Genomic DNA, 135,998 nt, shown 5'->3' with positions numbered 1-135,998 from the left:
TCCAGAAAAGTGAATTTATCTAGGTAAGTAAGATAGTGGTAAACAAATGGGGCCTTAGGCTCAGTTTGTAAGGAACACAAATACAAATATGTAGGGTGCAAAATCTTGTATTTGTACTGTACACATTTGTATCTCTATTCTTTCCAAACTGAGCCGGTAAAATGTTGAAATAATTAACTATTAAATACTATAGTAATTAACACAACTTAAGGTTTAGGCGTTTAGCCATCAAGGAGCTTATTACATCTTAATAACTTCTATTCACTAAAAGACAAAGTAATAAGTGATTCAGTTCAATAATTTTAGTTGTTATAAAATGGCCCTTCAGTACAGGGGTGGAGCCAAAAGTATATTGGGGGGCGAGTCCCAAAGCTTAAACTAAAATGTAAAGGATCACTCTCTAAAGCTCTCAAAATTAAAGAAAAAAAGATGTTTATTTTTTTAAACATATATAATATATCCAAACAGACCAAACCTTATAAAGCCATGTTTCCCAAACCCTATTTCTTTTTTTTTTTATTTTAATAAGTGTTTCCAAACCCTATTTCTACTTCCTATCTTATTTTTTTTTTTTCAACTTGGCCCCTCAAAAAAAAAATTATTGGCTCTGCCAATGCTTTAGACCAATGATTAAAATATCGATATGATATATCTATTATCAAGTGTATCATATGAATAGCACCCAAATATACTTGGATACATTCATTCATACATGATTTTCTTAGAACATTTAAAATAACCCAGGAGTATACCAATTTGTCTCCAATAATTATAAACTAAAAAAAGGCAAAAATTATTTTAAAAAGTTTATGCATCATATAAACGTTTTAATCCTTGCCTTAGAGAAGTATTTTTCTCAAAAAGTCCTTAATTATAAGTAACCAGTCAATCAGGTAATTTGGTGAGAGGAGGTATGGGTGCGTGCAGAGTTGGACCCGACTCGTTGACCACAGGACACTCATCTGGGTATGTCTGGAATAGATAAAGATATCTTGCCAATTTGCAATCCTCAATACATTCGCTTTCTTCCCTACAACTACACTAAGGTCATCCCCTTCCCTTATTACAGGAAATGAAACTCCGATATGTTACGGGTCCAGGATTGAATCAAGGGACAAGGACCACAAGATGAGGGAAAGTGTTAAAATGTATTCCAATCTGACAACAGAAATCTGCCAAAAGGGAAAAACAAGATTTTCGGAAGAGACAAAAGTCAAGAAAGGTACAAATTTTGAAAAAAAAATTAAAAAACACAAACCCTGATTTTTTATTCACGTCCCTGCGTGAAGGAACGTTTTTTCCAGTACGTAAATCCAATGTCAAAACTCAAGACCGGATATTGGTCCAATCTGATCTAATTCATTACAGATGGAACAGGTTCAATTAAATCCAATGAATACTTTTGACTATTTTCTACCGACCCAATCTGGTCAGCTTGGTTTCAAAGTTGGTTCATTGACACCTATACTCGTCTTCTGCCATGCTAAGTTCAACATAAGTTCATTAATAATGGGCCAGGTCTAATCCAATCCAATAAATATCAGTCCGTCCGTTCAATCAGTTTAAATTGATTTTGATTCAAATGGAGTCCAACCCAAATTCGACACATTAACACCCCCAGGAAAGCCCCAACCAATAAGCACTTAGCACTGGCCATGTTGGTGGCACGGTATCATAGAGGATCTAAGATAGTTGAACACTCACAAATAGGGGTGGATTCAAGCTGAGTCGAGCCAAATAGTACCAGGTTTGAGTTTGGCTCAAGTTCGAGCTCGTGCTCGGTTCGAACCAAAATCTTGAGCTTGAGCTTGAGCTTGACTCAGCTCATTTTATATTTTATTATAAAAATATTTAGAAAAAAATATTTTATAAAAATAAAAAATATTTTATATTTTAAAAAAAAATAAGAATTATAATATATTTATTATATATATATATATATTCGAGCTGGCTCGCGAGCCAAGCTCTAGTAGGCTCAAGCTTGGCTGAAACCGAGCTCAAGCGGCTTGTGAAAATCTCAGCTCGTTGCCACCCCTACTCACAAATAAACAAAGTTAAATAAGATTGTATTAAAGGTACCTAGTACCATTTTTTTTGCCTATTAGTGATTAGTAAGGTTATGTTTTGTTTGAAGGAAAAAGTAAGGAAATGAAAGGAAAGTTAGGGAAATCTTTACAAACCGTGTATAGGTTTTCCTACATTTCCTTCAAACATAAGGCTATGTTTGGTTTGTGGGAAGATTTTGGTGGGATGGAAAAGGATGAGATAGGATGGGATAGGAAAGGGAAAATGGGTAAAAAAATTTTATGTTCCATTTTTTGGTTGTTGATGGTGAACGTTGGTCTGCTTATGTGGTTGGTCGAACTACAAGAAAACACAACTAGAGGACTCTGGTGCTTTATCCAATGTGGACACTCTGATGCTTAAGTTAGTGAAGAATGATTGCGAGCTTGATAGCTTAGAGAGTAAAGAGACTAGAGAGCTAATATCGCGCGTACCTTGTAAAGTTGGAGTTGAGGCCTTTATATAGGCGAGCTACCATAGGCATCCGAGATCCCCGACCTGTGTTACCTGGAGTCCATTTCGCACTCGAAGATGGACCTCGTGTAAACTGATAAGTCTTATTGAGTTCGTTTGATTCAAGCAGGATAAGGATAAGGCTTGCAGATGTGTGGCGTGATCCTAGAAAGGTCGGAGACAACTGGCTAGCTCCTAGAAGTGGGATACGTGGCACCTCGGCAGGTCGGGTCACCACAGGTTGCTCGGACCTTGGTCTTGGCTGAGGTGCCCAAGGTACCCGAGTTGAACTAGCTTGCCGAGGTGACTGAAAATGTTGAATTGTCGTCTAGTCATCAAGTTGTTCCACATGTCCTCAGGCTAATAGGTCGGGCTAAATTATGCCTCGTCAATTATAAGTGAGAAAATCAACACGAGTAGCAATTATTAATTAATTAATTAATTAATAATATATTTACTATTTTATATTTTGCTATTATTAATTATAAATTATTAATATTTTGATGAAATCATTTTATAATTAATTAATATTGACAATTATCTAATTGACTATTAACTTAAAAATATTTTATTAATATTTACTATGAATTAATTAATATATTTATTTTTATTAATAATTATTTTTTATTATATAACATTTTTATTGTTTAACTGATTTTATTGAATAATTAATTAGATTAATAATAAAGGCCTTATTTATTTATTCATTAACTACTTAGTTAATTAATTAATAATTAGTTTAGATATTAATTATTTAAAATAAATAAATAGTTATTTAATTATTTTAATTAATTAATATTTTACATTTTATTAGTTTACAAGTTATTTTTATTATTATATTTTATTAATACCCATGACTTAATTAATAGTTTTAGCATTTTGATATTAATTATTCATAAGTTATTAAGGTTATGTTCGGTTTGAAGGAAAAAGTAGGGAAATACAGGAAAACCTATACAATTACGAAACAACCGGCTAGGGCTAACCCACCCCAAACCCTTGGTTGGGCTTAATTTATATTAATAGCCATTTGCCTAATTCATTGCTCGTTGGTTCAGGCTAGCATGAAAGCATACTTAAACCGCGTGGCACCCAGTCCTGGCCCCTGGTTTAGTGAATTTTGTGATGGTTTGTAACACTACATTTCCGCACGTTTGAAACATGGGTTTCAAAATCGAATTAGATAGGACAGTCGAACCGGTTGACCTGAACCAGTCAAGCAACTGGTTCCGTTTCACCATAAAAGCAACTAAGGGCTGAAAATGAAAAACTAAAGAACCGTTAAGAAATAGGGAAAGAATATGAAGAAACATATAATGCAACCAATATGATAGCATAGAGCCATATAGAGTGAAGTTGCAGAAACTGACCTATATTCTAATGCTGAAAATAAAAAATTAGAGAACTGTAAAGACATAGGGAAATAATAGAAAGAAACATAGAGCCATATACAGTCAAGTTGCGGAAACTAATCTATATTCTCCATTTCTTTTTTCTTTTTCGATTTCTTCTTCCTCCCCCGTGTACCTTTTGTTTGGAGAGCTTTTGCTTAGTGCCGTGAAATGATGTAGGGGTCTGGTATCAGAATATCTGAGGGAAATGCCTCCAAACTATTGGCATGTTTGGTGTTGAGATACTGGTAAGTGTGATAATAGAATATCTGAGGGAAATGCCTCCAAACTATTGGCATGTTTGGTGTTGAGATATTTTAAGTCAGGCCAAGCGACAAATATATATAGCAGTCTGTCAATATGCAGCTTAGAGGTGTAAAGTGGGCTGTGCCACCCTCCCCATTGAATAGTTTGGCGGTTGGCCCGGCATGGTCCATGATACAAGCCCGTGCTGTGCCATGGGCCGGGCTGGCCTATGGGTCAAGCCTTGGCCTAAATCAGGTCAAAGTTATTTCTGTTTATTTATTTAAAAAAATAAAAAAAAACTTAAAATTTTAATTTTATATGAATTTTGATGTATGCAATTGTTTATATAAACAATAATTAAATAAATTAGTATAAAATTGAAAAAAAATTGTTTATTTTATTTAAATATTATATACTATATATTATTATATAATTATAATTTATATAATATATTATATTATATATATAATATAAATAGTATATATGGGCCGTGTTGGGTCGTATCGTGGGCTGCGAGTGGCACGGCCCGCTTGGTTATATCGTACTGGCCTGGCCCATAGACCTAAAACCCTAGGCCCAACACAGCATGGACTATCGTAGTGGGCCTGGCACGGCCCACATGCTATCATGCTGGGCCACAATCGGCATGACCCGATTTACACCTCTAAGCTAACATCATGGCAGGGCGATTCGATCAGATTATATAACTGTCAAGTACCAAAATACCCTTGATGATCTACATTCAAATGACCAAAACGCCCCTAAAAAGTGTTTGTATGACATCGTTGGAGCGACTTCTTAATCCTGATAACACGGGCCGTTAGGTTTTATGGATCATTATTATACATACTTGTTTGTTGACATTGTTGCAGTCTCGTAGATCAGAGTGGGTAGACATGTGTCTAAGGACTATTTTTTTGGAGAGTGAAAATAATCACTCTTTTGATATTACTTCTTTAAAGGATACAAAGAATATAATGCCACTTAGGCTCAGTTTGGAAAGAGTATAAATTTTAATATGTACAATACAAATACATACAAAATAATACAAAACATAAGGTTTTGCACTCTACATATGTGCATTTGTACTCCTTTCATGGCTCAATTTAGAAAGAGGAAAAATACAAAAATGTATAGTACAAGTATATTAGAGGGAGATTCAAAATTTTAAGAATCTCTCTCCTCCCTCTCTTGTTTTTGTCTTTTACTCTTCCCACTCTTAAGTGCATGGGAAGACTTCTTATTCCACATTGCTTGAAAATAGAGTGGAAGTAGAGTATATCTATAGTTTTGCTCTCTCTCTCTCTCTCACTCTCTCTCTCTATGGGTAGGGATCCATAGGAGGAGAACACTATAGATATCCCATGCATGTGAGAAGGGGGGGGGTTGGGGTTGGGGGTGCGTTTCACACGTGCGCGTCAAGCTAAGCCAAGTCAAGCCGAGTTGTGAGTGCGGGTGCACGATGCATTGAATCATTTTCTTTTAACTGGATTAAACGTTTGAATTTTGAATTTAATTTTTTTAAAATGTTTTCTCTTTCCTTTAGTGTCTCTTCGAACAGATTTGAGCCTCCCTTCTTTTCTGTGTCTCTTCGAATAGGTGCACTGTTCTGCAGAGGCACCTGTCTAAACGGACACCTTTGCGTCCTTTTGGGCCTGATAACACTCTATAAAAGGAGTGTTGGTCGATCAGTCTTCACAGACAACATTTTTCGACTCTTTGTCTTCTCTGTATATCTTAGCATAAGTTTTCTGTGGTTCACAGAGGTCTGTAAATGAATGCATGCCTACTAGTGGCCTGTGGGTTGTTTTATCTTGGCGACCGATTTGCGATCACCCAGTTACACCGTAGGGGCAAATGCAATTTTAAAGAGAGTGACCAAGTAGTACAATTCAGCCATCTTTTTTCCTCTAACTTAGAATTTTGAGATTCTACAACATCACACTGCTGCAAATTTGATTTAAAAAACGATTACCGAGAAATTTCATTATGCCTTATTTATTATTTTACAACAAAATACTTATAATTTAATATAAAGCTTTGCACTCCATATATTTGCATTTAAATTCCTCCCAATCTGAGCCTTTAAAAATGCTTGTGATATGAGGTGTATTGTAGCAGCTGAATTTGAGGGCTCATCATTAAAATATTGATGTCGGGTATACTCTTTGTGGGTAGGATAAGTGTAGACCATTTGTTATTAAAATGCCCAGCATCTAGGCCAATTTGGTTTTGATGCGAAGGGAAATTTGTTACCAGTGGGTTAGCTTGCATGGAAACAATGATAGAAAGGAATACTGTAAATGTCGAAGTTCGACCCGATGTCAATCACTAGTGCAGCTCAAGCGCATATTCATGAAATTTAAAATTATTGTCATATGACTGTGGAAAGGTTGAAGACTTCCATTCAAAATCAAACGGATGCAAATATATAAATGTATATCTTCATGAAGCTAGACAGCAGGGTTGTAATTCCGACCAATACGAGTTAACATTTTGCACTGTATAGAGTTCGGTTTTTGGGCCAGGTCCATTCATATTTTGATCAAATCCCAACTCAAATCCATCCAAGTTATACCCCTATTATACAATGGGGATAGCTCATACCCCAAGCCATAACCCCAACCCTGGTGGCAACCAAACCATCACCCATAACATATGTTGAAAGTGAATTCTATTTATGCAACAGAAGGTGCTTTTGTTTTTAGAAGAGCAACATAATTCTCTGGGTACAAACTAAGGTAAGGGGAATTTATAATCAATGGTTTGGTATCATAAAAGTAGTAACCAATCAGGTGGTATTCAGAAAAAAATGAGGAGATGGGGGAGGTTAGTCAAAGCTCTTCCTGTATCATAGATTTTTCTTTTTGTGATTAAATACTTAAGTTTAAGTATACCTTATGGTTTGCAAAACCATTTGAATATACCGTATAAGTAAGATGGCCCCACATAACACAAATAGGTCATCTAAAGAAACATTTAATACCATTTTGCATGCCCATTCCCTTAAAAAAATTGAAATCCTACTTTTACCCCTCTATAGCTGTTGATATTCTTCTCCTTTTTCAAAATCCAATTTTTATTTATTTTTTAGCTTCCATTCTCACACAAAACTGAAATGTGTGAAAAAAAAAAGTAGGATTTCAGCTCCCAATTTGTTTGGACTTTGAAGTATTATGTTTCCATTTTTTGTTTTTTCTTTTCCTGATTTCTAAGTGTTAACAAATAATAATGATGTTTGATGGGGCGGTTTACAAAAACCGGGGCTATTCAATAACAAAAGTTCCTAAAAAGAGCCAAACGCCCTTTGATGCCCCATTTTGTAAACCACCCCACGTCCTTTTATTAAACAACTCCATGACAATATCATTTTCCCTAATCACGATTAATCTGTTCAAATCTTACTAATGCATAAGACTTACAAGAAGAGTAAGAAGAAAAAAAACATATTGAACAATCACTTTTTCCTTATTCAAATCCCTCAAGTTTTATATTTAAGGTATTAACTCTTATTAACATTCATTGAAGTTTATTATTGGTTAGAACATCATTATTTTTTAATTTGGCTCCTCTTTAATTGTAAGGACAAAAACATTATTGGAACAATTACTTTTATTTTCTCATTCAAATCCATCTATTAAGTTTTATATTTAAGATATTAACTCCCATTAACATTCATTGAATTTTACTATTGACTAGAATATCCTTATTTTTGAATTTAGTCCCCCTCTAATTTTAAGAGCACATGATGTAATTTTAACTCCTACATTTATCCTCATTAGATTCCCTATTGTTAAATCTTATATTTAGGGTATTAACTCCATTCATTTAATCGAATCCTATATTAATTAGCCATATTAAAGAAAAATAAAGGCTAAATTACAAAGATCCCCTGTACTATGGGGTTTGTGACAAAGACCCCCTTGTACTTTGTTTTGCGAAAAAGACCCCCGTATACTATGACCATGAGACAAAGACCCCCCTTAACCGTTAAGTTAGATTATGAAATGTGTTAAATTGCCAAAATACCCTACTAAACTTTTTCTATTTTCTTTTTTTGCCCTTTTTCTCTTAAAACCTATTTAACCTATCGTTTTCTCTTTCTCCTCTTCTTTTCCCCTCCCTCACCGTCCTCTCTCATTCTTTCTCTCTCCTAACTGAAACTGATTTCTCCAATTCCACCACCATGGGTTTCACTTCTTGAGGAGGTTCTCCTCCAGCAGCAGGACTCAGAATAGTCTCCTGCTACCTTCTTATCGGCATGCTCAAGCCATCTCTATGTGTACCTATAATGCTTTGGCCTAGGTCGTTTCATGTACGCATTAATGGAGAGAGATATCTCTTGAGATTTTATGTCGTGGAATTGAAAGGAACAAGAGCAAGGCATCCCATAAGGAGGGTCTGGGATGGAGATGGATTACAGGAACACAGATTTTACATCTGAGTGGGGGCTGGGTTGTAGTAGTTGTAGGGCCCCTTTGCCCTTTGGATTCAATAATCATCAAAAATCAAACTTCTCTAGGGTCGACGAAGAGTCTTCTTGTAGTTGTGGTTGGGGTTTTTGTCCATCCCATTACAGTATGTTGACTTTCCTTTCTCAACGCTTTTATGCACCACAAGTCTTCAGGGCAGGATAATAATTTTCAATGTGAGATTTCTTCAAGTCTCACTGTGTCGCAACCCCTACCTCCGTTATGATTACTTTACAATCCTTACATTCAGTAGCCATGTTATGTACAAACTGGCATAGTGCAGGAACCAACTCGTCGGACCTTCGACCCTCTCCATGCACGCCATACATGAAATAGAAGCCTAAGGGGTGGAAGACATCCGACAGGGCCGGTATCCTCAAGCAAGGGAAGATTCGATCCATCATTCTCGAGCTCTTCGAATAGATATTGGCAAGAAAGAGGTGCTTTGCCTACCCTTAGCTTGAATATGCCTCCGTTGTTACATACACTGACCATGGCCCAGCTAGAAGGGACAAGCCCAACTGATCTCAACTCATCTCACGACTTGCCTCGCGGGTAAACAACCCACGTACCCAAGCTCAGGTTGTCCCCAAGATTCGGTCTATGTCATGAGGAAAGAACTCAATGGAGCCCATAAATCGTATAGGCACTCAACTTCTTCTATCTTAAGCTTCACAACCTTGCCCTCCCATGAGATACGCATTGCAAATGGAGAGAGAGAGAGAGATCAGGATCTGAAGAAAGCATTAATGGAGAGAGAGGTCGGGATTGAATTAAAAGGGTTCAATCCCGATGTTGTTAAGGAGAAGGGCAAGAAGAGAGATCGGAAGAGAGAGAGAGAGAGAGAGAGAGAGAGAGAAATGTGAAGGAATGGAAGGGTAATATTGGAAGGTCGGGGAAGATGAACAGTATTTTCTTGTCTAGTTATTAGAAGGGTAGTATGGGGATTAAAAATATTATAATGGCATTTTGGGATGGAAGACTAACAAAGGGGGGTCTTTGTCTCACGGTCATAGTACAGGGGGGTCTTTGTCGCAAAACAAAGTACAACGGGGTCTTTATAATTTACCCATAAATAAATATGAAAAAGAATGTTATCGATGATATGAATAAAATACAATTTTAAAACCAATTCAAAACAAGTTATTTTCTTGTTTAGTGGTGAGTCTACAATTCAATTTTTTGGGTCAGATGGTGTTAACCCTTGTTGTCACATTTAAATAATAAAAAATATAAAAATGAAGACATAAAGTTAAAAAAAATGTACAAAACATTTGGATGCATCTCTAATATCATATATTCGTCATATTTAAAAAAAAAGTGACAACTAAAAATGATCTTCGTATAAATGGAAAATATAAAAAAAAATCATAGAAATATTGGTAACATATTATTTATTGTCATGTCATCATAAAGAAATTGCTACCTACAAAACACATATATACTTAATAGTGATTTAACGAGATATAAATACTTTTACTAACCATAAAGTATATCTAAGTATTTTGGTTAAAAAAATTACTTGTTGGTTCAGGCCAGCATGAAAGCAATACGTGGTGGACAAAAGGCAGGTGTTTGGCATGGATGCCATTGCTTTAGAGCCATTTTTTGAGAAAAATGTATGGATGAAAGTATATTGCACTGTTTTCTTATAAAGCGGTTCCTTTAACGATACTGGTTTTGTTTTGTATTAGTGTTGTATAACCACTTTCAGCATTGGACTACATTAACCAATACTTTAGATTATGATACATTAGTGCCATGTCATTGTACCGTTGACATCAACAGGCTGAAACTTCAGAAAACTGTTAAATTTACTGTTCCCTAAGACTATACCTTCTTCATTTCCAAAGCATAATCTGGGGCCGGACAACATGAGGCTGTTTATGGGACAATGTTTTGGAATCGAGTTTTGACGTTATTTTTCCAAAATCCAAATTCGTTAATTTATCTATGCCAATGAAACCTGATCGAGTTTCGTATTTTGATGGTTAGGTGTTCGTGGGAATGCAGACGATGTATATACTGCGGGCATGGCTCGTAGAAGGCCGACCAAGAGCGACCATATCAGTGCTATTCATGTTCACGTGCAGAGGAATACTAGGCTACTCGACCCATCTGCCATTGCCTGAGGAATTCTTAGGTTCAGGCGTGGATTCTCCGGTAGGGAACGTTTCCTTCTTCCTGTTCTTCTCCGGTCACGTGGCGGGATCGGTGATTGCTTCTTTGGATATGCGACGAATGCAGCGGCGAGAGTTGGCATGCTTGTTCGACACCTTGAATGTGTTCCCGGGGTCACTACACGATCAACTTGGTTGTCGAGGTTGGTGCAGACTGGTTGTTCGATTCTTTAGCCGAAACTACGTGGAGGACAAAGAAAAGAAGAAGGGCAACTGCAACTACCCACCATATCTTACTTTAATTTAACCCAATTCATTCTAAACGAAAAAGGAAAGAAAGAAAAAAAGGGCGGAGATAGGCGGAAGCGGCGGCGGGTGCCGCCGACGCCGATGAATGGATTAAAAGAGGAATAAGATGAACAGTATTTTGCCGTAAATTGATATTATTTTTAAAATGTCAACCTATTTTTTAAAATTTTAAAAAATTATTATTTTTATTGATATTAGGGCCCAAAAATTGTTTTTATCTGTTATAATCTTTTTTTAAATCAATTTTAATAATAAATTATATAAACAATTTAAACATTTTTGTACCTTTTATTGCAGGATTCTGAAAGGCAATTGCAATTACAAAATTTCAGGGCAGGTTCTAACTATTTACCCTAACAAGGGAGACGCCCGTGTTAATACGAAGAAGGCACTCGCGCAAAAGTCAATACGTGGCACCTATGCAGCGTCAAACGCCATGCAAGTGGAGCCATGCACCATGCATGCAATCCAGCCGGATACTCAAGCATTGCCACGTAACTCCCATGCACCAGGCTTTCAACCCTCCCCACGCGATTATCATGCGCAACTCCAATCAGCCTCATGGGCAAATGGGCAGAAACCGATTCTGACAGCACATTACTTCACTAAAACGGGGGGATTAGGAACCATCGATTTGCTTACTGGTAAAAGAAGGCGGGGCAGACCAAACACATACCATTTAGACCTTTCCTCCAAAACATTGCTAGCTATCAAAAATGGAGATGTGTCTGACTACTTCACTGGCCAAATCCTTCCTCCTGAGATCCTTTTGTCCTGAATTACAATGACGCAAACAACCCAACTGCCGCCACAAGTACTCGACAATTCCCTAATAGACCTTTCCCCTTGGATTATTCCCTCTGACCCGGGCACATTACCCAGACCCGATATGGCAGTAGCTACGTTTCCAATGGAACTAGGAATGGAGGACCACGCAACACCTGAATATTTACACTTATCAGAGACTCACTCAGCCCAGCCTCCGCAACAGGTACATCTCCTCATCACCTTAATTTACATTTTGCTTAATCTCTTACCAACTTCTTTGCTTATCTAACTGCTATTATGAAGATCATCACTTGGAACATCCGTGGGGCTAACGATCAAAAGAAGGCAACAGAGCTTGCAAAATTGTGTAAAAGTGAGAAGCCAGACCTACTATTCTTATCAGAAACAAAATTATCCTCAACAAGCAGCTCCTCACTAGCCAGGAAACAAAATTCTATGCTCCGGCAATCTCCGCAGAGGAGACCTCTCTTTCATTTCATGCATTTCTGGACTGACCACCCACAATGCAAGCAAATTGTCCAAGACCTGTGGAGCCAGCATATATAGGGTTCCCCTGCCCATAAAATCGTTACCAAGCTGAAATCATGCAAGTCTGCTCTCAAATCCTGGAATAAAAGCCACTTTGGCCAAATCCAAGATCATATTCGTAAGCTGGCTGACCAAGTTTCATCACTTCAAATGACTGGCCCAAATGATAATCTTCGGTTCCAGTCTCTCATAGGCCAATATCACTATTGGCTTTTAAAAGAAGAGTATATGTGGAGAGTTAAATCTCGTGAGCTGTGGCTACAGGAAGGTGACAAAAACACTAAATAATTTCACCACATGACAAATTTTAAAAACACAAAAAATAATTCAGTATGGTTAAAATCTCCTGGACCTCTAACCGTACTAACATTGCCCAAATATTTAAACAATCAATTTTGTATATTGGGGGTCAACAAGAAGTTTTCGACCCATCTGTACTCGACACAGTCCCACTACCTAATTATCTACAACACAGAAGGACTCCCTGCTGCTCCCACCCATAGTAGAAGATATTTCGGTGGTGGTCCAACATTTGCACCTCTCAAAAAGTACCAGGGCCTGATGCGTTTATAGCTTACTTCTATCAGTATTTCTGGGATCTGATCGGCGCTGATGTCTCTGCCATGGTACTAAAAATCTTTGATACTGAGTTCTTACCAAAAGAAATCAACTTCGTGCCTAAAAAAAAGCAATCGGTGGATGTCTCATATTTCCGCCCCATTAGTTTATTACCAAGTGGATGGTCCTTCGACTTCAACCGCTACAGGAGCTGATATCTCCCTTCCAATCGGGTTTTCTTAAAGGAAGACACATTTTAGATAATATTCTTCTGAAGGAGATCATGCACAAACTAAAGTTTCAAAAAAGAGGTAAGGGCTTCATTGCCCTAAAGTTAGACATGTCTAAGGCATTCTACATAATGGGCTGGAAGTTTTTATACCATGTTCTCCAAAAAATGGATTTCCCCATGAAATGGTGCAACATGATATATCAGTGCCTCTTTCTCAATTAAAATTGCAGGTGAAGCTCATGATCATTTCAGGCTGAACCGCGGTGTTAGACAATGAGATCTTATCTCTCCATATCCGTTTCTCATAGGCATGGAGGTTCTCACTCAACTTTTGAACCAAGCATCAACTTTTGGACAGCTTGAGGGAGTTAGAATCCGTCAAAATGGTACCCCTATAACTCACCTCCTTTTTGCAAATGATTGTATTCTTTTCTACAAAGCTGACATAGCACAGGTAAAAATCTTGGTCAATATCCTAAACACTTTTAAAAGTATGTCGGGGCAAAAAATCAACTACTCCAAGTCAAGTATCTTCTTTAGTAGAAATGTTCCTCGACACCACTGTAAATTCCTCTCTCACATCCTGCGAATAAGGAAACCATTTATTGGTACCAAATACCTTGAAGTTCCAATGGGAACAAATACATGTATTTGTTCTTCACATAAGGAGATTATTGACATGGTATCTTTTAAAATAAACTCCTAGAGCTCCAAACTGCTATCACAAGCTAGTAGAACAACCTCAATCAAATCGGTCCTCTAATCCATACCAATATACACCATGTCAACATCAATCCTACCGAAAACAACAGCCTCCCAACTAGACAAAATGACAAAACCATTTTGGTGGGGTGATAAGGATAGAGCTTTCTAGACATACCATCCCTTGGAGAAAGCTATGTCAGCCAAAAAGTCAAGGAGGTTTGGGTTTTAGATCCTATCGTACCATGAATCAAGCCATGTTCGGGAAGCAAATATGGAGGCTTTTTTTTTTATCAATAACACTTTCATTAATTCATCAGTAGAAAATTTACAAGTGGAAGACAAACACACTTATCTTCCAAGAGTCACAAAGAGCTTCAAGAAAGGAAAAAAGAAAAAGACACTAGCATTACAGCTTAGCCCAAAACATTGAATCCCTTTCTGCCCCTTGTTTAGCTAAACCGTCAGTTAGGGAATTAGCCAATCTTTTAATCCAGCATGTCTTAACTTCCATCTCCCGCACCAACCACTTGAGTTTCCTCCTCTCATTATTGTAATTCCATAAATCATTTTGATCTTTAGTCAGTCACCCTATCACCACCTCTGAATCCCCTTCAATTATGAGTTTCTTGATGTTCAGTTCCTTAGTTTTCCGGACTCCTTCCATAACTACAAAGATCTCTGCTCTAAGGGAGTTACCCACTCCAATTGGGCCTGAGAACATAACAGAGATGACTCCATTTTCATCCCTAAAAACACCCCCGATCCCCGATTGTCCTGGGTTTCCCCTACTACACCCATCAAAGTTTAATTTCAAGAATCCACTAGGTGGGGAGGGGGGGGGGGGTCCAAGCTACACTCATTATTGACTTGGTCTGCGTGCAATTTGCAATTTCACCCCACTTCCTCAACTTGTCATCTACGGTGTAATCTGTGAATAGTTCCAAATATTTCAGCCACTGTACCGCCCTAATATGCATGATAGCCCTTAGATCTACTACTCCTGTCTGAGTTTTTGAGAATATCCTAGAGTTTCTTTCTTCCCACAATGTCCAACATACTGCAGCCCTTAGTCCTCTCCACATTGTCCTTCCCCTTTGTATCCGCCACCTGAAAAAGGAAGGGGAGAAAAGGGCTTGCAAGTCTGGTGGGGGATTCCAACTGCATCCAAGTAAGGAGAAAGCCCAATCCCAAATTGACATCGTGAAGTGGCAAGACACCAGTAGGTGAAAACTAGTCTCCCCATCTGCTTTACACAGAATACACTACTGAGGTGACAAGCAAGTATCAGGTCTCTTCTTTTGGAGTAGCTCACTAGTGTTGATTCTTTGCACATAGACTTCCCAAGAAAAACTACCAACCCTAAGGGGAATAGCTCTTGTCAAACTTCACCAACAGGGAAAGGGGAAGGGTAGGATTGGTGGACTAATTTAAAACTTTGAAGAACGAAACACAAGAGAAAATGCCATTAGGGGTAGGTGCCCAAATTATAGAATCCGCCCTAGTGGGGTCTAAGACAACATTATCAAGAAGTGCAATAAGGCTCGAAATACTGTCGAAATTTGAGTCCCTCAAATTTTTTCTTAGACCCAAGTTCCACCCAATATCAGAAGTGGAAGAAGACGGGGTGGTGAAAGACGAGATCAGCTCATTTTTTAAATCAGAAAGGGCATACAAAGACGGATGGATTGGAGCACACAAATCAAGTCAAAATACTTCCCTCATACCTCATTCTTTGCATAAAAAAAGGTCGTCGTACTTCTCAATGGTGGCAACAAGCACATCAGTTACTACCATTGTTGCGCTTGAATTTTTTGTGGTCCATCAAGGATGGATTGGATGTCTCTGCTACTTCGGATCCTTGGATCCCAACATTGCTTGGACAAATACCGCATCTCAATACACCCTCAGCTCAAGCTAGGGCGCCCAACCTAAAGGTGTCAGAGCTTCTCAACCCGAATGGTTCATGGAGACTCTCAACACTTCAGCAACTCTTTCCACCTTCCAGCATTCAACATATCGTTGCAATACATCTAGAGCCAAGTCAGTCGGCTGAATTACTTACCTGGAAAAACAACTCTTTCGGTCATTACATAGTTAAGTCAACCTTTCATCTCTTCTCATCATTGGGTGCATCAAGCTGGACCACTCATTTCAAGTGGAAGCTAATCTGAACTCTCAAAATCCCATTTTCGTTCTAAGTCTTCCTTTGGAAGATCCTCTGGGATGGACTATTCACAAAAAGGAAGTGCTCCTGGTTGCTTGAATCGGATAAACTTTGTATATTCCGTAAGGATCATGTGGAGTCGACTCACGACCTCTACTTCCAATGCTCATTTATGCGGGCTGTTTGGTGTGGAGCTCAGATTGGCTTAAATCTTTCCACAATACCACAGATTCCCATTCACATCATCATCATCCAAGAATGGTATAATTCATTGTCTCAAAACCTAGGGAAACAACAAGCATTAATGAGCCTCAACAAATTTGCAATAATTATTTATTGCATATGGGAAGCTAGAAACAAATGGACTTTCGAGAATGTTAGGCAGGAGCCTTCACAAGTGGTAATTGTTACCCCAACACCAACACATGCAACACAATAACCTACTCACCTTATATATTGATGGTTCTTTCGATCCAGTTATGGGTCATGCAGGACATGGGTTCATCCTCCAACAGGCCAATGAACAATCCATCATGCAGAAGGCAGACCCTGTTAGGCCGTCACTAGCTATGATGCTGAAATACGAGCTCTGCTGAGAGGGTTCCAAGTGGCACTCTCAAGAGGAATATTGCATCTTTTGGTTTATACAGATAGCACAGCAGTAGCTTAATTTGCCAACAAAGATCAAGTAAATCACTGGATAGAGCAGCTGCATAGGAGCCATATAAGAAGATTAATATCCTCTTTTGAAACTATATGTTTTGTACATATACCTAAACACTACAACTAAGCAGCCCATCTTTTTGCTTATATATCCTGTAAGGGCCAGCTAAACGTATACCATAGCACCTCAGCTCCAAATCATGTTTTTCTATATGATATAATAGAAAGATTCTTCCTTGCACAAAAAAAAAAAAAAAGGAGACGCCCGTTTGAATTTGAGGGATTTGAGAGGAGCTCGACGTGGCCTTTTTTTCAAGTCGTGAATGCAGAAAAATTTCTGCATTATTGTGGGTGTAGAGTCTGTAAACTGTAGAGTTGCGAGTTCGATTACTAAACACTACGATGACAGTGTGGCTGGCTTTTTTTTGTTCAAGTTAGTACTTACAATAGAGGGAGAGAGCGCGGTGCAGTGCCCTCTACACTCTTACTGACCCGACTGTATCAACACCGCTGTCGGAGGTCGTGTCTTCAGTTATTATGGACCTGGACTTAGACGACCTAGGCATCGAGCGCCCCAATGGCTCAAGCCGGGCAGCTTCCAGAAAACCCTCAAGGTTCCTGCCCAAATCATCAAAGCCGAAGCTCCAACCGAAACCAGAACCAGTATCAGAATCAGAACCTACTGCGCTTCCTGTAAAGAAACAAGAAGATTCCCAGCCATCACTCGATGCCACTGTCAAGGCAGCCTTTGAACCCTCGCCACCGCCATCTGCTTCTTCGACTCTCAATTTTATGGCCAAAGAGGAGGTGGAGCCGAAGGCGGAGGTCCCCATGGAAGAAGACGGTGACGAAGATCGAGTTGTTCGCCAAATCGATGTCTTCTTTAATCCTTCTCCTCTTGATACCGATACTCAAGTAGGCCTCACAAATGCATACAGTCTCTACTTCCATACATCCGATTGGATTGACGTGTGGTTATGCCTTCTTACATTTTCCTTTTTTTTCTATATTTTACTTACAGTTGTATGTTCTTCAATACCCTCTTAGACCTTGCTGGCGTCCTTACGAACTGGATGAGAGATGTAAAGAGGTGTATATATAGATTTTTTATAAGCGATATTCACTTTGCCATTTGACATTGCTAGTTGTTTATGGTTTGTTTATTGGATATCTCATTAATGGATATTGCCATTCAGGTTAGAATAAAACCAAAATCTTCAGAAATTGAAGTTGATTTGCGCACTTATGATGGTGATAACTGTAACAATGATGATGCCGACAAGAATAGGAAAATGACAAAGCAGGTTTGTTGGTAAATCGTTGTCTTTGTTATTTCTTATAACCACGTTTGAATATTCTTTCGCCAATTGTTATTTGCATCTCTTCTTCTTTTTTATGTTTTTGCATATCTGGTGTCTAATCATATATTCATTTGCCCAAAGAGTTGAGCTACTAAATATCCAATTGAGTATAGAAGAAATCGGAGGTAGAGAAATCTAAAACAAGAAACAAATAACTATTGGGATAGAGTGAGCAAGTAAAAAAAGAAAATCCTGAATTTTGTATCCGTCAGAGTTCATCGGATATTTCCTCTGTTAAAATTGTTAATTTCACCTTTTTTTTTTTCACGTTGTAGAGCAGTTGTGCTCTGTTTTGTTCTTTATATTGCTCCATTGCTGTGATCAACTAGACCATTTTAGTTTTAGTAGTGATTGAATCAATGACCAGTGGGACAGAGTGAGCTCACTTTTGGAAGTTAAAACTTAAAACCTTATGGAGCTTCTGTCCTAGTCTCACGTGATTAATTGCAGGAGCACATCTTTACATAAAATCACCCTTCAACTGAGGGGGAACTGCTCCCATCTATAGTGCAGCAAAAACAGATCATCATAGGACATAGAAAAATAAATAATACTAGAAGGCTATAAATTAGATGGATGTTTAAAATTTTATAATTTTGGTAAATTGTCTGCTATATAAAAGTTTTTTTTTTAGGAAAAAGGTAAAGTATTGTATTACTCAAAAAACAAACCAAATCTGCACAACAAGGAGCTGTACAGTGCCCAAAGATATCTGTACATCTTCTAATTTGTATATTCTGTGTGCATAGATACAAAATGTGCTCCAGAATAAAAAAAGGAGCTATAAGGCCTATTCATGAACAAATTGTGTGTTCCTATCCATGAATACAACTTACCCTAAAATCCTTTCAGTAAATTCATTTCTGTAATGAACTTGTTTTTCAAAGAGTCTTTTGTTCTTTCCGTTCAATTTGGCCAAACCAATAAAGCTGGTCCTGCTCCCCAAATAACCTTGCTTTCTTTAGAAAAACCTTTCAGCTGCCAACTCCTTAGAACTGCCAATAAATTTTCGTGAAAAAAGCAATGAACTTCAAACAGCCCCAAAAGTCTTGCGCAAAGGTTTCTTGCAACTTTGCAGTGAATTAGCAAATGCTTCGAATCCTCTGAAGCTCCCCCACACATTACACACCTGCCAGGCAGCAATTCAGACCTTTCTTAGCCAAAACATCCGCTGTCTATCCAGCACTGCCACCAATAATAAAAAAGCAGCTTTTGGAGGAGTTGCAGTATTTCCACACTTTGGCTGCAGGGAAGTCCATCATCTTACCTCTATGAGCTTACTGTAGAAAGATTTAACTGTGAAATTGCCTTCTTTATCCAATATCCAGCATCTCCATATACTATCAGGTGTGATGGCAGAGATTTGCTGCATCAACTCCATCCACATCTCAACCTCCCAGTCATTTAAATTCCTTCTAAACATAGGGCACCAAACTACTGAACCTCCTACCCAAGAGAAGGCCTCAGCAACCAGACACTCTTTGTTCTGTGCTATCTCAAGGAGGATAGGCAAGCTTCTTTAAGTGGATGATCACCACACCAAGAATCAGACCAGAATTTAATTCTAGTGCCATCTCCCAGTGTATACTTGATTCATTTTCTAAATTCCACCCTCCCCAAACAGCACACCCATAGGGCAGCTTGTCTCTCTCTGTTACCAGCCTAAATCCCTTTCACCATATTTGGCTAAAATTATCCTTCTCCATAAAGCATTGGGTTGCTCATTCCATCTTCACAGCCACATGGCAAGACAAGCCACATTAAACTTCCTAATCTTCCTCACTCCAAAACCATATGCTTTCTCTGGACTACACACTTTGCTACACTTAACTAGATGCAATTTAAAATCCGTCTTCCATCCTTCCCATAGAAAACCTCACATTTTCTTTTCAATTGCCTAGCTGAAATGAAGAGCAGTGATAGTAGGTAAGTATTGGAAAAAAAAAAAAACAATGATAGTAGGTAAGTGGGAAGGGAGTAAAGAACACTCTTTATCAACACCAACTTCCCACCTTTTTACAAATATCTCCCTTTCCAAGATTCCAACCACAAATATCTCTCCACCCTTTCCACAATCGCTCCCAAATCTTATTTGCATTGCATTCTCCCCAAAGGGCATACCCAGGTACCTTGTGGGCGGCTTATATTGATAGATGTAACAAACCACTTAGCATTTGCAAGGATCTTAGATCTTTTATAGTGGATTGGGCTTTGTTGAATAATGATTTCAAAGATAAAAAAAGGGATTTTGAAGTCAAGTGGGAGTTTTGATCTTTTTATAGGACACATAGTACTGATACATAAAAGGAACTGTGCAGACCTATCCAAACTTGATCAAACTCTGACAAGAGGTGTTCATTATGTGCCATTGGCCTGTTGGTCAGAACTGACTCAACTAGTCCTGAAAATACAAGAACTAGTAACGTCATAACTCTCTATAGCATAGTTTATTCCCCGGAAATTTAACTACTTTTATTAGTAACTGTTGAATTATGGTGTGGCACAAGGATAGCTGATTGATTTTAGTCTCTTATTTAATCAGCAACGATTTGTTTGGTTTGAGATTTGGCCACCTCCTTTTGGCTCTGGTTTATGCTACTCAAATTACTCTGCATCAACAAGAATGACATAATGTTATATAGTTTATATATATATATATATATTTATATATATATATATTTATTTCATGATTAATTGATCTTCACATAACATAGCATGATCTACTCAAATTACTCTGCATCAACATATTATCTTCACATAACATAATATGATATCTCTTTTTTTTTTTTTAAATCATTTCTCTTTGTGTAGACTTTGTCATCTCTGTGGAAGCCACCTAACACCACTGGCTATGCTGTTGGGGTTCTGATTGGCAACAAGGTATGCTAATGTATGTTGCTATCTTTATTCTTGTAGGCCATAGGTAGGACTATGGAGCTATTGTCCTTTTCTTTTTGGATTTAGCTTGCTACATTGTTATAAATGTAGGAAGACACTGAAAATCTGAATAATCATATAAAATATAAGATGCTGTTTCTTGAAGTTGAGCAATTGCCTGTCAAAAAATTACCTTGTGCTACTGGATGTCCATCACTGTTTTAAAAGGCGTGGGGCCCCTCTATCCCCTTACATTTTTGTCCTTTGTGCTGAGGCTCTAACCAAAAAGCTGGAGTTAGAGGCTTCTAAGGGTGAGAAGTTGATAGGTTGTAAAGCCTCCAGATGAGGCCCCACTATTCCCATTATCTAATTTGTTGATGATGCCAAGACTTCAATTAATGTATGTCAGAATATCAAGGATATTCTTGATAAATTTGCCTTTGCCTCTAGTGAACTTCCCAAATTTTCAAAATCGGCTATGACCTTTTCTAAGAATATTCCAAAGAGACATCAAAAAATCATGTAAAAAAATTCTTAAAATCCCCCTTGAGTCTAAAAACAAAATTTATCTTGGGGCTCCTATTATTGATGGGAGGGTATCAAAGGAGGTTTTTAAATTCCTCAGTGATAAAATGACTAAAGAAGCTCATGGGATTTTGTCACCATCTCCAGGTTGTGTTTTTAAATTCTGTTGTAAGTATATCATATGAAGGTAAAATCTTCCACTTCTAGAGGGGGTAATCCTCAATGGAAGTGTTGTGAATCCGGTAAGGGATATTCACGATAGACTCAAGGTTTTCAATAGAAGTTTAGTTGGGCGTTTTGTGAACTCTGACCTAGATGTAGAGGGTGTTGGTGAATGGGCGGAGGCTGTTTGGCGCCCAAGGAAGCCGTTCCAGGTTAGGAAGTTGAACGTCAGATTCTTTCTATTCAATTTCAATAGTGAAGCGAAGGCAAGTGATATTTTAAGGAAGGAACAACACCAAGTTCGATCCCCGGAGCTTAGAATTGGGCGATGGAATCCCCTAGTTGGTGCATTAAGAGATTTGGGTCCTATAAGTCTAATTTGGATAAATAATTTTGGAATCCTCCTACACGCTTGGTGTTTCCAAACTTTTAAAGTAGTGGGGGATGCATGTGGAAGATTCAGATTCATGGATTCTTGAACGATATACTGTAGGAGTCTGGCTGCTGCTTGTATCCTAGTTGAAGTCGACGAAATTCATTTGGTTCCTTCTTCTCTTGTCCTTCATTTTGTTGGAGAATGTTATGATTTAAGAATTGGAGTACAAGGCTCATATCCAATGAGATGGGTTGAAGATCTAGGTTCCAACTGGGAGGAGTTGAGCAACTATCCTCTGTCATCTAATGCAAACTGCGGGAAGATGAATAAACCACTCTATAGAAGGCTGGAGGTTAAAGATAGGGGCATTGTTGGAATTAATGATAATGTTTATCAAAGTTCGAGGGTTTGTAATAATGATGAGGATAGGATAACCTCAAGACATAAACTAATCAATGGGGCCCATCTGCTTGGGTTTGAGAGCTGTATTAAAGTGGAGGCCTTTCTCGATGACAAAGGAGACGGTGAGGCAGAGGTCATACTGAAGGAACACGTGGAGGTCCAGAAAGAGGAGACAGTGGAGCAGGGTACAAGATCGAGGAAGTTTCCATTAATAGGTAAAGTAAGGGAGGCGTGGGAGGGAAAGGGGCCCGAAACCTCAAATGGGACCCACACTTTGAATTTCTTAAGAAAGAATCCTTTGAATCAAAATGGAGCCTCTCGCTTAAAGGTTAATAGAAAGTCCTTTTGGAGCTTCAAAAGCCAAAAACAAAGGAAGTTGAAGAACAAAAAGTGAGCAATAAGCAAATAGAGAAGAAAGAGAATTGGATTTGGGGGATTTTTAGGCACGACTCAAATGGAAAAAAAGAGTGCTTCGAACAAAACTCAGGCGAATGATAAAGAAGAGGCTTTACAATTTGATTCAAATGTTGGACGCGCTTTGGCCTGCTGTGATCGCATGGTGGAAGATGTGGTGGCAAATGATAAAGAAGAGGCTCAAAGTTTTAATTTGAATGTTGGTTGCGCCTTGGCCTACTGCGATCGCATGGTGGAAGATGTGGTGGCAGATTAAAGTAGGGGAAGATACGGGGTCTGAAGTTGTATATGTACAGATTGGCAAATGTAATTCTAGTAAGCAACTTGATAAGACTGTTAGGATAGTATGTGAGGAAGTGGAGGATGGTTTGGGGGGAGGAAGGGGAAGCTGTGAAGGGGAGAGAGGATGGAGAGGAGGGAAGAGTGATGGAAGGAGAAGAAGGGAGTTAGTTGATAGTGCAATTTGCAAGGACAGTAACCAGTTAGGAAGATCAAATGCTGATCCTTCTATTTCTGAAGAGGTGTTGTTTGGCAGATTAGGGGTGGACCTAGGCTGAAGAAGAATCGAAGATGAGATTGTAGATGGGAGGGCTACTGAGGCAGGTGGCAGTGAGAGGTGTTGTGACGAGATTCTCACAAGTGACAACTTGTGTTTCGAAGAGGTGAAGGTTGGAAGATGGGCGTCGATCTGGGTCGGAGGAGCAAGGCTGATGAAAAGAATGTGGAGACAGATCTTGGGGTAACTAGCAAGAAAGTACGGACTTCAAGAAATCCTCATGTTGTTCATGTGACAATCTTTTTCTCGGTTGAAGCTTGGTCTAGGGGGGCTGGACCTACAAAAAGTTTTAAATGGGTTTACAAAAGAAAAGGATCGAGAGGCATTTCTCCATCCGAATCTGGTCCTTGTGAAACAATGATTCAAGATCAATCTCTGTTTCCCCAACTGGGTAAGGTGCATCAAGACAAGAAAGATAGTGTTGAAGGATCCGAAGGTGACGTGGACTCAATGGCGAAAAAGAACGAAGCTTTGGCTCTTCAGAAGTTAGTGGAGAAAGAAGTTGAGATTGGTAAAACCCTTGGCTTATTTTTTGGGGGAGGTGAGGAGTTTGCTATGAAGGCCTTTGAGGAGTTCGAGAGAAAGAGGAAGGAAGAGAGCTTGAAGAAAGTAACAATTGGGGAAGGAAGAAAGAAGTGGGATGAGGATGTCGATAGGCAGGATGGAGTGTGGGAGGACGAGGAATAAGGAGATGTTGTCAGGGTTCTGCAATTCAAGGGGCTAGATGAAGGAGTCCAAAAGTGTGCTTTTTGTTTTTGTGTTGTTTGGATCTAATGGTATCAAAGGTAGTGAATCTGTGTTAGTGTCTGCATGTCTCTCCTTTGAGAGAAGCTATTTATTTATTTTTTCCATTTTTTGCATTTCTTCCTATTTTCAAAATTTTAATTAATGTAAGTTATAATTTAAATTATATTTTAAATATTATTTAAATTATATTTGAAACTGTAAGTAATATAATTACATTTTTAAACAGTAATTGAAAGTAATTATATTTAAATTATTTATTTAAATATACTTTAAGCTATAAATAGCAGAAAAATACATTTAATGAACAGAAACTATCGAAGAAAATAATAAAAAATGGATTAACATGATTTTCAATAAATATGATAATTTACTAAAAATAAAAAATATAACCATTAAAATTACTTTTTAAGAGAAGCTATTTATCTATGTTCTCATTTTTTTTTTGCATTTTTCCTATTTTCTTTTGTTTTAAATTGCTTATCTTGATTAGATTAATAAAGCTGCACACTATTAGAGAGAATGACCTTTGGGTTTTCCAAGGCCTCTTATTTTAATGCATGTTATTAATACATTTCAAAAAGACATTTAAGAGAGAGAGAGGGAGTAGTAATAATAATTACTGTATTTTAAAATGTACAATATTAATAAAATTACAATATTTATAATAACTAACAATATTTATAATAATTATAGTATTTTTTAAATAATTATCAGTATTTATTCAAAAGCAATATTAAATAACATATTTATTAATTAATATAATGTAAATTATAATTTATTAAAAAGCAATATTAACAATTATAGGAAATGTGGGTCAGTAGAGTTATTGATTATGATAGGAAAGTTTGGAACGAAGATCTCATTAGGTCTATGACCCCCATACACATTTGGCAGCGTATTAAGATGATTTTAATCCCATATGTGCAATTGGAGGATAAGATTGTTTGGAAATTTTTGCCAAATGGAAATGCTCAGTAAGCTCTGCTTACGATGAGGAATGTAGATTCAATGGTGGGATGGAAATGTCTGGTAATATGCCAAAATGTATTTGGAAGCTTTTTGTCCCACCAAAAATAAAAGTTTTTCTCTACCTCCTCTTTAATAACAAGCTACTCACAAAAGATAAACTTATAGCTCGTGGTTTTAACATTAATCCAGATTGTAATCATTGTGGAGAGGAGTGTGTTGATCATATTTTCATCAAGTGTGATCTCACAAATCAGATACGGAGTTGTGTTAATTTGTGTCTCCCTATTCCTTATTCTAGTGATTCTTCGGTTAATCTATGGTGGGCTAGAATTTTGAAGAATATGACTTCGTTTAATGACGTATTTTACAGAAAAAAAAATAGTGATCATTCTCTGGTTCATATGGAAAAACAGAAATGATGAATGTTTTAATAACAAATCGGACCATCCTTGGGTCATAATTGATAAATCCTTAGGTTTTTGGTTTGAGTTAAAGAATAACTCTATTGCGTCGAGTTGATGGCCGGTGTGCTATTGAATGTATTGTCAGAAATCATCAGGGCTCTGTTCTTGATACCAAGGCTTATAGTATTGGCAATTCTTCGATAAATCTTATTGAAGCCTAGACGGCTTGGGAAGTGATCAACATTGGTACTAATTACAGGGAATCCCGAATTATCACTGAAGGAGACTCGAATTTTATGATTGACTGTCTCAGAGGAAAGGTGAAGCCCTTATGGAGATTGGAAAGCATCATCACCAAAACAAGTGTCTTTGTTTTTGTGCCAGGTCCAACTTGAACATCATCTTTAGGCATGCGTATCGTTAGGTGAATCAAGCCGCTGATTGGCTGGCTCGTAGCGCTTTAGCTAGTTCTTTGGTCAATTCTGGTTGTATTCCTTTTGATCTTAGGTTTATTTGTTATTCTGATATGTGGGGAATAGCTACCCCCGTCTTGTAGCTCCTCTATGTTCTTATAAAAAAAAAGCATGGGAGAACTCCTCCAAGTGAGGCGCCCCCAAAACGCCCTGAGGTGTATGCCAGATGTGTCGATACCTCTGAGGCATATGCCTCAGGTGCTATAGGTGTATGCCTCATGCGCCTCACACACACCTCATACAAAAAGATAGAAACAAAAAGAAAAAAAGAAAGCAAAAAGAAAGGAAAGGAAAGGAAAAGAAAAATAAAGAAAGAAAGAGAAAGAGAAAAGAGAAAAGAAAGCTTGGTTACTAATATTCAGGAGGAGGTAGGGAAACAAGAGCGATGGAGAGAGAGGGTAGCTTTATTCATGCTAATGCTTAGGGAAAGAAAATCAGAGTTGAGGCCAAGACATACTTCCTAGAAGAGGTGAAAACCAGAAATGGAGCTGTGTTGAAACTCAATGAACAAACGAAGGCGATGGTGTTGTTGAATGGGCAAGCCCCATTGTGGTTCAAAGGCTTTCTAGAAGGAGCTATCCACTCACAGAGGCAGATTAATTGGAAAGTTTCTTACAAGGAGGGAGATACCACCTACTGGCGCAAATTTTAGAGGAAAGGGGTTAATTTTTTGAGGAAACTTAAGGGTGTAAAAGAGAAAATAAAGGCGTAGAACAAGGACACTTATGGTAAAGTGGAGGAGATCAAGGAGGGACTTGTTTCAAGGATTGCGGAGTTAGATATGAAAGAAGCTCTTAGAACTATGAGTAGTAAGGAAAGAGAGGAAAGGTGGAAATTAAAATGTGAGTTAGGAGTCCTTAGGAAGGAAGAGATTTCTTGGAGGCAAAAATCTAGATGCAAATTGCTGATGGAGGGGGATGGAAATACAATTTTTTTTTTTTTTTTTTCACTCCTTAGCTAATGGGAGAAGAAGGAAATATCAAATTGTGAGGCTAGAAGTGGATGGACATGAGATAACCAGGGAGGAGGAGATCATCAAGGTTTTTGTGGATCATTTTAAAAGGATTTTCCATAGTCAAGGGGAGAGAAGCCATTTCCCCCTAGACATACAGTGGACTAGAGTGCTTGAAGCTTTGGTGACAGACTTAGAAAGGGAGTTTTCTCTAGAAGAAATAAAAGAGGAAGTTTGGTGGCAAATGAATGTGTATCCAAGAAGAGGAAGAGGAGAGGGAGAGGCGTAGTGTGCAAGTTGGATTTAGAGAAGGCTTATGACTTTGTGGACTAGAAATTGTGGGGAGAATCAGGATAGGGCAGCGGTGGAGGATGTGGATGAAGGGATGCCTTAGTTCAGTGCAATACTCAATCGTGACCAATGGTGTGGCTAGAGACTATTTTCCAGCGAAAAGAGGATTGAGACAAGGGGATTCCCTTTCGCCCTTTCTGTTCACTTTAATTGCTGATGTCCTAAGTAGGATGATTTTGGAGGCCGATCAGAGAAACCTAATTAGAGGATGGAGAGTAGGAAGACTTGAGGTGGCAGTCACACATTTGCAATTTGTAGACAACATCATTTTATTCTCTGAGGGAGGTAATTAGGAGAGCATAAGAAATTTGTGTGAGCTCATAACTTCTTTTGAATCACTCCCCAAATTGAAGGTAAATTAGGGAAAAATTTGTATAGCAGGGATTAACTTGGAAGATGAAAGTTTGAGAGAGTTAGTCGGGATTTTGGGGTGTGAAGTTAAAAAAATGGCCATTGGAGTACTTAGGGTTACCATTGGGAGGGAATCCAAGACCAGAAGACTTCTGGAAACCAGTGGTGGAGAGGTTTACAAGGAAGTAGGCACTTTGGAGGAGGAACTATTTATCAATAGGTGGGAGAATAACCCTGATTAGAGCAACTTTAGCAAACCTACCATTCTATTTCCTTTCAACTTTTAGAATCCCAGCTAAAATGGCAAGACATCTAGAAAAACTTATGAGAGATTTTCTTTGGGAACCTAGGGAGGAGAAGAGGGATCATCTAGTTAAGTGGGAACAAGTTAGCAAAAGAAAGGAAAAGGGAGACCTAGGACTAGGGAATTAGTTCATAGGAATACTTCCTTGTTAGGGAAATAGCTTTGGAAGTTTCCATTGGAAAGAGACAGGTTGTGGCATAAGGTGATAGAAAGCATTCACGAGCTGATGAACAAAAGATGGGATGCAAAGTTAGCCCCCTCATCTTCCTCGAGCTCTCCATGGAAAGCAATACAAGAGGTGTATCCTATCTTTCTTAACTCCATCAGATTTGATGTGGGTAGTGCATCTAGGGTGCTTTTTTGGGAAGATCTTTTGCTGGGTGATACTCCTTTTTGTTCCCTATTCACTGGTCTTTATTCAATCTCTAACTACAAGTTAAAACCCATCTCAAAATTTGTCACCTTTTCTCACTCTGGATTGAGTTGGGATTTTGGCTTCAGAAGAGGTTTGAGGGATAATGAGTGTGAGTCTCTTATTTGCTTGCTTGATACTCTCAAGTTAGTTTTCTTCGTACAATCTTTGGAGGACACTAGAGCATGGTCTGCTTCTTCTGATGGCACCTTCACATGTGCTTCTTTCTTCAATACCATTGTTCAAACTCCTGTTGGGGGTGATAATTTCCTGGTGAAGGAGATTTGGAGCAAGCCCATTCCACAAAAAATTCAATCTCTGTGTTGGGAGGTGTTTCTTGGGAAGGTAAATACTTGTGACACGCTTCAAAAAAGGAGGCCAAATAAATACCTCTCCCCTCATATGTGCATTCTTTGCTCTACAGATGGTGAATCCTTACCCCATTTATTGATCCATTGCCCTTTTGTGCTTTTTTTTTGGAAATCTCTTTGCTCTCTCTTTGGTTGTAGATGGAGTGCTCCCCAGGATGTAGTAAGCCTCTTCGATCCAATCTTTCTAAGCAAGTCAACAAAAAGAGGAAGGGTGATGTGGAAATCACCAAGAGCAGCGGTAATATGGGAGGAAATGAACGCAAGATTATTCAATGAGAAGCATAGGCAAAAAGAGGCTATTGTGGAGGCCATAAAGATAAAAGTTGCACACTGGGTGAAATCACTCCGTCTCTTTCAAAATTTCTTAATTATTACTGATATAGTAAGAGCCTGGAAAGAAGTGGCACACAGCTGAGAAGAAGGAAAGAAAAGTGATGGAGTGGAAGCCCCCAGGTCCCAATAAGTTAAACCTGAACTTTGATGGAAGCTCTATAGGAAACCCGGGTATGGCAGACATTGGTGGTGTAATCAGAGATTCCTCAAGCAAGGTGTTGGCTATGTACTCGGGAACCCTAGGGGAAGGTGACTCTTTTAAAGCTCAATTGTTAGCTCTGCTTCAAGGGCTAAAGATTGCCAAGCATGCTGATCTTAAGAACTTGGAGATGGAAGGGGACTCAAAAACAGTAATATCTTGGACCAATTCAAGTAGTAATGTTCCGTGGTGCTACAGGATCCGTTTAGGGAGATAATAAGCATAGCAAGGGAACTTAATGTCTCGTTCACATGGGTTAGGAGAACTGCAAATGAAATGACTGATTCTTTAGCTAAACAAAGAGTTCAAAGGCAAGAACTTTTTTGCGCTTTATTGTAAAATTTTCTGTTGAAATGTCTGTGTTCTATATGCTGTAACTCTGTATTTATTCTCTTAATTGAATAAAATCATCATCTTGCTGATAAAAAAAAAGGGCCAGGGGCTCTTTATCTTCGTTCTTCTTAATATAAAAGATTTTTATTAAAAATAAAGAAAAATGAGATCCTCCTCTTCTCCATCCTCTTAAGGAGGCTTATGCCTCTTATGTTCTGAACTACACCTCACACCTCTAGGTAGTGGAATGCCTTGTGTCATGCCTCCACATTGTAAAACATTGATGTCCACTACTTTGGTCCTACTGAGTTTATAATACCCAGTTCTTTGGTTCCAGTTATCCTGCTAAGTGCTAACACTGATGTCCTTTGCCCCACATCTCCTCCAACTTCCTTTCCCAGTTATAAGTTTATTTATAAGGTATTTATTATTATAAGTTTATTTATTCTTAATTATAAGGTATTATTATAATTTCTCCATGTCCTAGACACCAGATACCCTTGGATGATTAGACTACTAAAAGTGGAGCTGAAAGCTTTTCTGAGTGACACTGAAATTTTTAAAGACCATGCGTATCAACGAACTACAAACGGTCACCTTGTGTGTCTGGGTCAATGCTTAGTACAAGAGAAACAAATTGTATTTTTATGTTTCGTGTTATTTCAATTCTTAATTTCTTATTCATTACTGCAGAATAAATGGGAAAAAACTGGGGCATATAGAGGAGGAAGGTGAGAGCTGATAGGTGTTGAATATTCAGACCTTGAATTTTGCACATGGGGAGGTTTGGGAAATAAGATAAGAGATGTATGTGGCATATAACATATCCTAAATTTATATTTCATTTGTGTATATCTGCACTAATGATTAATTATGGACATTGTTGACGTCATGTGCTTGACCCAAATGACCCAATGGTTGAACCTGTTTTAACTTGCAAAAGCTCCATTCGCTGGTTTGATATTTGGTTAGTTTTCTTTTTCAAATTGAATATTTCCAATATAATACACATTTTACTTTTTTTTTTTGCAAATTTATCTATTTGCAATTAGTGATCTTTTGTTCTTTATCCGCCTTAGTTTTAACCTATGATGCCATTGTGTTCTTCTTGCAAACAGAAAAATTATGTTAATTTCTGGGGTTATGGTTGCTTGGTGCCATGATTCTGTTATTTCATGTTGCATGTGTTAGAGTAATTTCCCTATGATACTCATAAATCTGCAAAATTTCCACCTCTATTTTTTTATCATTCTTATAGTCATATATAGATACACAAAAGATACATGCAGTACAAAGTGAAATTATTCGAACTACAAAAAGTTATTTTATCATTGAATACATTGAACCAATCATTTTGTGATGTTTGTTTGTTCTAAGCATTGTAAAAGTTTTCCCCCTCCTATGTTGCAGTTACACTTGAATCCTGTTCATGCAGTTGTACAGCTTCGACCGTCAATGGAACACCTTAAGTCTAGTAATCTAAAGAAGAGTAATATTATTCCAGATGAAATAAATGAGGAAAAACCAGCAGGACCATCAAAGAAGCAGGTAAACACTTTCTTACTTTGCTGACCATATTGAAATTGCTGTCTGTGGTTTATTGGCAGGTAAACACTTATATGTGGTTTGTAGATTCTTTTTTCTCCCCACCAAAAAAGACGGGGCAATTACTATGGAAATGCACTAGGGATGCCATAATTTGGTCAGTTTGGGAGGAGAGAATTACAAGAATTTTCAATCCACCCACCCAAACAAGAGAAGTGCTGATTGAAAACATCACAATAAAGGTGGTGCATTGGGCCAAAACTCGTTCTATCTTGATACCCTTTTCGGTGGATGATAATGACATGATGAGAGGCTGGCAATGTAATACTTCTTCATCTACAACTAACAGTATGGCTTATCCAAAATGGGCACCTTCCACCAAAAAACAGCCTCAAACTGACTTTTGATAGGTGCAGTTTGGGAAATCCAGTGCAAGCAGGCATAGGGAATGTGTTTGGCATATTAGCAATTTTGTATTCAGGACCTTTTTGTCATAGGAACTCAATAAGAGCAGAATTACTGGCTGTACTCCAAGGTCTAAGCATATGAAAAGATCTCAACTACAAAAGTGTGTAAGTAGAGGAGTATTCAAAGATTATTGTGGGGTGCAAGGGCCATTGCAATATAGACATTCTGAGAGATCATATATCTGGCTAGGAATTTGGAAGCTAGATTCACTTGGGTTTAACTGTTTAAGAGATCATGTAATACTGTGGCAGATAATTTGGCTAAACAAGGAGTTAACAAAACACATCCATTACTGGGGTTTAATAATCCCTAGAGATAATGATACCATTGTAACTTAAGAAATAGGGGAAGAAAAAGGCATATGGGGTGGGTAGCAGATCTAACCTATATTGGGACGTTTGGCAATTTCATTGCATATATTTATCATATATTCCTTCTTCATAAATAAAAAAAGAAGCCTCTGTCTGCTACCAACATTTCTTTTCTGTTTTTTCAGTCAACTATGATTCTAACCAGTACTACTATTTGCTATACAGGTCCATATTGCAAAGAAAAACCAACAGAAATTAGTTGTTAGGAATGCTAACCAGAAGCTATTGATTTTTTTTTTCATTATAAAATAAGAAGTTTCTCCATAATGTTTTTTTGCCTACGATTTTTTTTTGATAAATTTTTACCTAAGATTTTTTTAATCAAAAGTTCATCTATATTCTTTACACTTTTTTCCCTTTCTCTGTGCAGGGTAAGCTTTTAGGGTCACCAGATGAGCAAAACAAAGATGATGAGGTAAGACATCGTCATCATAATGAAAAGTTGTATGGAAATCAGCAAAACCATTTGCTTCTTGGAGTGAGAATTATGAACTTAAAGAATACCAGTTGTCTGTGTTGTAAAACATAGTTCACTTATGCATTTCAAGTATCACATTCTGAATAGCCATCTATAAAGGGGTTTTAATCAGGTTCAAAAAGAAGCTGACTACGGTTCACATGTGTCATGTTTCTCCTTTATCAGGCAGTGCTAAGTGGGATGCTTCTTCAAGTTAATTTTTTATACTACCAGAACTATCCCATTCTGTATTTACAGGGATATGTCTCGTTTGATCCTAAACTTGACTGCTAGTTTAATACCCCTTTCATCAAACAAACACATGAAGTAAGAAAGAAAATGAAAAAAATGGGCGTAGCTAATTTTGAGTAAGCAAAGAAAAAAGGATGTAGCTTTAAAGGGGTTTGTCTGGCTGCTGATGGGGTTCATATTGGAGGGATGTACTCTGCAAATTTTCATAAGTTTCTTTCTTGTATTGTGTGATTTGTTAGTGTATTTGTGTATAATTATTTGGTTTGTTTTGCTTTGTTTTTATGTTGTCTTCAAGATCCATACTGCCTTTATTACTTTTGTTTTGTTTTTCTTTTCCTTTCACAGCTCTCTATTTATGTATATACCCTGCATTATTATAATATGGTAATTAATATTAGTATTATTGTTATTGTCATTATTGTTGTCATCATTGTTGTCATCATTGTTTGTTGTTATATGAGTGCACATCTAAAACTGCATATTGACGCAGGAGCCAGAGCCAAAATTGGAAATTTCTGAATTATTTAAAAGTCGCTGGCTAAGTTGTTTAGGAATTCTTGAGTTTTCTTATGGTTGTAAAAACTTTGTAATTTTTTCCTGGTTCCAGTAGGTCTGGCCACCCCTAAAGTGTCTATGTGCATGTTTGTATGTGTGTGTGAAGTCAAAACTCAAAACATGGATTTTTTTTTTAATCAGCAAACATGGAGATAGGTATTGGAATGCTATTGAAGTTATTTTTCTGTATATGCTTGTGCTGAGTGATACCCATGCCTTAGAGTGATTTTAGGTATTGGAATGCTATTGCGGTGATTTTTTCTGTATATTTTGCTTTTTATTATTAATCGGATTCATATTGCAAAATCTAAATCTGATTACACAAACACCATTGAGTCGTGAAGTTTTAATTATCATTGATAGGTCTACTTACTTCGTTAGATTCTTCTATTTATAACATTTTATCTATTGGTGTTTTTTTTTTTTCTATTCATTTATAAAAAAGTGTAAGATTTAAATAGAGGGAATTAAATGAGGTCAAAAGTAGTAGTTCAATTTACAATTTAAACGTCACAATTAAATAGAGATTGAATTCAAAAATGAGTATTTTAATCAAAAGAAAGTTCCATAGTCTTATTTATATTTTAATAGCAGTGTAAATATAGAATTATAGATGTTTTCAAATTTTCTATAATTTTTATATTTTTGTGTATAAATAATTCTGACGTCACACTTACTTTTTGTTTAATATGATAATTAATTAATTATATACATGTACTTGAATGTTTTTTTGTAACATTTATGCATTTTTATATTTTATTAATTTTTATTATTTATTTATGACATTAAATGTTCAAACATTTGACCAAAAAGTTGAACTATTGATCTTTGCCAAATAGTAAATGAATTTCATTTTTGGTCAGTGATAAAGTATGTATTTCATTTTCATTATCAATAAAAATAATTCTTTTTATTAGATTTATTTTTTTAATTTGATTAGTAAAAGTATCATAAATGTCTTATTTTTTCCCATTTTTGTAATTGTATTTATATATTTATTTCTATTTAAAAATTTTATTACCTAACTATGACTTCATAGGTTTATTAATTTGATTTGAATGGGTGAATTGCTTATTTGTTACTTGGATAAAGAATGTTTTTGTTTTTTAGTCAATTTTAAAATATATGGGTTTATATTGTTAAAAATATTGACATGGATCTATTTAGTACCATTTCTTAGTGAAAAATAACTTAAGTATAGGATTTATCAAGTGAAAATGGGAGTTAATACCTTTAAGTATAAGACTTAATGAAAGATGATTAAGTGAGGTGGAAAGTAATAGTTGAAGTTACATTTTCAACGCTTACAATTAGAGATGTAATAAATAGACAAATATGGACATTTTAGTAGCCATCAAAAGTTGACATTAAAGCTGTAATAAAATGACTTTCATACCCTTTATCAAACAAAGAAATATAGGGTTATTTAGTCCAAAAAACTTCCACTCTGCATCTCACTTTTATATATAGTATAGATCTTTTTTTTTGTTTATAAAAAAATGTAAGATTTAAATAGAGGGAATTGAATGAGGTGAAAAGCAGTAATTTAATTTACAATTTATACCTTATAATTAAGTAGGGACTAAATTCAAAAACGAGTATTTTAGTCAATGTTTTCAAAATTGGACCAAACCAGATGGTCGAACCATTTTGGTCCGAGAACTGTTCAAGTCACCAGTTCTATCTTTTGGCCCTGAACCGCTATTTTACAGAAAAAAAAACTATTGAAATGGTTAGGGAACTATTGACCCAGACACTTAACTATTAAAACGTTCGACCTAATTAACGGTTCTCGGGTTGGTTTCAAACCAATTCCAATTTTATATTTATTTATTTTAAAAATAGAAATTAGAAAATAAAAAAAAATGACAAGAAACTTTCATGTCTCAAAATATTGTTTGGTTATTCCCAATGGCCAAAAATTAGTTAGGGTTTTTAGTTATTCCATTTTGATTTTGATTTTTCTCATTTTTTCTTCTTTTTAGGTTGTAACTACAAAAAAATTGCAACTCCAATGACGAAGTTGAAAAATTTATGCAAGGGATGAGAGATCAAACATCAATCTTATATTAGAATTTGAGATACACCAACGAATCAAATGTTTTGGGATTTGAGAAACATTTAGAGAGATGAGAGAGATGTAAGAAGAGGGTAAGCGGTGTTGTTGTGATGGTTGAACCGTTGACTCAGAAACCAGAAGCCAAAGCAGTTCCGTTTTTGGGTCGGTTTTTAAAACATTGATTTTAGCCAAAAGAAAGTTCCACAATCATATTTATATTTTTAATAGTAGTGTAAATATAGAATTATAGATGTGTTTAATTTTTCTATATTTGTTTTATATTTTTATGTAAAAATAATTCCTATATGTCAAACATACTTTTTGTTTAATATGATAATTAATTAATATTATACATGTGCCTGGATGTTTTTTTTTGCAACATTTATGTATTTTTATATTTTATTAAATTTATTTGTTTATTTATGACATTAAATGTTGATACATTTAACCCAAAAGTTGAACTATTGATCTTTGCCAAATAGTAAAAGAATTTCATTTTTGGTTAGTTCTAAAGTATGTATTTCATTTTCATTATCAATAAAAATAATTCTTTTTATTACACTGGCTTTTTTAATTTCAATAATAAAAGTATCATAAATGTGTCTAATTTTTTTTTTACATTTTTGTAATTTTCTATATTTATTTCTATTTTAAAAATTTTAATACCTTACTTTGACTTCATAGGTTTATCAATTTGATTCGAATGGTTGAATTGCTTAGCCATCACTTGGATAAAGAATGCTTTTGTTTTTAAGCTAGTTTTAAAATATGAGTCTATATTGTTAAAAATATTGGCATAGATCTAATTAGTGTCATTTATTGGTGAAAAATAACTTAAATATAGGATTTAATAAGAGAGAATGGGAGTTAATACCTTTTAAGTATAAGACTTAATGGGAGGGAATAATTATGTAGAAAGTAATAATTGAAGTTACATTTTCAACCCTTACAATTATAGATGGATTAAATACACAAATATGGCTAGTATAGTAGCCATTAAAGCTATAATAAAATGACTTCTATACATTTTCTCAAACAAAGAAATAGAGGGTAATTTTAGTCCAAGAAAAGATTCACACTTTTATATATAGTATAGATATAATCTAATGAAAGGAGTGGGCAGAGAGTCACCACTAGTATGAGGAGGTTTAATGAGGTTGTAAATGCTTTGGAATTGAAGGAGATCATGATGTGACACAGTAAATTCACTTGGTCAAACTTGCAATCAAACCCAAGTAGGGGTGCAAGTCGGGCGGGTTGGGCTAGGTTTATGGTCAACCCAGGCCCGACCCTAAAATTTGGGCTTAAGGCTCGAGCTTTGCCCAAGCCCAAGGTCAAGCCTGATTTTCCCAACCCGAGCCCCACCTGCCTTATAGTTTGATGCACTTAGGTTGGGCTCAGGCCCGGGCCGGGCTCGGGTTGGTCAATGAACCCACTTTAAAATTATACATATATAAATGTATTTATGCAATATTTATGTATGTATGTAAATATGTATGCAAAATATCTATACAAAAGTTATATATACAAATATGTATGTATATATATGTAAATATGAATGCAACATTTACATATATACAAACAGGTTCTTAGGTAGCCCGGGCCCTGCCCAAAAAATAAAAAAGCCCGACTTATTGGGCCCAAGCCCAGCCCGAGGACCAATAATCCAAGCCCAACCCGTGTAAAATTCTAGGTTGGGCCGGTTCAGGCTTGGACTAGGCCCGCCCAAGTTGCACCCCTAAATCCAAGTTGTTCCAAGCTGGATACATTTTTGTTTTCAGTGGATTGGGGAGAGCATTGGGGGGAGTTAGTATCAAGGGCCTTGCCTAGAGTTATCTTCCATCACTAGCCAATTTTGATTTGCAAAGAAGAAATTCGAGGGAGAGGACTTGCCCCGTTCAGGTTTGAGAACATGTGGTTGAAACACCCAGGGTTTATAGAGAAAGTCAAGGATTGGTGGACAGAGTACAATCCGGATGTCATTTGGGAGGGTATGAAATTCCATAGGAAGGGGAAGGGGAAGGGGAAGGAAACTTTGAGGAATATGATTGGGTTGAAAGATGGACACTAAGAAAGCAATTGGAGGACATTCTGGTTAAAGAAGAAATCAGTTGGAGACAGAAGCCAAGATGTTTGTGGTTAAAGGAAGGATAGATGGAGATAGAAATACAAAAGTTTTGCATGCAATGGCAAATGCTAGGAGAAATAGGAATTGTGTATCTCCAAACTTGAGGTGAATGGAGAATCTCTTACTCAACATAGGGAAATAGCTAGGGCCTTTGTGGATCACTTCAAATCTATTTTCAGATGACCCTGTCTAGAAAGATTGGAATGGCCAAGGATTTCGGAAGACTCCAAGGTGTGGCTGGAATGACGTTTTAATTTGGAAGAAATTAAGGAAGCAATTTTGTCTATGGATAAAGCTAAGGCTATGGAGCTTGATGGGTTTACGATGGCCTTCTACCAGGATTGTTCGGAGATCTTAAAGATGGATATTTTGAAGGTGTCCAATGAATTTTTTTGAGAGAGGAGTGATTAATCCAGGGTTGAATTCTACTTTTATCGCTCTCATTTCAAAGAAGCCTGATGCAGTTCATCCGAGTGAGTTTAGACCCATCAGTTTGGTGAATAGCGTCTAAGGTAATAGCTAAGGTGTTGCCCAGAAGAGTAAGAACAATGCTTCCATCCATTATTTCATTAAATCAAGGGGCCTTTGTAGGTAATAGACAAATCATCAACCAGATTCTTATTGCCAATGAGAGCTTGGAGGATTTTAGAAGAAATGGAAATATAAGGACTCTTGTGCAAGCTCGAATTGGAGAAAGCATACGATTTGGTGGATTGGTCTTTCCTATTGGAAGTGTTGAGGAATTTTGGGTTCAGTGAAAAGTGGTTTAAATGGATTATGGGGTGCCATAAGCCATGTCACTATTCAGTATTGGTGAATGGAACAATACTACAATAGTGGATCACTTCCACGCCATTAGAGGAATTAGACAAGGGGAACCTCTCTCCCCATTCCTATTTACCCTTGTTGCAGAGGTGCTTGGGTTGCTTATTGACAGAGCTGATGCAAAAGGATTGGTGAGAGGATGGAGAGTTGGTAGGGATAGGGTTCCAGTTACTTACTTGCAGTTTGCTGATGACACCATTTTGTTTTGCGAAGGAAATGACCTTAACAGGGCAAGAAATTTGAAGTTGGTGGTGCATTTGTTTGAGAGGGTATCAAATTTAAAAATTAATTTCAACAAAAGTTGTGTGGTGGGAGTGGATATGAGTGAGGAAGAGTTGCAGGTATGTGCCTCGTTTTTGGGCTGTGAGGTCTCCCAGTGGCCTATGAAGTACCTAGGACTTCCTTTGGGTGGTAATCCTAGGCACATTAGCTTCTGGAACCCGGTGGTAGATAGATTCACTAAAAGGTTGGCCACATGGAAGAAGAATTATCCATCTTTGGGAGGGCGAATAACTTTGATTAGGTCAACCCTGGCAAACTTACCTGTGTACTTTTTATCAGTCTTTAAAATTCCAGTGGATGTGGGCAAGAGGTTAGAAAAGTTAATGAGAAAATTTTTGTGGGAGCCTGGGGACGAGAAGAAGGATCACAAAATGAACTGGGAAATGGTGTGTAGAAATAGAGGTGATGGAGGTTTAGGTATTGGTTACATTCAGTTGAGGAATCAGGCTTTCTTAAGGAAGTGGTTGTGGAGGTTAACTTAGGACCAGGATAAATTGTGGGCTAAAGTGATTATTAGCATTCAGGGGCTGTTGACAGATGGATGGGATGCTGGAGTGTTGGCTCAGGCTACATGTACTTCTCCTTGAAGGCTATACATGCGGTCATTCCCTTTTTTCTACCTTGTCTCAGGTACAATCTTTGTCCAAGGGACCTTGTTAAATTCTGGGAACATGTTTGGGTGGGTGAGTCAGCTTTGAAAGTCCAATTCCTACTTTGTTTGCCATTTCTAATTTTACGGATGAGCCAGTTTCTTCCTTCTTGATTCCTTCTGACTTAGACTCATGGTTTGATTGGGACTTGGGTTTTAGGAGAGGTCTTAGAGATTCAGAATTGAACCAAGCTTTGGATTGATGACAATTGTCCAAGGAATCTCTTTGGGCCCCTCTAGTATCGATAGTAGATTTTGGACCTTAACCTCTTCTGGTTCTTTTTCCTGTGCCTCTAGTATCGACAGATGGATGGAGTTGCCCCTTTTTTCCTGTGACTCTACTCTGGGGTCCTGTTTTCCTGTTAAAGAAGTGTGGGGAAAGCCAATTCCACCGAGAATATGGGCTTTCTGTTGGGAAGCTATTCTGGGTAAGATTAATACCAGTGATTTACTTCAAAGAAAAAGACCTTGGTGCTTGTCCCCTAATTGGTGCATCTTGTGTAAAGCTAATGGTGAGAACTGCTATCATCTGATTATTTCTTGCCCTTTTTCCTCTTCTATTTGGAATTGGTTTGCTTCTTTGTTTGGATGCAGTTGGACAGTCCCCTAATTGGTTTGCTTCTATTTGAATGCAGTTGAACTGCTATCATCTGACTTTTAATGGGTTGCAGAAGAGGGGGAAAGTTCTATGGAGGTGCACTAGAGCTGCTATATGCTGGATAGTCTGGGAAGAAAGAAATCAAAGAGTGTTTCAGGATAAGGAAAGGAGTTTAAGTGCTGTTTTGGAGGTTGTTACAGCTAGAGTCTTGCAATGGGTGAAGTTATTGAAACTGTTTGAGAACATTCCTGCAGGGATGCTGCTGAATATTTGGAAGGCAGTTGCAGAATCAGCTCCACGGAAAGATGCCTGTAGTCCAATGTGGTCTCCACCAGTTGAAGGGTTTATAAAGCTCAATTTCGACGGAAGCAGTAAAGGTAATCTCGGGCCATTGAGTATTGGAGGTGTTTTCAGGAATGAAGAAGGGCAAGTGCTGGCTTTGTTTTCTGAATCAATTGGTGTAGGTGACTCTTTCAGGGCTGAAGTCTTGGATGCTTTGGGAGGTCTAAAAAGAGCAAAAGAATTAAATATTAACAATCTAATTATCGAAGGTGACTCCAAAGTAGTTATTGGCTGGCTAGAAAAGGAAGAGATTGGGCTATGGAATTATGCAAATAAAAAAAAAAAGAAGTTCAAATGGCTCTCTAGGGATATGGTAGTAAGATTTCAGTGGGTCAAACGGAGTGCCAATTCCTTCGCAGATGCATTAGCCAAACAAGGGGTGGAAAGGGTCCATTCATTCTAGGCTTGCATGTAATTACTTTTGTCACTGATATACTTATGAAACATGCCCCTCTGGCTGATTTTAAGTTGATCTATAAGCTGTTTTAATCAAGGTTCGAAGCATCGGAAACACCAAGTGCATCGAAAAGGCACTATAAATATGCTTGGAAACACTATAAATATTTAATAAATCATAAAAATACATCAATAACACTAAATGTAAGATCTCAATGAGGTGTATATACATTAAATTAATATATTTTAATGGTTTTATGAAGAAATATATTGTAGTTAATTATAATTTTATTAAAAATCCTATGCTTAACTATAATTTATAAATTATATTTCTTAAGTTTTAATGTTTTATGGGATGGGAAAAACCAACTCTCTTATACAACCATAAAACATGCATTGGCACAACTTCTAACTGAAAATATAATCAATAATCATTTATTATTTATTTCCAAAAATTATAAAAAATAAATAAACATTATTAATATATTAAAAAATAGTTATTAAAGAAGAAATTTCAATTGCTTTGTGGATGTGATAGATCATCCATAGAATTATAATATATTCAATCATGTGATCAAATGGTAAAATATAATTAATTAATTATTTAATTTTGAATTCTAAAAAAAATATGTATTAAATAATAAATTTCTATTGGTCTATGGATATGTTAGACCATCCATAGAATTATAATATATTCAATTGTTGTGATCAAATGATAAAATATAGTTAATTATTATTTATTTTTTAATTCAAAAAATATAAAAAATAGAAAATACTAAAGAAAAAATTTCAATCGCTCTATGGATATGATAGATAAATCTATAGATATAAAACATATTTTGTCTTTATAGGCAGAGAAAATTACATTTTCAAAATTTTTATTAATTTATATTCTCTAAGTATCTTCATGAAATTTCCATAAATTTATTAATAACACAAACAAACATTGTGATTTAGAATGTAAGAAATGTATATCAACATAAATTTAAATACTCAAGAAAAAAAGAAATCACGAGATATTATAAAAAATTGAAAAAACTTACCTATTTTTGCCATATTTTTTCAAATTTTCAAAAAAAATTAACGATTCACACTTGTTTCTTGCAATTTTTTGCAAATCTAACACTCTACGAATGAAGTTTGGAGTTTTAGAGTCATTTGGGGGGTGAAAGAAGGCTTATTTTAGGGAAAAAGAAGCTTGTTTTTTCCTTTATTTATTTTTTTAAGTTTTTGGCCGTATCTTTTTCGTCGATACGCTACCGATATGCCCCGATACGGTCCAATATGCATGAAAAAAAAAAGACAAGAAGGCCGATTTTCATGCATATCCTGTATCTGTTTTTTAAAGATACGATACGCCTCGTATCAAGCGTATCGTATCGAAATTTAAGCCTTGGTTTTAATACTTTTTTATATGATTTCTCCTTTTTATTTCCCCCCAAAAAAGGTCATTTCTATGGTACTAGAAATTTATGGTGCCTGAAAACTTTAACCAAATATGAAACGCACATGCATTTGAATGAATACCAGTTGATTGGTTACTAATTGAATGATGCATACCACACCAGTTGATTGTTTATCAGCTTTTTGAGTGCCATACCTCTTTGGTGCCATGGTCATACTCAAAAAACAATTCTTATTTGACATTATCGAGACTGTTATCCACATTGACACTTTACAAAACTCTTCCCATTTTGCTAATGAACATCTCAAAATCATAGATATCCTGCTTCTACGTGTTTTCTTTACCTTCTATTGCAATTACTACTTTTGGCAAATTTTGGACTTTAGCTGTTTACCCTTTTCTCTATTTAGTATTTCTTAATTTTATTTTGCCTTTTAATTTGCAGTCGTGGGTTTCACTTGAATACCATCAAATAGACAGCAGTATCTCACGTGGATATCAGCAAAAAACGGTGGCACGAGAAAGTTCTCCAATACAATTCTCTATGAACTCGTATGTCCTTTCATTAACCGATTAGAACAGAAATGCTTGGTATTCTGTGTCAATTTGAGCTGTGGTCTTATTATTTTTATGTCTATTTATTCAGAAGACATTGGTTACGCTAACCAGTTTGAATTTTTAAATTCTTATTGTGATTTAAGGTATGACTATCTCAACTCTTTATGTCCTGGAACATCTTGCGACAACAACAGAGTCAAGGGTCCTTCAAGAAGGTAGGTCATTCCGGTTATTGTATATTGGTTCTAGTGGAATATCGCGTGTATGAGATGCTGTAATAAAACCTTATTGTGTTCAATCTGGATTGTATAATCTATCAAGCTCTTTTTTTAATGGAAATGTATGCATTATATTATCAACTAAGAGTAGAGCTTCCTTTTGGTTGGAGATTGTGATAAAAGGGCTTTCTTTAAAGATTAAAAAGGTCCTTCCGTCTCTCATTACTCAAACCCAAGGTGCTTTTGTCCAAGATAGGCAAGTTATATATCAGATCCTTATAGCAAATGAACATGTGGAGGAAATGAGGAAATCCAACAACCAAGGTTTTATTTGTAAGTTGGACATTGAGAAGGCCTATGACTTAGTGGATTGGGATTTTCTATTAGAAGTGCTAAGGAAATGTGGATTTGGGGATAGATGGTGTAGGTGGGTGAGCAAATGTATAACATCTTGCCAATTTTCAGTTCTAGTTAATGGAGGGGTCAAGGACTTTTCCCAGCATGTAGAGGGCTCAGGCAAGGGGATCTTCTTTCCCCCTTTTTGTTCACACTTGTGGCAGATGTGCTCAGTAGAATGATTTCTAAAGCAGATAGAGAAGGGCTAATAAGAGGTTGAAGGATAGGCAAGAATAATGTCACAGTGGCTAATCTTATTAAATTCTTTGAGTCTGCTTCAAACCTATTGATTAATTTTGACAAAAGTTGTGTGGTGGGAATCAATTTGGAAGATCGGGAGGTAGAGGCTATAGCAGTTTCTCTAGAGTGTTCCATATCTGATTGGCCTTTAACCTACTTGGGCCTTCCGTTAGGAGCTAACCCAAAAGAAAGTGGGTTCTGGTATCCAATTGTGGAAAAGTTTGAAAAGAGGCTGGCTGCTTGGAAAAAAGTTATATTTCAGTAGGTGGTAGGGTGACCTTGATTAGGGCAACACTTGCTAGTCTTCTGGTTTATTTTCTTTCTATATTCCAGATACCCTCAAGGAAAGCCAAGAAGCTAGAAAAGGTGAGCCAGGGGAAGAGAAGAAGGATCACTTGATTAGGTGGGAGATAGTCAGTAGGAGTAAGGAAGAAGGGGGATTAGGATTGAGAAATCTAGTTCTTAAGAATGAAGCTTTACTAGGGAAGTGGTTTTGGAGATGGCCATTAGAGAGAGAGGTTGTGGCACAAGGTGGTGAATAGTATTCATGGCTATTTGTAGAATGGTTGGGATGCCGGGGTATCTCGACGGGCGACTCTTGCAACACCCTAGAGGCCATTCACGGAATTCTACCCCATTTTCTCAATCTGTTCAGGTATGATGTTAATTTTGGACACAATGTTCTTTTTTGGGAAGACATTTGGGTGGGCAACCAACCTCTTAAAGACCTTTTTTTTTCCCCTCTTTACTCTCTTTCCCTTTATAAGGAAGAGCCGGTTTCCAGTTTTATCTCCTACTCAGATTCTTCTATGGCCCTAAACTGGGATTTTGGTTTCTGTAGAGGGTTACGTGATGGTGAAAGTGCTCGTGTTTCAATTTAGTTCCACAATAACCTGCTCTTCTTGTTGGCCACGAAGAGCCTATGGAGAACTTCGTGGAGGCTAATCGATGGAGAAAGCATCTCAAGGTGGAGGCAAAGAGTTTTCTGCTGGAAGAACTAAGAATCAGAGGGTAGATTAGCTTGAAAATCAAGGAGGATAAGCTGGCTACAGTGCTGTTGGTAGGATTGAATGTGGCAGAATGGTTCATAGAGTTTGTAGTTGCAGCGAGTGCAAAAAGAAAGGACAGATGTTGGAAAGAAGTTCTAACAGAGATGGGAAGGAGGTATGTGGTGGAAAGCAGGAAGAACTACAAAGGTTTCTTCATAGCACTATCAGAGAAGTATGGATAGAAATAGTCAGGACTCTGAGAGAATTTATCTCTAGAATGAAGTTGAGACGGGAAAAAGTTTCAGAAAAGAAGGTAAGAGAGGCTCCCTTGAAGACAGTAGTGAACTCAACAAAACGGCCCCTACCTTAGTGCAAGATGGTAATAGAGCAGCATTATTAACATCACTGGCAGCAGGAGAGTGGTCCAATAAACTTATTGTCGAAGTCGATAAACCAGGTAGAAACTGAGAGGAGGTTGCTGATTTGGTGACAAAACAATTAAGGATGACGACCACATATGTATTAACTCCTTTTGAGAGGTGCAAAGCTCTTTTAGATCCCCTGGGTAATAAGCCAGAAGTTGAGGCAGTATGTGTACAAGATAAACTGGGGTCGATGAACATTTTCAGGTGGTCTCCTTCATCAAACTCGAAGGAATCCTCGGTGATGGATGGAGTAAAAGTGAGCATGGTGGGTCTACCTTTCCATCTGTGGAAGGATGAAGTAGCAGAAGCCATCGCAACATTGTGTGGAGCAAAACTGGCTGGCGTCTGTTGGGGAGATCTAAGGTCTGCGGCAATTTTACTGAATGGTGTCAAGCCTGAGGAGATTTTCAGGTTGAAGAAGAAACTTTACGTGGCAGTGAGGGGTTGGTCAAGCTACAAGGAAAATACAGATACACAAAAGAGGGCAAGCAAACTTTTGAAAATTCGAAAGCTTGGCTGAAGATGGAAAGTCTTAAACTTGACCAACAAGGCAGTAGATGGAGACCTGACAGGTCATATGCGTTAGCAATAACAGATGGGGTGCAAGCTATCTCATTAAATGCACCTGTGCGGTGAGAAAAGGTGAGAAGGGGGTAGGGAGTGGGGGAGCTAAAATGTTGGATCCATTTAAAATAAATAAGGCCCATTCAATTTCCAATCCGGGCCAGAAAATTGAAAATGGGCCCATGTTCTAAAAGTTGGGCAACTTAATAACATAAGGGATAAAATGATTAGTGGGCCAACCTCTGTGGGCCTATCTAAAGCGGGAGTGGGGCAGGGGGAACACTGTGTTAAAACACTAATTGGGTCGAATAATTTCAGCCCATCGAAAGGGACCACTGGGATTTTAAAAGGTCACGTGACAAGGGGGTTAGAGTTGATAGATGGTAAAGACCTTCTATCTTCTCCTTCGTTGGGCTCAACCGATAGAAAACCACGACCAACGAAGAGCGCATCTTCTGGGAACTCCCTACAGCGGGTTGCGTGTAAAATGAACAGATCGTCACCTGAAAAACGGAACCCAAGGAGCGTCAGACAAAGCGATTGTGAAGAGCAAAAGCAACATGAATGCTCTGAGGAGGAAGAGTTCAGTGATACTGATTCAGACTATACAGTGAGCCTAGGGAGTATCGATCTGAACAACTCGAGGAACATTTTTTATGAAGATAGCTTGGGTACAGAGGTGCTTTTTCAAGAGAACAAGGAAGAAGATGATTTTCAAAGAGTTGAAGAAGACGATGTGAATGTATTGGATCGTTCGACAAAAGATGAGGTTCAGATGCTGCCTGCACTCGTAAAGGAAGTCAATCCAGTGGCTCAGGAAAATCAGGATATGAGGTCGGTAAGGAAAAATCCTAACACTTTGATCTGTAACGTAAGACCAGAAGAAGGGAGACACGGGAAGAATAGTTCAACTGTTAAAGACGACAGGGTATTGACTCCTACTATAAACTCTCTTAAGGAAAAATCAACCTCAAGGAAAAGACTTAGGCCTTTCCCCTTATGCGCGCCCCCCTCCCTTGAATGATGGCCCATTGATCCCCAACAACACAGGTATGTTTGTCCGTTCGATTTTGGTTACTAATGTGCCTTCTGTGCTTGTAACAGATACTCCAGCATCCCAAGCGGAAGTTCCAGTTGCTGGGAAGAGAAGAGAGATTGGCAGTCCTGAGAATGAACTGAGAAAGGAAGGAGTGGCCCCTAGAGAGAGATAGGAGGAGGAATTAGAGAGAATATGGGAGATGATATATGAGTTGTTGGAGGAGTACAAAGTAAAGGAGGAGGAGTTAAATCAAAGGGAGAGAGCAGAAATTTCTCAAAATAAGGACTACCACAGAAGTCCTAAGTTGGGGGGAGGGGAGGCAAAAACTAATGCATCATCTAGGAAGGCTGAGGGTAATAATAAAAGGAAAAAGAAAAAGAGATCAGAAGTGGAGTGATTGATTTCAGATATTGAGGGTGACATTGAATTTAGTGGGAGAGGGGAAAGAAGAAAGATTCCGCTGTAAGGTGGAATTTTTTGGGAAGGGTTTTTTGAAAAGAAGTGTTCAATGAAAATCATCAGCTGGAATGTGAGAGGACTGGGAAGTGAAAGAAAAAGAAGGGCCATCAAAGACTTACTAAGAAGAGAGAAACCGGACATAGTGTTGATACAAGAGAACAAGTTGGCAGAAATGGATAAAAGGTGGGTGAGAAGTGTATGGAGATCAAGAGGAGTTTGTTGGACCTTGGTCCCTTCCTGGAGAGCCTCTAGAGGTCTAGTAACGTTATGGAGGGAAGATGTGGTAGAATTAGTGGAGGAGCTAATAGGGAGATTCTCTATGTTTGTAAAGGTCAGGAATGTGGGGGATGGATTTACTTGGGTTCTAACTAATGTCTATGGGCCAAACACTTACAGAGAGAGGAATGAGATGTGGGAAGAGTTGTATGGAATACGAGGCTTATGGGAGGGTCCTTGGTGCCTTGGGGAATTTCAATGTAATTAGGTTATGTAATGAAACTAATAACCCCCAAAGAACAGTTACTACCAGCATGAGAAAGTTCAATGAATTTATTAGTGACTGTGGCATAAAGGAATTACCTCTCTTACAAGCCAACTTTACTTGGTCTAATTTCCAAGAAAACCCTCTTTCTTCGAAATTAGATAGATTCCTCTTGCTAATAGGGAGATTCTCTGTGTTTGTAAAGGTCAGGAATGTGGGGGATGGATTTACTTGGGTTCTAACTAATGTCTATGGGCCAAACACTTACAAAGAGAGGAATGAGATGTGGGAAGAGTTGTATGGAATACGAGGCTTATGGAAGGGTCCTTGGTGCCTTGGGGGGATTTCAATGTAATTAGGTTATGTAATGAAACTAATAACCCCCAAAGAACAGTTCCTACCAGCATGAGAAATTTCAATGAATTTATTAGTGATTGTAGCCTAAAGGAATTACCTCTCTTACAAGCCAACTTTACTTGGTCTAATTTCCAAGAAAACCCTCTTTCTTCGAAATTAGATAGATTCCTCTTTAATGAAGATTGGGAGAGTCATTGGAGAAACTTGATGGCTAGAGCATTACCCATAGTTACTTATGATCACTGCCCTATTCAGCTAAGCCCTGAAACAATAACCTCTGGTCCACAGCCTTTTAGATTTGAGAATATGTGGTTGACTCACCCAAACTTTGTGCATCTGATTGGGGAGTGGTGGAGAGAACATTTTTGGAAAAGTAGAGGAGCAAAAAATTAGTTTATTGTCTAGGATTGAGGAATTAGATTCCAAAGAAGCCCAAAGGATGATGAGTGAGCAAGAAAGGGTGTTAAGAAGAAAGCTAAAGAGGGATTTGGAAGAGGTCCTTTTAAGAGAGGAAATTTCATGGTGGCAAAAGTCAAGACATAATTGGATTAAGGAAGGGGATGGGAACACAATTTTTCCATGCGCTGGCTAATGGGAGGAGAAGAAAAAATTTCGTGGCCAAGTTAGAGGTGAATGGGGAGGAAGTAACAAATCAAGATAAGATAGCAAGGTTGTTTGTGGATCACTTCAAATCAATCTATAGGAAACCTTTGAATAATAGGCCAACATTGGAAGATTTGGATTGGACTAGGATAACAGAAGAACAAGCAAATTGGTTAGAAAGGGATTTCAGTGAAGAAGAGGTCAGACATGCAGTGTTTTCAATGGATAGATCCAAAACACCTGGTCCAGATGGCTTCACAATGGCTTTTATCAGGATTGTTGGGATTTGGTTAAAGAAGATCTTGTTGGGGTATTTCAGGAATTTGCAGATAAAAAAGGTAAGCCCTATGCAACCTTCTTAGCCCTTATCCCAAAGAAAATAGATGCAAAGCACCCTAAGGATTATAGGTCGATTAGTTTGGTGACAAGCATCTATAAAATCTTGGCCAAAGTGTTGTCCATGAGAATCCGAATAGTACTACTATCCATCATTAGTCAAGCACAAGGTGTATTCGTGCAAGGAAGGCAAATAACAGATCAAATCCTAATAGCAAATGAGTGTGTGGAGGACATGAGAAAGTCGGGGAACCAAGGTTTTGCGTGTAAGCTAGACTTAGAGAAGGCTTATGATCTTGTGGGTTGGAGTTTTTTACTAGAGATCCTTGGGTGTTGTGGCTTTGGAGATAGATGGTGCAACTAGATAAAGGGATGTATTAGTTCCTGCCTTTACTCAGTCTTGGTCAATGGGATGGTCAGAGATTTTTTCCCATCTTGTAGAGGCCTTGGACAAGGTGACCCATTTTCCCCATTTCTTTTCACCTTAGTGGTAGATGCTTTCAATAGATTAATCTCTAAGGCAGATAGGGAAGAGGAGGTGAGTGGTTGGAGGATAGGAATGTCCGAGTAACCCATCTACAGTTTGTTGATGATATCATAATATTTTGTGAAGGGGGTGACAGGCAAAAAGTGAGGAACCTTAGAGCATTGTTACAGCAGTTTGAAAAGGCTTCCAATTTGAAGATAAACATGGATAAGAGTTGTGTGGTAGGAGTTAATATGGATGATAAGAGTTGTCTAGGTTGTCATGTCTCTTCATGGCCCTTGCAGTACCTAGGTCTCCCTCTAGGGGCTAACCCAAAAGAGAGTAGTTTTTGGAACCCAATTTTGGAAAATTTTGAGAAAAGATTAGCTACTTGGAAAAGGAACTATCTCTATAGGGGGTAGAGTGACTTTATTGATAGCCACCCTAGCGAACCTACTGATCTATTTCTTATCTATTTTTAGGATTCCTAATAGGGAGGCTAAGAAGTTGGAGAGATTAATGAGAAATTTTCTTTGGGAGCCAGGGGAGGAAAAGAAAGATCATTTAATTAATTGGGAAATAGTATGTAGGAGCAAAGAGGAAGGTGGACTGGGGTTAGGATGGTCAACTCTCAAGAATAAAACCCTCTTAGGAAAATGGTTGTGGAGATGGCCTAGAGAAAGGGAGAGGTTGTGGCATGAAGTGATAGCGAGTATACATGGCAAACTAGAAAATGGATGGGATGCGAGTGTATCACGGCAAGCAACGTTGGCATCTCCTTGGAAAGCAATCTAGAGTATCCTCCCTCAATTTCTCAGCCTTGTCAGGTATGATGTCAACTCTAGTAACTCTGTTTTATTCTGGGAAGGACAAATTTTCGTCCCTTTTTTCTATTTCCCTTTACAAGGAAAAAGTTGTCTCTCATTTTCTCCCTTCTCCTTTTTCACCCTCATCCTTAAGTTGGGACCTTGGCTTTCGGAGAGGGTTGAGGGATGATGAACTTAATAGTGTTTCAAACATGTTGCCTCTGCTTGGCAATGTTTTTGTGGACCCTCTTAGTGTAGATGTGAGATTATGGTTCCCTCATCCAAAAGGTTACTTTTCTTGTGCTTCCTTTTTCAAGGCTCTTTGCTCTTCCTTGAGTCAATGGGGTTTTCCAACTGAGGAGATTTGGTCTAGACCCGTTCCACCTAAAATTGTTATTTTCTTATGGGAGGTGTTTTATAGAAAGATTAATACCTTGGATTTCTTGCAGAGGAAAAGGCCTTTCATGTGTTTATCCCCTAACTAGTGTGTACTTTGCAGGGCTAGTGGTGAGGATTGCTCCCACCTACTTGTCCACAAACTTAAGCCACTGTTCGATCCCTCCTTTTTGTGTGGCCTACAAAAAAAGGAAAATTGGTGTGGAGATGTATTAGAGCAGCTGCATTGTGGACAATTTGGGAAGAAAGGAATGCAAGAATTTTCAAAGAAAAAGAAATAAGCATTCAGGCCGTTGAGGATTGTATCTTGACTAGGGTCATTCATTGGTTGAGAACTTAATATTTGGAGAAACTGAGTAGTGGTGGCTAATTGCCATACAAGGAAGGATAGGGAATCTGTAGTGTGGACCCCTACGCCTAAAGGATGGGTAAAGCTGAACTTTGATGGCAGCAGCCAAGGAAACCCAGGCCCATCGGGGATAGGAGGGGCGTTGAGAGACATGGAGAACAACATATTAACCTTGTTCTCAGGCCTTGTGGGAATAGGAGACTCTAATAGAGCTGAGATTTTAGCGGCAGTACAAGGTATTCAGATTGCAAAACAATTAGGGGTTCAACACTTGGTAGTTGAAGAAGACTCTCAAATTGTGGTGGGATGGTTGAAAGACCCAACCTCAGCCATGTGGCAACACAGAGATTTATTAAGGAGAGTAAACTGGCTTACAAGAAATATGACTGCCCCTCTATGGGTGGGAAGATCAGCAAACACCTTAGCGGATGGGTTAGCTAAGCAGGGGGCTACAAGGGAGCAGCTATTTTGGGATGCTTTGTAATTTTATTTATGGTTAATTCTGTTTTATTTTGATGTAATACTTTTCTGAAGAGATAACAGCTCGTGCCTCTTCAGTGGTGTTTTTTTTTAATTAATAAATTTCTTCATTCATAAAAAAAAGGGTTTGCCCATGATATGGAAAATATACGATATCTGAAAAACTTTTGATCAGTCAACTGGAATCATAAAAGTGGTAGCCAATTAGGTGTTATTTATCAAATTCATGGGTAGGTTTTGATTGGTCAGAACTCTTCCCATACCATATCTTTTCCGATCATAATTCCAAAAAAAAAAAAAAAGTGCTTGTGTTTCAAATTTTTTGTCTTCACTTGAGCCTATTTGTTTAGATCCCCTCAAACCTGACACAAGAATTTGGACCCCTAACCCGAAAGGTTTATTCACTTGTTCCTTTTTCTTTTTCTTCAAGTCCCTTTGTTCCACTACTGCACCTCAGAATTTCCCAGTTAAAGAATTTTGGACTAGGCCCATTCCCCCAAAGATTGTTGTTTTTTGTTGGGAAGTTTATTAGGGTAATATTAACACCTTTGAAAACCTACAAAAGAGAAGACCAAGTTGGTGCTTATCCCCTAATTGGTGTGTTCTTTGTAAATCTCAGAATGAGAACTTCACCACTTACTGATCTCTTGCTCCTTTGCTACAGATTTATGTAATTGGATTCTTACGTTGTTTGAGTGTAGGTGGAACCTGCCATCTGATACTAGTTTGTTGTTTAGTTTGTCTATTTTTTAATGCCACACAAAGAGATAATTATGTGGAAGTGCATAAGAGCAGCTTTGTTGTGGACAATTTGGGAAGAAAGGAACACCAGAATCTTTTGTGAAAAAGAAAGGAGCTTCTTGGAAGTTAAAGAATGTATTTTGACAAGGGCAATTCAGTGGATGAAAACTTTAAAGATCTTTGGTGCATACTCTTTTGATGACCTGTGGAGAAGCTGGTTAGAAGTGACTAATACTTCTACCAAGAAGTACAAACATGGGGTTGAATGGATGCCACCAGGGGAGGAGTTTATCAAGCTGAACTTTGATGGAAGTATTCCCAGGTGATAGTGGGTTGGCTGAAGGATCCAGACACTGTGATTTGGGGTTTTAGAGATCTTTTCAAAAAGGTTAAATGGTTAACAAGGAATATGACAATTAGAATTCAGTGGGTAGGCAGATCATCAAACTCATTGGCTGATTCACTTGCAAAACAAGTGGTTTTCCATGGGTTGCATGTAACTCTTATTTGCTAGTTTAATAAAATTTCACTCATTTATCAAAAAAAAAAAACTAATTCTGGTTCATATTTGAGTTTTATTATCATGGTATCAGAGCCACTATGACAAATTCAGATCTGCCCAGAATTCTTTTCCATCGTCATTCAGCCTAGGGTTTTCCAGATTTCTTCATCATCTGTTGGAGATTAGAAAAAGGGCTGAAAAGGAGTGATCACCCCCTTTTGGAGGTTTTCATGCCTCTGGTTTGTGGCTTAGTGGTTGTTTGTAGGAAGCCCTCTAATCGATGGTTCGAAGAGGGCTATTTCGGGTGGTGCAATGGACAGTCGAGTGCAGGTTGGTTTTTTTGTTGATCAAATAGGTGGGCTGTATGGGTGTTTCAGTCTGAATTGAGTGGTTGGTGAGTTGCTATGTGTGTGGTGTGTATTCAGGTAGTTTTGTGGTGCTGAGAGTGAAGAATACCAGTGACTGTTAGTGCTGAAAACTGTGACAGTAGGTGTCTTCAGCAATAACCTGTCACTAGAGTGCAGTGTGTGAAAAGTAAGTTGGGTGGTATGGCATACTAGTGAGTGAAAAAGGTGTGTAGTGAGAAGTGAATTAGGCATGTGACATACAGGTGAGTGAAGAAGAAAAAAAAATTTCAGATATGGGAGGCAGTAGTGAACACAAGTTTAATGTTATGGTCCTCCAGATTACCTGAATGTTCAGATGACATCTATCAAATTGAATGGTGTGAATTATGTGCCTTGGGCGAAATCTGTAAAAATTTTTCTTAGGGCTAAGAAAAATGTGAAGCATATAAGAGAAGAAAAACTTCCCACTGATTCTTAGGAATATAGTGATGGGGAACAAGAAGGATGTACAGATTTTGACTTGGTTATGGAATAGTATGGAACCTAAGATTTAGTATGGATTTTATGTTCTTAGATATGACCAAGGAGATTTGAGACTATACCAAAAAGCTGTATTCTGGACAAGACAACACTACCAAAAAGCTCTATTCACCCATTGCTTAGCCTCTTCCTTCTCTCATTGGAAAGCCATTATTGATTTGCTCCTCATTTTTGTGTCATTTTCATTCTGATGTTTAATCTAGAGATAAAACTATGTTTTGGGAAGGCCTGTGGTGGGGGAGAAGTCCTCTTCCTTCTCTTAGTTTACTTCTTTGATTAATTTTGGAATTTTCATGGGACTTGGGTTTTAAGAGAGGCCTTAGGGATTGTAAAACATGTACTGCCTTGGATTTAATTAATTCTTTTGATTTTTTTTATCTGTGGACCTGATTGCAGAATTTGATTTGTTAACTCCGTAGAGTTGTTCACTTGTGACCCCTTTTTTAGAGTCTCGTCTCATTAACAACAACCCCCCCCCCCCCCAAAAAAAAAAAAAAACCTTGTAGATATTTCCAATGAATGAAATTTGGAGTAGGCTGGTTCCACCCAAAATTAAGACATTCTATTGAGAGGTTTACCACCAAAAAATTAACACATGTGAAATGCTTCAAAGAAGAAAACCTTCTTGATGCTTGTCTCCTATCGATCTCTTGCCAATTTGTTGTTAGCATTAGGGACTGGTTCTATGCTCTTTTGGGTGCAGGTGGTATGCTTTAGCAGATTTGGAGTCTTTTCTCAGAGGCTGTTTTTTCCTCATTCTGCTCTTCCTCACACATTTGGGCTTTGTAGTTTGGTGTTTTTTCCCCTGTTTTGTTGTTTACGTCTGGGGTTAGCGCTTTTCCCTATTGTATTTCAGGAAGGATGGTTAGGGTTTGATTTGCATCAGCTTATGGGTTGTTTTTTTCTGTTTCTTCGGGGATGGGTGATTTCTCATCACACTTTCTGTACCTTGTTCTTCTTTTTTGAATAAATTTTATTTTTACTTATCTTCAAGAAAAAAGATCAACCAGATACCCAACTAAACATCTGCCCCCGCACACACATGCACGGCAGGTCCTTAGTGATTCAAGAGATGGATTGATGTTCTTGTTTTCATTTTCTTTTTCCCCCGACATATTTTTTCTCGTTAATATCTTATCTCTCTTGTCACTTCATTTTTTTATTCATTGCATTTTTTCTTGATCCGACGTTATGAATGTTTTTCTTTCTCTGATGTCTTCTTGCTGAAATCGTAATTCAACGTTTTTACAATTTAGCCAGCTGTTTTTCATCTTTCTTTCCTAATTTCCACCTCAATGTATTTCTACTTATTGTAAAATCCCATAAGCTGCTGCATATCACTTGCTCTGCCATCTGATAGTATCCTGAGTGTGCACTGCAAGTTGATTTGCTTCTCCTCACATTTTTGGATAAAAGAAATGAGGAAGTCACTATTTAGGTTCATCATCATTATCATCCATGCCTTATCCCAACTATATGGGGTCGGCTACATGAGGTCACTATTTATGGTGCCAACTCCAAATAGCTCTAGGATAAGGTCCAGTTGAAGCTTGACTTCTGGACTGAATTTTTTTTTGATAATTCTTCTGGACTGAGTATGTTGTTCAGATGGATTCTCAAATCAGCTTGTGGCTGACAAACAGTCTTGTTAGAGGTCTGGTTATGACAAGTTGTTTAATGGGGGTCTGCTCCATTGGAAGTTCTTTTCCTTTATTTTTCTTTGCTCCTTTTGGATAGCCTTTCATTTTTGGTTTCTGCGTGCCTATCTGAGGTTGTTTTGACCCTTTGCTTTCCTTCTGGTGCATGTGCTTGTAATCTTCATTTTTTTCTTATTTTTGTAAAACTTCTGCATCTGACTTTGATCTGCTCCATTGGAAGTTCTTTTCCTTTATTTTTCTTTGCTTCTTTTGGATAGCCTTTCATTTTTGGTTTCTGCGTGCCTATCTGAGGTTGTTTTGACCCTTTGCTTTCTTTCTGGTGCATGTGCTTGTAATCTTCATTTTTTTCTTATTTTTGTAATTCTTCTGCATCTGACTTTGATCTTCTTTAGTTTCATTACCATTTTAGTAAGCCGGTAATTATGCTGCAGCTCATGTCAGTTTGCAAGCATTTTGCTCATGATAAAATTACAGATGTTGGAGATGTTGAGTTCCAATGTCTCCTATGCTTCTTCCACCCAATTATTTCTGTTGTCCTTCTATGGTTCAGAATATTGTCTCAAGTGAATGAATGTTGCTACAGGTTCTTGCTTTCATTGCCACTGGAGGAGAGGTTCAAAACATTCCTTTCCAAGGTTTGAAATCACTTGGAATTCATACTACAGATATGTATTTTATGCTTGTGCCAGAAATGATAGTTGACGTATTTATTGCTGTTGTGGTTCGCGTGTCTGGCAAGTGAATTATTTGGTGAAATTTGTTAATATTTCTTGTTATTAGAGCATTGTACATTTTGGTTCTCTTATGAAACTGCAATGGCATTCATCAACATCATATGGGGTCGGTTATATGAATCCTGTTTCGCCAATCCATTCTATTTAAAGCCATTTCCACTGTTAAATTATTAGTGCTTAAATCATTTCTTACTACTTCTACCCATGTCCTTTTTGGTCTACTCCGAGTTCTTCTAGCCCATTCAATGTGGTAACAAATCACTTCTTCTAACTAGCACAGTTGGTGGCCTTCTATGCACGTGCCCAAACCTTCTTAGTCTAGTCTCTCTCATTTTATCACCTATTGTAGCCACTCTAGGTTCCTATGAATAACTTCATTCCTAATCCTATCCTTTCCAGTTTTTCCATTTATCCATTTTTGCATTCACATTTCTGCCACATTCATTTTCTGGACATCTAACAATGTTTAAATCTCTGCCTTTCCTTTCTCTTAGCTTTGCTAGTTTATACATTACTTTTTTTTCTCTCTTTAGTGCCTATTTTATGGTAAAGCTCATCATAAGCCTTACATTTAACTTCATTCACAAGTAGTTATTCTAATTAGTGCAGGTACTCATTATATAAAGTTATTCCCATTATTCTGATTCTCATGTTGTTTATCTTACTATGACTAATTGAACTTCAAATCTTCTACTAGGCATCTTCTCTATTAGTATTGCTTGATCTGGTTATCATTTTATTCTGATCACTATTTCTTCATTATAGGGCACTCAAGTGTATCGCTTCACTGCCCTTAAGCACTTTGCCCCTGATAAATCCGATGAAGATCTTTTAGCAGTCCTTCAGGGATATGCTGATTTAGTACAGGGGTTGTGGGTCACGAAAAGTGCATTGTTATGTGAAGGAGTTCAAGCTTTAGCTAGAGACTATGTTCTTCTTTATTTTAACAAGGGGCCACTAATCAGCTATGAAAAGCTAAATGAGACAGGACTTTCCAGAGATACATTGAAGCGTGTTTTGAATTCATTGGCTATTGAAAGGCCTTCTTTCAAAGACTGGAAATTTAAAGAGCCTACAGATTTGTTGTTTATAAAAAAATTTCCAGATATAGTGAGGGAACAACAACACCGTTGGGAAATTCGAGAAAATAAGATCAAAGACTTGATGCACCGACCTGTGAAAGGTGGACTTGCAATGAAGCAAAATACAACTAATAGACCTAGAACTTCTTCTAATGCTGATCAAAGTGCAAAGGTCAGATGAAACTCGAGAAGCTCTGCCAAAGGCTCTGCGGGAACTTTTCTGTACTCAAAAGGTTTGCAGGTAAAGTTTATAGTATTCTTCTGTCTAATGTGTTTATTCATCATCATCAAGTCTTATGCCATTCCGTTCTGTCTAATGTGTTTATTATCTAGTGAATTTGAAACTTCTATGATTATTGATTAATTTTATTATCTTCATCTTACTTTCCTATGCCTTGAAATCACTTGGTTATGTTCTGTTAATAGCTGAAAGATGTTTCTGGAGAATACTTGTTGGAATAGTATTTTCATGCATGTAAATTGTATAATTTGAACTTGGGCGCAGACTTTGGACTATTCATTGAATCAGAGTTTTGCACTTTTATCTAGCCCTAAAGAAGCCTCCATGAGTTTCTTTATATATTTATTTTTCTGCATCTGGCTGCTACTTTTGCATGGTCTCAATCCTATTTCCGTCGATTGCATAAACTTTGTCTATTTAAAATCATCTCCAAGATATGGAGCTACTACCATGGTGTTTTGCTAGAATCAGGCAAATCTTAGGCCAGCTTCTAAGTGTGTGAAGATCCGAATATGTCAGGAAAAAAGCAGTTTCATTTGCAAACTGGATTTAGAAAAGGTATATGATTATGTGGGAATGGTCTTTCCTTGGCATGAGATAAAAATTTCGATTTGGTGCTAGATGGAAAACAACTGAGAATGTACTTAAGTTGATGCAGGACAAGAAGGAAAAGTCCTATGGTGCACATATCGAGTAAAGAAAGGATTGAGGATCTTAGTTATTAGAAAAAAAAAAAAAAAAAAGGTTTAGTTATGAAGTAGAGAAGAAAATTATAGGATAGGGAGATAACAAAAGAAGATATCACACCTTAGTAGAACATAGAAGGAAAAAAGGACACGTGTAAAAAAAAAACTCAATTTAGTGCTTGTTCAAAAAAGAAATTACCTACAAATATGGTTGTGTAGGTGACACCTAGGCAATCAAGCGCCCATGGAGGATTGCTTCGCATAAGCACCTAACTTTTTTGTACAAAGTGCTATATAATATTTTTATATTTTTCTTTTCTAAGATTATAATAATAGGATGGACACTATTACACTAAATTATTCATTTTGTGGTTTTAAAAGAGTAATACACCAATTTCAATTCTGAAATTGATAAAGAGAATCATCATGTTTAAATGAGTTGGGAGTTGGGATTTGGGATCATCTCCCAAATCTCACCAGCCTTGCAGCATGCTTCCCTTTAACCACCACACGCTGTTTTGTCATTTTCCTGGGTTTCATGCAAGGATAAGTGTACAAACAGACATCATTCACTGAGGCTCCGTTTGAAAAGAGTACAAATCCATGTATTTCATACTATTTTGTATGCATTTGCAATGTACATATTTGTATTTGTACTCTTTTCAAACTGAGCCCGAGTCAATGCATCAAAGTAGGGCTGTCAATGGACCGGATATTGGTCCAATTTGATCTAATCCAAGATGAATTCATTACAGATGGAACAGGTCCAATCCAATCCCATGAATACTTCTGACCATTCTCTACTGATCCAATTCGGTCAACTTGGTTCCAAAGCTGGTCCATTGACACCTTGTACTCGTCTTCTGCCAATGGATTGGATATTGGTTCAATCCTATAGAAAACAAAAAAAAAAAAAAAAAAAAAAAAAAAAGAGAGCAATAAATTGTGTCGCTTTAATGAGCACTTCAGGACCGGCATGTGCAGAAGATCTCACCCCGCATCGCATTGATTGGCATGTGGTCAGGTGCGTAATGACCCAAGTATACACCTGTTTTCCCTAGAAGGTCAAGCCCCGCCTCCCTACCACATATTGAAAATATACAGCTTCAGATACTCGGTATCCTGTTCAGAACACACAATCAAGGGACCGACTGAGAATGCGCTCTAGTACCAGCTGGTGAATTGAATTGGATGTTAAAGTCATGCAGGTATATAGTTGGAGAAAAGATTATCACAACCACCAAAATGCAATTTTTACATGTGCTTCCACCGTGTATATGGACATGAATCTAAACGTCAATAAGCTAAATTGAGTACCTGCAAAACCGCTGAGAATGCGCTCTAGCCTCACGGAAGCTACCAGTTGATGCGAAGATGAGAACATTTCACCAGGATAAAATAAGACACCATCACCTGGGAGACGAACACGCCTGAATCTTATCTACAACACATTTTGCATTGTAAGACATATCAGTGAATATGTACTTTTTAAATGCAATGCAATCTTCTAATTACCAGGGGCAGAATGTGGGCAGAAAAGAAGTATACACCTCAGCACTGGCAACGGTTGCCTTGTCATAGCAGTTAGCTCCTCAATAAAGAAACCGTTCCACCTTCTTTCCACACCCTCCACATTACAGAACGGTGTTGAGTACCTCGCATCCCAAGGTGTCAGTTAGGTTGAGGATCTGAAGGTCCCAAGCAAACATATGTCCTCCATTCCTGCAGGAAAGAACATTTCGTTTTCCTCCAAGAAGAAAAATGTCCATAGATTAAGCTATTTTTTGGTTTGGTTCGGTTTTTCGATTTTTCATGAACACCCCTAATGACAAGTGAATATACTCATAGATTGGGAATAGAAATATGTATTTAGTATAAGATTCTTTTGGCAGGTGGGATGCTACAAAATACAGCATGTATATGTCCATTAAAAAGGCCTCCTATTTAAAGTGCCCATAGATTAAGCTATGACATGTGATCATTGTAAACACATACAATTTGTGAAAAGAATAGACAACCTGTCAAACAAGTAAAACCTATGCTCTCAAAATCTTGCCTATGTCAATATGTTTGGAATATACAGATCAAATTACTTAAGAATCCAAGTGTCCAAACTCCATAAACCACAAATCAACCTCAATGGATTACCAGAACCCGAAACTGATAACCACACTTGCATTTGTTGCAACTTTGTTTCAAGAACTATAGAAACATACTTATGCGCATTCAGGGACCACGGTCAAGATAAAATAAGAAAAGATGAATTATGTATGCCACATACAGACTACTTAAGGCTGTGTTTGGTTTGAAGGAAAAAGTAGGAAAAGGAAGGGAAAGACAAGAAAACCTATATAAGATTTGCAAAGGTTTCCCTACCTTTTCCTTCAAACCAAACATAGCCTAAGTGGTAGTTGTGTAACCATTTCCAAGTTCATGAACAGCTTTCTTACTAGCATACACCAGAGAACAGCTGTTAAGGCTACAAACAGGCTGGCTTATAATCGGGAAGGTGATTTAACTAGTTGAATATTAGGTGCAGTTCCCCATATTTTTCTTTCTTGCCGTTCTCCAAAACTTTGCAAGTGTTCTTGTTCAACATCAGCAAAAAACAAAAAACATGTTTGGACATGTTTTCTCAAAGCAAAGTGAAAACATTTTCGATTTGATTCAGGAAAATTCTCCTCATTCTGATACCAACAGCAAAAACAATGTTTGGACATGTTTCATAAAAATAAGAAAACTGAATTAGTATCCATTGGATCAGATTTCTATTTGAATACTGTATGTTTTTTTTATGAATAACAGAAAATATGATTAGCCACCAATCACTAATAAAAAAAAAGTGATTTTTTTTTTTTTTTGAGAAACAAAGTGAATGGGTTCTTGTATGCTTTATGAAACATAATATCTAAACACCATAGGAAAACGCATTGTAGGAATGAAGTTAATGAAGTATGATTAACCACCAATAACTAATAAAAAAAGAAAGCAGTTAGGGACCAAGAGAAAATCTATTGAAAATAAAATATTACCTCACCAATGTCTCTGGCTGTAGTTCTGCAATAATATCCTTGACCAAATCCTCTCGGCTTCCAATAACCAATTCACTGAAAAGAAAGGGGAAAAACTTATTGAACTTTTTGAAAATAGAAAACGGGCATATATAAAAGCATCAGTTGGGAGATGCAGTAGACAGATCCCTTGGCTCATTGTTAGGCAGTCCCTAGCTTCAAAGCAACCATGTCAACAGTGTGGGTATGTGACCTTGAATTATCCAAATCAGTACCCTATTTTCCAATTACAATTTTTTATGGATTAAGCACTTACACACTTGCTTCAGATACACAGGCAACAGTAAATATTAGCTGATTAGTATTACAGACTTTCAATTGGAGTTCTAAACTTGATTTATGCATTCCGAATAAAGAATGCCTCTCTAGCCTCACACGTAGTGATTGACAGTACATTGCTGCATTTTGAGACTGAGAGTTCTCAATAACCATGTTTTGTTGTGAGTACTTGCAGTGGACAAGTGATGCACCTAAGACAAGTCCAATCCTCATCCATGCTACAATTTGACATATCTCTGAAAGGACAAAAAAATTACACCTAAGAAAAGTGCAATCCTCGTAACTTCTTTAAAGAAATTTTTTTGAAACGAAAATTCTTTAGAGAAAGAAAACCGTGGTAAATGTCAAGTGTCAACTTCTATAGTTTGTTTTGAATCTTGTCAAATAAGTGCACTCTTTTCACCCCTTGTTTATTCCCACCCCTTGTTTATTCAGACAATCAGCAAAGGAGTAAGCATCTCTTTTCACCCACTGAAAGTATGACCTCTATGTCTTCTGGCAAATTCCTAATGTTCATAAATGAAAACCCACCACCTATGTCCTCCTCTTTCTGCAGCCAATTAATAACCTAGAGTCCTCTTCAATTACCAATTTACAAATAGACAATACCTTGGCTTTTTGCACACTTTCCAATATAGCCATTATTTCAGCTCTTAAAGAGTCTCCAACACCAATTGGACCTCAAAACGGAGCAATAACTCTCCTCTCCTCATCCCTTAACACCCCCCCCCCCCAATGCCGGATTCGAAATTCACACTTGGGTTTTCTTCATTGCTACCAACGAAATTCAGCTTTATGAAACCCTCGCTAGGTGGGGACCAAGATGGCATAACAACCTTACAAGAAGAAAAACAAGCAATTTCAAACCACTTTTAGTAAAGTCATCAAAAAGTTTCAAGGACTTAACCCAGTGGATCACCCTAGATCTCAATCAAGGAGCCCATGCTCCTCTTAACTCCTGAAAAGATTCTTTGATTTCTTTATCCCCTTATCATCCGATAAATAGCCGCCCTTGTACATCTCCAAAGGGTTCTCCCCCTCTTCTTTGGCAGGCTAACAAAGTTAGAAGCAAACAGGTTTTGTTGAAGCAGTGATGAGACAAAACCTAATTCTGACTCACGGAAACCTCTTCTAAAGCCCAGGTCCCACTAAAGTCTAGACCTTAGATTAGAAAGATCCAAAAAAAAAGGAAGAGATCGGTTCACCCCTACGGTTTGATAATGCAAAAAGACATGGGAATTGATCCTTCAGGGATGAACTACCCAACCAGATATGCTCCCAGAATTTAACAAGATTCCCAAGGTTAGGGTATACTTGATAAAAGGCAAAAAAAAGATGGAAGTATGGCGTGAATAGATTTCTATGGAGAAGCTCTTGTATTCCTAGTTTGAATTCCAAAGAGTTTGTCTCTATAAATTGACAATCTCTACAACCATTTTTCCAACAAGATTGTATTTCTTTCTTGAATGTTCTCAGTTCCTATGTCACCATACTTCTTATTCCTGTAGACGACTTCTCAACTTACCCTATGATCATTTTTACTCTCCCCTGGCTCCAAAAATTAACAAATCTATTTTGAAGAATGACTATTTCTTGGGAATGCTTTCATTTAGACAATGGCACGACCTGGCAGCCTGGCACAGGCGCTGACCTGGCGACCTGCAAGACGTGCTCAGCGACAAATTCGGCATGCATATTCAAACACTCCAACGATCCTTTAAAGTTAGTCCACGTGCCAAACGATCAGGAGGGTGGTCAACATGCATGGCGGTTACCTTAGCAAATCTTGGACCACTTGACGACTTCTCAGAAATCTCAGATATGGTGCGTGAAGCCCACGCCAAATAATGCCTATATAAAGACACCAACCCCAATGACATGGGGGGAAAATAAGCATTTTCTAGCTCTCATGCTTTATGATTTTTAGCTCGCAGTCTACTATGAGAGTACTGACTTAAGCATCGGAGCGACCTTGCTAATTAGCCACCACAGGTCCTCTGACATTAGTTCCTCGCAGGTTTCTAAAGAACGACGAATCTCAACAATCAATCTAACTCGGCACTCTAGCCAATTCGTCACTTAACCTGCCTAGCTTAGCCCAATCAGCTCTTCATCTAACCTACCTAGCTCGACCCAGTCAATTCGGCACCTAACCTGCCCAGCTCGACCCAGTTAACTCGACACCAAATCTGCCCCCATCTCAGACCAAATAACGAGGTACTTAGCACAAAAAATTGATTCATCAGAATCAATCAAATTAAAAAGCCGTTACATACATATAAAATCCAAGTGAAATAACCATGTGGTAAGATCACCAAGCAGAAACAACACAAAATAACTCTTTGTGACTTTACTTGTTTTTTCTTTCTTTTTTAGCATCAAACAAATTAGTTACAAAGAAAAAATGAAGATATTCGAAAGGGAATAAAACCCTATTATTCATTAGTTCAAAGAAACTCAAGAAGACTCCAAAATAGGGATGCCATCAAAGCCCTCAAGTTCTTTAAGATATAAAAGAACAAATTGAGGGCAAAGGAGCTAATAACTGTCAGTGTTCTGAAACAGGTAAGGCTCATTTTGTAGGGTGCACCCAACCTGAACCCATGTGCACTCAAATGGATTCTTTGCCATGTTTTGATTCACCCCTCTCAACCAGATTAGCTTTTGATAGCAATCTATAACCATCCTGACCGAAGACAGCAAAACAATACGTGGTCGGAGCTCCAAGTAGTTATATGGACAAACCCTGATGGGAGACTTTAATGCAGTATTGGAATACAACGGAAAACAAGGGGCAGACCGTTAAATAGTCGGAAAATGGAGGCTTTCAAAAATATCGTTCAAGCCTGTTGCATGATGGATCTGGGTTACAGTGGACAACACTTCACTTGGACCAATGGCAATGGGCAGCAGGGGTTGAGGAACGTCAAGGCGAGACTGAATTGAGAGCATTGGCTAATCCCGAGTGGCGCACTACTTTCCCAAATGCAGAAATCGTTCATCTCCCTATAATTTACGAGACCGGATCTGCTCTCGCACGGGCTCACATGCACATCCACCGTGCATTAGAAACATCTCTCGTACTTATAGGTTATTATTCACGGGAGATGTTCCCAATGCATGATGGATGTATATGTGAGGCGCCCCTGTGTGTGGAGCAGCAGATCCCGTTCCTAACTTACTCGGACCACTATCCAATCATCTTGGACACCTAGGGTAATCTTTCTCTGAGGTAGTTAAAGAGGCATGGAAAAACCCTATTGGCTTCGTCGGTTATTTCTATTTTTAATAACGCCACAAATGCTCTCCCCTCTCAAGAAAAGATTAATATTAGGAAAGGGTGTTCATGAAAAATCGAAATATCGAATCTTAAAATGTGATTTAATTGAATTGATCAGTTCGGTTTTTGTTTAGAATTTTTAAAAAATCGAAGGGCCGGTTCAGTTTTCGACTAACTAAAAAACTAGTGGTTAATTAAATCGACCGGTATATATATTTATATGTATATTTTATATACATTTTTAAAATATGTCACATATTTTCTATATATTATATATAAATATATATTTATTTTTTTTATATATATATATATATAAATATATACTTATATTATATTTATAATAATCCATTTATAAATATATTATATATTATATAATATATTTTTAAAATATTTGTAATATATTATATATCATTTATTATTTATAATATAATATTATACATATATTTATATAATATATATTATAAATATAAAAAAAAAATAAAAAAATCAAAGAATCGAACCGGTCAAAAACCAAAATTGATGGATCAATTAACCGATGGTACCAGTTCGATTTTGATTTGAATAAATGAAAAAACCAGTACCACCGGTTTGATTTGCAAAATATGCCCATGATTCGATTAACCAAATTGTGGACACCCCTAATCTTAAGAAGATTGGAAGGCATCCAACACTACCTGGAGACTAGGCCTTCCCGGTTTTTATCCAAATTACAAGTTGACCTTTAGAATGAGTATTATAGTATGAAAGAGATATTTTGGAATCAAAGAGCAAAGGCTAACTGGTTGGAATGGGAATCTAAATACAAAATTTTTCCACACATTAGCCACCAAAAGAAACCATATCAACAAAATTTGGGCGTTAAAGATTAACAATGTGTGGGTCACTAATCCAGATGACCTAAAAAATATTTGTATAAATTATTTTAAAACCTTATACTCTTCCTCCATATTTATGGGTCTGGTAACCCTCTCTTACACCCCATTATAGAAAATTTATCCAGGGATTTGGAACTCGGGTTTCATCAAGTCTCGGCTCATGAAATAAAAGAAACCGTTCGGTCTCTTCCCAATAACGAGAGTCTGCGACCTGATGGTATCACTGCTGAATTTCTAAAGAAATATTGGCACATAGTGGAGTCGTCCTTTACTGGGGCTGTGAAGGAATGTTTGAAACGGGGAAATTCCAACTAATTTCAACCAAACAGCTTTAGTGTTGATCCCCAAAATTTCCAATCCCAAATCCATGAGTCAATTCCTCTCCATTGGTCTTTGCAATCGATTTATAAAGTGATTGCAAAATCATCTGGCGAGGTTGAAGCCATTACTCCCTCAAATCATTTCGCCTAATCTAATCAGCTTAGGAGTAATGTAATAATATATTCTACATGAAGTCATTAATTCATTTATAAAGAAAAAAAAAAGTAGAGAAGATTATTTGGGCATCAAAGCTTATGACAAAATTGAATGCCTTTTATTCATGAAACCTTAAATGTGCTGGTATCCCTCCTATGTAGACTAAGCTGATTAGGAGTTGCATCACAACCACATCTGAATCACTGTTACATTCAATGCCACCAATCTCAACTCCTTTAATCCCTCCAGAGGTTTCCGTCAGGTCTCTCCCCCTACATCTTCTTATTGGAAACCCTTTCCGATCTCCTCAATCAAGAGGTGCATAATGGCCGTATAACTCCCCTTAAAACATCTAGAAATGGGCCCACCCTACCCCATATCTTTTATGCTGATAGCCTGCTCATTTTTATGAAGGCTTCCAACACCCATCTAAACAACCTGTGAGCTGTGATCAATACTCGGAGAACGTTCTCATTTTGGATTTTGAAACGGAGAAATTTGTTTAATGGGATTTGATTTCTATTGATCAAGAATACCATGTTTATTTTTCATATTAATATGGGGACTAGGAAAAGTTTATTTTCCTAGGTATTCATCTCCTAGGTGGGTAAATAACTTTCCCACCAATGAGTAAAGTTACTCACACTTGAATGGGACAAAAATACCCCTTTAATAATTGATTTTTATGACTAAAATGATCATTATCTTATTTACCTGAGAAATAAAAGAATTTACCTGGATAAGTGTTTTCTAGGAAAAGCTTACCATGGTTTTTAAAACCAACTTGGAGACCGAATTGGTCAGGGGGTCCGGTTATTGGGTCAAACGGTCGTCCCCTTCTAACAAAAAAAATTAAAAATTAAAAAATGAAAATCGGTCAAAATCGTTCGAACGGTTAGCCACTTGGGTCAGCAGTTCGTTGACCAAAATCAATGATTTTTATGGAAAATCTGGTTTTGGAAAAAACCGGAACCACTCAGGTGACCGATCCAATTTTGAAAACTATAAAACTTACCTAAATAATTACATTTACTTGAATAAATAATTTATCGAAAAACAAACGAGGCCTACTTCTGTAAAGCCATCGGGTGAAATCATAAATTTCTCCAAAATCTTTATTGTTTTCGTCCAAAAATATTCACCGCAGACGCACCCGTTTACTAGCTAGGAATTTGGGTGTGAGAGCCACCTATAAATGGGAGCTGACAAAAAATACCTTCAATTGGCGGTATTCTGGTTTTCTGGTTTCAATTCGAGAGCTGGTTTTGAATTCTCGGTCTTCTGGTTTTCAATTCGAGAGCTGACAAAAAATACCTTCAATTCATGGTGGATCGGATGTACTCAAAATTGGTGGGTTGGAAAGCATCTTCTTTGAGCTCAGCGGGCAGAGATACCTTGGTGAAGGCTACTCTCTCTTCCATCTTGCATCATGCAATGCAGATTTTAAAAATCCCTAAAGCTTGGGATAAAATTATAAGGGACTTTTTGTGGGGTTCTAATAAAAACGAAAAGAAAAATCATTTGATAGCTTGGAACAAAATTACCCAACCCAAAAATTCAGGGGGCTTAGGGATTAAGGATTTGGGTAATACTAACTTGGCATTCTTAACAAAGCTGGCCCGGGATTTGTTTGATAACCAATCTGAACTTTGGGCCAAGGTGCTTTCTTAGCAAGTACAGGAGGAACCGTGTGACTCTTGGATTTGGAAAGGGCTGATCAAAGGATTTGAAATATTGAAGGAGGGGCTAACAAAGGCCATTGGGGATTGGGATAAGAGCTCTAAACGAGGTCAGACTGCCAGGACCCCTCCCACATGGCAATCTGGATAGAGTATGTGACATCTTATCTAACTAGGGGGGTTGGGATCTGTCAAGCATTGAGTCTCTAGCTCCCCAAAGTTACAAAGACCGGATTTTAGCCATACCAGTGAAAACAAGAAACCAAATAGGGGATTTTGGGGTGTGGTGGTCTAATACTAAAACCGGTAAGGTGCCACCTAAATCTGTCTATAATTTTTGGGAAATTTTCCAATTAGTATCCTTTAAAGTGTGACAATTTAGTACCCGATGTCGTACTCGAACTTTTAAAATGTGGCAATCCAGTACTTATCATTAACTAGCTATTAACCAGTCGTTAAGTGGCATTTGAAAAAGACATAGATGCCCTTCAAGTGTCATATGTGACCCCAACTTTATTGAATAGAAGAGGCAAGGATTTTTGGCTGTTAATTTTTTATCAATGTTTGGATGCTTGATAAACAAAATTAGATGACACTCGAAGGGCATTTGTGGCTTTTTCAAATGCCACTTAACAGTTAGTTAACAGTAAGTAAACGACAAGTACTGGATTGTCACACTTTGAAAATTCGAGTACTGAATTGTCACATTTTAAAGTTTGGGGACCAAAGTGACACTAGGCCTAAACTATAGGGTACTAATCAGGAATTTTTCCTAAATTTTTAGATAACTCAAACCTAAACCCCCTAACAGCATTTTTAATCTCATATGATCAGTTCCTTGCCAACCCAGAGTCAAATTCTTCATGTGTTACTCCATCTTGGCAAGATTCCTGTAAGAGCCAATTTAATTAATAGAGGCCTTGTGATCCCCACAAACTGTGAATTTTGTTCTCACAATTTGGACACCTTAGATCATCTTTTCAGGAATTGCGAGTTTAGTAGACAAGTTCGTACGTTATGATTCAACTAAGGGCTAATAGCATATAAGGGCAACTTTTGGGCCCTAATATCAATAAAAGTAATATTTAAAAAAAATAAAAAATAGGGTAACTTTTGAAAATTAATATCAATAAAGGACAAAATCATTGTTCATCTTCTTCCTCTTACAGTCTATTCACCAACGCCACCGTCCACCGCTGCCTCCGGCAACATTGTCGGAGGTGGGCGGAGGCAAAGGCGGCACTGGTGATTATTTCTCTGCCCAACGCCGCCACCTTTGCCTCCGCCTCCAACAATGTTGTCAAAGGTGAGTGGAGACAAAGGCAGTGGCGATGCTGGTGGGCAGAGGTGGCGGCATTGGGCAGAGAAATAACCACTAGTGCTGCCTTCGCCGCCTCTACCTCCGCCCATCTCCGGCAACATTGCCAGAGGCTGAGGCGAAGGTGGGTAGAAGCGGCAGTGCTGGTGAATAGATTGCAAGAGGAAGAAGATGAACAATGATTTTGCCCTTTATTGATATTATCTTTTAAAAGTTATCATATTTTTTAAACTTTTTAAAAGACATTACTTTTACTGATATTAGGGCCCAAAAGTTGTCCTTATATGCTATTATCCCTTCAACTAATCTTGTCAATGCCATCCAAAATTCCCACTTACCTTGAAGGAGTGGCTGGAAACGAATCTCCAAAAACTTAGAGATAGAGAGCCTACTGGTTTTTGCTACACCATTTGGCTAATCTGGAATTCTGGAAACAAGAAAATTTTTAACAACAAAAACACAAGCCCCAACTCCCCGATATCTCTTGCATTCTCATATGTTGATAACTATACTGTTGCGCTTGAAGCTAACAAATTTATTGAGAACAGTGTCACCAACAAAATCTGGAAAGAGATCAGTTGGAAACCTCCAAACAATCATTGGATCAAACTCAACATTGACGTTGCTGCCAAATGAAACAACGGTGGTGCGGCCATTAGTGGAATTCTGCGTGATCACTTGGGTAGAATGGAAAGACAGGTTTGATGCTTATATTAACAGATATCACATCTCCGCCCCACAAGAGACTGCCCCACAACTCCCCACAAAACATTTCCGCCATGTATTGGGAACATCTCCGGATGATGACATCACCAAAACTAGTACTATCATCAAAGATGTTCACAATACACGGTGGGATGTACTGTGGGGCGTTATGGGGCAGCTCCTAGTGGGACGGAGATGTGAACTCATATTAGCAGTACTTAGGCTCCAAGAAGGTCTCAAGCTGGCATGGAATTTGGGACATCGAAGGATTATTCCGGAATTAGACTCTATCAACAATCCAACTTCTCAATTAAACTGATAACATATCTTGGAGATTGAGTTAGCTAATCTATTGCTCCAAAGGAATCATTGTTACAGGGAAGCCAATTAATGCGTTGATTTCATGGTTAATCTTGCCTGAGCTTAAAAGAAAGATTCATGTTTTTTTATTCCCTCCGCCTCCAGGGATTTATCATCTTATTCTAGCAAATGCAATGGGGGCCTCTACCTCAAGACTAGGGGTGCTCACAGTTTGGTTAACTGAATCGTGGGATATATTTTCAAACTGAATCGATCTGATCAGTTTTTTAAATATTCAAACCAAAATCGAACCAATGCAATCGACAGTTAACCAGTGGACCGGTTAACCGCAACTCGATTTTTCATTTTTTTTATGCAGTTAAAAAAAAACTAAAACGTCAGTGGTTGTTGTTGGTGCCGGACTGGTTGGTGTTGGTGGTTGTTGTCGATGCCGAACTGGTTGGTGCTGGTGTTGTCACTTGTCGGAGACACTGAGAGCCTGAGAGCTTGTCGAAGACACAAAGAGCAAAGGTGAGAGGAAGAAAAAAGAGATACAGAGATCAGCCCTTGCTTGCCGGCGAGGCGGCAACCGCCGGTGTTGCTGCTTGGTGCTGTCATGCCGGTGGTTGGCGCGGGCTGTGCGGCCGTCTGGAGTGGAGAATAGGAAGAGAAGAAGAAGAAGAAGATTGGAAGATAAGAGAAAACACACACACACACAGAGAATAGTAAAAAAAAAAAGTCTATACTCGCAATATGGGGAAAAGACAAGAAAAATAAAAATTTGATTATTGGTGGGACTTTCAATGAAAGTTCAAATTTTAAAAGAAAGGCTAAAAGTCTCCTAATTCTTTTATTCGGTTGTTAAAAAAATAAAAAAATATAGTATATAATATATATATTACTGTATATATATCGATCGGTTCGATTAACCGCTTGTTTTTTTAAATAGTTAACCGAAACAGAACCAAAATTAGCGGTTTTTTAAGAATATCAAACTGAAACCGAACTGACTAATTTGGTTAACCAATTTTTCGGTTCGGTTTTGGTCACTTCGGCTTTTCGGTTTTTCTTGCTCACCCCTACTCAAGATTTTGTGCCCGAGGGTAGAGGTGGGATTAAAAGTGTTTTATTATTTTAAGTAAATTACTAAAAGCTCCCCAAATTTTTTAGTTGTCGTTAAAACCTCTCCAAACATTGGTAATTGCAACTATCTTCCCTCTTTTTGACATAATTATAAATAGACCCCTTTGTCAAGATCTTCTAAAAGGTAGGGATGTCCACGGTTTGGTTAATTGAACCACGGACATTTTTGTAAATCAAACCGGTGGTACCAATTTTTTCCATTTCTCCAAACTGATACCACCAGTTAACTGGTCTGCCAGTTTTGGTTTTTAACTAGTTTGGTTCTTTGATTTTTCAGTTTTTTATATTTATAATATATATTATATAAATATATGTATAATATTATATTATAGATAATAAATTATATATAATATATTATAAATAATTTTAAAATATATAATGTATTTATAAATAGATTATTATAAATATAATATAAGTATATATTTATATAAATAATAAATATATTTATATATAATATAGAAAATATGTTATATATATTAAAATATATATAAAATATACATATAAATATATACACTAGTTGGTCTGGTTAACCGAAAACCAAACTGATCATTCGATTTTTCAAAAATCCTAAATCGGAACAGAACCAATCGATTCGATTAACCGCATTTTACAATTTAATTTTCTCGATTCGGTTTTTCATGGACAACCCTACTAAAAGGAGGTGTTAAAATATCCAAAATACCCATGTTGTAAATTTTGATGAAAATGTTTATTTTTCAAGTTTTCTCTTGCAACTACCCAAAACACCCGCTAGTCCAAACCCTTTCAATCATCTTTTTGAAATTGATTTATTTTTCAAAATTGTCCTTCATATCAATCATATTGTTTACAAAGTTTATATTGTTTTTTTTTTAAGAAACTAGCCTTAATAGTAATTTGTATAGGTATTTTAGACATTTTTGTATTTCTTATTAGAGAATTTCTAATATAAGGGGTCACTTGCAACTGTGCCAGAAAGGCAAGGAAAGGTAACTGCAATTACAAAACGTGATGGTTCTCTAACGAGGGATGTCGCCTGTTTGTATTTAAGGGATTTGAGAGGAGTTCGACGTGGCTTTCTGCATCCTGCATGCGAATTCGATTACAAAATATTGATCCCACAGCATGTTCTGGCTGCGCAACGGGGACATCTCTCGTATTCACGGGGAGATATGTTCCCAACACAAGACGGAATGTATCTGTGAGATCGGTGTGAGGCGCGATTTTTAAAGCAAATCCCAATTCATAAACACTACCGTGACCGCTCCGGATCTTCTGTGCACGTAAATCCTGCCCACGCCTACCCATAATACATTATCCCCGTGAATTGGGAACATCTCCCCCAGAGGATGAGATGTTCTCCCTGTGCTGCTGCGATAAACGTGGGCAGGAGATCCGGACTGTGGCCGTTTTGCTTTGTTTAAGTTGGTACTTTCAATAGGGGGAGGAGAGTCGGAGAGAGCGCGGTGCAGTGCCCTCTCCTCTCTAACTAACCCCGACTGTATCAACACCGCTGTCGGAGGTCGTGTTTCAGTTATTATGGACCTGGACTTAGACGACCTAGGCATCGAGCGCCCCGATGGCTCAAGCCAGGCTGCTTCCAGAAAACCCTCAAGGTTCCTGCCCAAATCATCAAAGCCGAAGCTCCGACCGAAACCAGAACCAGTATCAGAATCAGAACCTGCTGCCCTTCCTGTAAAGAAACAAGAAGATTCCCAGCCATCACTCGATGCCACTGTCAAGGCAGCCTTTGAACCCTCTCCACCGCCACCTGCTTCTTCGACTCTCAATTTTATGGCCAAAGAGGAGGTGGAGCCGAAGGCGGAGGCGGAGGTGGTCCCCATGGAAGAAGACGGTGACGAAGATCGAGTTGTTCGCGAAATTGATGTCTTCTTTAATCCTTCTCCTCTTGATACCGATACTCAAGTAGGCTTCACAAATGCATACAGTCTCGATTTCTATACATCCGATTGGATTAACGTGTGGTTATGCCTTCTTACATTTTCCTTTTTTTCTATATTTTACTTCCAGTTGTATGTTCTTCAATACCCTCTTAGACCTTGTTGGCGTCCTTACGAACTGGATGAGAGATGTAAAGAGGTGTATATATAGATTTTTAATAAGCGATATTCACTTTGCCATTTGACATTGCTAGTTGTTTTTGGTTTGTTTATTGGGTGTCTCATTATTGGATATTGGTCATTCAGGTTAGAATAAAACCAGAATCTTCAGAAATTGAAGTTGATTTGCGCACTTATGATGGTGATAACTGTAACAATGATGATGCCGCCAAGAATAGGAAAATGACAAAGCAGGTTTGTTGGTAAATCGTTTTCTTTGTTATTTCTTATAACCACATTTACATATTCTTTCGACAATTGTTATTTGCATCTCTTCTTCTTTTTTTATGTTTTTGCATATCTGGTGTTTAATCATATATTCATTTGCCCAAAGCGTTGAGCTACTAAATATCCAATTGAGTATAGAAGAAATTGGAGGTAGAGAAATCTAAAACAAGAAATAAATAACTGTTGGGATAGAGTGAGCAAGTAAAAAGGGAAAATCCTGAATATTGTATCCATCAGAGTTCATCGGATATTTCCTCTGTTAAAACTGTTAATTTCACCTTTTTTTTTTCAACGTTGTAGAGCAGTTGTGCTCTGTCTTTGTTCTTTATTATTTCTCCATTGCCGTGATCAACTGGATCAATTTAGTTAGTTTTAGTAGTGATTGAATCAAAGACCAATGGGACAGAGTGAGCTCACTGTTGGAAGTTAAAAGTTAAAACCTTATGGAGCTTCTGTCCTAGTCTCACGTGATTAATTGCAGGAACACATCTTTACATAAAATCACCCTTCAACTGAGGGGGAACTACTCCCATCTATAGTGCAGAAAAAACAGATCATCGTAGGACATGGAAAAATAAATAATACCAGAAGGCTATAAATTAGATGAATGTTTAAAATTTTATAATTTCGGTAAATTGTCTACCATATAAGTTTTTTTTTTTTTTTTTTTTTTGTTGAGGAAAAGGGTAAAGTATTGAATTACTCAAAAAACAAGCCAAATCTGCACAAGGGGTTGTACAGTGCCCAAAGATATCTGTACATCTTCAAATCTGCATATTCTGTGTGCATAGATACAAAAGAGCTCCAGAATAAAAAAAGGAGCTATAAGGCCTATTGGCCCTATTCATGAGCAATCTGTGTGTTCCTACCCAAGAATGCAATCTACTCCAAAATCCTTTCAGTAAATTCTCTTCTGTAATGAACTTGTTTTCAAACAGTCTTTTGTTCCTTTCTGTCCAAATTGGCCACTCCCCAAATAACCTTGCTTTCTTTAGAAAGACGTTTCAGCTGCCAACTCCTTATAACTGCCAATAATTTTTCTGGAAAACAGCAATGAACTTCAAACAGCCCCAAAAATCTTGCCCAAAGGTTTCTTGCAACTTTGCAGTGAATTAGCAAATGCTTTGAATCCTTGAAGCTCCCCCACACATTACAGACCTTCCAGGAAGCAATTCAGACCTTTCCTAGCCAAAACATCTGCTGTCTACCAGCACTGCCACCCATAATAAAAAAGCAGCTTTTGGAGGGGTTGCAGTATTTCCACACTTTGGCTGCAGGGAAGTCCATCATCTTACCTCTATGAGCTTACTGTAGAAAGGTTTAACTGTGAAATTGCCTTTATCCAATATCCAGGCTCTCTTATACCTGCATATACTATTAGGTGTAATGGCAGAAATTTTCTGCATCAACTCCATCCACATCTCAACCTCCCAGTCATTTAAATTCCTTCTAAACATAGGGCACAACAACCAGACGCTCTTTGTTCTGTGCTATCTCAGGAGGATAGGAAAGCTCTCTTTAAGTGGATGATCACCACACCAAGAATCGAACCAGAATTTAGTTCTAGTACCATCTCCTAGTGTATACTTGATTCATTTTTCTAAACTCCACCCTCCAAACAGCACACCCATAGGGCAATCTTGTCTCTCTTGGCTACCAGCCTAAATCCCTGGCACAATATTTGGCTAAAATTATCCTTCTCCATAAAGCATTGGTTTGCTCATTTCATCTCCAGAGTCACATGACAAGACAAGCCACACTAAACTTCCTAATCTTCTTATCTTCCTCACTCCAAAACCATCTACTTTTTTTGGACTACACACTTTGCTCCACTTAACTAGATGCAATTTAAAATCCATCTTCCACCTTTCCCATAGAAAATCTTGTGTTTTCTTTTCAATTGCCTAGCTGGAATGAAGAACAATGATAGTAGGTAAGTATTGATAAAAAAACAATGGTAGTAGGTAAGTGGGAAGGGAGTAAATAACACTCTTTATCAACACCAACTTCCCACCTTTTGACAAATATCTCCCTCTCCCAGATGCCAACCACAAATATCTCTCCACCCTTTCCACAATCGGCTCCCAAATCTTCTTTGCATTGCATTCTCCCCTAAAGGCATACCCAGGTACCTTGCGGGCAGCTTATAATGATAGAGGATGTAACAAATCCACTTAGCATTTGTAAGGACATTAGATCTTTTATGGTGGATTGGGCTTTGCTGCATAATGATTTCAAAGATAAAAAAAGGATTTTGAAGTCAAGTGGGGGGAGGGGGGTCTAGGTAGTACTTAATTGCAATTTTTTGTATTCTTTTTGTGATATTTGTGTAAAAAGATTTGACCTTTTTATAGGACACATAGTACTGATACGTAAAAGGAACTGTACAGACCTATCCAAGCTTGATCAAACTCCACAAGAGGTCTTACTGCTTTGAAAGGCCTAGCTTTCATTTCCAAGCCCATGTTCGGTATGTGCCATTGGCCTGTTGGTCAGAACTGACTCAACCAGTCCTGAAAAAACAAGAACTAATAACGTCATAACTCTCTATAGCATGGCTTATTCCCCGGAAATTTAACTGCTTTTGTTAGTTACTGTTGAATTATGGTGTAGCACAAGGAGAATATAGCTGATTGATTTTAGTCTCTTATTTAATCAGCAACAATTTGTTTATTTTGAGATTTGGCCGGCCGCCTCCTTTTGGCTCTGGTTTATGCTACTCAAATTACTCTGCATCAACAATGGCATAATGTTATATAGTTTTTTTTATTTATTTTTTATTTCATGTTCACTTGATCTGTACATAACATAGCATGACCTCTCTGTGTGTGTAAATAGTAAAGGTGAGATATTTCATCAATATAATATGATATTTTTTAAAATCATTTCTCTTTATGTAGACTTTGTCATCTCTGTGGAAGCCACCTAACACCACTGGCTATGCTGTTGGGGTTCTGATTGGCAACAAGGTATGCTAATATATATTGCCATCTTTTATGGAGCAATTGTCCTTTTTTTTTTTCAGATTTAGCTTGCTACATTGTTATAAATGTTATAAATGTAGGAAGACACTGAAAATCTGAATAATCATATAAAATATAAGATGCTGTTTCTTGAAGTTGAGCAATTGTCTGTCAAAAAAATACGTTGTGCTGCTGGATGTCCACCAGTGTTTTAAAAGGCATGGGAGACTCCTCCCGGTGAGGTGCCCCCAAAATGCACTGAGGTGTATGCCAGAGGCATTGATACCTCTGAGGTATACGCCTCAGGTGCAAGTGGTGTATGCCTCATGCACACCTCGTACAAAAAGTCAGAAAAAAAAAGAAAAAAAGAAAGCAAAAAGAAAGGAAAGGAAAAGAAAAAGAAAGAAAGAAAAAGGAAAAAAGAAAGAGAGAAAAAAGAGAAAAGGAAGAAAAGAAAAGGGAAGGGAAAGTTTGGGCCAGGGGCTCTGCATCTTCATTCTTCTTAATATAAAAGATTTTTACTAAAAATAAAGTAAAATGAGATCCTCCTTTCTCTTCCTCCTCTTCCCCCTCCTCTTAAGGAGGCTTATGCCTCTTATGTTCTGAAGAATCTGAACTACGCCTCATTCCTCTAGGTGGTGGAACGCCTTGTGTCATGCCTCCACATTGTAAAACATTGATGTCCACTACTTAGGTCCTACTGAGTTTATAATATGCAGTTCTTTGGTTCCAGTTATCTTGCTAAGTGCTAACACTGATGTCCTTTGCCCCACCTCTCCTTCAACTTCCTTTCCCAATTCATCTACCTTTATGTTATGTCTTTTTATAAGTTTATTTATTCTTAATCATAAGGTATTATTATAATTCCTCCTGTGTCCCAGAAACCAGATACTCTTAGATAATTAGACCACTAAAAGTGGAGCTGAAAGCTTTTGAGTGACACTGAAATTTTTAAAGACAATGCATACCAACCAAGTACAAACGGTCTTCTGTGTCTGGGTCAATGCGTAGTACAAGAGAAACAAATTGTATTTTTATGTTTTGTGTTATTTCAATTCTTGTTCATTGCTGCAGAATAAATGGGAAAAAAAACTGGGGGATATAGAGGAGGAAGGTGAGAGCTGATAGATGCTGAATATTCAGACCTTGAATTTTGCACATGGGGAGGTTTGGGAAATAAAATATCCTAAATTTATATTTCTTTTGTGTATATCCACACTAATGATTAATTTTGGACATTGTTGACGTCATGTGGTTGACCCAAATGATCCAATGGTTGAACCTGTTTTAACTTGCAAAAGTTCCATTCACTGGTTTGATATTTGGTTAGTTTTCTTTTTCAAATTGAATATTTCCAATATAATACACATTTTACATTCTTTTTTTTTTTCTTGCAAATTTATCTGTTTGTGATTATTGATCATATGTTCTTCTTTATCCGCCTTAGTTTAACTTATGATGCCAATTGCCATTGTGTTCTTCTTGCAAATAGAAAAATTATGTTAATTTTTGGGGTTATGGTTGCTCGGTGCCATGATCCTGTTCTTTCTTGCTGCATGCATTAGAATAATTTCCCTATGATACTCATAAATCTACAAAATTTCCACCTCTATTTTTTTGTCTTAGTCATATATAGATATACAAAAGTTACATGTAGTACAAAGTGAAATTATTCGAACTACAGTAAATTACTTTATCATTGAATACATTGAACCAATCATTTTGTGATGTTTATTTGTTCTAAGCATTGTAAAAGTTTTCCCCCTCCTATGTTGCAGTTACACTTGAATCCTGTTCATGCAGTTGTACAACTTCGGCCGTCGATGGAACACCTTAAGTCTAGTAATCTAAAGAAGAGTAATATTATTCCAGATGAAATAAATGAGGAAAAACCATCAGGATCATCAAAGAAGCAGGTAAACACTTGCTTACTTTGCTGACCATATTGAAATTGCTGTCTGTGGTTTATTGGCAGGTAAATGCTTGTATGTGGTTTGTAGATTCTTTCTTCTCCCCACCAAAAAAGGCAGGGCAATTACTATGGAAATGCACTAGGGATGCCATAATTTGGTCAGTTTGGGAGGAGAGAATTACAAGAATTTTCAAGCCACCCACCCAAACAAGAGAAGTGCTGATTGAAAGCATCACAATTAAGGTGGTGCGTTGGGCCAAAACTTGTTTTATCTCCATACCCTTTTCGGTGGATGATAATGACATGATGAGAGGCTGGTTGTGTAATACTTCTTCATCTACAACTAACAGTATGGCTTATCCAAATGGACACCTTCCACCAGAAAACAGCCTCAAACTGAATTTTGATAGGTGCAGTATGGGAAATCCAGTGCAAGCAGAGGTTGCAGGAGACTGAACTTGGTTGTGTTACTGATCTTCTATCTCTTTTAAGCAACATTTGTTTTGATCCTTAAAGGGGAGGTAGCATCTTGTGCCTCTCCCTAAATTGTACTATCTTTGGCTTTGATTTAATAAATCTGACAATTTACTGATAAAAAAAACGTTTGTTTGGATCCTTTGACTCCTGGCAAAAGAGTGTGGGCCCTTGCTCCAAAAGGTTCCTTGTGCTTCCTTTTTCAATTCCCTTCGCACTAATACTACCCTTGGCTCTTTTCTAGTGAAAAAAGTTTGGACTAAGCCTGCTCCTCCTAAAGTTGCTGTTTTCTGCTGGGTGGTGTTCCTTGGGAAGATCAATACTTTGGAAAACTTGCAAAAGAAAAATTCCTTTTTATGTTTATCTCCAAACTGGTGTATAATGTGCAGAACTCATGGTGAAGACTGCTATCACTTACTGGTTTCTTGTTCCTTTGCTGCAACTCTTTGGGATTGGGTTTTTGCTTTATTTGGATGCAGATGGAACCAACCAACAGAAGTTAAGTTGCTATTTTCTCCCTCTACCTTTGTTTGGCCAAGAAAAGAGGAAGAAATATGTGGAGGTGCCTTAGAGCAGCCACTTTGTGGACCATTTGGAAAGAAAGAAATGCAAAAATCTTCCAAGACAAGGAGAGATCTCTTACAATGGTGAAGGATTGCATCCTAACCAGGGCTATTCATTGGTTGAAATCTTTGGATTCCTTCAGTTCCTTTTCTTGTGATGATTTCTGGAGGAATTGAAATGTTATAGCCCATTCATCGATTAAGAAAAACAGATCTGTATCAGTTTGGGCACCTCCCTCCAGAAGGTTTTACCAAATTGAATTTTGATGGTAATCTAGGTAACATTATCTCTTTATTTTCAGGCCCGGTGGGTATAGGGGACTCTACAAGGGCTGAGTTATTGGCTGCAGTATAGAAATTCAGATTGCCAACCAACTTGGAGTAGAGAATCTATTAATTGAAGGGGACTCCAAGGTGATCATGGGTTGGCTAATGAACCCAGATTCAGTTGTTTAGAGTTATAGGGACCTCATAAAAAAAGTTATATGCTTGACAAGACATATAACTCTAAGAATTCAATGGGTGGGTAGGTCGGCAAATACTTTGGATGACTCTTACTAAACAAGGGTCCTTTAGGGATCGATTATTTTGGGAAGCTATGTAATCTGTTTTATGATCCTTTGTATTGATTAGGAGAGGCTGCACCTCCCGCCTCTCCAAGGGAAGTTTGTAAAGTTCTATTATGCTTGATTAATGAAATTAATTCTTCATTTATCCAAAAAAAAAATCCAGTGCAAGCAGGCATAGGGAATGTGTTTAGACTCATTATGGCATATTAGCAATTTTGTATTCAGGACCTATTTGGCATAGGAACTCAATAAGAGCAGAATTACTGGTTGTACTCCAAGGTTTAAGCATACGAAAAGATCTCAACTATAAAAGGGTGCAAATAGAGGAGTGTTCAAAGATTATTGTGGGATGGATCAGATGCAACAATCAAGGGCCATGGCAATATGGACCAATGTTTTAAAACACGGAGGCGTGACGCGAGGCGTTCCACTACCTAGAGGCGTGAGGCATAGTTCAGAACGCAAGAGGTGTAAGCCTCCTGAACACAAGGAAGTGTAAGCCTCCTTTGGAGGAGGGGGGTTAGGAGGAAGGGGAGGAGGATGAAGAGGAAGGGAGATCTCATTTTTTCTTTATTTTTAATAAAAATCTTTTATATTAAGAAGAGTAAAGATGCACAACATCAGTGCCTCTGGCATATGCCTCTGGGCGTTTTGGGAGCGCCTCCAGGCGTACGCCTTCGACGCCTTTTAAAACAGTGATATTGACATTCCGAGAAATCAGATATTTAGCTAGGAATTTGGAAGCTAGATTTACTTGGGTTTAACTGTTTAAGAGATCATGTAACACTGTGGCAGATAATTTGGCTAAACAAGGAGTTGACAAAACACATCTATTATTGGGGTTTAATAATCCCTAGGGATAATGATACCATTGTAACTTAAGAAATAGGGGAAGAAAAAGGCACATGGGGTGGGTAGCAAATCTAACCCACATTAGGACGTGGGCAATTCCATTGTATATCTGTATATGTTAATATCATATATTCCTTCATAAATCAATAAAGAAGCCTCAGTCTGCTATCAACATTTCTTTTCTATTTCTCCAGTCAACTATGATTCTAACCAGTACTACTAAAAGGTAAAAGCTATTGATTTTTATTTATTTTTATTATAAAGTAAGAAGTTTCTCTATAATGTTTTTGTACCTAAGATTTTCTTTAATTGAAAGTTCATCTATATTCTTTACACTTTTTTCCCTTTCTCTGTGCAGGGAAAGCTTTTAGGGTCACTAGATGAGCAAAACAAAGATGATGCTGAGGTAAGACATCGTCATCATGATGAAAAAGTTGTATGAAAATCAGAAAAACCATTTGCTTCTTGGACTGAGAATTATTAACTTAAAGAATACCAGTTGTCTGTGTTGTAAAACACAGTTCACTTATGCATTTCAAGTATCACATTCTGAATAGCTAGCTATAAAGGGGTTTTAATTAGGTTCAAAAAGAAGGTGATTAGGGTTCACATGTTTCTCCTTTATCAGGCACTGCTAACTTGCTAAGTAGGATGCTTCTTCAAGTTAATTTTTTTGATGAATGATAATACATTTATTAATTTAGAAGCAGATTTAGAGTGAGTTCATACAACATCCTAGGGAGAGGCGCGAGCTGCAGCCCCTCCTTGAATCTTACAAGTAAACTAGGAAAGAAAAGCAATAATCACAAGTGAGCTCAAAGCAATTCTTCCCTATTTACCCCTTGCTTAGCTAACACCTTTGACAAATTATTTGTTGATCTCCCCACCCAATGTATAGTGACCAATATATTCCTTGTCAACCAACTAAATTTCTTCATTTCATTCTTGTAACGCCACATAGCCTCTTCAAAATTTTTCAACCAACCCACCACCACTTTGGAATCCCCCTCGATTGTGAGGTGTTGTACCCCCAACTAGTTTGCAAATTGCACCCCTTATACAGCAGCTAAAAGTTCTGCCCTGTTGGAGTCCCCAATTCCCAAGGGACCTAAGTAGAGCAACAAAATCTCTCCCTTCTCATTTCTCAAAGCACCCCCCATTTCAGATAATCCTAGATTACCCATGCTACTTCCATCAAAGTTCAACTTTAGTGAGCCTTCGGATGGAGGAGACCAGCTTGTAATTGATTTGTCCTTTAGAGATGAACACCTCACTACTGCTGACCAATTTCTCGAAAGGTCATTAAAGGAGAATTGATGAAAGATTTCCAAGGTCTTCAGCCAAGGTATTGCCCTATTTAACACACAGTCTTTCAATTCTTGTCTGCTCCTTTCCTTTTCTTGAAAAATTCTAATATTTCTTTCTTCCCAAAGAGTCCAAATCAAGGCAATACGAGCACATCTCCACATAATTCTCCCTATTTTTGTAGGCCAATAAAAGGTAGGATGGTTGAAGAGCATGTGAACTTCTGTTGGTAGACTCCAACTACTCACAAACAACGAAAGTAACCAAGCCCAAAGGTCTGCAGAAAAAGGACAAGATATTAATAGGTGGTAACAATCCTTACGGTGAGCTCTACAGAGGATACACCAATTACGATAAATATAGAGGAAAGGTCTTCTCTTTTGTAGGTTATCTAGAGTATTTACTTTCCCATGGAATACTTCCCAACAAAACGCCATAATTTTTTGGGGAACTGGCCTACACCAAATTTCTTTTGACGGAAAGGGTTGGTGAGTAGAAAGTTGAGAGATGGACTTGAAGAAAGAAGCACAAGTGAAGGTTCCATTGGGTCTAGGAGTCCATACCCTCATATCTGGCTTGGAGGGATCCAAACAAACCTGATTAAGACAACCAAGCAAGACAGAAAGAGATTCAATTTCATCATCCCTAAGTCCTCTACGAAACCCAAAATCCCAAGTAGGATCTAAGGGTGTTCCCAAAGGTGAGACAAATTTTGAGACCACATCTTTTTTGTACAAAGAAACAGAAATAGCGAAGGGAACATATCCTTTAAAAGTGTGTTTCCTACCCAAATATCCTCCCAAAGACAGAAAGAGATTCAATTTCATTATCCCTAAGTCCTCTACGAAACCCAAAATCCCAAGTAGGATCTAAGGGTGTTCCCAAAGGTGAGACAAATTTTGAGACCACATCTTTTTTGTACAAAGAAACAGAAATAGCGAAGGGAACATATCCTTTAAAAGTGTGTTTCCTACCCAAATATCCTCCCAAAAATGAGTAGTGTTGCCAGGCTAAACTTCATACCTGATAAAATTGAGGAGTTGAGGAAGGGTGTTGTGAATGGCCTTCCAAGGTGCTGCTAGGTTAACTTGCCTTGGTACACTAGCATCCCATCCATTCTTTAACCTCCCATGAATGCTTCCCACCACCTCATGCCACAAATTCTCTTTCCAATGGTCATCTCCACAACTATTTCCCTAATAGAGCTTGATTTTTTCTAATTACCCTCCCAAGTCCCAAACCCCCCTCTTCTTTACTTCTGCACACAATTTCCCAATTAACCAAGTGATCATTTTTTCCTTGTCTCGGCTCCCATAAGAAATCTCTCGTCAACTTCTCCAGTTTCCTAGCTTCTAACTGGTATCCTAAATACAAACAAAAAATAGGTAGGTAAGTTAGCCAAGGTAGCTCTTATTAGGGTAATTCTCCCTCCTAAAGAGACATAATTCCTCTTCCATGAGGCTAATCTCTTCTCAAACTTTTCTATCACTGGCGTCCAAAATCTACTCTCCCTAGGATTTGCCCCTAAAGGAAGCCCTAAATATGACATAGGCCAAGCAGAGGTGGAACACTCAAGACACTATTGCCTCGACCTCCCCTACCTCCAAATTTATACTTGCTATGTAGCTCTTTTCCAAATTTATTCTCAAATAAGAAATACTTTCAAATCCTTTGATTAGCTCCTTTAGGTTTGCTACATTTTCGCTAAAACCTCCTTCACAAAAGATCATTAGGTCATTTGCAAACTAAAGGTGGGTGATGGGGACTTGGTGTCTCCCTTTTCTCCAACCCCTAATGGCATCTTCATTGTCAGCCTTAGTAATGATCCTACTAATTACATCAGCTACTAAGGTAAAAAGGAAGGGTGAGAGTGGATCCCCTTGCCTGACACCCCTACAAACTGGAAAAAAGTCCCTCAACATACCATTTACCAGAATAGAGTAGTGACAAATACTGATACACCCAAAAGTCCAACTACACCACTTGTCCCCAAATCCACAGTTTCGCATAACCTCTAATAGAAACTCCCAGTCCACCAAATCATAGGCCTTTTCAAGATCCAATTTACAAATGAAACCTCTCTTCCTAGACCTTTTCATTTCCTCCACACACTCTTTTGCAATTAAGATCTGATCTGTTATTTGTCTCCCTTAAATGAAAGTTCCCTGGGTTTCATTGATGAAAGAAGGGATGACTGTTTTGATCCTCAACGAGAGCACTATAGCCAAAATTTTATAGATGCTTGTCACCAGACTAATAGGCCTATAATCTTTTGGGTGGTTGGCATCATTCTTCTTAGGTATCAAGGCCAAAATGGTGGCATTAATTCCAGGGCTTATAATGTGATTGTCTGCAAATTCCTTAAAGATTTCAACTAAATCCTCTTTCAACACCTCCCAATAGTCTTGATAAAAGCCCATTGTAAAGCCATCTGGACCTGGAGCCTTGGATCTATCCATTAGAAAGACAACTTTCTTAATATCTTCTTCCTTGAAATCCCTTTCCAGCCACCTTGCCATTCCATCATCAATTCTTGGCCATTCCACCCTTTCCACGACTTCTCTCTCACTTAAAGGTCTTCTATAAATCGATTTGAAGTGGCCCACAAAATTTCTGGCTATGTCATCCTGGTTGGTAATCACCTCCTCTCCTATCTCTAGCTTGGTCACAGGATTCTTTCTTCGTCTCCCATTTGCCAAATCATGGAAAAATCTAGTGTTCCCATCGCCTTCCTTAATCCACTTGCGTCTAGATTTTTGTCTCCAACTAATTTCTTCCCTCAGTAACACCTCTTCCAAATCCTTTTTCAATTGTCTCCTTAACACTCTATCCTCCTCGATCAACCCATTTTGAGATTCCTTTACATCCAAGTTTTCTATTCGAGAGATTAGGCACAATTTTTGCTCCTCAATTCTACCAAAATGATCTCTATTCCTCTCTTTTATTTTGGCTCTCAACCTTTTTTAATTTCTTATGAAACTTGATCCCTTTCCATCTTACCCCCCTCTCCTCCTCACCCCACCATTCCTTCACTTTTTTCACAAAATCTGGATGGGTAAGCCACATATTTTCGAATCTAAAAGGTTTGGGTCCTGTAGTAAAAAACCCAGTACCTATCTGGATAGGACAATGATTGGAGGAGACCCTGGGTAACTCTCTAGCAACCAAGTTTTCCAAACTATTCTCCCAGGCAAGGTTAAATAAGAACCTGTCCAACTTCGAACACAAAGGGGTTTCCTGAAGGTTGGACCAAGTGTAACTGGCTTGCAGCAGAGGTATTTCCTTCAATTCACATTCTTCAATAAAACCATTAAATTTCCTCATTCTTGTTGTAATTACCTGTTGGGGATTACTGGTTTCATCAGAGAATCTAATGACATTAAAATCCCCGCCCAGGCACCAAGGGCCATCCCATATCCCCTTGATTGCAAATAGTTCCTCCCACATCTCATTCCTCTCTCTATAGGAATTAGGGCCATAAACATTGGTTAAGACCCATACACACCCATCCTCTACATTCTTACACTTAATGGAAACTGAGAATCTGCCTATCAATTCTTTGACTACTTCCACCACATCCTCCCTCCATAGTGTTAGATCATCCCCCCCGAGTCTCCCCAAGAAGGAGACGGGCTCCAATCTAAACCTCTAGACCTCCAAAAACTCCTCACCCATCTCCCATCTAATTCCATCATTTAGTTTTCACAGCTTTAGGACCATTTTCTTCGCCATTTCTAGTCTTCCTGCCACCTGCCTCTTCAATCTCTTCCTCTAGAAACAACAACTCTATGCAAACTTTCTATTTCAAGTAAATCATTGTTGCTTTTCGGAGACAGACTTCCCAAACTCAAAGTTTCGTCTCTATCAGAATTGGCACTACTGTTTTGTTCATTCAACCAATCTTCAAACCCTGCTCCGTTCAAATCACTAGGCTTCAGGTATCTCAAGTTACGCCTATCTGATGAGAGATGGTTCGCCAGGTTGGATGGGACCCACTGTAGAGAGCCTCGAGACTAAGAGTCTTGAGATTTTGCGCCTGAACTGTTTGATCGAAAGGAGGGATTTGGGGTAGAAGAAGATAGATGCTTAATCTAGTCTATCAGCTCATCCCTCCTCTCAGTCACATGCTTACTTAAAGGGTCCCTTGGCCCATCTGTCTTGTAATGGGCCTTGGGCTCAAAAGTTGTAATATAAGAACCTAGCTTTAAAGCCTTTACTTGAGTTGCCTTCTCCGGCCCACCAGAAAAGGGATCCACTCGACTGGGCCTGTTTTCTAAGTCTTTTCCTCCCACGTGACCTCTTAACAAATCATGCCCCCATGTTTTAATGGTCGAACCAGCAACCCTCCTTGTCTGAGGTTGCTGGTTCAGCCCTCTCCCTTTAGACACTGGTATATTTTTGCCTATTTCCCCTGACACCACCTGCGCAAAAGATCTGCCATTTGTCATAGCCTTTTCTTGCTTTCTACAGGTTTGACCTTCCATTTGCCCCAAAGCTATTTGGCTTCCCAAAACTTGTTGGCCCTTTTTAGTGAAACATTCCTTCCCATTTGAATTAACCAATCTCACAAGTCCACGTTATGCTTCTTCTTCCTCCTTCTCCCCTCCTACCATACGGGCCTCCTTCCATAGCCCTGCTTCAATGGAGGATGCTAGCCACATAGAGACAAAACTCCCCTCTGTTCGTACCTCTACCTTTTGTGGAATGTCTTCCGGCTTCACACCACTCAGCAGGATTGCTACTAAGTAAAGATCACCCCAGAAAGCTCCTTTCAAGATTCCCCCACACAATACTGCTATAGACTGCTACTTCTTGTTTCCACAGATGAAAAGGCAAGCCTATTACACACACCACCACACCATCTTCAACAAATAAATCCTTGGAGTTGGATATTGGATTCCATTTAAAGACTGTGAATGATCCGAAATCAGCCTAGACATTGATAGCTGATATTTCCAATTCATTCTCTACTGGATCTAGGAGGGCTTTACAGTTATCGAAGGGGGTTACAATGAAGACACTCTTCAGCTTCAACCTGGTTGCCAGTAAGTCAGCTACCCTTCTCCAATCATTAACCTTTTCCTTGGCTTGTATCACAAACTTACTATCCCACTCCTCTCTCTCTAGACCTCCCACAGTTTTTTTTTTTTGATAATTCTCTAGACCTCCCACCATTCTGCATTGGCCTTTTGTTTTTGCCATGACCACTGGCCCTTGTTCTACCCTGCTGTTGCTGAGATATGCCTTCTCCTCCCTTATGGAGGCTTTTTTATCATTTACTACTCTTTGAGCAACCAGTCAACTTCCCCCCATTCTTGGCTCTGTTTTCCTGCTGGTAGACACACCAGTTGCCTTCGTCCCTTACCAAAAAATTCAGCCAAAGCTATGAAGAAGCCTTTTCTATTCCTCTTACATGCAACAACATATCTTCTCCCTTCTAATGTACTAAAATCCTGCCAGTTTATCTGCTTCCCTTTTTAACAGGCTCCAGCTATAAACTCTCTTAGCCACTCAATCACTTCTAATCCTTCCAGCAATATTGTACCCTTTTTCGCTTCCCTTACCTTCAGGCTTACCTTCCCCTTGATTCTCATCTCTTCGAACAAGAAATTTTTTGCTTCTATCTTCAAGGATCTCCCTCACTGACCTGCCTGCACGAACTCCATTTCTCTAATCTCTTCGAACAGAAACTTTATATTAAGAAAAAGGAACAACAATTACAGGATCCAGGGGGAGAGGTAAACTCTCTTAGCTCTCCCCAAGGAAAAAAAGCATCACAACCAAGCCCACAATGATCAAGCCCTTCCCAACCCCTGTCTGGCTCCCGAGAAGCCAAAGTTTTTGGGACCCGATAATGGAAAAATGTCTTCAAGTTTTTCTTTACTACCAGAACTATCCCATTCTGTATTTACAGGGATATGGTTTGTTTGGTCATAAACTTGACTGCTAGTTTAATACCCCTTTCATCAAACAAAGACATGAAGTAAGAAAGAAAATGAAAAAAATGGATGTAGCTAATTTTGACTTAGCAAAGAAAAAAGGATGCAGCTTTAAAGGGGTTTGTCTGGCTGCTGATGGGGCTCATATTGGAGGGATGTACTCTGCAAATTTTCATAAGTTTCTTTCTTGTATTGTGTGATTTGTTGGTGTATTGTGTATAAGTATTTAGTTTGTTTTGCTTTGGTTTTATGTTGTCTTCAAGATCCATACTGCCATCGTTAATTTTGTTTTGTTTCTCTTTTCTTTTCACTGCTCTCTATTTCTGTTTATACCATGCATTATTATAATATGGCAATTATTATTAGTATTATTGTTATTGTCATTATTGCTGTCATCATCGTTTGTTGTTATATGAGTGCACATCTAAAAATGCATATTGTTGCAGGAGCCAAAGAGCCAAAATTGGAAATTTCTGAATGATTTCAAAGTCACTGGCTAATTTGTTTAGGAATTTGAGTTTTCTTATGGTAGTAGAAATTTTGTAATTCTTTTCCTGGTTCCAGTAGGTCTGGCCACCCCTATAGTGTCTATGTGCATGTTTGTGTGTGTGTGAAGTCAAAACATGGAGATAGGTATCGGAATGATATTGAAGTGATTTTTTTTTTCTGTATATGCACGTGCTGAGTGATTCCCATGCCTTAAGTGATTTTAGGCACCCCTTTGAGTGATTCTAAGTTTTCTCTCTTCTTTCTAATTTTGCAAGCACCCATTGTATTCATCAAAAGATCATGATTTTTTAACTAAAAAAAGTTTGTTCAACCTTTCTAAAGGCCCTGATTTGAGTCAGGCATGCTTTCTTCAAGTTTATGTTTAAATCTGAATTTTCCTGCTTTGACAGTTTTGTACTTTCGTGCCAAACAATGTTAGATTGCTCTCACACTTGGACACCCCCGTAGACTGTATAACCTTTCATCATATCAAATATCATCTCAGAATTCCATCTAGAACCCTAGAATCTATGATTTTTTAAAGTTTTCTCCACATCTTAAGAGTTTATCATTTTGTACAAGAATACTGCAAACCATACCCACCCCTTTCATCTGTCCCGGACAAATTTACATACGGAATTAATTCCAGTCCTAGCCATATTTTCCTAAATTTGAAACATTTCACAACTTTGGGACAAATTTCAATTCTTGCAATTAAGTCTCGAACCTTTCTAACTTAACCAATCCTTTAGTCTTGAAATCATCTTTAGATCCATCCTAACCCTCCTAGGTTCATCCTTCAGTTATTCAACTTGTACATCAAATGGTATCAAAGTAAGCAATCCTACGTCACCTATTAAATCTCTTACTGATTAAAAAGAATAAATAGGGAAACATTGTTCTGGGCACAATTGTAACTATTGTTTTAATTTCAACATTCATGTTTTCTCTGTTGTAGTTTGTGTATTTTCTGTTTGGAGAGGCTGCTCCTCGCGCCTCTAAGGGGATCTTCTTGTATCTATTCATTATTTTAATGGAATTGATGTTATTTATCAAAAAAAAAAAAAGAATAAATAGACTTAACTCATAAAAAACCCTTCAATTGTTGTCAAGGTTACTATGTGTAATCTTTTGAGTATATCATGCACTTCAGCTGTTAGGCTTCCTAATTCATGAGAACTGAGGTGGGAGTTCTTACATATATAGTTTCCTAATCAGACAAGTAGGGAAACCTCCAATTCAGTCCTGCATATATTTCTCGTGTGGAGGAATCCTGTGTGGCTCATCCAATCCATCCATTGAATAGGGACCCTCTGGATTCTCATCCTGTTGTGGTGCTGCCAATATCAGCCCTATACACATCTTTTAATTAGAGTTTTGAGCAACTTAAAATAGGTGTTCAGACAATCAAATTTTTAATTTTAAAGTTCTCCATAAAAGGGGGCTTCTTTGAGTGGAAAGGTATTTTAGTCTGAAATGTATTCCATGTATGAGGTGATGAAAGAAATCCAGAAACTGCTTTCGAGCCCCAAACTAAGTCGCCACATTGAGTTTCCTGGGTTGTTTTGATTTCTTCACCAAACAACCCAACTAGTAAATGACAAAACAAGAGTGGTCTAGAGACAACTAGATTTCTGGTAAATAAGATTATCATATAGGAAACTTCAGTTTAGCATGAAGTAGAATGCTTAATAGAATTGCAGGAGAGGCGGTAAACAACACTTATATATGCTTTTCTTTTGTGGACTAGTTAATTGTTTATGCACTGTTGTCAACATTTTGGTTTTGATTATTTCTTTTTAAATAATTTAGCTTCCAGTAAATTGGTGGATAGTTGATACAAACTAAAATGAAACATGCCCCTCTGGCTGATGTTAAGTTGATCTCCAAGCTGTTTTAATACTTTTTAGATGATTTCTCCCTTTTATTTTCCCCCCAAAAAGGTAATTTCTATTGTACTGGAAATTTTTGGTGCCTTAAAACTTTAACCAAATCTGAAACCCACATGTATTTCAATGAATACTAGTTGATTGGTTACTAATTGGATGATGCATACCACACCAGTTGATTGCTTGTCAGCTTTTTGGGTGCCATACCTCTTTGGTGGCATGTTCAAACTCAAAAAAAAAAATTCTTATTTGACATTATTGAGACTGTTATCCACATTGACACTTAACAAAATTCTTCCCGTTTTGTTAATGTACATCTCACAATCATAGATATTCTACTTCTACATGTTTTCTTTACCTTCTATTGCAATTACTACTTTTGACAATTTTTGGACTCTAGTTGTTTACCCTTTTCTCTTTTTAGTATTTCTTAATTTTATTTTGCCCTTTAATTTGCAGTCATGGGTTTCACTTGAATACCATCAAATAGATAGCAGTATCTCACGTGGATATCAGCAAAAAATGGTGGCACGAGAAAGTTCTCCAATACAATTCTCTATGAACTCGTATGTCCTTTCATTAACTGATTAGGATAGAAATGCTTGGTATTATGTGTCAATTTGAGCTGTGGTCTTATTATTTTTATGTCTATTTGTTCAGAAGACATTGGTTATGCTAACCAGTTTGAATTTTTAAATTCCTATTGTGATTTAAGGTATGACTATCTCAACTCTTTATGTCCTGGAACATCTAGCAACAACAACAGAGTCAAGGGTCCTTCAAGAAGGTAAGTCATTCTGGTTATTGGTTATTGTGTATTGGTTCTAGTGGAATATCGCACGTATGAGATGCTGTAATAAAACCTCATTGTGTTCAATCTGGATTGTATAATCTATCGAGCTCTTTTTTTATTGGAAATGTATGTATTATATTATCAGCTAACAGTAGAGCTTCCTTTTGGTTGGAGATGTATCAATGATTGCATTTCTTAATTTTGCAGTAATGAAATTAACCTTTCCAATAAAAAAATGTCAATGATTGCACAATTGTATGTAGTAGGAAGGAGTTAGGAAGATTGAGAGTATTGGGAGTGGGTAGTAGGTTGGGGCTTAGAAACTCAGGCTTGTTGAGGAAATGGCTATGGAGATTCCCAATTGAGTTGGATAAGTTTTGGCATAATGTAGTGGATAGCATCCATGGGTTGCATCTTGCATGCTAATATTTGGGATGCTGGTTTAAATGCAAGAGCCTCTTTCTTCTCTCAATTTTTTTTTATTAGTAAAATATTTTTTTATTAATCAATAAATATCCATTGATACAAGCATCCCTTAAAGAGGCACGAGGTGCTAGCTCTCCCAACAAACAGAAAAGTTACACATGACAGCCATTACTGCTTTGCTCCCCATTTTTGTGTCATTTTCATTCTGATGTTTAATCTACAGATAGAACTATGTTTTGGGAAGGCTTGTGATGGGGGAGAAAGCCTCTTCCTTGTCTCAGTTTACTTCTTTGATTAATGGAATTTCATGGGACTTGGGTTTTAGGAGGGGCCTTAGGGATTGTAAAACATGTACTGTAACCTGATTGCAGAATTTGATTTGTTAACTCCATAGTGACAGTGACCCCATTTTTAGAGTCTTGTCTCATCCCACCCCCTCCCAAACCTTGCAGACTTTTTCAATGAATGAAGTTTGGAGTAGGTTGGTGCCACCCAAAATTAAGACCTTCTATTGAGAGGTTTACCACCAAGAATACACATGTGAAATGCTTCAAAGAAGAAAACCTTCTTGATGCTTGTCTCCATATATCTTCTTTCTTTGTAATGTCTGTTTGCCACCTATCGATCTCTTGCCAATTTGTTGTTAGCATTAGGGAGTGGTTCTATGCTCTTTTTGGGTGCAGGTGGTATGCTCTAGCAGATTTGGAATCTTTTCTCAGAGGCTCCTTTTTTCCTCATTCTTCTCTTCTTCCTTAGACATTTGGGCTTTGTAGTTTGGTGTGTTTCCCCCTGTTTTGTTGTTTACGTTTACCTTTTCTGTACCTTGTTCTTCTTTATTGAATATTAATTATTTTGAAAAAGGTAAGGTATTGTATTAAACCACTAAAAGAAAGAAGATGTACAATCAGCCCCAATTCCCTGTACAATGAGAAAATTGTACTTAAGGAAACCCCAAAATCTCAAAACACAACTACTAAGCCTTTAGGCATTTACAGATTTAAAAAGAAACTGTATGCCTAGATTTAAAAAGTGAGTGATTAGCCAACCATGAATACAGCATGCCCATTTTTATTTATTTATTGAATAAATTTTATTTTTTACTTATCTTCAATATAAAGATCAACCAGATACCCTACTAAATATCATGCCCCCGCACACACATGCGTGGCAGGTCCTTAGCGATACAAGAGATGGATTGATGTTCTTGTATTCTTCTTCTTTTTCCCCGACATCTTTTTTCTTGTTAATATCTCATCTCTTGTCACTTCATTTTTATTCATTGCATTCTTTCTTGATCCGGCGTTCTGAATGTTTTTTCTTTCTCCTATGTCTTCTTGTTGAAATCGCAATTCAACATTATTACAATTTAGCCAGCTGTATTTCATCTTTCTTTCTTAATTTCTACTTCTAAGTATTTCTTCTTATTCTAAATTCCTATATGCTGCTGCATATCAATTGCTCTGCCATCTTATGGTATCCTGAGTGTGCACTGCAAGTTGATTTGCTGCTCCTCACATTTTTGGATAAAACAAACGAGGAAGTCACTATTTATGTTCGTCATCATCATCATCAACATCATCCATGCCTTATCCCAATTATATGGGGTCGGCTACATGAACTCACTATTTATGGTGCCAACTCCAAATAGCTCTGGGATAAGGTCTACTTGAAGCTTGACTTCTGCACTGATTTTTTTTTCTTTTTTGATAATTCCTCTGGACTGAGTATGTTCAGATGGATTATCGTTTCTGATAAAAAAAGGGGCAAATTTCTTAAACTACCCTCACTGTTTAGCTAATTGACTATGGTGGCGTTTGATAAATCTGAAATTTCAGATCTGAAAAGTTAAAAATATATATATATTGTCTGAAATCTGAAAAGAAGCATAGGTGCTTTTCTACTTTCTAGAGGCTTTGAATTCATAAGTTTGTTTTTGTTGGATCAACCCTTTACCATCTGAAATTTACTGATTTTACTATTTTACCCCTAAAACATACTATTTGGAATGTCGAGTTCAATTTGCATTATCTCATAAAAAAATTTCAACCTCAAAATATTATTGAAACAATACAAATAAAAAATAATAAAATAATAGTTAAAAATTACTAATTAATAAATGAAACGATTAAAATAAAAAATAATGACTACAAAAATATTAAAATAAATAATAATTTACACAAATAAAAATTAAAATAATTTTTAAAAATTACTAGTTAATAAAAATAATTAATAATTAATAATTAATAAATAACACAAGTAAAATTAATAAAAAATAATTAGTGTTTAATGAAAATATTAAACTAATTAGTAATTAGTAATTGGTAAAAATAATTTATAATAATAATATTTATTATTATTATTATTATTATTATTATTATTATTATTATTATTATTATTATTATTATTGTTATTGTTGTTGTTGTTGTTGTTGTTGTTGTTGTTGTTGTTGTTGTTGTTGTTGTTGTTGTTACTCATTGAACTGCTGCTACAACATTAATAAATAACACAAGTAAAATAAAAAAAAATAGGGTTTAATAAAAATATTAAAATAATTAATAATTAGTAAAAATAATTCATAATTAATAATTATTATTATTATTATTACTCATCGAACTGCCACTGTAAGTTGCAGCTGCAGTGGCGGGAAGACAGGAGAGAGAGAGAGAGAGAGAGAGAGAGAGAGGAGAGAGAGAGAACATATTCAGTCCCTCCCCTGACATGATTTGAAGTCTGAACAATTGTCATAAGCATTCTTCCCTGACATACTCAGTCCCTCCCGTCTTCGCTGTCATAAGCATGCCACCCTGACATGATTTGAAGTCTGAACAATTGTCGTGCGACCCACCAACTCTGTTTTTATTCGGTGCAGCAATCTTGCTGGTATCGTTTCTCGGAGACTCTCTCACTCTCTTTCTTTCTCCCCCCTCCCATGTGACTCCTCCTCCCTCCTCCCTCCTCTGAAAAGCCGGATCTGAAAATCAGTGTAGAATTCCCGCTCACAGGTGGTGATTCTTGTCTAGCTTACAGAAGAGGGACGAAGGGTCTCTCTCTCCTGTGTGTCTCCTCCTCCCTCCTTTGAAATGCTGGATCTGAAAACTGGCGTAACATTCCTGCTGACGGGCAGTGATTCTTGCCTGCTTTACAGAAGAGGGGCAAAGGGTAATATTGCGTTTTAGAAAAATTTTATACGTCACGTGGTGTCACATGTGTATGGATCTTGATGGAACATTAATGGACACTAATGACAGGGGTAGAGCTAGTCAATTGTTAGAAACTGTAGGGGTGGTTTAAGACAATAGTTCAATAGTAAGGGTAAAGTTAGTCAATTAGCTAAACAGTAAGGGTGGTTTACGAAATTTGCCCAAAAAATGTTGTTCAGATGGATTCTCAAATCAGCTTGTGGTTGACAGACAGTCTTGTTAGAGGTCTGGTTATGACAAGTTGCTTATTGGGGGACTGCTTTACTGGAAGTTCTTTTCCTTTATTTTTCCTTGCTCCTTTTGGATGGACTTTCATTTTGGTTTCTGTGTCCCTATCTGAGGTTGTTTTGACCCTTTGCTTTCTTTCTGGTGTATGTGCTTGTAATCTTCATTTTTTTTTCTTATTTTTGTAAAACTTGTGCATCTGACTTTGATCTTCTTTAGTTTCATTACCCTTTTAGTAAGCTGGTAATTATGTTGCAGCTCATGTCAGTTTGTTAGCATTTTGCTCATGATAAAATTGCAGATGTTGGAGATATTGACTTCAAATGTCTCCTATGCTTCTTCCACCCAATTATTTCTGTTATCCTTCTATGGTTCAGAATATGTCTCAAGTGAATGGGTTTTGCTACAGGTTCTTGCTTTCATTGCCACTGGAGGAGAGGTTCAAAATATTCCTTTCCAAGGTTTGTAATCACTTGGAATTCACTACAGATATGTATTTTATGCTTGTGCCAGAAATGATAGTTGACGTATTTGTAGCTGCTGTGGTTCGTGTTTCTGGCAAGTGAATTATTTGGTGAAATTTGTTATTATTTCTTGTATATAGAGCATTGTACATTTTGGTTTTCTTATGAAACTGCGACGTTCATCATCATCATATGGGGTCAGCACTATTTAAATTATTAGTGCTTAAATCATTTCTTACTACTACCTACCCATGTTCTTTTTGGTCTACCCCAAGCTCTTCTAGCCCATTCAATGTGTAACAAACCACTTCTTCTAACTAGTGCAGTTGGTCTTCTATGCACGTGCCCAAACCATCTTAATCTAGTCTCTCTCATTTTATCACCTATTGTAGCTACTCTAGGTTCCTATGAATAACTTCATTCCTAATCCTATCCTTTCCAGTTTTTCCATTTATCCATTTTTGCATTCACATTTCTGCCACATTCATTTTCTGGACATCTAACAATGTTTAAATCTCTGCCTTTCCTTTCTCTTAGCTTTGCTAGTTTATACATTACTTTTTTTTCTCTCTTTAGTGCCTATTTTATGGTAAAGCTCATCATAAGCCTTACATTTAACTTCATTCACAAGTAGTTATTCTAATTAGTGCTGGTACTTGTTAAAAAAGTTTTTCCCATTGTTCTGATTCTCATGTTGTTTATCTTACTATGACTAATTGAACTTCAAATCTTCCACTAGGCATCTTCTCTATTAATATTGCTTGACCTGGTATTCTGGTTATCCTTTTATCCTGATCACTGTTTCCTCATTATAGGGCACTCAAGTGTATCGCTTCACTGCCCTTAAGCACTTTGCCCCTGATAAATCCGATGAAGATCTTTTAGCAGTCCTTCAGGGATATGCTGATTTAGTACAGGGATTGTGGGTCACAAAAAGTGCTTTGTTATGTGAAGGAGTTCAAGCTTTAGCTAGAGACCATGTTCTTCTTTGTTTTAGCAAGGGGCCACTAATCAGCTATGAAAAGCTAAATGAGACAGGACTTTCCAGAGATATTTTGAAGCGTGTTTTGAATTCATTGGCTATTGAAAGGCCTTCTTTCAAAGACTGGAAATTTAAAGAGCCTACAGATATGTTGTTTACAAAAAATTTCCCAGATATAGTGAGGGAACAACAACACCGTTGGGAAATTCGAGAAAAGAAGATCAAAGACTTAATGCACCGACCTGTGAAAGGTGGAGCCACAATGAAGCAAAATATAACTAATAGACCTAGAACTTCTTCTAATGCTGATCAAAGTGCAAAGGTCAATGTCAATGGAACACTTGGCTGTGGGACAGTAACCATGTCAGATGAAACTCGCGAAGCTCTGCCAAAGGCTCTGCGGGAACTTTTTCGTATTCACAAGGTTTGCAGGTAAAGTTTATAGTAGTCTTCTGTCTAATGTGTTTATTCGTCATCATCAAGTCTTATGCCATTCCGTTCTGTCTAATGTGTTTATTACCTAGTGAATTTGAAACTTCTATAATTGTTGATTAATTTTACTCTCTTCATCTTACTTTCCTATGCCTTGAAATCACGTGGTGATGTTCTGTTAATAGCTGAAAGCTGTTCTGGAGAATACTCGTTACTTGGAATAGTATTTTCATGCATGTAAATTGTATAATTTGAACTTGGGCGCAGACTTTGGACTATTCATTGAATCAGAGTTTTGCACTTTTATCTAGCCCTAAAGAAGCCTCCATGAGTTTCTTTATATATTTATTTTTCTGCATCTGGCTGCTACTTTTGCATGGTCTCAATCCTATTTCCGTCGATTGCATAAACTTTGTCTATTTAAAATCATCTCCAAGATATGGAGCTACTACCATGGTGTTTTGCTAGAAGCAGACAAATCTTGGGCCAGCTTCTAAGTGTGTGAAGATCTGAATATGTCAGGAAAAAAGCAGTTTCTTTTGCGAACTGGATTTATAAAGGCATATGATTATGTGGGATTGGTCTTTCCTTTTCATGAGATACAAATTTGGATTTGGTTCTAGATGGAAAACAAATGAGAATGTGCTGAGTTGATGCAGGACAAGGAGAGAGTCCTATGGTGCACATATTGGGTAAAGAAAGGATTAAGGATCTGAGTTATTAGAGAAAAAAAGGTTTAGTTATGAAGTAGGTAAGAAAAATATAGGATAGGGAGATAACAAAAGAAGATATCACACCTTAGTAGAATATAGAAGGAAAAGAGGACACATGTAAAAAAAAAAACTCAATTCAGTGCTTGTTCCAAAAAAAAGATTAGCTACTAATATGGTTGTGAAGGTGACACCTAGGCAACCAAGTGCTCATGGGGAGTTGCTTCGCGTATGCACCTAACTTTTTTGTACAAAGTGTTATATAATATTTTTATAATTTTCTTTTCTAAGATTATAATAATAGGATGGACATTATTACACTAAGTTATTCATTTTGTGGTTTTATGTACTAGTTTCTGTTTGTTAGGGTTTAATCAACAAAATGTTAGTTTATGCCATCTTGAACCCTTGAAGGCATCAAAACTGAACTGATGGATGAGGAAGAACTTAAAATTTTATCTAATCAACATATTCTTATTCTTCATTTCTTCTTCTTCCACTGTTCTTATCTTTTCCTAGGAAGGGGCAGGGGGTACCAAAATAGTGATCTTAATCAGACAAGTGGCTCTTTTATCTGATACAATATGGCTGATCAAGTTTAGTTCACATAATTAATATTTAAAGAGTAATGATTTCATACAAGTTCTACTCATGAATTATATTGGGATCTACCATTAACCTGATATATGTTGTATACTGGCAGCTTACAGTTGATTTGCCAAGGTCTGCGGGATCTGGCTGTTTCAAAAAATAATAAGGCACATGCTAGAGCTGCAGTAGCTGCAGCACAAGGTGTTTCTGCCCCTCTACCCGAGCTCCAGGCTGTCATAAATCAAGTTGCAATAAATGTCCATGGTGTCTATGTTCTAAAGTCATCAGAGGAGCATCCAGAACTTGATCCATTGAGGTAGTTTTCATCAATTATTCACCTACGTGTTAGAAAATGAATTCATCCTAATATTTGATCTTAGACTTATCCATTGCAGGAATGTTGTTATTAATCTATTCTGTGCCAAGGGACCTAATGCAAGCCTGAAAAGGGAAGAAATTTTTGAAGCTGCCAAGATTGCACTTGAAAGGACCATCACACCTAATGAATTGATGAAGGTCTGAGAGAAAACTACTTACTCTTCTTAACATATTCTTTTCTATTTAAGTTGACATCTACTTTATTTTTATGAGGAAAAGACTACTTATTTTATCCAATATATTTGCAATATTGGGTTATCTGGATATTATGATTTTGTTATTGAAATAGTTTTAAATTAAACAATGAATTACTTTAAATTCCAGGATTAGACATTCTTTCTCAATGTAAATTCAAGTTGAATATAAGAAACCATCAAGAAACTTGAGCTAGGCCCTGTTTGCTTTTTGGGAACTTGCTTACCCAAGTAATTGCACTTACCCGGGTAAGTATTTCTAAGTAAGTGCATTTATCCATGTTCTTTTGTTTCCCAGGTAAATAAGACAATGACTGTTTTAGTCATAAAAGGGCACAATTAAAAGGGACAATTTTGTCCCATCCAAATGTTGGCAACTTCCCCCATGTGGGAAAGTTAGCTTACCCACTTGGGACTTGGGAGATGGGTATTACTTACCCGGGTAAGTGATACCCAGGGAAAATAAATTTTCTGTGGACCCTACATAAATCTGAAAAAAGAACATGTGTATCTTGGTCAATGGGAACCAAAATCCCATTGACCTACTTTCCCCCCCTCAAAATCCAAAAAAAAAAATGAATGGGCCCCTAATTTAACCAGAAAATGCCACATCACCAGCTCAACAAAACCTTCTGCTAGATACCAGAAAATGCCATTTGACCAGTCATCCTCTCACGATTGCATTTGATTCAATCTCAAACCTACTAATCTATTAATTGTTGATTTGGTCAAACAACCAGAAGTTGAATTCTTGAATTGTTTGAACCCATTCATCAGGAAATGGTTCAGTGATCAGCAAAATATTAAAACCCATTAGAGAACAGCAACAGGAAGTGTTAAAATCTGAGGTGAAACTGTATAGTTGAAGCTGGAACAAGGAACAACCCCACTTTTAGGGCTGAAATCTCCATTTCTACAAACATGATATGAGGCTTATATAGCTGCCTCCAAGCAAAGTGATGCCCTAACACTCATTTTGACAGAAATACCCCCACTAAAGTGACTCACATGACTCAACTTAAAGATAAAAGACTAGGACACTAACAAGCAACAATAAGTCCATATAAAGTTACATAGCTCAAGAAAATAAGAAGCAATGCTGAATAGCTAACGTGGCCTCCCCAGGAACCCACTGCTAGCAAGGTCACATGTGTGCCCTACATGCTTCTACATCATTCAGACTGTTACTTTACTTTTCCCCTTTGAATAAATATAAAAAAAAACTCCATTCATGTTGAGTTATCTTAAATATTAAAAAAATGGTATTCAGGTTCAGGTATTAACTAAGGAGCAGGTCAATAAACAAGAAGGGTGTTTAGTGTAAGGAGGAAGATGAGGAGGGGGTGGTAGCAAATAAATGAAAGCAGCTAATCCACCTGGGGTGGGGTTGGGGGAAACTTACAGTTACATTGTTGAGATGGTTGGTGATGGACAAATAGAGAGGCAATACTGTTTGGTGAGCCACCACTTAATCCCTTTCATTCTCCTCGAAAGGTTTATTGGTCTTTGGCTCTACCTTTTATTTGGGGCTTTTGAGCGCATATTATGGTGTGTATCACAGTTCGGACTATACAACCTAGATGGTTGAACACTTTTTTTTATATTTGGAGAAATGGGTAATGTATTAAAGGAACAAAAGATTTACAAACCCTGCTAAAAAGAAACTGAAGCAGGGGAAAGAAAAACAAAAACTGATTACATATCTGAACTAGTTACAAAAAGATTTCTATGATAAAAAAAAGAACTGAAAGGTATATCCTTTATCTGTCTATTCATTGCAGGCCAGGAATAGATTCTTCCCCATAAGCTTTTTAGAATTGTATCCTTCTGAATTGCACTTGTTTTCAAAGATTCTCCTATTTTTCTTTCCAACCAAATAGACCAAATTACTGCTGCCGGGATCACTTCCCACAGAACTTTCCCTCTCTTGAACAGACCCTCAAGCTGCCAACACTCCAACAATGAGATCAGGTCTTTTGGGAAACAGAAATTAATTTCAAACAGCCACAAAGCTTTTCCCCATTGAACTGCCAATTGGAGGAAAACCATCCTCCTGTTCAGTTTTAAAACAGAGATAAAATGATATTGATAAAAAAACATACTGATAAGATGATGCAGCATTCATAGTTTTACAGCTTATACTGTCAAAAGGAATTTCCTCTGGTGCCGGGTGCCCGGTTACTACTAAAATCTTTCTTGGAAATCTGAATAAACTTTTTTTATTGGCAACTGCTCACTTTATAAATTGACGATTAAAGAATAAAAAATATGTACGATGTGGGAGGTGCCAAGCACCCCAAAAACCCCAAGATAACATAACTGTCTTGCCCAATTCATTTTAGTTTTACAAGCCTGTGGATCAATAGTCTCTAGTATTAAGCTCTAATACAATCGCTCCTTGTCCACCCCTTGCTTTGCTAGAGAATCTGCAATACCATTTTCTGCCCTTTGGGGGAACCTAAAAAAGGCTTCCTCTTATGACAAATATTTGTTCTTGCATGTACACCTTTGAGAATTAGATTACCATTAGGAGGTGAAATGAACTTTTCTGAAAATGCTTAGTTTATTTTATTTAGGAGCTAAACTTGTTGAATGACCATCCTCTTTTTAAGTTTTTGCTTTACTGGCCGCCACTTAAAGGGCAGACTTGTAATTAGCATAATTGATTAAGATTACTAAAGGATTAGTGAAGGAAGAGATGTATCCATTGAACTTTCCTCTCCTTTCTCCATCTTCTTCTATTCTACTGTAACCTTCTTTTCTCTCTCACTTTTCTTATTTTTTTATCAGTTTTATATCAGATTTGAAGGGCGGATTCACATCTTGGTACAAGAGCAGCTCTTCCTCCTCTTTTCTTTTTCTTTTTCTTCCCATACACCCTTCGATTAGAAGAGTCTATGGAGAGATAAGTTGCTGATCAATCAGAGGACTATTTGCCTAGTTGGTAGAGGGTTTGGAGAGTTAGAACCTGGCAAAAAAATTGCCAGGAATTGAAGCTGTAGTTTTTTTGCCCAAAGCCTTATCCGACTAGAGAGATTTCAAGTTACAGGTTAAGGAGAAGGATTGGGTGTGGTGCTCAGGGCTTGGGAGGTGTAGTTTGATCCCCATAAGTGTGTGGTTGAGATTTAAAGAAGGTTTGGAAGCTCTAGTAGGAGTGGCTACTTCTCTCTTCCTCCCCCGACAACTGGGTGTAGTGAAACCCTAGTTTTTGAATCTCCAAGTACTGTACTGACCTCAGTTAGGTCGTGTTTGAGTTTCTCACAGGACTCAACCCTAAGTTCGACATTACTAGACAGATCATCCTGGCCAAAGATGAGGTCACTCTTGCTCAAGCATATGCCATGGTAAAGTAGTGAAGAGAGTAGGCGGCAAGTATAATTACAGGGACCACCTACAGAACACTTTACACATGCTGGAATAAAGCCTTAGGGACCAATTGAGAAGAAGGAAGTAATATGTGAATACTGCAAGTGACCATGCTTTTCAAACTCTGCCTTACTAAGACCATTGCTTTAAGAAACTGAATAACAACACCTAAGAAAGCTGAATGCAAGTGACCATTGCAGCTGGAATTGTCTTCCACATTAGATTCCCTCTCTTACTAAGACCTTTCAGCTTCCAGGAACACAAGTGATCCTTAACTAATCTCGGCCAGACCCAGTTAGCACCCAAAGCTTTAAGAAAATGCAGCCAAATCTGTAGAGAAAATGGACAATGAAGACAAAGGTGCTCCATAGATTCTTCAGCGCTCCCACAAAGCACACAACTTGCATCCAGAATTGGAATACCCCTTCTCAACAAGTTAGACCTGGAAAGACATTTATCAAGGGTCATCGTCCAGACCAGAAAGTTGGCTTTTGAAGGGCTCAGAGGGTTCCAAATCTGCCCAGCAGGAAACTCAGAACCTCCCACATTATCTAACTTATCAGCCATAGATTTCACAGAAAACACCCCATCCGGCTTCCATTTCCAGCACCACAAATCCTCCCCCAGCACATCAATCTTCTGAACAAGAAGCAGACATCAGCTCCAAGAAATCATCCAATTCCCAATCAAACAAATTCCTCCTTAAGTGAGGGGACCAAGACACTGAATTCTCATTCAATGATAAGTAATCAGCCACAGTAGCCTCCTGATTGACTGCACATCTGAAAAGGTGAGGGAAGGAACTAGCAAGGGGGTTATCTAAACACCATTTGTCTTTCCAGAATTTTGTTCTGTCTCCTTTGTCCACACACACTGAAATCCCTTCCCCAAAAATAAGAAAGTACCTCATAATTCCTTTCCAGAGAATTGCCTCGATTTGGAGGGGGATCTCTCGTTCTCCAATTTCCCTAATCAACTCCATATTTTTCAGCAATGAGAGATCTCCACCACACATTCCTTTCAACTGAGAACCTCCAAATCCATTTGCATAAGAGAGCATAGTTAAAATTCTTCAATTTCCTAATTCCTAGACCGCCTTCCGCTTTAGGAAGACAAACTTGGTCCCAATTAACTAGATGGACCTTATTGTCGTCCCAACCTCTCCAAAGGAAATTTCTCTGAAGTTGTTCCAACCTTTTAGCCACACCAACCGGGATAGGGATACGGGATAAAAAATAAGTTGGAAAATTTGAAAGTGTACTTTCGATCAAGGTTACCCTTCCACCAAAAGAAAGGTATTTTGCTTTCCAAGATGCTAGCTTTCTCTCCGTTCTCTCAATGACAGGATCCCAGATCGAGGAAGAGTGCCAGTTAGCCCCCAAAGGGAGACCCTAATACTTCACAGGAAGATAATCAATCTTATATGCCAAGACCTCAACACATTCCTCTAAATTATCAGCTGGCCCCACTGGTATGATAGAGCTTTTGTTCAAGTTCACCTTCAGACCAGACACCACTTCAAAACATATTAAAATACCAAAGATGAGATTCAATTGGGACGGAGAAGCATCCAAGAAGCACATTGTATCATCAGCAAACTAGAGATTATTAACCTTTTCTCCCCCCGGGCAGATAGCAAAGCCTTCCCAACTCCCATCATCAGCTGTCCTTTTACAAAACAGGGTCAGAATTTCCATTACACATATGAAAAGCAAAGGAGACAGAGGGTCCCCCTGCCTCAGCCCCCTAAAACTATCAAAAAAACCTGCCGATTGGCCATTGATCAACATTGAGAACTTAGGAGAGGAAGTACAAACTTTAATCCAATTCCTCCACTTCTGCCCAAAATTCATATGGTGCAGGACTGAGTCAATACACCTCCAGTTAACATGATCGTACGCCTTCTCAATGTCCAACTTGCAAATTAAACCCGAGACTCCCTCTCTTCTTCTTGAGTGAATTAATTCATTAGCAATGAGGACTGAATCAAGCATCTATTTACCAGGAACAAAGGCACTTTGATTGTTAGAGATGACACTTTCAATCACTTCTTTCATTCTCTCAGCTAGGACTTTAGCCAAAATCTTATAAAGAAGATATCCCTTGTTGATGGGTCTTTTGCTCCCCATCTCTGGCAAAGGAGATATCAAGGCCTTTGGCACACTTGTTTTATCATATGTTCTTCATGTCCCCAAGCATAATACCAACCTTTTATCTATTAGTAGCTTGACTAAATCTAGGAACTATAGCATAAACTTTTTTCCTACCCATTGTGTTTTCGATACCTGAAATCCTAGAGGATGATTGGGAGTGGTCATGAGGCGAATGGAATATACTTGCTGGACACACCTGATAGGAGTCTTGGACCACCTAATGGAGTTTCTTTGGAGCCTGTTTTGTCAATCTATTAATAGAGACATGTTGTGTCATTTATGGTTTGGTCATTTACCTTTTCTTGCCTTGAGTCATTTGTTTCCTGATATGTTTAAGGGAGTGTTTTTATTGAGTCTTCATTGTGAGTCTTGTGAATTTGCAAAGCATTATAGACATTCTTATTAAGCAATAAAAGATCTATTTTTCCCTTTCATATTGTGCATTCTGATGTGCGGGGGCCATATCGTTTGCCTACTATGGGGGGTTACAAGTATTTTATCCTCTTCATTTATGATTATTCTCGCTATACTTGGATTTGTCTCATGAGATCATGGGATTAAGTACCAACTATTGTGCAAAATTTTCATGAATTTATCCTTACCCAATTTAACACCCAGACTAAGATATTCCGATCTGATAATGCTAGGGAATATTTTGAGAAGAACTTCTCATCCTACTTTGAGACCTTTGGGGTTATTCATTAGAATTCTTGTTCCTACACTCCACAATAGAATGGATTAGCAGAAAGGAAGAACCGCAATGTGGCTGAGGCTGCTAGATGCCTCCTTTTCACATCTCATGTTCCTATTAAATTTTTGGGGGATGTTGTCCTTATTGCCACTTTTTTAATGTATGCCTTCCTGGGCTCTGAGTTTCAAGGCCCAGTTTAGCCTTCTCTTTTTGGATGAGGATCTCTTTTCTCTTCCTCTCCGAGTTTTTTGGGTGCACCTGCTATGTACATGTTCATAATCATCAGAGACACAAATTTGAGCCTAAGGCACATAAGTGCATTTTTCTAGGATATGCCTCTACACAAAAGGGATATTGTTGTTTTGATCGAGTTCGTGGCACACACTTTGTCTCTAAGGATGTCACATTTGTTGAGTCTATTCCTTTCTTTGGTATTCCTCATAAGGGGGAGCATCCTTAGAAACCATTTGCTATGTCTCCAGTTGCTCCTCTTCAAGTTCCTTTTAAGTCTTTTGTTAAGTCATCTTCTTTTGTTGCTTCTCCTTCCACTGTGTCTACCTCACATGTTCCTGCACCCCTTCCTCCCCTAGCTTATCCTCCAATATTTTCCTCACATCCTGTTCTCCAAAGGTAGTACCAAAGACAAAAATTCTGGCATGGGCAAGTTGTTTCCATTCCTTCATCAGAGCCTCTTGCACCTCCCATCACTACTAAGGTAACAGGTCAGCCTTCCTCGGACCCACATGCTACCTTCCTAGACCTTGACCTTCCTATTGCCCTTCGCAAAGGCAAGCAGAAGTGTACAACACATTGTATCTCTCAACATTTGTCCTACAACCTTCTATCCCCTACCTATTATTCTTTTCTTGCCTCTGTTTCTACCCGTGTGATTCCCAAGTTTGTACCAGAAGCCTTTATCCAAACCTGAATGGAGGGATGTTATGATGATTGATTTAGATGCTTTGCATAAGAACCATGCTTGGGATATTGTGGACTTGCTTAAAGGGAAGGAACCAGTGGGTTGTAAATGGGTATTCACTATCAAATATCATTCTGATGGCACTATTGAGAGGTTTAAGGCTCAGTTGGTTGCTAAGGGTTACACTCAAATGTATGGTATTGATTACCTTGAGACTTTTGCTCATGTGGCTAAAATGACTTTAGTTCGAGTTTTTTTGTCTCTAGCTGTTACTTTTGATTGGCCCCTAAACTAATTTGATGTTAAAATGCCTTCTTGAATGGAGACCTATATGGAGAGGTTTATATGTCTTTACCTACAGGGGTGTATGGAAAGGAAATGCAAGGGAAAGTGTGTAAATTGAAGAAGTCTCTTTATGGTCTCAAGCAGTCCCCTAGAGCCTGGTTTGAGAGATTCAGAGTTGTCCTTGTTTCTTTTGGTTTTACACAGACTCAATCTGACCATACTTCGTTTGTGAAGAGAAGTAATTCTTTAGTGACCTTTCTGATTATTTATGTTGATGACATTGTGGTTATACTTTTCCAAAAAAAAAAAAACGTACTCAAGCTTACAGCAAACTGGGGGGTACAACTTGGGTACCTGATTTGAAGACTCTCCAATTCTCAACCCAGCCTGCCCAAATTGAACCCCTTTGACAATCTCACTATGGAATGGTAACTCTGTTTATTTTTCCTGGTAACTTTAAGCTTTATTTATTTTTTATCAGCAGTAACTTAAGCTTTATTGATATGAATAAAAGAATAGTTACAAAGAAAATTCAGGCTAGCAAGGCTGCCTGATCTGTAGACATGATTCAGTGTAGTTACATCAAGCGGACCCCACTGGCCCCCAAAGAGTCCCTCTATTAACCCCCCATTTTCCCAATGCATCTGCCATTGCATTGGTAGATCTGTGCACCCTTTTAGCCTTGATGTTTACATCTCTGCATATTGACTTGATTTATTTCATCACATCCCGTACTGCCACAACACTAAATCCCTTTGTCATAGGCATTTGGTAACTACTTTTGAATTGCTACCTACTTCCAAGTTTCTGTAATTGAGAGATCTTGCCAGTTCTAATCCTTGAAGGGCTGCTGTAAGTTTAGCCTTAGTGGATCTGCTAAGTTCGATAGAGCAAGAGTATACTGCTATAATGAGGAGATTGAGGGAGATTTAGAATTTAATGGTAGAGGGGATAGGAGGAAGGGCCTAAAGAGGAGATTATGGCCTTTTCATGGGTTTTTTTGCTATTTTGTCCCAATGAAAATTATTAGCTGGAATGTAAGAGGGTTAGGGAGTGCAAGAAAGAGAATGATGATCAAAGACCTACTCCGAAGGTAAAAACCCGATATTGTGCTATTACAAGAATCCAAAATGATGGAATTAGATGGGAGATGGGTGAGGAGTTTTTGGAGGTCTAGAGGTTTAGGTCGAAGCTCGTCTCCTAATTGGGAAGCCTCGGGGGGGATCGTAACTATGGAGGGAGGATGTGGTGGAAGTAGTGGAAGAATTGATAGGCAGATTCTCAGTTTCCATTAAATGTAAGAATGTAGAGAATGGGTGTGTATGGGTCTTTAACCAATGTTTATGGCCCTAATTCCTATAGAGAGAGGAATGAGATGTGGGAGGAACTATATGCAATCAAGGGGCTATGGGATGGCCCTTGGTGCCTAGGAGGGGATTTTAATGTCATTAGATTCTCTGATGAAACCAGTAATCCCCAACAGGTAATTACAACAAGCATGAGGAAATTTAGTGGTTTTATTGAAGAATGTGAATTGAAGGAAATACCTCTGCTGCAAGCCAGTTACACTTGGTCCAACCTTCAGGAAACCCCCTTTTTGTTCGAAGTTGGACAGGTTCTTATTTAACCTTGCCTGAGAGAATAGTTTAGAAAACTTGGTTGCTAGAGCGTTACCCAGGGTCACCTCCACCTCCGATCATTGTCCTTTAGGAAACACCTTTAAAGGATATGTTCCCTTCGCTATTTTTGTTTCTTTGTACAAAAAAGAGGTGGTCTCAAAATTTGTCTCACCTTTGGGAACACCCTTAGATCCTACTTGGGATTTTGGGTTTCATAGAGGATTTAGGGATGATGAAATTGAATCTCTTTCTGTCTTTCTTGGTTGTCCTAATCATGTTTGTTTGAATCCCTCCAAGCCAGATATGAGGGTATGGACTCCTTTCCTCTGTATTTCTCCTAATTGTTGTATCCTCTGTAGAGCTCACGGTGAGGATTGTTACCACTTATTAATATCTTGTCCCTTTTTTGCAGACCTTTGGGCTTGACTACTTTCGTTGTTTGGGAGTAGTTGGAGTCTACCAGCAGAAGTTCACATGCTCTTCAACCATTCTACCTTTTTATTGGCCTACAACAATAGGGAGAATTATGTGGAGATGTGCTCGTGCTGTCTTGATTAGGACTCTTTGGGAAGAAAGGAATCTTATAATTTTTCAAGAAAAGGAAAGCAGTTGGGAATTGAAAGACTGTGTGTTAAATTGGCCAGTAGTAGCGAGGTGTTCATCTCTAAAGGACAAATCAATTACAAGCTGGTCTCCTCCATCCGAAGGCTCACTGAAGTTGAACTTTGATGGAAGTAGCATGGGTAATCTAGGATTATCCGGAATGGGTGGTGCTTTGAGAAATGAGAAGGGAGAGATTTTGTTGCTCTACTCAGGTCCCTTGGGAATTGGGGACTCCATCAGGGCAGAACTTTTAGTTGTTGTACAAGGGGTGCAATTTGCAAACCAGCTGAGGGTACAACACCTAACAATCGAGGGGGATTCCAAAGTGGTGGTGGGTTGGTTGAAAAATCCTGAAGAGGCTGTGGCGTTACAAGAATGAAATGAAGAAATTTAGTTGGTTGACTAGGAATATGTTGGTCACTGTACAGTGGGTGGGGAGATCAGCAAATACTTTGTCAGATGTGTTAGATAAGCAAGGGGTAAATAGGGAAGAATTGTTTTGGGCTCAGTTGTGATTCTTGCTTTTATTTCCTAGTTTACTTGTAAGATTCAAGGAGGGGCTGCAGCTCGCGCCTCTCCCTGGGATGTTGTATGAACTCACTCTAACTCTGCTTCTGAATTAATTAATTTATTATCATTCATCAAAAAAAAAAAAAAAGAGTATACTGTTATAATTTCCCTTCGCCAGTTCCTGAATAGCTCCCCAATACCAGATGGGCCAGGGTTGCCCCTGCTGTATCAGTCAAAACTAAGCTTGATGGTGTTTGAATCAGGGGGTTCCCAAAATCTGCTGATGACATGAGTGGCTAAATAGGAATTTACAACCTACTGCTATCTATTGAAATACCATCCTAGTTAAAGTGGTGAATGAGTTGCATCTCATGAAATCAAAGTTGTTTACAGATAATATTTAGCAAAAGACAAATGCATGCAGCCCCGTAGGCATAAATAGGAATTTTATGTTGCTTCTGATTAATGCTTCTCATTTAACAGCACTTGCATTACATTTATGATTGAAATAGCAAGAAGTTAACAGAACCCCTGTTGCTCTTTCTGATCAAATTAATCATCTGTCTGTTTAATTTTTCAGGTTACCAGCGAGCTATGTATTTCTAGGAGTAATGCATGGTTCCTGAAAAGTGGTGATGGAAAACCTTGATATTTTTGTCAGCCCTCTAAAATGACCACAAATTCTTTTTCCAGGTAAAATTCTAATCAGATTTAATAAATATGTGTATGTTCTTGGAGTATTTCTAAATGTCAAGCAATGTCAGTTCTCCAATAAATCTGAATCCAATAAGACAAGCATCATTAGCATAGTTATTATTGAAGTGGATCATTGGACTGATGAGAAATCAGGTAATGCAATATAGATGTGGTTTGGGAATGGTGTATTATAATGAGCATATTGGTAAGTAGATACAGTGCTTCTGTCATGATTTGGGTGCTATCAAGCTTATTTTTATGATCTTTAGGAACCTTGGTCGGGTACAAGTGAACCTTAGATTGATCTTCTCTTTTGGCTTTGGGAATCTTAAAGTATATGGGGGTCCTAGGTAGTCACCATGTAGATGCAAGGTTTTATGACAGCCTTGGAGTTTGAGACATCATAAGGTGAGAGCAATGAATTTCAGTGTGTAACATCTGACAATAAGCTGAACTGAAGAGTCTAACACAAGGTTTCGGGGGTGTCAAAGAATGAAATTGATCCCCACCCCAAAGAGCCTTTATTATATTATGCATATTTGCAAGTAAGCCCTTATGGGGCTAATAGATTATAAGAAAGCCCTTATAGTGCTGAAAGAAAAGAAAAAAAAATAAAAAAATAAAATAACACAATACAGCAGGGACTATAATAAAATAGAATACATTAATACTCTCCACAACATCTTTGGCAAACAGCCTTACCGGGGGTGCAGTGACAAGTCTACTAGGTAGTTCCTTAGGTACCATAACCATATTTCCTTAATAATTATTCATAATTTTCATAAGAAAAGTATAAAGTTCATGTTAAAGTACAGAAAATCAACATATTCATGAGAAGAAAAAGAAAGAAAAGAAAATTGAAAAAATATAGGGGCTGAACCCATATCTTTGTTATAGGAAAGGAAGAAAAGAAAAGTAGAAGGTATGGAAGATATGGAAGAAAAAGTAGAAAAACAGAAAACAACAAGAACAAGATATGGAAGAAGAAAATGCGCTGATTAGACAAAATATTAAGTTTTACCTTACTTATTAGTTCAGGTTTTGAAGTCTTTGAGGGTTCAATACAGCATTTAGCAATGTTTGTGTCGATTGTACCTAACAAATAAGAAAATAATAAAAAGAATATATAAGCACACAAAATGAATATTTTACTTTAATAATGTCTATTTTATAATTATAATTGAAAAATAAAGTATAAAACTGCTTGCCAATTATGCAAGGTGAGCCTCCAAGGTTGTCGTGTCACCTGGGTGCCTGCCTAGGTGTTGCCTTGACTACTATGCCTATGAATTTAACATATATACATGGGAGATATTCCCAATGTATGGTTGGTAAGGGTGCTCATGGTTCAGTTAACCGAATTTGTGGGACTGTTTTCTCAAATCAAAACGGTACCACCGGTTTTAAACCAAAACCAATTGGTTAACTGATTGATCAGTTTGGTTTTTTGCCAGTTCAATTCTTCGGTTTTTTTAATTTATAATATATGTTATAAATAAATATAATTATATAACTTAAATACTAAAAATATATGTAATATATTATATTATCAATAATATATACGATATTATATATTATAGATATGTATTTATATATAATGCATATCTTTATATTGGTTAACTGGATTTTTTGGTTCAGTTTCATCGGTTTGGTTTGGTTTTTTGGTTTTTCAGTTTTTTATGATCACCCAAGGTTCAAAGTATCAACACGTATCGGCCCATATTGGCCGATACGTATCGTTTCGGAAGCTCCTCGATACACCCCTACAGGGGGTGTATCAGGGTTCTGACCGGTTCAGGGGGTGGAGGAGCCTTAAACCGCCCCCCCTGAACTGGTTTTGAAAAAAATAATAAAAAAAAAAAGTACCGTTAAGGCCAGATATTTCCCCACCCGCGTATCGGGCGTATCAATATTTTAAACCTTGTGATCACCCTAGTGGTTGGATTCCATATGCGTGGAGTTTTTGCTTTAAGGAAATCCAGGCTCCCCTAGCACCCACTCTCCCAAAAAAACCAAAAAAGAAAGGTGATATTCTTAATTGTGGTGAATGGGGACAATAGTTTCCATTGGATGTGGAACTATCCACTCTCTCTCTCTCTCTCTCTCTCTCTCTCTCTCTCTCTCTCTCTCTCTCTCTCTCTCTCTCTCTCTTATATATATATATATATATATATATATATATATATATATATCAAATGCACCGTAACTCATACACTTTAAGCCCATGACCCACCTGTCTCTTTTCATACTTGGCATAATAGCACATCAGACTTCTTTCTTTGATGCCTCGGATATTGAGAGAAAACTTTGGCTGTTTGGGAGCTTCCTGTGACTCGTTACCATGGGTGTGGGGTAAAAGAATACTTTGCAACCAATGTTCTCTTTGCAATAAAAGCAAGGAACTGAGTGGGGTAGCATTTCATGCATCGGAAGCAGAAGCAACAGCCCAGGTTTTTTTTTCAAACAGCCAAAGTTTTCCACATATTGATGGTTAGTTGGCAAGTTGTGCTCCAACCTACGTGGGTAGGCCTGTAATGCAAGGACAAACAACCAAAGCTAGACTTAATGCTTGATGAAGAGATGGCGATGTTGAAACTCATGGAAATTGAATTACACAAATTGGAACGTTTCCTTTTTATCATTATGGAATGGAACCTGAATTTTACAGTTTGTATCCAGTATCCACTAATGCCTTTCGTACTATTCCCTTCCTATCCGCCTATATTTTTGCATACTTCGAAGTTAAGTTAAGTTAGCTTCTATTCAATGTCAAATTTATAATTGATTACATGTACATGTGTTCAAGAGACAGCTGTAAATGACAGCTGTAATAACCGTTCACACAAATTCAACATGTGTCTAATAGGCCCCCTCAAGTTGGAGCACAGGGTGGAACAATGCCCAACTTGGGAAGGAGAAGATGAAAGGAATCCCGTCCTAAGGCTTTTGTGAAGATATCCGCTGGTTGCAAATGTGGTGGAATGTAAGCAGTAGTAATGTCGTGGGACTGAAGGTGTTGTCTGACTTAATGACAATCTATTTCGATATGTTTGGTGCGCTCGTGAAAAACGGGGTTGGCTGTTGTGTGGAGAGCTGCTTTGTTGTCGCAGAACAGTTGCATTGGTTGGGAATGAGTGAGGCCCAGATCATGAAAAAGACATTTGAGCCAAATAAGTTCACTAGTAGCAGCAGCCATGGCCCGGTATTCAGCTTCAGCAGATGAGCATAAAACCGTTGATTGTTTCTTGGTTTTCCACGACAAGGGGGAAGAACCGAGAGTAGTAAAATATCCAGTGGTGGATCGTTGAGTAGACAGGCATCCAGCCCAATCAGAGTCGCAATAGGATCGTATAGAGAGATCACAAGACGATGGTAGAAGAATACAGTGGTCTAGAGAAGATTTCAGATAACGGAGGATGTGCATGGCTGCATCCAAATGTTGTTGTTGTGGATTGCCCATAAATTGGCTGAGTATATGAACTAAGTAACAAACTTCTGGTCTGGTAATGGTCAAGTATATCAATCGACCAACCAACCGTCTATATTGATTTGGATTGGTTATGGGAGATCCAGAATCCGGTCCAAGATGATGTTGTTTCTGAATAGGAAAGGCACTTGGTTTACACCCAAGCATACCAGCTTCTTTGAGGATGTCAAGAGTGTATTTTCGCTGGCTGAGAAAATTTCCTTCATTGGAATGAGAAACCTCAATTCCTAGAAAGTAACTTAGGGGCCCAATGTCTTTTATAGGAAAGCAGCTACTAAGATAGCTCTTGAGTGTTGAGATGTTGATTGGGTCATCACCCGCAATTAGTAAATCATCCACATATGCCAAGACAGCCATGAAACTCCCGGATTGGCGCAAAGTGAAGAGTAAATGGTTAGCAGAGGATTGAACAAATCCATGTTGTTTGAGGGCATGCGCTAAGGTTTCAAACCAATTGCGTGTAGCCTGTTTAAGTCCATAAATGGACTTATTTAACTTGCAAACTCGTGTATCACTTGAAGAGAGAAGACCTGAGGTTGGTAGCATATAGATATCTTCATGTAGAGTACCATGTAAGAATGTGTTGTTTACGTCCATCTGATGAAGGGACCAACCCTGAGTTGTGGCCAAGGCTAATAGGCAGCGTACAGTTACGAGTTTAGCGACCAGCGCATAGGTGTCAGTGTAATCTACACCCTCAGTTTGGGTGTAACCTTTTGCAATGAGTCGAGCTTTGTAGCTCTCAATGCTTCCATCAGGTCGACGCTTGATCTTGATTCACAGCCTATGGGTGTCCAGAGCTTGTAATTCAGCCTGCATGGCTTGTCACTAGCACTCATGGCGTTGAGCCTGTATGTAAGAAGTAGGTTCAAGGGTTCCATCAACAATTTCAGAAGTATGAGAAGCCAAATCTTTTTGTGTAATGAGGTAATTTGATATGGGGTATGCTGGACCAAAAGCAGGCCGTATTTGGAGAGGACAAATGAAGTCGTTAAGATGAGGTGGTGGTTTGCAGATCCGAACAGGCCTATTGGTGATGGTCCCGATATCAGATGAGTTGTGAGACCCTAGTTCACTAGAAATCTGATTATCGATTTGAGTAATTGGTAAAGCATCAGACCTATTAATGGCTTGACCATTAGTGACAATATCAGGCCCACAGTTAGGGGATGTAAGTGGGGATTCCAGTACGTCATCAGAAGCTGGATGTGGAATTACCAATGAGTTTCTTGTATCAGCAGCCTCAGAAGATAGAAATGGGAAGCTTTGCTCGCAGAAAATTACATCTTGTAAAACAAAATTTTGCTTGGTGTTCAGATCATATAGTCAATAACCCTTCTGGCCATGTGGGTAGCCGATAAACAAATATCATCTTGAATGAGCGGAAACTTATCCCTACCATGCTTAGAAGTGTTTACATAGCACAAACACCCAAAGTTCCGCAAATGTTGATAAGAAGATGTCTGGTTGTGAAGCATCTGAAAGGGATTTTTGTTGTGGATTACTGAAGAGAGTTGATTGATTAGGTAGCAGCTGTCAATATGCATTCGCCCCAGAATTGGATGGGAAGCTTAGCTTGAGATCTCAATGCTCTTGCCATCTCTAAGAGATGTCTGTGCTTCCTCTCTACGGCACCGTTTTGTTGAGGGTGTCTACACAGGAAGTGTGGTGCAAAATTCCATGTTGCATCATGTAAGCTTGAACTGGACCAGACGTGAACTTAGCTCCTTTGTCAGATCTCATGCATTTAGCAGTGGTATGATATCGGGTTTCAACCATTGCAAAGAAGAAAACAATAAATGCACAAGCATCAGATTTACATTTCAACAGATATACCCAGGTTGCCCGAGAAAAATTGCCAACTATTGTAAGAAAGTAACGAGCACCGGTGTGCATAAACACCAAGTCCATATAAGAACATATTGGAGTCATCTCAAGCATCTTCTTGAGAGACGAGTGCATAAACACGTCCAATGCTGGGCAGCAGATCCATGCCGAGTATACTTGATCTGATCGTGTTGAATCGATCATCGAGTCCCAGAAGAAACTGATATACATCTTCTTTCTCCTTATTTGCCAAGAATTCCTTTCTTGTTTCACCGCACGAACACATTGGAGTCATTGTGTATGTTGCGAGTTCATCCCAAATTGCTTTCATCTTGGTATATTAGATGGAGACCGGCAAGTTTTCTTGTTGTAACAAGATCATTGAGTCCCAAATTGCTTTTGCCTTGGTATATACGCAGGGCATTTTTCTTGCGAGAATCTTTCCTCCAAGTCAAGCCAGATTTCACGAGCATTCTCCACATACGCAATGCTCTCGTACAGCTCTCGGGCTAGTGCAATTAAAATCCAAGAGATAACCATCAACTTGCATTTCTTCCAAGCCAATAGCTCAACAGTTTTCGAGGAATCTGGTTTCTCGATCGATGAAACCTACTTTGTTCTTGGCCCAGAGTGCATTCTCTATCATGGCTCGTTTTCAGGTAGGGTAGTTATCCCCTGTTAAAGGGCACGAAACAAGAATGGTGCCCGGGTTATCAGATGGGTGGAGGTAAAATGGTGAAGCTGGATCGGCAAACTTTTCACCGCTGCTGAAGTTGTCCGTCGCCATTGATCTCCAACCAAAGAAAATTAACGCAGACGTTCAAAGGAACTACGATCGAGGACAGAGGCTTTCCGTAGCTCTGATACCATATAAGAACAGAGACTCTGGCTCGAAGAAGTTAAGTAGGTTTCTATTCAATGTCAGATTTATAGTTGATTACATTTACATGTGTTCAAGAGACGGCTGTAAATGACAGCTGTAATAACCGTTCATACGAATTCAACATGTGTCTAATAGTTTATTTTTTCATACTTCGAAGTTGACTATTTTCTTCTCTTTCTGTATCCTTGGGCAGTTCTATGAGACATCTGGAGAGAGTTCAATTTTTCTGATCAGGTGCAAGTGATCCATGCGATCTGTACAAAAACTGTTTGCATACAAACCAAATTTCTGCCGGAGGTAAGGATTTTCTTTTCAAAGAGTTCACCGGTACCAGGCAATCCAACTTCCAATTGATTTAGTGGATTATTAACCTATGAGCACCCCCTCTACTTGTTTGATGCTTGCAGACATTGTTTCAAAGAAAGTTTAAGATGGTCACGTTTAATGATAATCCGATCAATGCCAAGCACGAGTTGCGTAGCCGATACAAGTTCATCTTTCAGCACACAACAATAATACTCAACATTGGGTCCCACAATATTTTGGATGTGCATTATAATTTATAAGATGTGCATCATAAGATCTTGCACGAAGATACCAGTGCGATGCCGGGCCGGGATGACTATGAATAGATAATAAATAAATACTTGAGAAACATAAAACTCAAGTTAATGTGATCGCTAGGATACACTGGGTTACGTTTGGTTCGAAGGAAAAAGGAGGGAAAGGAAGGGAAAGGTAGGAAAATCTTTACTAACATTGTATAGGTTTTCCTGTCTTTTTCCTTACCTTTTCCTTCTAACCAAACATAACCTTTGGAAATGTTAGAAATGGAAGGACTGAATGTGGCTAGGAATGGCAACGGGGTGGGGTGGGGCCTGGATTTGCCTATCCCCTACCCAACCCCGAATTTAAATTCCTTGCCCTAAAGCCTGGCAGGGCTAAAAATCCTAACCCAATCCCTGTTCCCGCAAGGATCAGGGATTCCCGACTTTGCCCCGCCTCATTCATTCTTACTAAAATATTTGTTAATTTATTTTTTATCTTTTTGAAACCTACTTAGAACTATTTTATAGTATATAATATAACATATAATATTATAATACAACATAGTATATATTAATAATTATATATAATGTTTTTTAATGTAGGCAGGGCAAGGTGGACAAATACCGTCCCTGACCCCAAAATTTGGGGTTTTCCTTGAACCCCAATTAGTTGTCAAAAAAACCCACTCCAATCAGGGTGGGCCCCACAAGGATGGGTGAAATTGCCATCACAAAATGTGACAAGTGGTTACTCGGCCAAGGGTCTCTAGTCTGGCTCTTGGGGGAGACTTGGGATGGATCCCGCCTAAGGTGCATAGGCCATTAAGCAAATAAATAAAAAAAGGTAAAGATATAAACATACCCTAAGTTTTCATTAATTGATTTAAACATAAATTATGTTTTTCAAAAAGGCTAATATACATTGTGGGGATTGTGGCTAAACCCCACAAGACTTGAACATACCCTCCATTAATGAAAAGACATATCAAGTCATTTAAAATTTTAAAAATCCTATTTTGTCCTAAGAAGAAGAAGGTGAGGGGAGAAGAGAAAAAAAAGATGGCCAATGGTTTACCTAACAAAACAAGAGGACAAAGGAGAGAGAGAGTTTAAAACTTGATTTAAGTTTTGATAAATGAATGTGTTTTAAGTTCTACATTTTTTTTAAATGCATATGTTATCATATTTCCCTATTTTGCATTGTTTCTTTGATTGGTTGGATCTAAAACAAAACTTTCATGCTATCAAATCTGGCCATGTTGTAAGGCTTAGAAGGATAAAAGAGTTTGAAATTTTCAAGGTATATTTTGAAGATTTACATGAAAATGAAGGATAAAAGAGCCATAAGGTATATGTCTTTTTCAATAACTTAGGGAATGTTAAGTCTTTTACCCATATAAAAAAGGACAAATTTCTTAAACTACCCTTATGGTTTAGTTAAGGGAAAATTCCCAATCAGTACTCTGTACTTTGGCTCGAGTAACAATTTGGTCTCCAAATTTTAATATGCGACAATCCAGTATCCAAATTTTCAAAATGCGACAATCTAGTATATGCCATTAACCAGTTTGTTGATCAGTTGTTAAGTGGCATTTGAAAAGTCAAAAATGTCCTTCAAACGCCATCTATTCTCTTTATCAACCACCCAAATTATAGATTCTTCTAAACAGTCACCAACTTCTTTGAACATAAGAGGTTAGGATTTGGGGCTGTTTAGTTTTTTTTGTCAACGTTTGGATGGTTGATAAAGAGAATTAGATGGCATTTGAAGGGCATTTTTTACTTTTCAAATGTCACTTAATAGTTAATTAACGAACTGGTTAATGGCAGGTACTAGATTGTCACATTTTGAAAGTTCGGGTACTTGATTGTCATATTTTGAAAGTTTTGGTACTGGATTGTCGCATTTTAAAGTTTAGGGACCAAGTTGTCACTCGAGCCAAAGTACAGGGTACTGATCAGGAATTTTCCCTTTAGCTAATTGACTAACTCTACCCTTACCATAGTTTTTAAAAACGACCCAGAGGCTGAAGCGATTAGGGGTTTGGTTATCGGGTTGATTGTTCGACTTTTGACAAAAAATGGTCAAAACTGTTCGAACGATTAATCGCTCAGGTCAACGGTTTCACCTGACCAATTCCTGGTTTTTCTGATCCGATTCGATTTTGAAAACCATGACCCTTGTTATTTACATATTGTCTTGCAATTCCCCCAAGTTTTCTGCCAATTGTTTAAAAGCTCCTTGCCATTAACGTTGTTAAGGGAAAGATGAAAAAGACTTGCCCATTATTTCTTTTTTTTTAATTTTCACAATGCTTAATCAATCTTCTATGTATATAAGAGATCGATAAAGCTCTCAGAGCACATTCAAACAGTCGAAATTTCGTCAGGAGCAGGTGGTCGTCGATGGGGTTAGGCACATAAGCCTATATAGATGGAAAAGGTGATTTTTGAAAGAGAACTTTGACAAGTCGATTTCTTCTGAAGGGTCTTAATCTGACCTCGGAGCAAGGCCTCACCAGAACTACGTGTTCACGTGGGTCGGTCCAGAATCTAATACCTATAATATCACTTTTATGAGTTCTACAGGGAAAGGGAGTCTTACATCGTCATTTGGACCTCCACCTCCCTAATTCCGTATAGAAAAACAAAGGAAGTTAGAAGACTTCATTGTGATTGATCTTAGTTTTGATTACAGATAATATATTAACCAACGGTGTATTCGAGGTTGGACCGGCTTTTCTCAACAACTCCAACCGGGGGATTCTACTAGATGAAGATTCAGATGAATCATGGTCTGTGATGAGGAACAGATTGAATAGTGAATTATGTAGATTGAAAGTAGGAGCCACACAAGGCCAGGCTGTGATCGAGTTTGTTCCAGGTGCTCCATCGGGAATCAAAACTATTCGAAGATTCCAACAAGCTGATCATTATAGCCTAACTTTCATGATGGGAGACGCCAAGGACTCCGAGGAGTTCATGATTTTATTAGAGAGAGTGGGTGTGAGAAGGGCCGGAGGTTGAGGGGGTTTGTTGCTGCAATGAGTTGTACTGGCGGTAATGAAACAAGGGAGAGAGAAAGAAGGGGAAGAAGGGGAGAGAGAGAGAGGTGGAGTGTTGTGGCAGTGATGAAACAGGGGGGGAGAGACAGAGATAGTGTGTGTGTGTGTGAGCGAGTGAGTGAGCAAGGAGTGAATGAGTGAGAGGGACCGGAGGTGGAGGGGCCTAATGCTACAAAACATGGGAGAGAGAACGAAAGGGAAGGAGAGAGAGAGAGAGAGAGAGAGGTGTTGATGAAGCGCTTTCCCTTCGACTCAGCTACTAGTGAAATTGGTGTTCTCAAAGATGGTGAAGAAGCTCTATGCGATCGTCTCCCAATCTCTCATTCTCTCTTTCCTGCTATGCGAATGGGAAGCCCTTGTTGTCGTCAACCGAAGGGGAAGACTCGTCAGGAGCAAAAGACCATGCCTGACGACCTGCCAATGCCATCTCTCTCGTGTGTCTCCTCCACCCTCCTCTAAAGTGATGGATCCAAAAATCGAGTAACCACTCACAAGCAATGATTCTTACCTGGCTTAGTGAAAGGTAATATTGGATTTTTCAAAAAAAAATTATACGTCACACGATGTCATGTGTGTACGGATTTTGATAAAACATTAGCAAACGCTAATAACAAGGGTAGAGTTAGTCAATTGTCAAAAACAGTAAGGGTGGTTAAAGACAATAATTAAACAATAAGGCATAGTTGTAAAGGCAACACTTAGGCAACAAGGCACCCTTCGAGGCTCGCCTCACTCAGTTACCAAGTAGTTTTGTGCAATATGTTATAAAATACTTTTGCATTTTTATTATTTTAATGATGTTACAATTATAAAATAGGCATTATTAAACTAGAATACTCATTTTATGTGTTTATGTACTAATTTCTTTTTATTATTTTCTTATGTTGTATTGAACCCATGGTTCAAAGTATCGATACACCTCTGTGGATTCCCCTTATTTTTTTATTTTTTTTGGTTTTTAGTTTCATTTTTAAATATATATTATTTTAAAAAATGGATTCCCAAAAGCACTTGTAAACATGTTTATCGGTCTGTATCGGTCGATACGTATTGTTCTGACAAGAATCCGATACGCGGAATGTGTATAAATCATATGTTCCATTTCTTTTCATACGTATCGACCGATATGAGCCCATATAGACTGTTTTGGATCTGTATCGACCAATACGGGCCTATTACAATCCAATACAGACCCAAAGCAGTCCGATACAGTTTGGATCTATATCGTTATTCATTAATCCATATTCAATATGGAATCTCATTAATTTCATTTATTTTAAGTCTAATTTCTCTTTCATTAATTAGTCAATTACTCCAAGGCAAATTTAAATTTGAATTTGAATTTTAGCACCTAATTCAAATTCTCCCATTAATTCCTTTAATTAATGATCCCCTATCAATAATTTCATTTTGTTATGTGTAAAAACTTCAAATTTTAGCTATAGCAAGATTCAAACCTTGGTCACTTGATTTAAAGTTTTAACAACCACAATTTTGGCAATGAGCCACACATATTTGCTTGGCATGATTATATGTATTTTTAGTTTTAAGTAAATTTTCACTTTCTTAATGAGTGAAGTTTTTATTAATAAATGCTAGAATTAATTATTAAAATTTATATACTAATAAATTTTAAGATTAATCATATTGGTTTTTGAAAATTGGCATTCGCATTTTAGTTTTTGTTTTGTTTTTTTACATTTTAGTTATTCCATCATTTTTTTCAACGGTTACTAATTGTGTCCCGATGTCATACTTTATATAAACCATTAAATTATGGTTTTTTACATTTAAATGACTTATTTACAATCATATAAAATTTGTAAAAATAATTAGTAATATATTTTTAAATTTTATTTGAATTTTTCACCATGTTTATGCGTATCTTGATTTCTCGTTCGTATCCATACATATCCCAAGTGTATCCCGATACATCTCTTAAAACTGCCTTTCCGATACACCTTGCGTTTTCGATAATTTGAACCTTGTTAAAAACTATACAATAAGGGTATAGTTTGTCAATTAGCTAAATGATAGGGGAAGTTTAAGAAATTTGCCATAAAAATGAAATAACCAAATATTTAAATAGCGTTCCAATATGATACTGAAAATACATCATATCCGAAAAACTTGTGACTAATCGACCGATAACCGTGTTAAGATGGAACTTATCAAAATTCAGAGGTAGGCTTTGATTGGTCAAAGCTCATATTGTACCATGTATTTCTGGCATCATAGATTTTCCCTTTAAAATAAATGACCAAGTTTTATTGATACTTGAAATAGCAATTTAAAATCTCAAAAAATTTAAATGTTAAAAATTAGGGTAAAAGAGTTGAACCTCCCTTGAATTCTCACATAAATACTAAAATTAAGATTTGGTTTTTGATGCCTTTATATGTTTAAAGTACTTGAAACCACCACAAGATTTGGCAATGCAGACAAGATGTAATCTTTACAAATGGATCTTTAAACTGATCATTGCACAATTTAGGATTAAAAACGCTTCAAATGAACACAAGAAAACAAATATTAGATTATTAATACTGAACCCATTATCCTCTGTCAACATATTGCGAAAATCACTTGAAACAGGACATTTGACTATCTGAGCTCAAACGGTTAAAGCCAAATACCCAGAATAACCAGTGTGAGGCTGATAGAGATGAACGGATACGATCTGTTTTTGTTTTGAAATCATTCCACTGTTTCGAAAATTTAATAACTTAACAAGGAGAAAATAGACTTTTCAATGAATTACATTGGAAATAACATTTTAAATGGTGAGAGGTTTCAGCATTTTGGATAAATTTGAAGAGGTTCAAGTCTTTTACCCTAAAAATTAAAATTATCAATTGTACAAATGAGATTTTTTTATCAAATTAAGATTAAAGGTTCTTATGGTCCCCCCCCCCCCTACATCATCGAGATAGAACTAATTTGGTTGGAATTTAAAATGTCGAACTGGGAGAACATCAATCACCAATTTAAGTTGGTACTTATCACTTCAATTAGAAATGCAGGAGTCCATTAATCTGATGGCCATTATAAGCAGCACAGGTTGAATGACACGGAAACTGGGCCATTCTGCCCGTGTTGGCCAGTCTGGAAAAAGGTAATAAAATGCCCTGTTATCAGACTTGAAACCTTGGGGGCAAGTTCTAGCCACCATAGATCAGGATGCCCAAACTCAACTGCATCCAGAACAGAAGCACTCAAGATTCAGACTCCTCAATCCTCATAACCAACCACCCCCCCCCCCCCAACACACACAAATGCTTCGGACTTCAGAAATGCAACCTGGTCAATTTAATATAAGAATACAGAAATAATATCATCTGGAACATCAGCATTACTACCATTATGACCACGACATAACATCAAATCTTCCTGAAACGCGACTAATCCAACCTATTTAAGAATATATACTACTCGAAACACTAACAATAGAGAATTTTAACATTTTTGCATAATGTTACAGATATAAAGATCTAAGAGCTGCCTCACGATGATAGAGGGGGCGAACTGCCTAACCATCATAATCCCCCTCATGGAACTTATATTCTGGATAAAAAACAGCCACAACTTGATTTCCACCAAATTTCCTGCCATTCAGTCCTTGCCTAGCCTTGGCTGATCCATCAACATCAGCATACTCCAAGAACACCTGGTAGAAAGGAAATATTTTGGAAGTGGAGGGAGGGAGGGTTCAGAGACCAAGAACAACTTCAGTATAAAGTATAAACTAGATGGAAAATAGGACAACATGTTTTCTCGTTTTACTTGTGATCTTCCACAAGCGGATAAAAAGATGCGTACATAACTACATACCATTACTCAAGCTTTCTTTTTGCCTTGCAGCAAAGTTTTCATACAAGAGTATATAACATGGGGAAAAAGAGCAAGTACTAATGTCCTACTACTAACCTTTCCAACTCCAGGTGATGGTTCACCATTTGGGTTCGGGCGCGGGATGACAACATTCACCAGTGTACCTGAAAAACAAATGTTAATGTTAAAGGCTTAGAAGTTCTAATAAAACCTTAGGAGATACAACAAAAGAGTTTCTGGGTAAAGATAGATAAGGTAATGGAATCTTCTGTGTGGGTTAGGCCTGATTCTCTATAGCAGAATGTGGGACTACAAAAGGCTGTAAAACAGAAAATATAAAAGAAAAAGGATATTAATATGTGCATTAAGATTGAGAAATTTAGAAACAACAAAGAAACAGTTTAAATTGTTCACCATATTTTCCGCCTTCTCCTTTCATATCTTCCATAATGTCTACATACTCCTCGTCATCTTTTAGTTCATCTGCACCAACTATTTGTGTCAAGCAGACAACCTTCGTAGGAAGTGCACCACCTTGAAACACAAGTCTCTGCAAAAGGGGTACCCACAATCAAACCTAAGAACAAGCCTCCTTTACTTACAATTCAAAATCAAAGAGGAAAGACATAGTATCAAACACCTAATCAACAAATTCCTCAGACGGAAACTTAATTCAAATAACTACACAAACCATGCATGTAATAAAAAATTCCAAAGATATTTTCTCAAAAGTAGAAATAGTGCATAACTTTAGTATGCAAATGATCACTAAGAACTGTACAAAGAAGTGAGGAATGGAGAGCACCTGATTTGGGAAGGCTTAATTAAATTTTGATGGATGTAGTCTTGGCAATCCATGGGTTTCAGGTGTTGGAGAGTGATAAGAGACACAAGTAAAAACCTTAGCTTTTCAAACCCAATTTGGCAAGGGAACTCCTTAAAGGCTTAAGTGCAAGTTTTAACCGAAGGGCCTCAATGAATGGGTAGACCGATGTAGTATGTGTTTGGTTCCGTTTATGTTTATTGAATAAACATTTGTACTTTATTTGCTGGTAAAACCGAGATGCAATAATTGCAACCGTTTACGACAGTTAGGCGCCACTATGCTCCACATCAGCATAATAGTGAATAAACGCCTGGCAGTTTGTGGAAGCTTTAAAAAGTAACTTCCACAAATGACTGGCATGCACAAAAACCAAAGTTCACTTTTTTCATTTTTGATGCATGCAGAAGAGCAAGAGAGAGAAAATGCTGAGATGGCACCTATGTGGCACCATCAATAAACGTTTACTGAATAAACGTAAATGGAACCAAACACCCTCGTAGTGGTGAAAGGTGATCGTAAAACAGTAATCTCTTGGATGAGGACTAAGGAGGCAATCCAATGTAGTTATAGGCCCTTGGTGAGCAAGGCACAATCTCTAGGCAGATATTTGAATAGCCCTATAAAATAGATGCCAAAGACCACATCACTGCAAATGTATTGGCTGATTCTTTAGCAAAAGCATGGGCTGTAATGGAATGCCTGGAGTGATTACATGGGCCATAAATGAATTTGTAAAGTATTTTTTCTTTTCTGTTTTTTGAATTTTTAGCCACAGTTATCTCTGCATCCTTTAACCTGCTACCCAGCTTTTGGGTAGTAGTCAGGAGTTTCCGAGTGAATAGAATATATCCATTTCTGTTACTTATCAAAGTAGGAGAACGAGAGAAAGATATATATATATATATATATATATATATATATATATATATAGATAGAGAGAGAGAGAGAGAGAGAGAGAGAGAACTGGACAACTCATGAGAAACATGTTCAAGCTGACCTTTTTTAATGTACAAAAATTCAACCACATTATTAAGATATAAAGCAAGACTTAACATCAATTATGAAAAAAGTAGTAGTAGAGATGCTACTTACCTGCAAGGCCACCTGCTGTTGTGCCTGTAACAGTACATTCTCCTGCTCAGGTTTGGGCTGGGAAGCACCCTGATTTGCACGTCTTACAGTGAGAGTTTTATCTCCCATTTTTATTCCATTCAGAGCCGCACAAGCAATGTCAGTAACTGAGAGGTCCTGGTAGACACAAAAGGCATATCCTTTTGAATTTCCTGTTTCCCTGTCCTTCACAAGATCAAAACCTCGAAGAGGCCCAAATGATTCTAATAGCTCTCTTATCTGTGCTTCTGTGAAGTAGTATGGGAGACCACCCACAAAAACGCGATCAGGTCCCTCAAGCCCACCAGCAGAACCAGGTGTCAACCCAACAGCAGCAAGGTTCAAATTAGGATTTGGTTGACTTGGGCCAAGTGTTGCAGCAAGAGAAGGGTTATAATCACTTGGCCTCCTCACCTTAACAGGAGCACCCTGGATAAATACAAAATAAATTCAACAGGTCAGTGGTGTTGATTCGAGATATACATGCTCGAAATCATATAGACAACAAATGCACACATAAGATAAATGTGTCCATGCTAGTGATTCTAAAGGTACACTTAGGTGTACAGGCACAGGCGCATCACCTTTACCAAGGCAAACACCTAATGCACCTTGCACCTTATTAAAACTTGCACCTTTTACCTTTTTAAGCATGGTGACTGGGCCAGGAGAGTATCCGGACCCCTGGCCGAACCCCTTGAGGCAAGCCCAAGCATGTCTATGCTAGGGTTTAAATTCTTAAAAGATAAAGTACTATAATTAAAATTAAAAACAATCTTTTATGTATGAATTAAAATTAAAACCAACCTTTTATGTATTAACTAAGAATTCAAAACCCTAGCATAGACATGTACAGGCTTGCCTCAAGGACCTCGGTACAAAGCGGCTTGTAGAATTAGGGTAATACAATTAGAATGAAAGTTTCACATGCCTGAATGTGATTTATATGTTATGTTTAATTTTATTTTTACATTTTCACTTTTAATTATGTTTTATATGTTATGTTTAGGTATTTCAATTTGAGCTAATAGGCCTTTTAAAACACTAGTAAACATGTATGTACATTTGCATGTGACGGAATCTCCAAGACAACTATTTATAATTCATGGGCAATTTTTGAACAGTTATAAGTGGACAGTTTCTTAACTGTTATAAGTAGACAGTTTTTGGAGTGAGAGTAAAGGACATGTATGCCCTCTTTATGCCAGTTGTATGCTGCTTAGATAATGGGTAGAAAATGTCCAATGAAAATTCCAGAAAAAAGGGGCATTTGCTCTTTTATAGGTAGTATAGATTTAGTTTTAAATTGAAGTATGCATTTTTTTATTTAAAAACTAATTTCATAATTTTTTGTTTTTTATAATTTTTAATTTTTAGTACTTCTTCATTTTTTGAAAAAAAAAAAGTGCCTCGCTTCTAAATGGTGCACACCTCACCTTGCACCTTGCACCTAGGATGCAAAAACTGCCTTGCGCTTTTAAAACACTGGTCCATGCAGATGCAGCCACTGAATTTTGACACATTAAGGCCGATTTGGTTTATGAGGAAATTATTGAAACTGGGAAAATTTTCCCTGACAACTTTCCGATTTTTAATATTTTTTAGAAACCAAATACAACCTGCAATAGTCTAAATTTCTTGATTGATATAATATTAGATGTTTGAATTTCCATTTAAGAATAAGGTAAATTAAGTTTCTATTAATGGCAGGATTGCATGGCAAGCATAGTGGCTTTAGTAAATGTCACATCCTTACAGGATTTTACGATGTGGTATGAATGAAAAGGAGAATTAGGGCCATTAGGCGATTATTAATTTTGTCAATTTCCTGATAATTGAGATTTTTGCCCATCCCATGGAAGGGCAAATTGCCAATATTATTGATTATCATCCCCATTTTAATGTTTTTATCATTTCATTCAATTGTACTGCAACATTATCATTATTAAGCTAAGCAACTCAGCCTTTTTTGTGGGACAGGGGATTTAGAAAATAACAACAGATCAAAAGGGACGAGGATGTGGTATGAATGAAAAGGAGAATTAGGGCCATTAGGCGATTATATCTAGTTATATACCACACTTTGAGATGAATGTGCTTTATCTATACAAGTGGAAAGGCACTCGCACTTGGTATTTAATAGTGGACATAAAAGATGTAGATCTTCTTTGTAAAGATTTTCTGCAAATGTTGAAGCATCTGGTATTAGTGACGCATTTGCTTTGTATAATAAAAGATGAAGGGGCACAAATCTATTCCACCTAAGATTTCTATCATGAAGTGAGAAACATGTCCATTACTGTAAAGAATAAAATATGAGCCAGATATGCCCAAAATCCATCAGGAGAAAACTACAATAACAATATTATACCTCAAAAATTATACCATCCAAGGCCATAGCATTGCTGGCTTCCTCAACTGACCTCATCTCCACAAAGGCAAACTTCTTTTCATGGTTGATGTATACATTAACAACAGCATCCCCTGTAAAAAATAAAGAAAAAACACACACAGGGTTAGTAATTTATTTATTTATTTCTTTTTGATGAATTACAGGGCTAGCAATTTATTAGCATTTTCAAATTTAAGATGATCCTTAATTTGTAGGAGAAAGTAAGAGTACACATCCACAAACCTGGCCCAGCAGTATTCCCTCCAATTGCGGCCATAACCTGGCTGAAGAAGGTTGCTACAGACTGCAAAAGCAATTGAGAGATTAGCCACCTAATTTCAACTCACAAGTCATGACAATAATGGGAACGATTAAAAATTTGCCAAAGTGGAATATACATTATAAAAGATTATTAGTTCTCTAGCAAGTAACATTAACTGTGTTGACAGACATCACATGTTTTAAAATAAAGCTAAGTGCCTAACAAGAAAAACCCGCTTAAGCATATCATCAGAACCAGCAGGCAACATTTGACCACAATCCAAAATCATAATTATAACAATAACAATTCCCTATTGAACAGTTCAGATGTTTTAAATCTTAGTGCTGAGACTGATAAACTCAGATTCCCAAAAATTCCCAGTGTTCTCTAAATGATTAAAATAAAACTAGTCAGTTCATAAAACAAACCAAATTTCCACTCGAACTTTTCATTTTCCTCCATCAGCACATGGAAATAACTTGTATCAAGTTCCAACAACCACACACAAAAATTGTTTATCAAAAGCAAGTTCGCGCCTCATCAAAAGAGTAATTTAATGAAAACAAAATGTATACCAGAGTACTGCTAGACAACAATTCACTCAAAAGAAAGAAGTATTAACCTGTTCATTAGCCGTAGGTGGAAGACCACCAACATACACCCGGCGAGCATGTCTTGTAGCCTAACAAAATCACAAGGAAAAACCAAGTTGAATACTAAGATGCATCAAAAATAAGACGATAAAAAAAATACTGAGGTAAACGGAGAAACTTTCACTTAACCTGTTGTGTCATAGCCTGAACTGGCATAACAGGCACACCAAACTGAGATATGCATAAAAACAAATATTAAAACTTAAAAAACACACAAAATATGCTTCTTCTGATCCAATGGGAAAGAGGAGTACCTGTCCGGGCAAGGGGAACATGTTTGGAAACATCCCAGGAATTGCTGGAGTGGTCCCAGGCACCTGACCTGCAAAAGTTCATTACGTGAATTTATAGTATAAAACTAACAACAATATGCTGCTATTGTTATTATTGTGGTATGAATTCAATTTGCACCTCCTGATCTTCTTCACAAGTGCTCACTGATTTAAGCATGCCCTATCCTCTTGTGAACTTTATCAAAAATGTAAAAGAAATACATCATTTTCAAATACTGGAGGAAATATTTGTAAGACTACCAAAACTGGCAATAGTTGCCGGTTGAAGACGAACAAGATCCATCAAACCAGTGCATTGATTCCTCCTTGTACATAAAAGCTACAGAACTCGGCTCACACCCATTGGCAGCACAGTGGGACAAGTAGCCCAACATTCTTCTTACAAGAAAAACATATAGACACAGAAACAAACAAACAAACACCAAAAACAAGAAAACAACCAAAAAGGCTCTCAGTTTCAGAATTAATTCACCAAGTAAATAATATAAAAAAAAAACAGTACAGCCCATCCAAAGATTGCAGCATTAAGTTGCTAATACTGTTAATGGGAAAAATAATATGGCTTACCAAATGACACCATGCAATCGATAGACTTTCCATGCTAAGCATAAGCAATGAAATGGAAGCAAAAGAGTGAAATTAGAAAACAGGTCACATACCTGCAGCAGCCACAAGCATTGCAGTTGAAGGAGGTGCCATGTCAAAACCACTGATCCGCTTGCTGTGGAAAGAAACCAGTTGCCAGAATGACAGGGATTAAATTCATGATTTGGAGAAATAAGAAAGCTTCAATGAACACCAAATAAAAGTCAAGGATAATCATCATTAATGACAGAAACAGCAACCTACACTATGGTTACTCATGGAAGGAAAAAATAATAGAGCACATATTTGAGGTATTTGCATGCATAAAGCATGGCATTCCTATTAAATAAATGAATTCCAATCTCAAACAATATAGAGATATATTTACTAAGTGTTCGTCCCACGGAATAGCTAAAGCATTTTACATTACACAGCCTCACTATGCACTGACTATATCAAGCAAACAAATCACCTTAGTAGATGTATGTACACATGCGCACACTAAAAAAGGAAACTCATAATGTCTACGTCATCCAAATATGGCAACTATATGGTGAGACACAGTGTCAGATGCTAAGTTCACACTTAAAGGCTGTGTTTGGTACGAGTGGTAAGAGATCAAATGCAAATATGTTCAGTTCATGAAAATGCAACTTAGTTTGGTTTTACATTGATAAATTTTGTAGTCCAGCCAAACATATTTGGTTGTAATGGGTATAAAAACAAGTTCCAAGAGTGGAATCTAGCTTTTTAATATTGACCAAATTTGAGTGCAAAAGCTTGCTTCCATTTTTTGGAAGTGAACTTTACTCTCATTTTGAAGGCAAAAAAATGACAGGAAAAAACAAATTTACTTTCATTTGTAGTACAAAAATGTATTCTTACTAAATGCTTGCAAAACTCAAACTGCAGTGCAAATTTGCTTCAGTTTAGCATTTGCACTCTTACCAAATGCAGCCAAATGTACAGTTGTCATGTTATCACAGAATAGACTTTAAAATAATAAATAGAAGTTTCTACAATGAATAACATCTTTATTCCATGTTTTTGAAAGAATATAATGCAAAGACATGCAAGTGATTTGTTATCCTTTCTTTAACAGAAAGAATTGGTGCCAATTATCATGGAAATCAAGATCAGGTTTTAGACCCACCTTTACGCCTAAACAACAATGCCTGTAGTAGAAAAATTTGTCAAAACCAATGGTATAAGAAATTGTAACATGCTCCTGACAGGTCACCTACCACATGGAAACTTTAAATCACACCAACCCAAAAGTAAGGTGCACAAAAGAACAAAAGAAACATTGAGCATATAACGCATGAAACAAGAAAAGGCTATTAACCTAAAAGTATTAATAGGTCAAACAAGTATCACCTAGGACACCCAAACAAGGGACACCAGCCATCTAGATTTTACTTGGATGTCTTGAATGCACCAAGCTAAAAATATATTTGATACAAACAAATTTCTCAACTTCCTTTTTACAAACTACGCCAACAGACAAAAAATACACGAATGATGGTTTACCACACGTTGTGTATGTGGATGCAGAAAATATGAAAGTAGGGTGTCTGCTCTTGATTTGCAGTTCTTTGGTGCCCCATGTAGACCTGTTCATGGGCTGGGCTCAGGCTTGACCTTTGTCAAAATTTGAATGGGCCCAGCCAAAGCCCGAGCCCAATACAGTGGAAAGTTAGGCCCGAAGCCTGGCCCGTGAACAGGTCTGGCCCCATGAAGTGGTAAAATGAATCCCTTGTGTCTTTCCAATTGGGATGCCATAAAAATTAGGGCACACTAAGCTGCAGCTTTTTCCTTAAACTTGACCAGACATGAATTCTATTGACAGCATTTACCATTCCTCTAAACCATGCACAGGAAACCTCTTCCCTTCTCACATGTTATGAGCTGATTGAATATATAACTGGTGTGAAGAATCCTAGCAAATCTAGGTCTGTCATCTTTGCAATCTTAGACACCACAAAGAAAAAAGAACATCAATTATAGCTGCCAAAAAAATAAAGACACAAAACATAGAATAGCTTATGTACAAAACATACAAGGCTTCTGTTTCCACCCCCAGTAGGCACTGTAGCAAACTTGGATGTGGTGCATTTACCTCTTTGATCTTGAACGAGATCCAGCCGAACCAAGATCAGTTACAAGAAGGCAAGTGATAGGCTAGAAAAGAAAGGTGATGTTTAAAATGGGAATGGATACCAAACCGATAAAACATACAAACTTAGTTGTATTGTACCTATCATGGTCTCGACTACGATGATAGTCGTCATCATCATCTCTATCCCGTCCTCGATCCCTTCTATCACTTCGTTCTCTGTGATGATCTCTATGATGACGATCACGATCACGATCTCTGTCCCGTTCCCTTTCACGATCTCTCTCCCTGTCCTTGGATCCATCCCTCTCCCTGTCCTTATCCCTCCCTTTTTCTCTTTCCCGTTCTCTGCTTTTTGAAGACTCCCTCTCATAATCACGAGAACCATGCTACAAATATTCAGTAATATTTGTGAAAAAAGGGAATGCAATTATATGAATGACATGGTACAATGAATACATGAAGTGCAATCACTTGGCATCAGCATTCACTGATGGTAACTGAGGTTGCACTGAATACAGAAAATCACGTCAGATTCATGCAAATAAAATTACCAAACCTATTAGTGCCAAGGGACTAAGAAGCAATTATAAATTGGATAATAAATGAACAAGATGGTCCTTAATATCTTCAGCATTATGTCAAAGAGGAGGGAGATTTAATCACCAGCCTTAAAAATTAGCTATTGATGGGTTCCCGGATCAGTCAATTCCCTTGCATGTGTGTTTTTTTATAGAGGGAGTTAATAGGCAGCCTTTGTGTTTGGGTACATACCTGATACCCCTTGCCAGTGTACCATTCCTGCTAACCTGTTAGCCTTGATTGAGCATGTGGAGAGACTAGCAGTGGAGCTAAGCCTATTGTACTTTAAGAAGGGATGAAAGCTCCCTTGTGAGCTAATAAAAACTCTGATCACCTATATGCTTGTGTTTGACTACTATGGTCAATTAATACCACTGGTTTCAGAAATTAACTAATTAAATGCAAGTTTTCAAACAGCCTATCAAAAATCAAGTTAATACCACAAATCTGTCACTGTATCCAAAGGATAGAACTGCATCAAATCCCAATGCCTGACTAGTATCTCGAACAAAACAGATAACACCACTTGATCCAAAATAAACTGGAAAGTATGACAAAGGATAACAAGACACAGAAAAACGCAACAAGTTACCCTGCGGCAAGCAGTAAAGTATTACATTAGACTAGTTGTCAGATAGAATAATCCTAATGAATACAAATGCAAAGGTCTGCAAAACCTAGTCTCTAAATAAGAAACGTCAAACATGACCGGTCAATAAGCCCTTTGAATGCTAATAGCTTCTCTTCCTTTTCCATGACACTTCAAATTTCCATGGAATAAATAAAATGCGGAAATGCAACTCAATCATTTTAAAGGTATTCCAATACAAGCTTCGTGAATAGGCAAATGAATTCTGGGCGCTTAAAGCTGCCGGAACTCCCTTTCCTTTTTATTTTGTTCTCGGCTTACGCCTCTTTTCGTTGAAAGTTCAGACAGAATGGAATTTTGTTTTTCCGCTCCTAATATGTGATAATGTGAATTAAAGGCAATATATGGGGAAGATAGCTAATTTCCTAACCTTAAAATAAAAATCCAATATCTAGCATAAATACACATCACAATGAAAACCAGTCATAACCCTTAGACTAACGGAAGGACATGGGAGGAAAATTTCATGCATTAAAAAAAAAAAAAAAACGCATCACCACTGTATTTACCCCCCCCCCCCTAACACACATACACAGAACAAAAAAAATCGTGTATCGCCCCGAACCCTAGGATCCTTCCCAACATCCCACACATGGGATAGAAAGAACCCACGAGCAGTTTAAATTAAACATCTAACCGAGAATGCTGTGTGAGCATAGCGATACAAACAGAACCCGCGGAATCCAATGCACCATCCCTCGTCCATTGAGCCAAATAACTAAATAAATAAACAGTAGTTGACTTAATTTTTTTCTTTGTCATGAATCTGCGTCCTTGAATCCGTCCGTCTAAACGAAAACAGAAGAAGGAGAAAAAAACAGGCACGGAAATTTCAACCAGTAAAAAGCGGATACCTGAGATTTGGAATCGCTATAATCGTCGGGAGCGCCGTGGCTACCGGGTCTATGTTGAGGTGAAGAGCTGTAATCGTTCAAACCCTCTCCATTACCCTCGTATCTTTCAGCATAGTCCGGCATATTCGCTTCTTTTTCTTCGATTCGACTTCTCAATGTCCTTCCCACTTTCACTATCTCCGCGAAACGAGTCGATGGCGGTTTTAGGGCTTGCGGATGAATTTCCCTCTTTAAATACTACTCGGAGTCGGAGCCACTCTCCGAATTCCGAAATCCTTGTGGGGCCGGTCAAGTGGTGACTGAAACTGAACAACGTCAATGGTTCGTCCGGCCTACTAAACCGGGTTCTTTTGAGCCAATTCTTCGATGATCAGGCGCAGAAAATTTAAAAGAAAAAAAAATCATTTGCACACACGAAATAATTAATGTTTTTAATTTTTCATCAAATAAAAAAGTATTTGCACGTGACTGCAAATACTCCACGTCAGTCATGCCTGCAACTAGTCCAGTATTTGCACGTGACTTGATTTATGACTGTATTTTGTTTTTTGATTAATCAAAATAAAAATAAAGGTATTTGCACCACTCGAATAAAAGTATTCCGATAGGATAGACTAGCAGATGGCCTTGCTTCGCAAGGGGTTGAAATGGAATTGCAACATTGCTATTTGTTACATTAAAAAATACAATGATTTCTATATAAAAACCTACAATTATAAATATTCAAGTCTTTAAATTAATATAAAGACTTACAAGAGATCATCGTGTGCTTATTTTTTAAATATTGCTTCAATAAAAAATCTCATATAAATGAATATGATTATACAGTGATAGTTCTGAGTTCTACTTCATAATTATCATTTATTTCACATCGAGAACTCCCAATTGACCTAGACAGTAAGACTATTTGGCCTGAGAACCATCAAAGCAACCAGTTTCGTTTTACCCCAAACCTGGTTCCTGACCAAAATTTGTTGAATCAGTCACTGACCCGTTGACCCGGGCTATCACCCCGTCGACCCATTCAACGATTTTTGACCATTTTTATTTTTAAATTTTTTTTATTATAATGGGCCATCCGTTCTAAAAATTGATTGCCATAATGGTTCCATTTTTTGGTCGTTTTCTCTATATGCCAATAATTAGACGAAACAACTTTGTAGCCATGGTCATGGGAATGGCGGACATTATAATGGACTCAAAAACTTTGAAAGATAAATCCAAAGTGACATTAAATACACACAAACAAAAAGGGGTTGTGAATCCACCGATTTGAAAAAACTAAGGGAAAAAAATCATAAAACTGAGTCCACTTTAAGACGGAGCTAAACATACATGCAATCAAATAAATAAACAAAGTAGACCATCTTGTAAGGGAAAATAAAAACATTGCATAAGAAAACCCAAAGAAAAAAACAAAATTGAATAAATAAAATGGTGGTAGACCCCTGTTTTGAAAGATCTTGAAGAAGAATACCAAATGCAATAAAAAAAAAAAGCAAATGAAAAAAATGAGCATACTGCATACACTCGAATAAAACTAAGAGTAGAATAAACCTTTGAATAGTGAAAATCCAAAAGCATAAAAAAACCATGGTTTTCGAACTGTCATTGACCTGGATGGATGGACATTTCGGCATAGGAATTATCCAAGCAACCGGTTCCATTTTACCCCAATCCCGGTTATTGGACAAAAACCATTGAATCGACAAACAACCCATTGACCCAAGCAGTCGAATTGTCAACCCGTTGACCCATTCAATGGTTTTTTGATAATTTAAAAAATTTTTAATTTGAAACCGCCCAAGAAACTGGTTTCGTTTTATCCCAATCCCGGTCCCTGGCCAAAAACCGTTGAATCAATCAATGACCCATTGACCCGGATGGTCGAATCGTCGACCGTTGTCCCATTCAATCATTTTTGGCTATTTATTTCTTTTTTTTTTAGTTTTTGTTGTCATTACGAGCTGTTTGTTCAAACTGGGCAGTCAAATCATCAACCTAAAAAACAATGGCCATAACACTTTCGTTTTTGAGTCATATGAGTCACACGCACAAATGACAACAAAACCCGAACGATCGAATTGCCATTTTTAATTGGGAATCATTCAAGCAATCGGTTCCATTTTACCCCAATCGTGACCCTTAGCAAAAAACCATTGAATCGGTCAGCGACCCATTGACCCAAGCGATTGAACCGTCAATCAAAAAACTGGTGGCCATAATGGTTTCATAATTTATTACTTATAAATTTTATTGTCAGAACGGGCCATTAGTTTAAACCAGACAATCAAACTGTTGACTCAAAACTGGATGATATATATATAAGTCCAAATATGAATAAGATCGATATTAATTTTGATGCTTATTGCATCAACAATCTGTCCTCGACTACTTGTGTGGCTATAAATCGTCTCAGGCTAAATTATGAATTTCAAAACGATTATCAAATTTGCTGAAATTTGGATTGTTTAGGAAACCCACAATCTTTCCCTTGATTTCAACAACAAAAACATCATCATCGAATGTGATTCCGAGCTAATTATCAACACTTTAAAAATTGCGTGGAATCTCGTGGAGAACGAGATTGATAATTGAAGATTGCAATTCTTTGATCGATATGATTGATGGTGAAGTTGTTTACTGTCACACCTACGGGGAAGGTAATTATGCAGCTGATAGGCTAGGTAAGGTTGCACTCTCCAATGTTGTTTCTTTTTCCTTTATTCCCAACTTTGTAAGAATTATTTATTGTTATGATATTTGGGGACGTATTATCTCCCATCTTGTGTAGCCCC

The 135,998-nt window shown here is 37.7% G+C and overlaps 3 protein-coding genes, 1 long non-coding RNA gene and 1 pseudogene across 9 annotated transcripts; 3 read left to right on the top strand and 2 right to left on the bottom strand.

The window, feature by feature from the left end:
- Nucleotides 1–8,662: 8,662 nt before the first annotated feature.
- On the bottom strand, nt 8,663–9,329 carry LOC148850942 (putative N-acetyltransferase HLS1-like pseudogene; annotated as a pseudogene).
- A 1,150-nt stretch (nt 9,330–10,479) lies between these two features.
- Nucleotides 10,480–12,695, top strand: LOC148850941 (uncharacterized). The gene is made up of 3 exons (XR_016099060.1): nt 10,480–10,949; nt 11,353–12,046; nt 12,127–12,695. It is a non-coding gene; the product is annotated as an uncharacterized LOC148850941 (long non-coding RNA).
- A 3,817-nt stretch (nt 12,696–16,512) lies between these two features.
- Nucleotides 16,513–57,250, top strand: LOC148850940 (uncharacterized). Of its 3 annotated transcripts, none has more exons than XR_016099716.1 (11): nt 16,775–17,609; nt 17,716–17,784; nt 17,891–17,998; nt 20,867–20,935; nt 30,977–31,114; nt 32,321–32,365; nt 39,793–40,132; nt 42,344–42,450; nt 42,600–42,671; nt 55,432–55,483; nt 56,348–57,250. XR_016099716.1 is itself a non-coding variant. In XM_088947065.1 (10 exons), exons 1-10 carry the CDS (start codon nt 17,232–17,234, stop codon nt 56,843–56,845), a joined length of 1,536 nt encoding a protein of 511 aa, XP_088803191.1. In that variant the 5' UTR covers nt 16,513–17,231; the 3' UTR covers nt 56,846–57,250. The 3 variants fall into 3 exon arrangements, 1 of the variants encoding a protein (XP_088803191.1); XR_016099715.1 differs by having other exon boundaries at nt 39,793–40,508; XM_088947065.1 differs by lacking the exon at nt 39,793–40,132 and having other exon boundaries at nt 16,513–17,609.
- Nucleotides 57,251–71,974: 14,724 nt separating this feature from the next.
- Nucleotides 71,975–116,101, top strand: LOC148850939 (uncharacterized). 4 transcript variants are annotated; one of them, XR_016099239.1, is made up of 15 exons: nt 71,975–72,623; nt 72,729–72,797; nt 72,905–73,012; nt 75,946–76,014; nt 77,787–77,924; nt 80,737–80,784; nt 90,460–90,566; nt 90,716–90,787; nt 95,054–95,105; nt 95,924–96,522; nt 97,936–98,139; nt 98,219–98,339; nt 109,122–109,234; nt 115,628–115,731; nt 115,842–116,101. XR_016099239.1 is itself a non-coding variant. In XM_088944683.1 (14 exons), exons 1-13 carry the CDS (start codon nt 72,237–72,239, stop codon nt 109,188–109,190), a joined length of 2,043 nt encoding a protein of 680 aa, XP_088800809.1. In that variant the 5' UTR covers nt 71,975–72,236; the 3' UTR covers nt 109,191–109,234; nt 115,628–115,898. The 4 variants fall into 4 exon arrangements, 2 of the variants coding, with proteins under 2 accessions (XP_088800809.1, XP_088800810.1); XR_016099240.1 differs by having other exon boundaries at nt 114,971–115,731; XM_088944683.1 differs by having other exon boundaries at nt 115,628–115,898.
- A 6,232-nt stretch (nt 116,102–122,333) lies between these two features.
- LOC148850938 (splicing factor U2af large subunit A-like) lies at nt 122,334–133,417 on the bottom strand. The gene is made up of 14 exons (XM_088945654.1): nt 133,201–133,417; nt 132,138–132,290; nt 131,187–131,504; nt 131,119–131,144; nt 129,074–129,135; nt 128,376–128,443; nt 128,251–128,292; nt 128,091–128,150; nt 127,450–127,510; nt 127,186–127,298; nt 124,797–125,243; nt 123,293–123,428; nt 122,975–123,042; nt 122,334–122,714 (listed from the first exon to the last, which is right to left on the bottom strand). The coding sequence occupies exons 1-14, from the start codon at nt 133,321–133,323 to the stop codon at nt 122,577–122,579; spliced, it is 1,815 nt and encodes a 604-aa protein (XP_088801780.1). The 5' UTR covers nt 133,324–133,417; the 3' UTR covers nt 122,334–122,576.
- Nucleotides 133,418–135,998: the final 2,581 nt, after the last annotated feature.

The sequence above is a fragment of the Nelumbo lutea genome, chromosome 5 (assembly GCF_056320005.1).
Source record: "Nelumbo lutea isolate HS-2025 chromosome 5, American lotus-T2T, whole genome shotgun sequence".
In the NCBI taxonomy this organism is placed as follows: domain Eukaryota; kingdom Viridiplantae; phylum Streptophyta; class Magnoliopsida; order Proteales; family Nelumbonaceae; genus Nelumbo; species Nelumbo lutea.
This window is presented reverse-complemented; position numbering and strand designations above follow the sequence as displayed.

Bases quoted from the DNA above. Each gene is read 5' to 3' on its own strand.
- LOC148850939 (XM_088944683.1), top strand. From the start codon at position 72,237: ATGGACCTGGACTTAGACGACCTAGGCATCGAGCGCCCCGATGGCTCA. The intron at 76,015-77,786 runs GTATGCTAATAT...CCTATGTTGCAG, and splicing joins GGGTTCTGATTGGCAACAAG to TTACACTTGAATCCTGTTCA. The intron at 77,925-80,736 runs GTAAACACTTGC...TTCTCTGTGCAG, and splicing joins CAGGATCATCAAAGAAGCAG to GGAAAGCTTTTAGGGTCACT.
- LOC148850940 (XM_088947065.1), top strand. From the start codon at position 17,232: ATGGACCTGGACTTAGACGACCTAGGCATCGAGCGCCCCAATGGCTCA. The intron at 32,366-42,343 runs GTAAGACATCGT...TTTAATTTGCAG, and splicing joins AGCAAAACAAAGATGATGAG to TCGTGGGTTTCACTTGAATA. The intron at 55,484-56,347 runs GTTTGAAATCAC...TCTTCATTATAG, and splicing joins TCAAAACATTCCTTTCCAAG to GGCACTCAAGTGTATCGCTT.
- LOC148850938 (XM_088945654.1), bottom strand. From the start codon at position 133,323: ATGCCGGACTATGCTGAAAGATACGAGGGTAATGGAGAGGGTTTGAAC. The intron at 132,291-133,200 runs GTATCCGCTTTT...TGCTTGCCGCAG, and splicing joins ATAGCGATTCCAAATCTCAG to GGTAACTTGTTGCGTTTTTC. The intron at 127,299-127,449 runs GTTTGTGGATGT...TATTTTTTACAG, and splicing joins AGGGAATACTGCTGGGCCAG to GGGATGCTGTTGTTAATGTA.